The sequence below is a fragment of the Astyanax mexicanus genome, chromosome 20 (genome assembly GCF_023375975.1).
Source record: "Astyanax mexicanus isolate ESR-SI-001 chromosome 20, AstMex3_surface, whole genome shotgun sequence".
Taxonomy (NCBI): domain Eukaryota; kingdom Metazoa; phylum Chordata; class Actinopteri; order Characiformes; family Acestrorhamphidae; genus Astyanax; species Astyanax mexicanus.
Window position 1 is genome coordinate 7,757,059 of NC_064427.1, and position 143,514 is coordinate 7,900,572.

At 39.1% G+C, this 143,514-nt stretch overlaps 19 protein-coding genes across 19 annotated transcripts; 14 read left to right on the forward strand and 5 right to left on the reverse strand.

Annotated features, from left to right (window-relative positions):
- Nucleotides 1-8,263: 8,263 nt before the first annotated feature.
- On the reverse strand, nt 8,264-8,893 carry LOC111194995 (trace amine-associated receptor 6-like; the record flags this gene model as incomplete). The annotated part of the gene is made up of 1 exon (XM_049469060.1): nt 8,264-8,893. A coding segment is annotated over one exon (630 nt), but the record flags the coding sequence as incomplete, so codon positions are not given.
- An 8,167-nt stretch (nt 8,894-17,060) lies between these two features.
- LOC125784920 (trace amine-associated receptor 13c-like) lies at nt 17,061-18,425 on the forward strand. Its single transcript, XM_049469100.1, has one exon. It carries the CDS (start codon nt 17,196-17,198, stop codon nt 18,207-18,209), a length of 1,014 nt encoding a protein of 337 aa, XP_049325057.1. The 5' UTR covers nt 17,061-17,195; the 3' UTR covers nt 18,210-18,425.
- Nucleotides 18,426-24,659: 6,234 nt separating this feature from the next.
- Nucleotides 24,660-25,826, forward strand: LOC125784919 (trace amine-associated receptor 13c-like). Its single transcript, XM_049469099.1, has one exon. It carries the CDS (start codon nt 24,712-24,714, stop codon nt 25,723-25,725), a length of 1,014 nt encoding a protein of 337 aa, XP_049325056.1. The 5' UTR covers nt 24,660-24,711; the 3' UTR covers nt 25,726-25,826.
- A 3,663-nt stretch (nt 25,827-29,489) lies between these two features.
- LOC111194971 (trace amine-associated receptor 6-like) lies at nt 29,490-30,719 on the forward strand. Its single transcript, XM_049469102.1, has one exon. The coding sequence runs from the start codon at nt 29,503-29,505 to the stop codon at nt 30,496-30,498; it is 996 nt and encodes a 331-aa protein (XP_049325059.1). The 5' UTR covers nt 29,490-29,502; the 3' UTR covers nt 30,499-30,719.
- A 12,725-nt stretch (nt 30,720-43,444) lies between these two features.
- Nucleotides 43,445-44,858, forward strand: LOC111194972 (trace amine-associated receptor 13c-like). Its single transcript, XM_022680690.2, has one exon. The coding sequence runs from the start codon at nt 43,502-43,504 to the stop codon at nt 44,486-44,488; it is 987 nt and encodes a 328-aa protein (XP_022536411.2). The 5' UTR covers nt 43,445-43,501; the 3' UTR covers nt 44,489-44,858.
- A 7,317-nt stretch (nt 44,859-52,175) lies between these two features.
- LOC111195020 (trace amine-associated receptor 6-like) lies at nt 52,176-53,623 on the forward strand. Its single transcript, XM_022681035.2, has one exon. It carries the CDS (start codon nt 52,176-52,178, stop codon nt 53,193-53,195), a length of 1,020 nt encoding a protein of 339 aa, XP_022536756.2. The 3' UTR covers nt 53,196-53,623.
- A 2,586-nt stretch (nt 53,624-56,209) lies between these two features.
- Nucleotides 56,210-57,990, forward strand: LOC103032234 (trace amine-associated receptor 13c-like). The gene has a single exon (XM_007244708.4). The coding sequence runs from the start codon at nt 56,271-56,273 to the stop codon at nt 57,285-57,287; it is 1,017 nt and encodes a 338-aa protein (XP_007244770.3). The 5' UTR covers nt 56,210-56,270; the 3' UTR covers nt 57,288-57,990.
- Nucleotides 57,991-62,001: 4,011 nt separating this feature from the next.
- LOC103032547 (trace amine-associated receptor 6-like) lies at nt 62,002-63,151 on the forward strand. The gene has a single exon (XM_007244709.4). It carries the CDS (start codon nt 62,065-62,067, stop codon nt 63,094-63,096), a length of 1,032 nt encoding a protein of 343 aa, XP_007244771.3. The 5' UTR covers nt 62,002-62,064; the 3' UTR covers nt 63,097-63,151.
- Nucleotides 63,152-67,156: 4,005 nt separating this feature from the next.
- On the forward strand, nt 67,157-68,699 carry LOC111194975 (trace amine-associated receptor 13c-like). The gene has a single exon (XM_022680692.2). It carries the CDS (start codon nt 67,169-67,171, stop codon nt 68,189-68,191), a length of 1,023 nt encoding a protein of 340 aa, XP_022536413.2. The 5' UTR covers nt 67,157-67,168; the 3' UTR covers nt 68,192-68,699.
- A 5,526-nt stretch (nt 68,700-74,225) lies between these two features.
- LOC111194976 (trace amine-associated receptor 13c-like) lies at nt 74,226-75,344 on the forward strand. The gene has a single exon (XM_022680693.2). The coding sequence runs from the start codon at nt 74,234-74,236 to the stop codon at nt 75,257-75,259; it is 1,026 nt and encodes a 341-aa protein (XP_022536414.2). The 5' UTR covers nt 74,226-74,233; the 3' UTR covers nt 75,260-75,344.
- A 4,893-nt stretch (nt 75,345-80,237) lies between these two features.
- Nucleotides 80,238-81,300, forward strand: LOC107197516 (trace amine-associated receptor 13c-like). The gene has a single exon (XM_022681526.2). The coding sequence runs from the start codon at nt 80,249-80,251 to the stop codon at nt 81,284-81,286; it is 1,038 nt and encodes a 345-aa protein (XP_022537247.2). The 5' UTR covers nt 80,238-80,248; the 3' UTR covers nt 81,287-81,300.
- Nucleotides 81,301-83,765: 2,465 nt separating this feature from the next.
- On the forward strand, nt 83,766-85,134 carry LOC111195100 (trace amine-associated receptor 13c-like). The gene has a single exon (XM_022681527.2). It carries the CDS (start codon nt 83,786-83,788, stop codon nt 84,800-84,802), a length of 1,017 nt encoding a protein of 338 aa, XP_022537248.2. The 5' UTR covers nt 83,766-83,785; the 3' UTR covers nt 84,803-85,134.
- Nucleotides 85,135-91,138: 6,004 nt separating this feature from the next.
- On the forward strand, nt 91,139-92,580 carry LOC111194977 (trace amine-associated receptor 13c-like). The gene is made up of 2 exons (XM_049469088.1): nt 91,139-91,274; nt 91,386-92,580. Exons 1-2 carry the CDS (start codon nt 91,182-91,184, stop codon nt 92,217-92,219), a joined length of 927 nt encoding a protein of 308 aa, XP_049325045.1. The 5' UTR covers nt 91,139-91,181; the 3' UTR covers nt 92,220-92,580.
- Nucleotides 92,581-101,578: 8,998 nt separating this feature from the next.
- Nucleotides 101,579-102,475, forward strand: LOC103034239 (trace amine-associated receptor 13c-like). The gene has a single exon (XM_007244803.4). The coding sequence runs from the start codon at nt 101,621-101,623 to the stop codon at nt 102,404-102,406; it is 786 nt and encodes a 261-aa protein (XP_007244865.3). The 5' UTR covers nt 101,579-101,620; the 3' UTR covers nt 102,407-102,475.
- A 4,410-nt stretch (nt 102,476-106,885) lies between these two features.
- LOC111195101 (trace amine-associated receptor 13c-like) lies at nt 106,886-107,954 on the reverse strand. The gene has a single exon (XM_049469010.1). The coding sequence runs from the start codon at nt 107,952-107,954 to the stop codon at nt 106,929-106,931; it is 1,026 nt and encodes a 341-aa protein (XP_049324967.1). The 3' UTR covers nt 106,886-106,928.
- Nucleotides 107,955-112,212: 4,258 nt separating this feature from the next.
- LOC125784925 (trace amine-associated receptor 13c-like) lies at nt 112,213-113,353 on the reverse strand. Its single transcript, XM_049469121.1, has one exon. The coding sequence runs from the start codon at nt 113,351-113,353 to the stop codon at nt 112,289-112,291; it is 1,065 nt and encodes a 354-aa protein (XP_049325078.1). The 3' UTR covers nt 112,213-112,288.
- Nucleotides 113,354-118,642: 5,289 nt separating this feature from the next.
- LOC111194978 (trace amine-associated receptor 13c-like) lies at nt 118,643-120,277 on the reverse strand. The gene is made up of 2 exons (XM_022680696.2): nt 120,135-120,277; nt 118,643-120,023 (listed from the first exon to the last, which is right to left on the reverse strand). Exons 1-2 carry the CDS (start codon nt 120,213-120,215, stop codon nt 119,190-119,192), a joined length of 915 nt encoding a protein of 304 aa, XP_022536417.2. The 5' UTR covers nt 120,216-120,277; the 3' UTR covers nt 118,643-119,189.
- Nucleotides 120,278-123,617: 3,340 nt separating this feature from the next.
- LOC111194979 (trace amine-associated receptor 13c-like) lies at nt 123,618-124,686 on the reverse strand. Its single transcript, XM_022680697.2, has one exon. The coding sequence runs from the start codon at nt 124,655-124,657 to the stop codon at nt 123,641-123,643; it is 1,017 nt and encodes a 338-aa protein (XP_022536418.2). The 5' UTR covers nt 124,658-124,686; the 3' UTR covers nt 123,618-123,640.
- An 8,710-nt stretch (nt 124,687-133,396) lies between these two features.
- LOC103030527 (GTPase IMAP family member 7-like) lies at nt 133,397-141,003 on the forward strand. Its single transcript, XM_022681038.2, has 4 exons — nt 133,397-133,522; nt 135,239-135,793; nt 139,077-139,165; nt 140,278-141,003. The coding sequence occupies exons 2-4, from the start codon at nt 135,714-135,716 to the stop codon at nt 140,946-140,948; spliced, it is 840 nt and encodes a 279-aa protein (XP_022536759.2). The 5' UTR covers nt 133,397-133,522; nt 135,239-135,713; the 3' UTR covers nt 140,949-141,003.
- Nucleotides 141,004-143,514: the final 2,511 nt, after the last annotated feature.

A 143,514-nucleotide genomic window follows, 5' to 3' on the forward strand; every position in this document is an offset into this window, starting at 1 on the left:
GATTATAGCAGTTATAATTCCATAACCATCAAACCATCTACCCCTGCCACTCATGCCTACAATGTTTGAGGCACTGCAACAAGCAACCATAGTTACAAAACTGGACTTGCACAGTGCCTAAAACTTGATACACATCAAGAAAGGGTACTCCCATTGCCAGCGCAATCAGTCACAGTGGCCACTCTGGGAAAAAAACACAATGCTTTATTTGTTTGTATTGTTGCTAAAACCCGATATGAATTCACAATCATGCAAGAGTTCACTATCAGAGTAACCAGCATCCACATCTAAGAAGGCAGAACCTTCTTAACCTGCAAAATCAGCCAAAAATTGCACTTACAGAGAGTGTACAAGTAGAGCTATTAACGGTAGTCCTTCTAAGATCTGCTGGTATGAAGAATGCTCCTCGCAAGGGGTGCGACAAGAGAACCAGAGTCTATGCTAAACTAATGGAAAACACCAGACAGCCAACAGTGCCATTAATCCTGCTCTCATACTTCTGCTCCCAAAAGAATAACCTGGACTACCTGGATTATTCAGCAGTCAACCCAATGCGAGTTTAGAGACTGTTCTGGAGATGTTGTTAATGAAGTCCACCATAGCCTCCGTCATTTAGCTCGATAACCTGCTCTGCCATTGTGTGGACTGTGACACGGACCTGTCCTGTAAGACATACAGAGGGGGGGCCTGTGTGTTTATATCAACACAGAATAGTGTAACAACACAATACTGGTTTTCAGCTACTGCTTGTCGCCGGTGAAGTTTGCTGTCATCAGAGCCAGGCCATTTTATCTGCCGAGGAGAGGAACACTGTGTACATCACAGACGTATATGTTACACCTAGTGCTAATATTAATGCCAACACACTGCATGTCGACTTTGCAACTCGTGGGGCTAATGTGTTAGATCTTGTTTAAAACAATCCCAGTGCATACAGAGCAGAGCCCCTCCCCCTCTACAGCTAATCAGACCTCATTTCTGTTATGCTCATCCCAGCATACAGATCGGTCATCAGACATGCCAAATAAAAACAGAAGCAAGTGACAACCTGGTCTCCAAGTGCCATCTCTGCTCTTCAGGACTGATTTGAGCGCACTGACTTGGACATGTTCAGAGAAGATGCTACATCTGATGACTCCATCAACATAGATGATTATACAGAATCAATGACTGGTTACATCTGCAAGTGCATTGATTATGCTACTGTCTCCAAAACCATCAAACTGCTGACACATGGTGCATGTGGCAGGAAATCCAGACCATCAACAAATACAAGACACCTCCACCTGCATGTATTTGTGATGCCTTCCTTCCTGATGTGCTAAAAACCTTCTACACAAGGTTCAAAGCACAGAACAGAATGATGGCAAGGAAGACCACACCTCCTCCAAGACAACAGGTACTTTTCCTGTTCTTAGCTGATGTGCAGAGAATTTTACACAGTGTCAACCCACAGAAAGCCCCAGGACCCTACAGAGGATAGTGAGGACAGCTGAGAACGTCATCTCTACCCTCCATCACAGACATCTATGCCACATGTTTCAGCCACAAAGCCACCAGCATTGTGGACGCGCCCACCCATGTCTCACATGGACTTTCTTATTCGCTCTGATGCCAAGCCTCCACTACCAGACTCTGCAACAGCTTCGTGTACCAGGCAGTCAGACTCCTCAACACACAGAGACAGAGCTGAATCCCCCCAACCTCCACACTCTCAAACACAGGGACTAAACTGCCAACATTTGCTGCTCATTCTATAGAACCAAAAACACACTTCAGATGGTTCCACCAGCTACTTCTGGAGAACTGCCTGTATATTAAGCTGGGGGAAGTTGCATTTCCATGCCTCAACAGTGTAATTTCTAGGCTTTTCAGCATAGACCCAGACAAGATAAAGACATTGTAGTCTAGGCCCACACTTCCATTCTTTGGTTGGTCCAACAGTTTTTGAGGTTAGCAAACTTTTTCCATCACTTTGTGTAGAAGTTTAATTCTGTGCCTTTTCCCCTCTTTGCCCTTATGCAGAAGACTGTGGCTACATGGTCATGTGGCCTCAAAGCCTCACCCCACACTGCTGACAATACTATTGGTCGTATCAGGCATCCTGGCCACACCATGCATAACTAATTTATTGTATTTTTGTCTTCTAGGTCCCCAAATTTGCACAAATAACCCAATGTCTGCTGCAAAATGCTCCATGGACTCATCCGGACACTGATGTGCCCCCTGAATATGCTTTGAGTCTCTTAGGTATTTTGTTCTGTAGAATGCATCTACTTAAAAAAATCAATATAAACCTAAAATTGAAAGATAGTGGCTTTATAAAAGGGATGTTCCAAACTACATGAAGTACACTGAACATGGCTTTGCAGAGGGTGAGATGCAGTGTATGAAAATAAAAATAAAGAAAAGGAAAGAAAAAGACTACTGCTGATCCAATTATTAGACAGCAGATTCTACTTTGAGGAGAATGCTTATTGCAAGTTCTCACTGGGTTGCACTGAGTTGAATGATGTGTACATCAGTCACCCAGAACACCCAGAACACACTCTGGCAATCCAGATTGTGGAGTTATCTGTTTTTATCTTATGTAAAATGAAAAATATTGTATTATTATTATTATTATTATTATTATTATTATTATTATTATTATTATTATTATTATTATTATTATTATTATTGGTAATTATGGTAGACATATTACATATTATGAATAATTTACAACAATTTTTATGAAATAGAAAAAAACAATGATTCTATTTATTTCATTTATTTATGTATACTTGCAAACCCTGATTTCTAAACACTAAAGCATTTCAACATGTAGTCACAGGCATGTCTTTTTTCAGATTAAACATTTAATAAGACTAATTCACAAAATGAAATTACACATAAAAAGTGGATTAAATATGCATGTCTGTCAGCGCAGTACATTATGAAAATAGTGTTAGAAATTAGGAGGTCAGTGAGGTCATTAGTGTTTTTCATTAAGGATGTATACTAGGAATTGAAGCCCATTTTCTTTTTTTTTATTAATGATATTCATAAAATATCAGTTTCTACATTTTTTTGTAAATACAGTCTAAAACTAAATAATATAAACATAGATTTCAAGCCTTATGTTTGACACTGTGCTGAATGTGATAAGTGAGTGCAGAATGGTCTAACTTCATTCACTGAAACAAACCTGACATTAAATTAAAAATGATCTGGTATCAGATTAAAACTTGAAGATGAGGATTCAAATATTCGACAAGAAACATTAAGTTAACTGATGTTCTAAACCATGGATAGAATATTGCATACATCAGTGGATTCAATGAAGAGTTCATGTACAATAGCCAGCCAAACACAGTCCACACTATTGAGGCAGTTGTCATGCTTTCAATGGACAGAGAACATATATAAAATGGAATCCAGCAAGCAAGATAAACAAAAATCACGAGTCCCAGTGTTTTTGCTGCTTTGGTTTCAGAAGAGCTTACAGACCTGCATTTCTTTACAGCATGTCTTACAGCTCTGACAGCTTTAGCTTGACGTCTTGCAGCATTAAAAATGATTGAATACAGGATCAGTATAACAGAGCAAGGAGCGAGAAATGAAACAACCAGATCAACAATCACCCAGGAATATTTAAAAATCACTACACACTCTCCATAACAACTGGTGATTATTTGAGATTGAAGTAAATGGTCACTAAAGTAAAAAAAAACTATTATAATATACAACAGGGAAAAAGGTCCAGCTTAGAACTATGAACAGAGATGTTTTACAAACTGTGATTCTTGTGGGATAATGCAGAGGACCTTATGGGGGTTCTACAGGAATATTGGAACCTCTATGTAAGGCTCGTGTGTTGCCTCCACACCAGAAGCATGACTGAGGGACCTACACCTCTCTAGTGGCGCATGTTTACTCTTTCAGCCCCTGAACACTTGATCCACTCAACTTTGAAACCTGCAGGGACAAGCATCCACTTTAAGGGCAAGAATTCCATTTAGAGGTCTTAATTCCATTACCATCAAAGACTGCTACCCCCAGCCACTCATGTCTACAGTGTTTAAGGCACTGCAACAAGTGACCATAGTCATAAAACTAGACTTGCACAGTGCCTACAACTTAATACACATCAAGAAGGGGTAATTCCTGTCGGTGGTGCGATCAGTTGCAGCAGAGACTCCAGGAACAAAACAAGATGCTTTTCCTTCGACCAGCAGACCCTTCTAAACCTGCAATATTGGTAAGAAAACTCCACTTACAGACGTCTACAAGTAAAGCTGCGCATATCCTGAGCCCGTTTGCCTGGAAGACTGCTTCTCATAAGTGAGCCAGCAAGCTGATGGCTTACTCCAGCTGGCCAGTGGTGCCATCCGTCCTGCTCTCAAACGTCTGCTCCCAGGAAAATAAACTGGCTTAACTTGATTGTTCTGCATTCAAGGTGTGGAGAAGTGGTTAACAACCTTCCTCCAGACCTCCATCATTTAGCTTGATGGCCTGCTTTCCTTCCGTGTGGATGACAACATGGACCTGTCTGGTAAGAGGAGAGGGCCTGTATGTTTACATCAACACAAAATGGCGTAAAAATGGAGTTCTGGTTTCCAGCTACTGCTCGTCACTGGTGGAGTTTGCTGTTGTCAGAGCCAAGATGTTTTTTCTGCTGAGAAGAGGAACACTGAGTACCCCATAGCAGTGTATGTAGCACCTAGCACTAATATTAATGCTGATTCTGCTCTGAACACACTGTACAGTGCCATCATTCAACTGCCGAACTTACACCCTGACAGTTTATATTGCTTGAGATTTCAATCACAGTAACCTGAAGGCTCTGCTGCCCAGCTTTTTTCAGCAAGTGGACTTCTTCAGCAAGTGGAGATCTTGTTTGCACAAACATTCCCAGTGCATACAGAGCAGAGCCCTGGCCCCACTGTGGCTACTTGGACCATATCTCTGTTATGCTCATCCCAGCATTTGGACAGGTAATCAGACATGTGGAATCAGAACAGAAGCAAGTAACAACCTGGCATCCAATGATCTCCGCTCTTCAGGACTGTTTGAGCACACTGACAGGGACATGTTCAGAAAGCTGCTACATTTGATTGACTTCATCAACCTGGAGAAGTACACAATCAGTGAATGGCTACATCAGCAATTGCACTGATGATGTTTCTGTCTCCAAAACCTTCACACCTAGGCCCAGAAGCCATGGATGACTGCAGAGGGGCATATGCTGCTGAGGGCCTGGGACAAGGCCTTCAAGTTAGGGGACAATGCAGGTCTCAGAACAGCTAAAGCCAAGCCCGGGGCATCAGAGATGCAAAGTGCACCTACAGGAAGAGACATTCCTGACACTCGGCAAATGTGGCAGTGCATCCAGACCATCAAAATCTACAAGAAATGTCCAGCTGCATAGAGATACCTTCTTTCCAGACGCATTGAACACCTTCTACGCAAGGTTCGAAGCACAGAACTGAACAACGACAAAGAATACATCTTCTTCATATGACCAGATACTGTGCTTTTACTGACCTTTACACAGAGTCAACTCATAGTGGCAGAGTGCTCAGAGGATGGGCAGAACAGCTTGCAGATGTTATCACAGTCATATTCAACATTTCTCTGAGCCATGCTCCTGTGAAAACATGCTTCAAGATGACTACCATTGTTCCTGTGCCAAAATGTCCCAAATGTCCTGCCTGAATGACTAGCATCCCATTGCACTTGCTCCCATCAACAGGAAAGACTTTAAGAGGCTGGAATTGAGGCACATCAAAAATCAGCTCCACCTCTCGCTGGGCCCAGTGCAGTTTGTGCATCATCCAAACTAATCAACAGATGATGCCATCTCAACGGCACTCCACCTGGGTCTTACCCAGCCCACCCTTTCACTCTTGGTTGGTCCAACATTTTCTGAGGTTAGCAAACTTCTTCCCTCACTTTGTGCAGAAGTTTCATTCTGTGCCATCTTTCCTCAGCTCTTATGCAGAAAACTGTTGGACTGCTGTTTGATTGTTGGCCCAAGAGGCCTTGAAGAAAATTGAGGCATAAATGATGTCCACATGCTCCTTCAGTTGCCCAATAAAGAGGAACCATTTGTTTGTGATGTAGATGCCTCAGATGTCAGTGTGGAATTCTTTCTGAATGCCTAGTTCTAACCTGAAAGCTTAACAACAAGCTGGGCCTGTTTATGATGTCGGAGATAAAGTGCTCCTAGCCCTAAAGCATTTCTTTGAACAGTGGAGACATTGGCATGTTGTACTACGCCTCTGCAACCCTGCACTGATTAAGATTAACACACTCAGTATCTGTTTCTGTATTAGCCATAGCTCTATAGTTTGTGCCCATCACACTCTTATATTCATAAATTAGTACCTTTTATATTAGCCATAGTTCACATTAATTCTCTGTACTGTTTTGTTCTGTTATTTGTTTGTTGTTTGTTATTTGTTTGTACTGAGTGGGTCAACCCGAGTAGGATGGGTTCCTCTGACTGAGTCTTGGTTCCTTCCAAGGTTTCTTCCTCTTAAAGGGAGTTCTTGCCACTGTGTCACCATAAAATTGGCATCTCTGTGGTGCTGCTCATAAGAGGCGTGGACCTGTTTTTCCTGTAAAGCGGCTTTGTGACAACCTTTGTTGTAAAAAGCGCTATATAAATAAAATTTAATTGAATTGAATGATGGGCAAAACCCCCATGTGTGGTCTGGACTAACCACACAACCCTGGCTTATTTTCAGCAGACTAAGCAGGCTACATGGTCATGTTGCCAAAAAGCTGTCCCATCCTTCACTGCTGATAGTACTGTTGGTCTTGTCAGACATCCTGACCACACCATGCAGAACTAATTTCTGTTCTTTTTTTTATGTATATATTTTGTTAAAGCTTGTACTTTTGTCTTTAAGGTCTCTAAATTTGCAAAAATAAGCCACAGGGAGAATAGCAGCTTGTCTCAGAGAAATAGTCTTTAAGGGCTACAAATGTGCCTGTGGTGACAAACACATGTAACTTAAACATATTCTTATTCAAAACTTGCTTTTCTGAAATGAGACCAGTGGGACAGTTGGCTCTCTGGGCAAAGGCAAGGAAGATGTGGTTGCTGTCTGAACTGGTTTGTGGTCATTGTCATTGAGGTATACGGACATTGGTTTAGTCTGGCTCTCAGGGATTCTGTTCAGTAGAATGCACACAATTTAAGAGAAAGTTCAATATAAACCTAAAGCTACGCACTTCTCTCTTATTTGTCAGTTCCATTCTTTCTATAGTATTGTTCCTATGCCATGATCACTGGCATCAGTGGCATGTATAAGGCCTTTTTCTGAGAAAATGATTTCCATGTAGATGTTCTTTGAAGGTTTTGAGTGTCTGCCCCAAAGTATCAGAAGTTTTAATTAGGGCTCTTCTCTAAATACATTTTAGGCTTTAGTGATCCTTGAGCTTTTTCATATAGGCTATAGGTTTTTAATGCATAGTTATAAAGATAGTCTACGGCTAAATGGAAAGGTTTTTCGAACTTGAATGGTATATGAAGTACACTGAACATGGCATTGCAGAAGTTGCAATGCAGTGAATGGAAAAAAAATCAGGGTACAGGTGAGCACAGAATTCAGTTCCACCTCTTCCTTACACAACTGGTGAATTGATACCCTCTGTATTGTAAGCAGAGGGTGAACACAACCACATTAACCAAAATGAGACATCACATTAGTAAGCAATGCTGCTTATTGTCTATAATTTTTAAACAAGCTAGAGATGAGCTGCAAGCATATTGAGATTTTTACTTAAATTAATTGGATGATTTCCAACTGTTAATGACTTACTGGATTTTTTTTTTTTAAGAAATAGGCAAAACTAATATTTCATTTATTTTATTTATGTATGGATACTTTCAAACCCAGATTTCTAGACACTAAAGCATTTCAACAGCAGGTCTTTTTCTGATGAAAAATATCAATGAGACTGGCTAATACACAAAATAAAATTTTACATAAGAAGCAGATTCAATATAATAACATTATGAAAATAGTGACTGAAATTAATAGGTCAGTGATTTTATTAGTGTTCCTTATTAAGGCTGTATTACTAGGAATTTCATTCCCTTTCACATCTATATTAATCATATGCACAAAAATATTAGTTTCTACATATTTGGTAACTACAGTTTAAAACATACAATCATGTAAACAGAGATTTTAAGCCTTATTTATGACACTGTGCTGAATGTGGTCAGTGAGTGGTCTAACTTTTTCACTGAAACCAACCTAACAATAAATTAAAAATTATCTGGGAACAAATTAAACCTTGAAGATGTGGATTTAAATATTCGACAAGATACAATAATGTTAACTGATGTTCTAAACCATGGGTAGAATATTGCATAAATCAGTGGATTCAATGAGGAGTTTATGCATACTAACCATCCAAACACAGTCCACGCTATTGTGGCAGTTGTGAAGCTTTCAATGGACAGGGAACATACGTAATATGGTATCCAGCAAGCAAGATAAACAAAAATCACGAGTCCCAGTGTTTTTGCCGCTTTGATTTCCGAAGAATTTGAAGAGCTGTGTTTCTTTAACGCATGTCTTACAGCTCTAACAGTTTTAGCTTGACGTCTTGCTGCTTTAAAAATGATTGAATACAGGATCAGTATAACAGAGCAAGGAGCTACAAAACAAACCACCAGATCAGTTATTAACCAGGAAAATTTACCATTCACTACAAACTCTCCATAACAACTGGTGATTATTTGAGATTGAAGTAGATGGTCAATATAATAAAAAACAATTATGATATACATCAGGGTAATAGACCAGCTTAGAACTATGAACAGAGATGTTTTACAAACAGTGATTCTGTTGGGATAATGCAGAGGATCACTGACAGCAATGTATTGATCAAATCAAATCAAATCAAATTTATTTGTATAGCGCTTTTTACAACAGGTGTTGGCACAAAGCAGCTTTACAGAAACATGATTACAGGACAAAGAATCAGGCAAAACATTACACATAGAAAATACAGAATACAGAACCCCCAGTGAGCGCGGAGGCAAGGAAAAACTCCCTCAGAGCTGCAGGAGGAGGAAGAAACCTTGGGAGGACCAAGACTCACATTAAAGGGGGGACCATCCTACCACTGGTCAAACGGCTTTTAAATAGAAATTTAAAAAGTCTTTTATACATCCATATAGGTTTTATGTACTCAGGAGTGTAATAGCGCCACTAATGGCTTGGATGTAATCAGTAGTGGAGAATAAGATGAACGATGAGCAGCTGATCTGTGGTGGTGGTGGAGAAGAGCTGACTTCAGAAACTTCCATCAGTCTGGCCGGACAGGAGACCTGAGGGTCCAACATCGGTATCGGGTCAGACAGGTGGGCAGTCAGTAACTCGGAGGAAAGCAGAGAGATGGAATTAGTTTTTACTGGATTTATGCAAAACTGAGAATATTTAAAACATTATCAGAGTGTGGCAAATGACTCCGGCAGATCTAAATAAAACAGCCTAACTAAAGGCAGAGAGCCAGAAGGTAACATAGGCATGGAGGCTCCCTTAAACACTGGCATCCACCCACTCCACCGTCCACAAACCTGATTGACCGTGTGCAGTGGGAGAACAACAGCACCAGCATCTCAGTTTACCACAATTCCCTCTGTCCATGAACCCCTGGATCTGCAGCCTTATCTAAAGGGAAAAACATTAATTACCAAAAGCTAAACTAAACAAGTAAGTTTTCAGTCTAGACTTAAAGATTGAGACTGTGTCTGAGTCCCGAACATATTCGGGGAGATTATTCCAGAGTTGAGGCGCTTTATAAGAGAAAGCTCTTCCTCCTGCAGAGCTCCTCTGAATTTTAGGAACTACTAATAAACCAGCACCCTGAGATCTAAGTAATCGTGGTGGTTCATAACAGGAGATGAGGTCTTGTAAATACTCAGGAGCGAGCCCGTGTAGGGCTTTATACGTTAACAGGAGAATTTTATAGTCTATGCGGAATTTGACTGGAAGCCAGTGCAGTGCTGATAGTACTGGACTAATATGGTCAAATTTTCTCGTTTTAGTAAGGACCCTGGCTGCAGCATTTTGAACTAGCTGAAGTTTATTTAAGTTACTGCCGGAACATCCAGACAGTAGCGCATTACAATAATCTAGCCTTGAGGTAATAAAGGCATGTACTAGTTTTTCTGCGTCATGCAGTGATAGGGCATTTCTTATCTTGGCAATATTACGGAGGTGTAGAAAAGCTGTTCTAGTAACATTAGATATGTGTTTATCGAATGCTAGATCTGAATCTATGATAACTCCAAGGTTTTTAGCTGCTGAACCAGGGGTGGCTGAGAAGTCAGCCAGATTTAGCATTAAGTCTGATAATTTATTTCTAGCAGCTTTGGGGCCTAATAGGAGAACTGATCAACTGCAATTAAAACAAGGTTAAAAAGAGATGCATTCATTGAGTAGCTGATGATGATTTCAGAGACAGTACATGCCGTGTCTCCAAAATACCAACAGGAGTCTCTCAGTTGTATTATTTTCACAGGCATAACAAACATTCCCACGAGAAGATCTGCTGCAGCCAGAGAGAGGATGAGCAGGTTGGTTGGAGTGTGGAGCTGCTTGAAGTGAGAGATGGAGATAATCACCAACAAGTTCAAAATCACAGTACACACAGATATACATGAGAGAAAAATGAACAAAAATATATATGCAGGATCTGATCGGACCTGCTTTCTGCAGGATGCATTGTTTCCAGGAAAGCAGTATTGAATTGTGAAGTTTTGCCTGTATGATTTATCCATTATAAAGAGATGCAGGTTTATCAGATGAAACTGGATCTGCTGTGTCGTCCAGCGATGCTGATCTAACAGACAGGGCTGTGTTTCCACTTTTCTTTATACCCATGTTTGAATCCTCCCACTTCAATATGAGTGGCTAAAGTTTCCAAAGCATCATTTACTTATCTGATGTTCAACATTACATCATTGTTACAGCAGTGGTCAGGCCTATTTTAGTCTATAGTTTAGTCTATAGATAGTTGGAGTATGTGTTTTATGCACAATTCCTTTCCTGTTTTGTAAAACTGAAGTATTTATTTTGTTGTTGAACACTGATAAAGTTTAAATATGTCTTAATGCGTTCATGTGGTGAGCTTAACTGTGAAAAAGTCAATATAACGAGTCCCACTGTTATATTGTGTTTAATAAAGAGAGACAGACTTGAGAGCTTGAGGTTGAAGCCATGAAGCTATTAAAATAAACTACTTCACTTTTTAAGGTGGAATGGAATAGTAAGAGTATTTCAGAGTGTATTGGTGTGTTTAGTTGTTTGGTGTGCTTAATTTGAGAACTACACTGTATAAAACTATAAACATGTGTAAGTAAGTGTGCATACTATATTTTGTGGTTGTGGAGAGCCACTTGTGGCGTAAAAAAAAAATACACCCCCCTCCCCCCCCCCCAAAGATTTCTTTTGTTTTTGCTTTTTTTTATATTAATATTTGTTCTGATTATCAAACAAACTTTAATATTAGACAAAGATAATCTAAACAAAAATATAAAAAGCAGCTTCTAAATGATAATTTATTTATTTTTCTTAGAAAATATCAAAACCAATCTAGCTTTGTGTGGAAAAAGTGTTTCCCCCCTAAACTTAATACCTTGGTTGTGCCACCCTGCTGGCAACAACAATAATCAATCTTTATCGATATCTGACAATGCATCTTTCACATCCCTGAGGAGGAATTTTGGCCCACTCTTCTTTACAGAATTGTCTTAATTTTTCAAGCATAAACCGTCTGTTTAGGATCATGCCGCAGCATCTCTATATCAGGCTTTGACTTGGCCAATCTAAAGCCTTCATTTATTTTTTTTTAAGCCATTCAGAGGTGGACTTGTTTGTGTGCTTTGGATCATTGTCCTGAGCTTGAGGTCTTGGACAGATGGCCGTATATACACCTTCAGGATTGTCTGGTAAACAGCAGAATTCCTGGTTCCTTCTATTACAGCAAGTTGTCCAGACCCTGAAGCAGCAAAGCAGCCCCAGACCATAATCACACTACCACCACCATGTTTTACGTTCATTATGATGCTTTTTTTCTCTGAAATTATGTGTTTTACACCAGATGTAAAGGGACACACACTTTCCAAAAAGTTCCACTTTTGTCACACCAGTCCAAAGAATATTTAACCAAAGTCCTGGGGATCATCAATATGGCAAATGTGATCTGGGCCGTTGTGTTCTTTTTGCTCAGCAGTGTTTGTGCCTATGGAGACCAATCTCAACCAGTCTCTGTCTCTTATTATTACCTGCAGTTCTTTAAATGTTGTTCTATGTTCTTTTGTGACCTCCTGGATGAGTTGTCCATGCCCTTTTGGAACATTTTTTTTTTTAGCTGGCCACTCCCGGGAAGGTTCAACAGTGTTCCATGTTTTCTCCAGATGTGAATAATAGCTCTCACTTTGGTCCCAAAGCCTTAGAAATGACTTTGTGTCCTTTTCCAGACTGACAGATGTTAATGAATTTGTTTTCTCATTTGTTATTTTTTTTATTTTCACAGATCACAGCATAATGTGTTGCTTTTTGTGATCTTTTAGCTGCCTCATGTTGTCAGACAGGTTCTATTTAAGTGATTTCCTGATTCTACAGGTATGGAAGTAATCAGGCCTGGTTGTGTTTAGTAGTTCAATTTAACCCAGCTTTCCAAAATGTGTGATTAATCACAGTTACAAAAATGCAATAACTAAATAAATCTGTAAGGGGCAAATACTTTTTTTACGCCATTGTATCTTGCCATGGCTATGGTGTGTAGATTATATCTTATTAACAATCCAACCATGAGAAAAATGATCCCAGACCTGACTGCTAATACTGTGGTTCACTCTTGTATCTTGAGTCTTTTTTTTTTTTTAAGTTCGGAAGGTTTATTTGCTTCATCTTCTGATTAATATTGGACACGCTGTCATCAGGCCAAGATACCTAACTGCATTTGATGCCAAAAGCATGAGCCACTTTTTAATTTTTTTCTAGTTAGTTCACAAACACAGAAAGGCCAAATTATCTCAGGAGTAAGGGCCTCTGTTTATGACAGAATCCAAAATGTTTAATCGTTGCTAGTACTTTTCCAAATTTAATCTGTTCATCACTGATTCAGAAGCTTCTTCCAGGTTATGGTGTTTTGGTGGCAGGGATGGAATGATGGAATGATTGATGCTGTTGCTCTGGTGTTACATTTGCAAAAGTAGATGGCTTAACTATATATAGATCAATTAAAGCAGTCAATCCTCCGAATATCTTGTTTATAAGATTATATATAACCATAAGTAATATACATAAATAAAATGTAACATGTTTTAGTTCACTTCTTGCTATAACCCCTACAGCAATAACACTCTACTGAACCATAATAGGAATTAGGGTCATTCATGACAGATACTAATCCATGCTGTGAAAAAAAGAAGTGGTGGGTGCAAGATGTTTTGGAGCTGCTTTAAGTCCCAAAGACCAGGTGGTCTTATAGGACTCCCAATCTGTCTAAAGTGGACCATACCTTTTTTTTTAGCACTGATATAAGTTTTCATCTCTGTTAAAAGAAGTGAAAGAATGATTATCAGGGCCCTGTATTGAGAATTATTTTTTGTTGTTTTCATTTTACATCATTTTAAATCATTTGAATTGCTCTTTATCTTTATTCTTTATATGATTGTTTATGATTCTGTTTTTTTATATGTATGGCTTAATCTACTATGCACTTTATGAAGTTCTATAGCTCTGTTTCCTCTAAAAAGTACTGTGAAGTTTGCATCAGTCACTTTCATGATGCAACGCATATCTGCCCCATGCACCTGAGACCATTGGGACCCTTTCATTTGTTAGATCATTTATAGCATGTCATGGTCTTTCATGAAAATATTTACCAGCCCCAGGTCTCCTAAGACCCCATTATCACCTACAGGCCAGGTTCAATAACAGTGTTGGATAAACAAGCTCACCAGTTAAAACCTCACAATTAAAGGTGTGAAATAAACAGGCAAATGCTGATGCAAGTGACGCTGCTGGGAGGGTGGCTAATGGGGGGGGGGTTGTTTACTGTAACATGCTGTACTACTTTGCTTAAGAAAATTGGGCAAAAGTTATTACACTTTTGTAATAAAATGGTCACAGGTGTAGTGGTCAGCAAAGCACAGTTCACTTTTTGAGTTTTACAGCATTTTTGTGGAATCTGTACCAGCAATGTTTTTTTAATTCTTAGTTTATACTCTAACCACCATCTGTTTCCCAGTCTGGCTGAATGTACTAACTTCCATGTACAGCCTTCCACAAAGCTATGATGATAGAATACACATTTAAAAACAGAAAAGCAAAGAAAGATCATTGAAAATGTAGCTTTTCCTTTTTTCCACTTTCCTCTTTTTTTCTCCTACTTTTAAGCTTGTACACTTTGATCAACTGTAGTTTGACATATCTGATAAATAGAAACATCTAGCAGATTATGTATAACGTCCCCTAAATAAATACACTATAAGAAAACCATAAGACATTTAAATCGTAATAGGCCTAACTCAACAAATAAAGAAAAAGATTAGTTGGTATTAAAAGCCTGATTAAAAGCTGGAGAAAGAAACTTTGGAAAAATAATAGGTAAAAACTTTAAATCACTGTAGAAGAAAAAGACTGGTCACAGGTGAAGTGGTCAGCACAGCACAGTGAATTTTGGAGACGATTTCACTTTTTGAGCTTTACTGTATTTTAGCGGAATCTTTACCAGAAATGTCCTTCAAATCTTAATTTATACTCTGTGACCTCTGTCTGTCTTCCATTCTGGCTGAATGTTCTAACCTCCACGTACAGCCTTTCACAAAGCCATGATGATGGAATACACATTTAAAAACAGAGAAAAAGAAGGATAGTTCAAAAAAGACAGTTTTATGTAAGGTGCCCTTACATAAAAAAAAAAAAAAACATGTTTAACATTATAACAGTGGCAGACCAAAAAAAAAAAAAAAAAAAGCAAGACATCACAGTATGTTCAATAAGAGTTTCTGATGTTTTGTTTGTTCTGTTAATAATAAGATACTTATTATTATTGTATATGCTGAGTTCAATTTCACTAACCACAACCAGGCCTGATTGCTGCCAGAAATCACTTAAATAGAACCGGACTGAGAACATCATGAAGGAGATAAAAGATCTCAAAAAGCAACACATTGTGACGTAATCTGATTCAAAAACAGATGAGAAAACAAAGTCATTGACATCTATCCATCTGGAAAAGGTCTCAAAGTTATTTCTAGCTATTTAAGACTCCAGTGGACCACAGTGAGAGCTGTTATTCACAAATGGAGGAAGATGTAACTTTTTGGAAGGTGTATGTCCTGTTACATCTGGCATAAAACAGCATTTTTGAAAAAGAACATTATACTGAAAGTCAAATATGGTGGTGGTATTGTGATCATGGTCTGGGGGTGCTTTGCTGCTTCAGGGTCTGGACAACTTGCTGTAATAGATGTAACCAGATATTCAGCTGTTTACCAGACAATCCTGAAGGAGAATGTTCGGCCATCTGTTTGTGACCTCAAGCTCAGGTGTACTTGGGTTCTGCAGCAGGACAATGACCTAAAGCACACAAACAGGTTCACCTCTGAATTGCTAAAAAAATAAAAAAAAAGAAGAAGAGTGAAAAACAATTCCTTCTCAGAGATGTGAAAGACTGATTGCCAGTTATCAGTAAAGTTTGATTGCAGTTGTTGCCGCCAAGGATGGCACAACCAAGTTATTAGTTTCAGGGAGCAAACACATTTTCACACAGGGCTAGATTGGTTTGGATATTATTCGTCCTTTAAAAACTGAGCTAATTATTCAAATGGGCTTTTCATATGTACTCAGGTTATCTTTGTCTGATATTAAAGTTTTTTCATAATCAGAAAACCATCACACAGCCAAAAAAGAAAGTCAATGTATTTTCCAATTTGGTCATCAAGCCCTCTTGTAGCTTATGGTTCGGCAACATTATAATACTAGTCACCTGCCAGTTTCTCATAAACATGGTGCTCTGACCCCACCAATATCATTCATTCAGAGACCTGGGCTGAACACATCAGACTGTATGGAGTTTGACTGACAGGCAAACCAGAGAAGGGCCAATTGGACCTCAATAAAGCACCTTTCTTGAGCACTATTGGTCAAGGCCTTTTCGGTTCCCAAAACAAAAACGTAACATCACTGAGCTCCACTGTACAGATTCAGGTATAGCAAAGCATTTCCTTGAATCCATTGTGGACACCAACCTGGGAAGTTAAGCACTTTGATTGCCATTGAAGCAGATCAATGGTTGGTCCCTGGGCTCTAGGGCCATGACCTTAATATAGTAAAAGTCAGTTTGGAGTGTTTGGTCTTATTATACGGGGAAGGGAAAGTGTTTTAGTACTGGAGGCTTTTTGGTTACTATGCTAACAGCTGTACATCAACATGTGTCTGAACACTGCTTTAAGCAATGATGTAATGCTGAATGTGAAGAGAATAAAGAGCAGTAGTAGTACATTTTGCCAGGACCACGATGGCTCAGGTTTGATCCCACTTGGGGTTTTCTTTTTGTTATTAATTTGGAACTATCCACTATCTAGGTAAGTGTGTAAACTAATCACAATATAAACCACTGGCTGCCACCAATTCAAGCCTGTAAACTATTAAATATTACCCCAGTCAGGAGGACCAGTGAAGACCAGGGTTATGTCAAAATTGAATTGACTTTGCTGTGGAAGTCAACCTGAGCCATTCATTTAAGCCCTTTGAGTGGCTCCTGACAGTAATGGCCACTGGTGGTTTGTCCTTGGTCTTTGGCCCCATTATCCATCATAACATGCATATAATTCTCAATCCTTACAGATCATGTAAGTTATAACAAGTGTGAAAGAGCCAAATGATTAGCTTTGGCACATTAGATGTTCTTGTATAGCAGGATTCAATTTCTTGTTATCTTCTATGACATCAGGTATGGACTAACACAGGCCTGAGAACTGCTGTAACAATGATGTAATGTCGAATGTCTGATGAGTGACTGATGTTTGGGACACTTTACCCACTCATATTGAAGTGGGAGGATTCAAACATGGGTATAAAAAAGTGGCAACACAGCCCTGTCTGTCAGTTCAGCATCACTGGACGACACAGCAGATCCAGTTTCATCTGATAAACCTGCATCTCTTTATAATGGATAAATCATACAGACAAAACTTCACAGTTCAATACTGCTTTCCTGGAAACAATGCATCCTGCAGAAAGCAGGTCCGATCAGACCCTGCATATATATTTTTGTTAATTTTTCTCTCATGTATATCTGTGTGTACTGTGATTTTGAACTTGTTGGTGATTATCTCCATCTCTCACTTCAAGCAGCTCCACACTCCAACCAACCTGCTCATCCTCTCTCTGGCTGCAGCAGATCTTCTTGTGGGAATGTTTGTTATGCCTGTACAAATCACACAACTGAAAGACTCCTGTTGGTATTATGGAGAAATGGCATGTTCTATCTTTGAAATAAGCACTGGATACTCAACGGCAGCATCTCTGTGTAGCCTGGTTTTGATTGCAGTTGATCGATACATTGCTGTCAGTGACCCTCTGCATTACCCCACTAGAATCACAGTTTCTAAAATGACTTTGTTCATAATTCTAGGCTGGTCTTTTTCTGTGATGTATATAACTATATTTTTTTACTTTAATCATGATCTACTTAAATCTCAAACAGTCACCAGTTGTTATGGGGAATGTGCAGCGATTGTTAAAGATTCCTGGGTGATTATTGATCTGGTAGTTTGTTTTGTAGCTCCTTGTTCTCTTATACTGATCCTGTATTTAAGAGTTTTTAATGCTGCAAGACGTCAAGCTAAATCTGTCAGATCTGTAACTAATGCTTTTTCACAGAGACATAAGCCAGCAAGATCCCCTGAAACCAAAGCAGCAAAAACACTGGGGCTTGTGATTTTTGGTTATCTTGCTTGCTATATACCATTTTATGTAAGTTCTTTGACAGTAGAAAGTGTTACAACTTTATCAGTAGTGTTGAATGTGTTCAGCTGGTTAATATACATAAACTCCTCTGTCAATCCCCTGATATATGCTATATTCTATCCATGGTTCAGAACATCAGTTAAGATTATTGTAACATGTAGAATATTTCAATCCTCATCTTCAAGGTTAAAGTTGCTCTCAGAGTCTTTTTAATTTCAGGCTGGATTCATTTTTGTTTTAGATGTTATAGATGTCCTCCTGGAGGACAGTGCAATATATGAGGCTTGGGATCTCTGTTTACAATTTTGATGTTTTACACTGTAGAAAAATAATCATTTCAAATGATTGTTCTATTATTACACTATGTTTATGATTTTATGTTTAACAGCGATTTAGTAGCATACTGAAATGTGAGACATAATTATTAAAACTGCTTTTTAAATTATTTTTGTTGCATTTTATGTGGTTAAACACATGTCTTACACATGCTTGTATGACATATTGATTAATTATTAATAATTAATTAATAGTTGTGTACATTGACTATATAATATATTTACGGAAAAAATATGTTCCATGATTTGAAACTCGAAATAAACAAAGAATAACGAGTTCTATTTTACTTCTGTTATAAGGATGACTCCATGCTCTAAAATTTACTCAAAAAAGTTAAATATTCTGTCAAGTGAAATCATCTTAAACATGTAATATGTCTCAGTTTGATACAATTATTATTATGATTATGTCAATTGACTTCCTTCTAGATGTTTGTACCTGTTCTTAAAAAATCTTACAAATACTACTACTACTAATACTACAACCACCACCAACAACAAGCACAGCAAATGTAATAATAATAATAATAATAATAATAATAATAATAATAATAATAATAATAATAATAATAATAATACATACATACACACATACATACATATTTCAAAAGCCAGAAGTGTCTTTCTTCACACAGTATAGTGTGCTTTTATGTTATAAAAACACTCTGATTTATTCTTACTCTACCATTCATACCATCTCCAAATTAATGCCACGGACAGGGTTAAACGCACCCTGAAAACTCAGATCGGAGCTTATGTTGGTGACGTAACCCTTTCACAAATCTGCTTCACTCTTCATACATCACCTCATGACAGTACAGGGTTTAGCTCTGATAAAATGCTTTATGGCAGAGAACTGATCACTTCTCTCTCTTCTTTTCTCTCACCTCTTGACGATGCTGTATGCTGATGGTAAGGTTGACCCTTTAAGTCAGCCTGAGACTTCTTAGGAGACTGTATGGAAAACTCATAATCACAATTACAAATTAAGTCATTCAGTCACCTTTAAACCTGCTGATCTGTTTAAAAAAACTACGGCCATAGACAATCAGATGCAGCTGCAAACCTGACAGCTAAACTGGCTCCTGTCAATAGAATTTCAGAAACTTCTTTCTATGAATCTGATGTGAACTACTGCCTTTCGAAGGAGAATGGCACTGACACAGGTGTAGTTTACACAGTTAATCTTCAAACTTGCTGTACAAGGCACCCAGCATCTTGCTATGCCACACCTGTGACTGCTGGATGGTTTACCTCAGCAAAGGAGAAGTGCTCACTCGCACAGGTTTAGACCCAATTGTGAACAACAGTTGAGAGAAAAGGGCCTTTTGTGTACATAGGAAAATATTTAGATCTTTGAGTTCAGCTCATGAAAAATCGGAGCAAAATCAAAAGTGCTGGGTTTATTTATTTTTTTTGTTCAGTGTAATAATAATAATAATAATAATAATAATAATAATAATAATAATAATAATAATAATAATAATAATAGTCATTATAATTATTTAAACCATCTTTTCTAGATGGTTTTAGAATCGGTCCAAGCTCGGCTGATGTATGGCAGCATCGGCTGAGAGTTGGCATCGGCTATGAGGGGGATTGGGGGCCAAATATAGATCAAACTTGACAGCTGGAGCCTTGGCACAAGCAACGTATTATTCTTGACCACCAAGGTGTTGGCATAAAAAGCTTGAGATAAAGATAAAGATAAAAAGCTTGTTCATGTTTGTGAAAACATGAGAACACAATTGCCACTATGTACTGAATATACATGTTTGAAAAAAAAAAGAGTCAATATGCTGATCTATGAAGGCATTAAAGGCCAGCTGACTACTTGATTAGGGCCTAATCATATTTTATCGCTTTTTAAGTAAACAAAAAGTAAAAAATCTGCTTCATCGACCACTGTCTCACCACGATATGCCAGAGTTACCTCTCTGGCATCATAAGTTAATCTGCTTCTGGAGCATGAGCAGCCATACTGCACCATGAATGCGTATGAGATCAAGCTATAGAATGTTTTCCATGCCTGCTTCTACATTTTTGTGGTTTCCTAGATTTAACACATCAGCTTCACCGCAGGAAGGACTCGGTAATTGGTCAATTATCTGGGTTAGGCCTGTCGGGAGCAGATAAACAATAAAATGTTTATTGCAGGGGTCCTCCAGGACCATAGTTGGGAACCACTGCTGTATGGTTTTAACACATCTTTTTTCACAGTTCTGGTACAGCATTGTGTGGGAATGTGGGGGCAGATATTTTGCTGCTGCTACTGTGTGTTTTTGTGTGTTTGATTTAAACCAGCAAAAAAGAATGCATTGATTGTAGGAGAGATAAAGAGCTTGTGTAATAATGGATTTAGAAAGACTGACATAAGCAAGGCCTGCAGAAGCTGCATTCTTTACCTGGGATGTTTGTGATCAAACATCTACTTGAATATAGGTAGATCATATGTATTTAATGAGTAAGTTATACTCCAGTGGAACAACAGTGGATTCACTTCTTTATAAGTGAAGGAAACATTTAATCTAGGCCCTAGTGCGAACATTGAAAATCATATTTGTTTTTCATTTAAAATAATTTGTAATTAAGATTTTAGGTTTAAGGTTTTAGGCCTCAGGCCGGTTATACAGTTCTGTTGCTCTGTATCGAGTTTAAAGAGAGGTGAACTTTGCATCAGTCACTTAGAGGAACATGATGTAATGCATATCTGCCCTCTGAACCTTCAGAGACCAACTGAGGCCTTAATTTATTAGATTATTTATAGATTAAAAAATTCTCTTATGAAAATATTTACTTGTTTCCAGCTCCAGGTCTCCAAAGATCCCATTAGCACCTACAGTCCAGGTCCATAAACAAGTTCCTCAGTTGAATCTGCACAATTAAAGGTGTTAAATAAACAGGTTGAAGTTGATGCAAGTCATTCTGCTGGGAGATTATGGCATGGGTGGTGGTGGTGTTGGGGGGGGGGGGTTACTGTAACTTACTGTAATACCTTGCGTAAGACTGTTTATGACACTAATGAAGAAAAAAAAATGACTGGTCACAGGTGTAGTGGTCAGTGCAAGACAAGAAGACCAATAAGGGAATATTAAAGATTATTTATCTTTTGGAACTTTACTTGTATTTTATTGGAATCTGTACAGAAAAGTCTTTAACTTCATAGTTCATGACCCCTGTCTTAAGGCCAAGGTTGTCTCTCAAACGTGCTAAATGAATGTGCATGTATACATGGCCTACACATGAACTGAAAGTGGACAATAAAAAACTGGACAAATAAAGAAAAAAAATTGCAACTTGAACTATTAGAGATGTCTTTCCCCACTTGTCCTTTTTTGTCTCCTGTGCTATTGATTCTACAGTAGGTTCACTCTCTGAATGTCTAGCTGGACAGATATGATCAGTTTGTAATGAATTACAGTTTCCCCAAAATAAACATGAAAGCAAAAATTACATTTATAATCGTTCTACTAGTCTTGAAAATATGCATCAGTTCTATTACATTGTAGTTGAGTCAAAACAACAGGACAGGTAAAATCAAAATTTCTAATACTCTGTATTTTGTGCTATAAGCATTTGATTTTATTATATTTTATTATTCTTATCATACTTTGGAAAGAACCAAATCAATGGTCTCTATAATGGAGAGTGCCAGACCCATACAGTGGTATGCAAACACTTGGACAATCCCTTGTTAACATTTTTCATACAAATTAGATGTGAAATGTTAAAGTTTGCACAAAAGGACTTTGCTTACTTTGTCTCAATACTTTGGAATACATTGGAATACATTTGGAGTCATAGCACTAGTATTACAATACTAGCACAATAATTGTGTTGCCAGGAGCTTTGCCAAAGTCTCCTCATTCCACTGCAGCATATTTGGATGCCGAGCAGGTGCCCTGGGAAAGGGTCAACAGGTATGCAGCAGCTTCTCTGCCTCTAATGGGGTTGTAGAAGGTTTGTTGGATTGTCTTATGTAGGCCCTTCTTTGTGGTGCAGTTCCCTGTTCATTTAACCGGTAGATTATGTAAGACACCTTGGATCTTTCCCTAAAGGAATCCTCTGTCTCTCTAGCAATCCTCTTTTGAATACCATTACCAAGTTTCAGGCTATAAGTCGCAACCTTTTTTTACATGCTTTCGACACTTTTAAAACGGTTTGGTGTTTATGTGCTTACAAGCTTCAAAAGTGCTTTTCTCACCCAAATAAACTGTTGTCAAAAGAGACAAGTGTGGGAATTAATACAGGGCTTATCAGGACAACAAAGTATTTGCAACCTTTTGACATCTCCTGGCCATCAAGCTCGCCCTAGAAACGTGGATGCATTGGCTCGAGGGGGCAGAACAATCCTTTCTGGTCTGAACAGACCATAAGAACTTGGCCTATATCCAGCAGGCCAAGTGTCTGAACCTTCAACAAGCCTGATGGGAGCTGCTCTTTACACAGTTTGACTACATTTTGTCTCATTGTTCTGGGTTCAAGAATGTGAAACCGGACAACACCTCTCCTCCTCTCCTCTTCCAGTGGATCCATCCACCATGGACAGCAGGTACTGGACTCTGGTCACACCTCTCCCAAGAAAGCATATCCAGAGGCCATGTGCAATTTAGAGTTTCTGGCGACGTCATTTTGGGTGGACTTCTATGGAGAAAGATTTGCGTCCCCAGATGGCCACTTGTTCAGAATATGCCCAGTTTAAGGACCCAAGAACCGAGCCCACAGGGCTGTTGCCCCCTCTAGCCATTCCCACACTTCTTGGTCTCACCTGTCTCTTGACTTTATCATGGAGTTGCCCCCTTGTCTTAGCAACACCGTGATACTAGTTATCGTAGACAGGCTTTCCAAGGCAGGATACATTGTGGTGCTGCCCAAACTGCTGTCTGTGCAGGATACGGCCGAGGTGCTGCTGGCCATAGTGTCAGACCGTGGGTCGCACTTCACCAGCCGATTCTGGGGTGCCCCCAATAGAAGGCAGAGGTCAGCCTTCCTATGGGGTTTGATCCTCAATCCCACAGAGAGGGTCAAACAGGACCTGGAATGAACCCTCTGCTGTCTGAATTTCTCCATTCTGTCCATCTGGTCTGACCAACTGAAAAGGGTGGAGTATGCCCACAACACTCTTTGGCACTCATCACTTGGTATTTCACCCTTCGAGTGCCAGATTGGGTATGCTTCACCTGCTTTCCCTGTGCAGGAGTATCCTCAACTGATAAGACTCTGTCACTGAGGCTGGTGGAAGGCTCTGGCTGCCCTCTTGTCTGCCAAAGCAACCCAAAACGTCAAGGAGACAAGGGACAGTGGAACAATCCCTCATTTTGGGTAGGCCAATGGCTCTGGCTTGTGACCAAGGACCTCCCATCCCACCTACGCTTAGGATCCACTCGACCTTTCATTAAGCCCTACCTCTGTTTCTTGGGCCCTGCCGCTCCCCCAGGTGCCCACACCTACACTGTCCGCTGGCGGGCTGTCAAGTGATGCGCCTCGGAAGGGTCTTGTAAGGGCTGGTACCTGGTCGAGGCATCATCTCAAGTGCCAGAGGGCACCGCAGACCAGTGCTGAGGGTTGGGTAGCTCGTTCCCAACACCTGGGTATACCAATACTTAAGGAAAGCCAAACAGCTGCTCATCGCAGAAAATAAAGAGCAGTAGTAGTACATTTTGCCAGGACCACGATGGCTCAGGTTTGATCCCACTTGGGGTTTTCTTTTTGTTATTAATTTGGAACTATCCACTATCTAGGTAATTGTGTAAACTAATCACAAATTAAACCACTGGCTGCCACCAATTCTAGCCTGTAAACTATTAAATATTATGTACACTGTGCTAAGCCCAACCCCTGTTTGAACCTGATGGGCCTACCCCAGTCAGGAGGACCAGTAAAGACCAGGGTCAAAATTGAATTGACTTTGCTGTGGAAGTCAACCTGAGCCATTCATTTAAGCCCTTTGAGTGGCTCCTGACAGTAATGGCCACTCGTGGTTTGTCCTTGGTCTTTGGCCCCATTATCCATCATAACATGCATATAATTTTCAATCCTTACAGATCATTTAAATTATAACAAGTGTGAAAGAGCCAAATGATTAGCATTTCTGAGCTTTGGCACATTAGATGTTCTTGTATAGCAGAATTCAATTTCTTGTTATCTTCTATGACATCAGGTATGGACTAACACAGGCCTGAGAACTGCTGTAACAATGATGTAATATCGAATGTCTGATGAGTGACTGATGTTTGGGACACTTTAGCCACTCATATTGAAGTGGGAGGATTCAAACATGGGTATAAAGAAAAGTGGAAACACAGCCCTGTCTGTTAGTTCAGCATCGCTGGACAACACAGCAGATCCAGTTTCATCTGATAGACCTGCATCTCTTTATAATGGATAAATCATACAGGCAAAACTTCACAGTTCAATACTGCTTTCCTGGAAACAATGCATCCTGCAGAAAGCAGGTCCGATCAGATCCTGCATATATATTTTTGTTCATTTTTCTCTCATGTATATCTGTGTGTACTGTGATTTTGAACTTGTTGGTGATTATCTCCATCTCTCACTTCAAGCAGCTCCACACTCCAACCAACCTGCTCATCCTCTCTCTGGCTGCAGCAGATCTTCTCGTGGGAATGTTTGTTATGCCTGTGAAAATAATACAACTCAAAAACTCATGTTGGTATTTTGGAGACACAGCATGTTCTGTCTCTGAAATAAGCACTGGATGTTTAGCGGCAGTATCTCTCTATAGCTTGGTTTTAATTGCAGTTGATCGATACATTGCTGTCAGTGACCCTTTGCATTATAACACTATAATCACTGTTTGTAAAACATCTCTGTTCATAGTTCTAGGCTGGTCTGTTTCTGTGATGTATATAATCACCATGTATTATTTTAATGACCATTTACTTCCATCTCAGATTAGCACCAGTTGTTATGGAGAGTGTGTAGTGATTGTTAAATATTCCTGGGTGATTATTGATCTGGTAGTTTGTTTTGTAGCTCCTTGTTCTCTTATACTGATCCTGTATTTAAGAGTTTTTAATGCTGCAAGACATCAAGCTAAATCGGTCAGATCTGTAACTAATGCTTTTTCACAGAGACATAAGCCAGCAAGATCCCCTGAAACCAAAGCAGCAAAAACACTGGGATTTGTGATTTTTGGTTATCTTGCTTGCTGGATACCATATTATTTAAGTTCTTTGACAGTAGAAAGTGTAAAAACGTCATCAGTAGTGTCGACTGTCTTCAGCTGGTTAATATACATAAACTCCTCGGTCAATCCCCTGATATATGCTATATTCTATCCATGGTTCAGAACATCAGTTAAGATTATTGTAACGTGTAGAATATTTAAATCCTCATCTTCAAGGTTTGTGTTGCTCTCAGAGTGTTTTTAATTTCAGGCTGCATTCATTTGACATTTTTTTAGATGACTGTATGAGGCTTGAGATCTTTTTGAAAATGTAATGCTTCAGATTGTAGAAAAAAATCATAATTTTGAATTAATGTTCTATCATTAACATGATGTTCATGATTTTTATGTTAAATATTAATTTAATAGCATACTGAAATGTGAGACATAATTATTGAATCTGTGTTTTAAATTAAGTTTCATTGACTTTTATGTGGTTAAACAGTTTTACACATGCTTGGATAACTTTTTTTCTACAATTAACAGATGTGTATGTTGATTATATACAATGTTTACACAAAATATGTTCCATGATTTGAAACTCTAAATAAACGAAGAATAATGAGTTCTATTTTACTTCTTTTATAAGGATTACTCCATGCTCTAAGACTATCTGAAAAAGTTCAATATTCTGTCAAGTGAAGTCATCTTAAATATGTAGTATGTTTCAGAGTATAATAATAATAATAATAATAATAATAATAATAATAATAATAATAATAATAATAATAATAATACAGTATTGTTCACTCTTCCTGATATAAAAACAAAGAACCCCATGACCTGGATTGGTAGAGTGTGTTTCTAGGTACACATCATTTAACCTGAGTAGATTCTGCTGTCTTATAACTGGATCAGCAGCAGTCTGAAAAGAAACACGGGCTTATCTTCACCCTCCTAGTGCTGGAAGCTTCATTAAACCTATATGATAAACCTTGGTATATGTTACAGGTCTCAGGTTTGAGGCCCACACACAGATTATAACTCTGAAACAGATTTAACAGCATGAGACAGAAGCTACTGCTTGTATTCATTAGTGTCATCCTGGCCTTAGTTTATTAAAACATTTTTATCACTTTTTTTTATCAAGAAATCTCATTTGACAATTCTACTGTTGGTTCATAACAATTTTTTTTTTAAATAAATTTTCATGTTAAACAGAGATAGGAACCGATGTATGTCCGGCTAACAGCCTAACATTTTTTTTTTTTACATTCAGCTAAACAGGAAACATTCAAACTGCTAATATGGCTAATAAACCTTGTAAAAAACATAATTTTAGTTTAGTTTAGTTGTCTTTACCAAAAAATCTCTAAAAAAAACATTGAGCATTGGTTTAACAACATAAGAAACCGTGACTATATTACAAATGACATATTAATATAATGCACACTGCACACAATTAACACTATTATGTACTGTGTACTGTCCCCTCATTTGCAGTATGCAGTACACTGACAGGTTTTGCAAACCAAAGTAGCATCCTAAACATTCACAAGATGTACTAGTCAGTCACATGACCAGTTACCTTGCATTTACTTCAGTTTGCGAGAGAAATAACTTGAAATTTATAGTAAAGAAATGGCTGCATAAGGAAGAGGAGGAGGACAGTGAAGTTGTAGTGGGAAGTTTGTTTAAAGTGATGAACAGTGTCACTTATCTGCCTCACATAGCTCTTTGCATTTAGGCCAAAACGTTCAAATTTGGTCTCATCTGATTACAGCACCTTCTCCCACATGTTTCTGTCTCCTACTTGGCTTGTAACAAACTGCAAAATGCACTTCTTATATATTTATTTCAATATATGGTTTTCTTTTTGCCACTGCGTGAGGAGAAGTGCAGGACTTATAGTTCTCTTGTGGACAGACTCACCACCTGTACTGGGTTTCTGCAGCTCCTCCAGAGTGACCATGGCCCCTTTGGCTCCTTCTCTGAGCAGTGCACTTATTGCTTGATCTGTCAGAATGGGTGGATGACTATTGGAAGGCTTGCAGTTTGTAGAATGGTTTGAACAGTGCTCCTTGGGATACTCAAAGCTTGGAACATGTTTTTACAACCTAACCCTGCTTTAAACTTGTCCAAAACTTTATCTGGTGAGTTCCTTGGTCTTTATGATGCTGTTCCTTCACAAATCTTATCTAATAAACCACTGAGACTTTCACAGAAAAGGTGTTTAAATTGATACTGAGACAAATTTACACACAGCTAGACTCCAGTAACTAATTAGTGGACTTCTGAAAGCAACTGACTGCACTGGATTTTATTTAGGTGTTTCAGAGTAAAGGGGGCTAAATATTTTTGTACATCACCATTGACTACAGGGCCCTCAATAACATAACTGTCAAGAACCACTACCCCTTGCACCTTATGTCATTTGCAAGTGTGCACAGTGCCTATAATCTGGTCAGGATTAGAGTGGGAAACAAGTGGAAGTAAGCATTCATCAACCTGTCCGGCCTCTACGAGTTCCTGGTTATGCCTTTTGGGTTAAAAAATGCCCCTGCCGTCTTCCAGGGGTACATAAACGAGGTTCTTCAGGGGGTGTTAGACTGTTACGTGTTTATCTACCTCTAAAACATTCTTGTCTATAGCCAGACTGTAGACGAGCACATTATACATCTTCAACGAGGTCGTCAGCCGCCTCTATGTCAAGCTTAAGAAGTTAGAGTTTCATGCGCAGACTGTCTCATTTTTGGGTTTTGTTTTTTCGCATAAAACATAATGGTCCCCTGGGTCCCCGCTGTCTGGCTTCCGAAGCTCTGGTCTGACCAACTGAAGAGGGCAGAGTACGCTCAACACGCTCTGGCATTCATTGCTTGGGTTGTCACCCTTCGAGTGCCAGTTTTGTTTTGCTCCACCTACTTTCCCCGAGTAGGAGACCACCACGGGATTGTCCTTGGCCGAACAGATGGTCAGATACTGATGCTGAGCCTGAAGGAAACCTCAGACCACCCTCTCTGCCAGGGTGACCCAAAAACCTTACTCTCCCTTGTTTTGGAAAGGCCAACAGTTCTTGCTTTTGGCCAAGAACCTCCCATTGCATGGCCCCCTACGTAAGCTGGCTCCAAAGTATGTGGGCCCATTTAAGATCCTTTGCTGGGCCAACCAGACGTCCTACCACCTTACTTTGCCACCTACCTTAAGATCCACCCAAATGTTCTTCTTGTCTGCAGCCCTCCATCCCATTACAATAGCTAAGTGTGGCCTGTATATCTACAATTCTCAGCATTTTTTTCTGGCACTAGCATTGGCTTAGTTAGCCTGGTTGCCCCTTATTTTGTGGAGAAGTCTTGGCCTGGTGTTTGTTGGTTATGACTATCTACTATATAGGTCCAGGTTGGAACTCATCACAAAAAGAACCACTGACTGCCACAAGTTGTTGCCGCTAAACTATGAAATATTATTTATACAGTGCTAAGCCTCAGCCTTATTTGAAACTGATGGGCCTACTTCAGTCAAAAGCACCAGTAAGGATAAGGGTTCTGTCAAATTTAAATTCACTTCACTGTGAAGGCCAACATGGGCAAATCATTTGAGCCCTTTAAATGGCACCTTTCAGTGATAGCAATTGGTGGTTTGTCCTATTGTCCTTGGTCTTTGGTCCCATTATCATTATCGTAACATGCACAATCATTTTTGTTACAACAAGTCAAATAGAGCCATCAAATAGATTAGCATTTCAGTGCTTTGATATATTAGATTTTCTTGTATAGCAGGAATCAATTACTTTTTTCTCTTAATCCTTGTTATCTTCTATGACACCAGTTTTAGACTAACACAGGCCTGACCACTTCTGTAAACAATGATGTAATGTTGAATATCTGATAAGTGACTGATGTATGGAACACATTAGCCACTCATATGGAAGTGGGAGGATTTAGACATGGGTATAAAAATGTGGAAACACAGCCCTGTCTGTCAGTTCAGCATCACTGGATGACAAAAGATCCAGTTTCATCTGATTAACCTGCATCTCTTTATAATGGAAATATCATACACTCAAAACTTCACAGTTCAATACTGCTTTCCTGGAAACAATGCATCCTGCAGAAAGCAGGTCCGATCAGACCCTGCATATATATTTTTGTTCATTTTCCTCTCATGTATATCTGTGTGTACTGTGATTTTGAACTTGTTGGTGATTATCTCCATCTCTCACTTCAAGCAGCTCCACACTCCAACCAACCTGCTCATCCTCTCTCTAGCTGCAGCAGATCTTCTCGTGGGAATGTTTGTTATGCCTGTGAAAATAACACAACTGAGAGACTCCTGTTGGTATTTTGGAGATTTGGCATGTTGTTTTTCTGAAATAATCAATGGATGTTTAACGGCAGCATCTCTGTGTAACCTGGTTTTAATCGCAGTTGATCGATACATTGCTGTCAGTGATCCTCTGCATTATAACACTAAAATCACAGTTTGTAAAACATCTCTGTTCATTGTTCTAGCCTGGTCTATTTCTGTGATGTATATAACCATATTTTATTATTTTAATGACCATCTACTTCAATCTCAGGTGATCACAAGTTGTTATGGAGAGTGTGTAGTGATTGTTAAAGATTTCTGGGTGATTACTGATGTGGTAGTTTGCTTTGTAGCTCCTTGCTCTGTTATACTGATCCTGTATTCAATAATTTTTAATGCTGCAAGACAGCAAGCTAAAGCTGTCAGAGCTATAAGACTTGCCTTAAAGATACACAGCTCTTCACATTCTTCTGAAATCAAAGCAGCAAAAACACTGGGACTCGTCATTTCTGTTTATCTTACTTTCTGGATAACATTTTATGTATGTTCGCTGACAACTTCATCAATAGCGTGGACTGTGTTTGGCTGGCTATTGTACCTGAACTCCTCATTGAATCCACTTTTGTATGCAATATTCTATCCATGGTTTAGAACATCAGTTAACTTTATTGTATGTTGTCGAATATTTGAATCCTCATCTTCAACATTTAATTTGCTACCAGATCATTTTTAAGGATGATTTGTGAATGATACCACTCTGCAGTCACTGATCACATCCAGGACTGTGTCACAAATAAGGTTAAAAATCACTTTTTAGATTACTTTATGTTTTAGACTGTAGTAAACAAATATTTATAATCTAATTATTTATAATTAATATTAATACAATTTATATTATTAACGAGGAGAGAACAAGGAATGCATTTCTTCCTAATACAGCTTTAATAAGAAACACTAAGGTCCTTTCTGACCTCTTCATTTCATACAGCATTTTTATGTACTTTACTGACAGACATGTATATTGAATCTGCTTTTTATGTGTTATTTCATTTTGTGTTATATTTCTTCTCATGAATATGCTTCATCAGAAGAAAAGACCTGCCTATGACTACATGTTGAAATGCCTAGGTATCATTGTTTGAAACTATAGGTAAATAAATAAAATAAATGGATGATTTGTTTTGAATATAAGAATAACCCCTAAATAATCTATTTTCATAGTTTCATAGTTTATCCAAAATCAATTTATGATGTTTTAAATGTTGTCGAGTAAAATAACCTATAATATGAAATATTACATATAATAATAATAATAATAATAATAATAATAATAATAATAATAATAATAATAATAATAATAATACAGCATTCTTCATAATCACAAGATAAAAACAGATAACCCCGTGACCCTTAATTGCCAGAGAGTGTTTCTAGGTGTAAAGGTACACATTAGTCAACCTGATGCTATTCCTTTTGGATTTAACAGAACTTGCAATAAGCATATAAGTAAATTCTGCTGTATAATAATTGGATCAGCAGTAGTCTGAGAGGAAACGCAGGCAAATTTTCAGCCTCTCAGTGCTGGAAGCATCATGTCTCCCATATTATAAATCTGTGTATATGTTACAGGTCCCAGGTCTGAGGCCATACACAGACAATACATGTTTTGTTGTTAATTTAAGCAGAACAGAGATCAGGAACCAATATACTACCGGCTAAGAACCTCACGCAGTGCTATACATTTATATTATTTTTATTATTAGTAGTTTAACTATATATATGTCACCGGGGAAAGGGCGCACACCAAATGACAAAATATTTGTTTGTTTTTTCGGGTATTTTATTCTGATTAAATTGTAAAAATAAAAATGAATACACTGTAAAAAAAAAACCTAACTAAGAACACAGTACAGTATTTGGTAGTGGCACTAATTATAGAAAATAGATAAATAACATTAATACCACCTTAATACCATTAACAGAGCTCTTTTTATATTTGTTTTTAAGCTCACCTCAATTTACTCAGCTTTACTCAACAAGACTTGAGCATTTCATCAAAACAACTGGGATAAACAGCTTCTGTAACCCAGAAAAATACAAGGCTTGAACACGAGGAGCACACTACCCCACAGAAACAATGCCATCTGCCTGCATCTGGTTGTGATTCATTCAAAATACATGTTAAGAAAGGCAATATAGGCATCTACTACTGTTATAGGCCAACTAAACCTTATATTGTTCAGTATTTCCTGATTTTTACCTTATATTTCATAAGGATGGCTCTGGATGGATCCTAAAATGGAGCACCACCATTCACTGCAGCTTGAGCCTCCTTCTCTACCATGCTCTTAGCTCCTCCCTTTCCTCTCTCAGGGTGACAACACTTCTGATTGTGTTTCTTAAAGTTACAGACACACATTTTAAAGGTGTATTCTCAATTCACCACCTGGCTACATTCTCCCCTGCTCAGGAGTCAACGTCCTCGGTGACCTCATAAGATTTCTTTACCTCTTTCACAGCTTCTCTGAAAAATGCTGTACCCAAGCTGGATACAATTTGTGAAACTGTCACTGAATCAAGTGGGACGGACTCTAATATGGATCTGAGTTCATGATGCAGGTTAGAATGATGTCCTGCATTAGTTCTTTTGCTCCTACGAGGAGTAGGCACAGGTAATGAGTGAACCTCAAGATTGGACCCAGTATCTGATTCTACTGTCTCTGCTTCAGGACCAACCTTAACACTGGTCGGATTTGACTCTGTCCTGTCATAAGAGGGAACAGCATGATGGTCCATTTCTATCTGCAACCTTGGAACACTCATCTCCTCCAAAACCACACCCTCCTCAATACATTCTGGATCTAACTCAGTGTCATTAACAGTAGTCGTCTCAGATCTAGGAAGATTGCTTTTCTTTCTAGGAGTAGGAATGGGAGTAAATACAAAGGGCCTAATGTCAACCCTATTAACCCTTTTCATTGGGCCTCCCTCTACTGGCTCAACAGAGTAAGTCGTCCCTTGAATATCCACTACCCTGTAAGGAATAGATTGCCAGGCATCCTGTATTTTATTTCGTCCCTGTGGTCTGTTTCTGAGATACACAGTTTGACCAACACCAACTGGTGGACAATAGGTTTTGTCATTCTGGAAAGCTATGCGTTCAGCAGCTTTTTGTTCAGAATATTCTTTAGCTCATGCATGTGCCTCTTTCAGTCGCCTTTGGTGAGCAGCTAACCAGTCAGCTTTTGCTGATACCTCTGCAGTCTGTCCTAACAAAGCATCAATTGGCAGATGCGGGTCGATTCCAAAAAGCAGTAAATAAGGGGAATACCCCGTTGTGGCATGAGGGGTCACATTGTATGCGTACACAACTTCAGATAAATGCTCAGGCCAACGACACTTTTTGTCTGGAGGGAGACTGCGCAAAAGATCGTGTAGCGTCCTATTAAAGCGCTCACACTGGGCGTTTCCGGTAGGGTGATGAGGAGTGGTACGGCTTTTCTTTACGCCATACAGTTTACAAAGTTCAGCAATCAATTCACTTTCAAAATTACGGCCTTGGTCTGAATGCAGACGCTCGGGCACACCGTACTTCATAAACCATTCCTTTAAAAGGATTTTTGCTGTTGTGTCTGCTTTTTGGTCTCGAGTCGCGAAAGCCTGTGTAAATTTCGTGAACACATCTGTGATAACCAGAACATTTTCTCTACCATCTGTAGCTGGTTCCAACAGAGTAAAATCTACAGCAATTACCTCTAATGGTCTGGTAGCCAAAAATGACTGCATAGGTGGACGTATCTTTAGCTGAGGCATTTTAGTAAGTACACAACGTTGGCATTTCTTTACCCACTGCTCAACATCCTCATACATCCCAACCCAAAAACATCTTGGCTTTAACAGTTGCATTGTCCTCTCTATGCCCTGGTGACCCATAGAGTTATGTACACTCTCAAGAACTTGTACTTTTAAACAAGCTGGCAACAGTAACTGATTGCATTCACCTTGTCTCAGATCTTCCACCACTCGGTACAGTAGACCATCCTGCTCTCTAATTCTACCCCAGTGCTTCAGAAGTGACAGTACAGATTTAGACAAGTCTCTCCTCTCCTTATTGTTTGGCTTTTTCCCTCTGACCCAAAAGGACCTAAAGATGCTGAGGACAGGATCTTGCTCCTGAAAAGAACGCAACTCATCTTTAGAATAGCCAGGTAAAGTAGGTGTATTTTCCTGATCTTACCCAGCCAAAGGGTGACCTGCCTCACTAGCTCGAATTCGTCGAACCTCACACCTCTCCAGCCCAACATCTACTAGTTCCTGCCCTAGTGTGGTTCCTTTGTGGATCAAATTACAAATAGCCACACAACCATCATACTCCAAATCTTCAGAGGCAACGTTCGGCTCCCCTGCTAAAGGGTGCCTAGAGAGGGCATCCGCAGCCTTATTACTCCGGCCTCAGTTATGGCCCATTTTAGGGCGAGAAGCTCCAACTTCATACTGCTGTAGTTCTTGTCATTTTGTTCAGCCTTTCTAAGCCTACGGCTAGCGTATGCTATCACCCGCCTTTTACCATCCTGTTGCTGACATAAGAAAGCTCCTAAACCGTGGCTATTCGCATCTGTCTCTACAGTGAAAGGGCAAGTGAAGTCTGCAAACCCAAGCACCGGAGCACTAACCAGCTTTTCCTTTAAAACATCAAAAGAGGTCTGACACTTAGTACTCCATAAGCTCAACAACCACTCATTTACTCTAGAGGGAGGTCCAACCATTAGACAGTTATTTACCAGATCATGCAGTGGACCAGCTATCTTTGAAAATCCCTGCACGAATCTTCGGTAATAGCTACAGAACCCTGAGAATGAGCGTAAAGCTTTCAGAGTGGTAGGTACTGGCCACTGCTTCACAGCTTCTACCTTATCAGGGTCGGTCGCTATACCTTCTGCGGAGACCTGATGTTCTAGGAATTTTACCTTTTCCTGAAGGAAATGACATTTCTCTATTTTGATTTTGAGACCTGTCTCCTGGAGTCGTCTCAGTACTGTCTCTAATCTCTCAACGTGCTCTGAAAATGTCCTAGAGAAGACTAAAATGTCATTCAAGTATACTAAAATTATTTGAAAAATTAGGTCAGTCATAGTTGCCTGCATCAACCTTTGAAATGTAGCTGGTCCATTTACAACCCCCATCGGCATGCATAAATGTTCATATAACCCATATGGGGTTGTGAATGCAGTCTTGTGCCGGTCACGTTCATGTACTGCCACCTGGTGGTATCCACTAGCCAGGTCTATGGATGAGAAGAACTTTGCACCTCTCAGAGCATCAAAACTTTCGTCTATACGAGGTAAAGGAAATGCGTCTCGCTTAGTTTTTAAGTTTAGCTTACGATAGTCGACGCAGAGTCGTATACTACCATCAGACTTCCTCACTACTACCACAGGTGAAGCATAGGAGCTGGTACTCTCCTGAATCACTCCTTTCCTTAGAAGCTGAGAAATGTGATCTTTGACCTCCTTGTACTGGGTTGGTGGGATACGACGGAATGGAAGGTTCACTGGAGTGTCATCAACTAACACAATCTCATGTTTCACCTTTTCTGTGTAGCCTAGCTCATCATCTCCAACAGCAAACACATCTGAATATTTACCAAGTAAGGCCCTTAACTCTGCTTGTTCTTTTTCAATGCCACCTATATCCAGCTTACTCAGTATATCAGACACCTTTTGATGATCTTGAGACTCTTTTAAATCCACTGACACCTGCTCTGTATTGGCTGAAATGCGCTGAAAAGTTACTTCACAGTGCTGATTATTGGTAATGCACTGTACAGGTGATAAGACACCTATGCGAGTTCTTGGATTGAGCCACACATCCTCTCTAGAGAGATTAACTACTTGCACTGGAATCTGATGTCTGTGTTCCTTAACCAAAGAAGGCATGACTACAATACCTCCTGGTAATGGTAGTTTACCAGGCTCCAACAACCATGAACCTTGGTTTGGTGACTTGTCTGAGAAACCTCTGACCATGACAGTGACTACTGATTCAGCTGGGACATGTACAAAATCTTTTCCTGCTATTCGTGCCATCTTTGTCTTGTCAACATCACATTTATGCATCTGTTGGAAAACAGTCCTCCAATCTGAGTCTAGCTTTGCATCCAAAGTTCTATCAAATTCAGCCTGAACTAACTGACGACAACGACTGATGATGTTCATGCCTATGATAGCAGGTAGGGATGACTGAGAACTCTCAGGGTTTTTCACGACTAAAAATGCACAATCAGGGATTTTAATACCCATGGTATCCATCTCTAACTCCAAATAGCCCAGGTAGGGAATATCTAATCCATTGGCGGCGGTTAATTTAAGCCAGCCAGAGGTTGAAAGCATATCCCCCTCTTCTCCCCCTAACTGCTGGCGGAAAAACTCTTCTGTAATAGTGCTTACTTGGCTGCCTGTATCCAGCAAACATGAAACAGGAACATTCCCAATGTTAACATCTATTGTAGGGCAAGTTCCTACCGCACGCTCCAACACCTGACCTTGGCTAAACTTGGCTTTAGGTGAGTCTGTAGTTTGCCCCTGAATTGCCCGACTCACAGCAATCGGGGCCTTTCGTTTCCCTGTGCATCAGTAAATGCCGGATTTTTAGTATGCCGTTTTTGGGGACAATTTCTGGCAATGTGTCCCTCCTTCTGACACTTCAGACAGATAGGTTTGCCATCATCTGTGAATCTGAGTGGAGCCCTTGCCTTAGAGACGGGTTTGAAAGTGTGAGTTTTCTGAGTGGTCAACTCCATTACTGCCTGCGTTAGCTCACTAAGCTGCTTTCCCAGCTCAGTAACAACCTGCATGATGTCATCCAAAGTCAATGGTTTGTGCTCACCAACACTTACTACAGCACAGTATGCACCCCTCTCAGAATCAGACACTTTGCTTCTAGTTCTAGATGGTTTTGAATTAGTAGGCTCTTCCATATTCCATAGGTAAGCTTCCTCACGTACTTCTACCATCGAAGAATCAGGTTTGTTTCTAACCCACCTCCTAAGCTCTCTCTTAAGTGCAGGGTCCCGAACTCCCTCGACAAACTGATCTCTCAATACTACCTTCATATTTGGTACTGCATCAGGTGTTTGTCTCAATACATTGTTAAGTGCTTGTGATAAGGCATGTGAAAATTCCAGTAAGCCTTCACTCTCTCTCTGTTTGCGGCTATAAAAGTCATGCAATAGCTGAGCCCCACTACGCCTATCACTAAAAGCTTCCCGAAGGTAGGTGAACAGGTCACTAACCTGATCTACTTCACTATCACTTCGTAAACGTACCTCTTCTAATGCAGCCCCTCGCAACAAAGAGAGAACAAAGTCATACTGCTCAGGAGGAGACTGACTGCGTGCACGTAAGACGCGTTCAGTTTCCTCAATGAAATCATCTACTAGTCTTCCATCTTTTTCAAAATCACCAGTGAATGGAGCGATATGACGCTCTCGTGGCACATAGACATATGTTCTATCAGGCATCCTATTCAAGGAATCAATGGTTGCCATTGCTACAGCATGTTTTCTGTTCAGTTCACCAATTTGTTTCTGAATGTCCGATTCTTCTGGCTCAACCCCATCATCAGAGTCCCTCTCCTCCTCTGAATGGTCAGACATTTTAGGAAAAATAGTCTTTGCCAGATAAAGGATAAGGTTTTTGGATCAGTCCAGGGAGATGAACAGCAGCAGCCAGCAGCGATGAGTCCTCCACTCCACCGTCTCTGCAACTCCGTCTGCAGTCCGACGTCTGGTCACTAGGTCCTCTATCACCACCACCAGGTCCTGGTTCCACTCTCTCCCTCTCGAACCTGCGACACCACTACCAAATAATTGTACTGTGTTTTAATGTATTACCTAAGAAACCTAACCAAACTATCAGAAACCCCACTCCTGGTACCAATTTTTGTCACCGGGGAAAGGACGCACACCAAATGACAAAATATTTGTTTTTTTCGGGTATTTTATTCTGATTAAATTGTAAAAATAAAAATGAATACACTGTAAAAAAAAAACCCTAACTAAGAACACAGTACAGTATTTGGTAGTGGCACTAATTACAGAAAATAGATAAATAACATTAATACCACCTTAATACCATTAACAGAGCTCTTTTTATATTTGTTTTTGAGCTCACCTCAATTTACTCAGCTTTACTCAACAAGACTTGAGCATTTCATCAATTTCATCATTCATATTTATATATATATAGGAGGTTCACTTGCGAACTGTTTAACATTTGTCACTGCAAGTCTTGCAGATTCTGAAACAGAAAAACAGTCCCAGACCATCACACGACCATCACAAAATTTTACTGTAGGTATGATGTTCTTTTTTTCTGAAATGTGGTATTATTTTTATCCCAGATGTAATGGGACACATGACTTTAAAAGGCTTCCACAGAGCATTTTCCACAAAGTCTAGGGGATCATCAAGATATGTTCTAGCAAAATTAAGATTAGAAAAATTAGGCCCCTATTGTAGCAATCTATAGCGCACTAGTCATTTGATTTCGGGGTGTGTCCAGTGTCTTTTGTATCAAGTGGGCGCAAGAAATATGCCTTGCGCAGCTGGAAATGTGCAAAAGGCATGTACTAATTCTCTTAATTATTCCTGTGTGTGTTTTGGACGTAATGTAAAATAAACCAACTGATGGGCAGCCTGAGACCCCAGGTCACAGTGGCAATGTGCTTTGATGTTTTTAAATATAAAAAATATAAAAGTGAATTTCTGTTTAATAATAGCGAAGTGAAATAAAGTAAACTTATATTCAGTCAAAGTGCTTTTCTTTTTTTATTTTTGACTTATTATTTTTTCCAAAACTGCAGGAAGTGAGAAAGAGAATGAGTGAAAAGGAGCATCTGTCAAATTCTCAAACATCTGCTATATTAAGCTACAATTATGTATATATATATATATATATATATATATATATATATATATATATATATATATATATATATATATATATATATATAGTTACTGTGCAAATTTTTAAGTATATTTTATTTTAGAGTTAAATGCTGAAGGCTCTGGGCAAGGTGGGGTTTTGTGCTTAGGGTGTGCATCCACGGCTGACTGTTGACTGGACAAGGACACCAAGACAAGGACAACCTGGTTTTAATCAGTCAGTGGCATGTCTTTGTTTCTCACCTCAAAGATAGAAGCACGTCCGAATTTTACCTAATTGCATGTCACTTCCAGACCACCACGCCCATTGGCGATAATATATTGCTAAACTCCAATGCTATTTTAATGAAGCTTGCACAAGCCATGAAAATAGACTACTGACTAGGTGTAAGACACCAATGAGCATTGCGATGTGCCTTTGGCTGGATGTACGATTGGGCCCTCTATGTTCTTTAACTCAGCAGTGATTTTCGTCTTGCCACTCTTCCACAAAGGCCAGGTTTGCGGAGAGCACAACGTATAGCTAGCCAGTGGACAGATTCTCCCATCTGAGCTGTGGATTTCTGTAGCTCTTCCAGAGTGACCATGGGCCTCTTGGATGCTTTTCTAACCAGTACTCTCTTCTCTTGATCCTTGCTCTACCAATGGAAGGCTGCTACCTATTCCTTTGGCTCACAGTGATAGTGTCACTATCTTCTAATCAGTGCCATCAATGTCGAAGATGAAAAGCTTCCTCAGATTTGTAAAAGCATGAATACACAATTGCCACTGAGGTGCTTCGTAATGGTGTTGAAGCTCTGCTAGTAGGTGGCAGTGTGATTGGCTGTAATTGCTGACATTGGTGCCAAAGATGAATATACATATTTGAGATCAAAAAGAGTCAATAAGCTGATCCATCAGGGCATTAAAGGCCTGCTGATAGATGAAGGACCACCACATTAGGGCTTATCACATTTTATCATCTTGAGGGCATGGCTCACAAAAAAAAAAAAAATGTTTTAATTATGGGGGTTTCTCCTTACATAAAGTAAAAACCTGCTTCTTTGACCATTCTTACACCACTCTTACACCACAATTTCCCAGGATTCCTTATCGTGCATCATAAGTTAATCTTCTTCTGGAGCATGGGAAGCAGCCATACTGCCCCATGAATGCTTACAAGATCAAGCTATGGAATGTTCCCCATGCTTGCCTGCACATTTTTGTGGTTTCCTTGATTTAACACATCAGCTTCACCACAGGAAGGTAATTGGTCAATTATCTGGATCAGGCCTGTCGGGATCAGGTAAACAATAAAATGTTTATTGCAGGGGTCCTCCAGGACCATGAATGGAAACCACTACTGTGTGGTTTTAACACATCTGCTTCCACAGTCCTGGTACAGCATTGTGTGGGAATGTGATTGAGTGCAGACATTCTGATGCTAAATTAGCAAAAGAATGTATGGATTGTAAGAATTCAGTGGACTGAAACATGTGCCCACACTGTACTGGGTTCCCTGATCATTATTATATGATTAACACTCTGCCAGAAAGTATCCGTAGTACTGACAAATGAGGGCAGACTGTTTTGGCTCAGTCACAGCAAAAATACCTAAAAAAGTGAAGCTACCACCACCATGTTTCACGTTTGTGATACGGTTTTAATGTAGGCTTGCATAATGTTTCCAATGTAAGTCAAATGTTTCAGTTTTTTTTATTCATCCACCTACATGATGCTCTTCCAGTAGTATTCTAATGTACATGTAACTAATGTACATCTTTAAACATGTGGCAAAGTTCTTAATGAACAGAAGCTTCACCCCTGCTATTATTCATTACAGGATGCTTGTGTTACATTGGATTTAGAAACACTGACATATGCAGATATTTCTACATTCTTTATTTTGGGATAATTGTGATAAAAAAAACAGTTTGAATAAAGATGGATCATAAGTATTGATGGGTAACTTCTATTGCAGTGGAGTAACAGTGGATGAACTTCATTAGTGATAAGAGAAACATTTAATTTAGGCCCTAGTGCAAACTTTGAAAATCACAGATGTACAGTATTATTACCTGTAGTCATGTTCTTAAAGCATGAATGTTATAATGTCTTATATATTCCAGCTAATGGGTAAGCGACATTGCATAAAATACTTTAGAAATAATCTGTATATAATATTTTATGTTTTTTTTTTTCATTTTAAATAATTTGCAAATAAGTTTCTAGGTTTAAGGTATACAGTTCTGTTGCTCTGTATCATGTTCAAAGAGAGGTGAACTTTGCATCAGTCACTTAGGGGAACATGATGTAATGCATATCTGCCCTCTGAACCTTCAGAGACCAACTGAAGCCTTTAATTTATTAGATTATTTATAGAATAAAGTGTTCTCTTATGAAAATATTTACTTGTTTCCAGCTCCAGGTCTCCAAAGACCCCATTAGCACCTACAGTCCAGGTCCATCAACAAGTTCCTCAGTTGAATCTGCACAATTAAAGGTGTTAAAAAAACAGGTTGAAGTTGATGCAAGTCATTCTGCTGGGAGGTTATGGCATGGGAGGTGGTGGTAGAAGTGGGGGTGTTTACTGAAGACACTAATGATGAAAAAGACTGGTCACAGGTGTAGTGGTCAGCACAAGACAAGAAGACCAAAAAAGAAATATTAAAGATGACTTATCTTTCAGAGCTTTAGCTGTATTTTATTAGAATATCTACAGAAAAGTCCTTAATTTCATAGTTCATGACCCCTGTCTTAAGTCCAAGACTGTGTCTCAAACTGGCTGAATAAATGTGCATTTATACATGGCCTACACATGAACTGAAATTGGACAGTGAAAACTGGACAAACAAAGGAAATTAATGGCAACTTGAACCACTGAAGATGCCTTTCCTTCTCTTTCAACACACTTTTCCTCTTTTGTCTCTTGTGATATTGATTTCACAGTAGGTTCTCTTCCTGAATGTGTAGATAGATAGGATCAATGCCTTGTGACTTACAATTTCCACAGAATAAAAACAAACAAAAATTCTTGTTGGGCCAAACATCAGTACAAGTAAAATCCAAAATTCTTAAACTCTGATTATACTTATCACACTTTGGATGAACAAAATTCATTGTCTCTAAAATTAAGAGTCCCAGAGCCATACAGTGGCATGCAAACACTTGAACAATCCCATTCAAATTAGATTTTAAATGTTAAAAAAATATTCATGGGGTCCTCTTCAACAATACACTTGCATGGGGGGCTTCCAAAGTCTGCCTTTCCACATTCGTGGACTCAGGAGCAGCACAGAATTTCCTGGATGCCACCATGGGCAGGAGGATGGCCCTGTCGCTGGTAACCCTCTAGGAGCAGTGACCTGTAGCAGCCATCAACGGGCGGTCTTTGGAGCCAGGGAGAGGTCCCATTCAGAGCAGGTAGCGTATCAACTGGCTTACTCGCTCGGCATGGGGTCCAGATACCAGGACCATTGGTAAGAGGAAGGCCCAGCAACCTCTCTGGCGAGTGCTGGCTTCTTTGTGGACAAAAAGGATGGTGGGCTGAGGCCCTGCATTGTGTGGTCGTTACCCCTGTTGAGCAGAGATACGACGTGGGAGACTGGGACCTTCTGACCGTCAAGCTCTCCCTGGAAGAGTGAAGGGATTGGCTTGAGATGTCTGAACACTCCTTTCTGGTCTGGACAGACTATAATTAACTGATCTACATGCAGAAGATCATGCATCTGAACCCACGCCAGGCCAAGTGGCGTATTTCTTCACCCAGTTTGACCTCACTTGGTCAGATGGTCTCGGGTCCAAAAATGTCAAATCGGATGCCCTCTCTCACCAATGGGAGGCACTCCCTCTTCCAGTGGAACCATGCACCGTGGTTCCCCCAGCCAGGATCCTTCTGCCCCTCCATTAGGGCCTGTTGTACACTATTCTTCAGGCCCAGGAGGTTGACCCCGACCTGGGTAATGGTCTACTGGTTCGGGACTTTCGGGACTATACCCGCATCCCACAGGTGGAATTGCTTCCTGTTTAGTATTAGGAAGTCTTTTTTTGTTGTTTTTTTCTCTCCCCCTTTAACAAGGGGTAGCCATGAATCACTGCCAAGCCTTTTTTACCTTCTCCCCTTTCTCTCTATCATGCTTGACATGATTTATTTTGTACTCGCTTTTGTTTTTCTGTCCAATTTCAGGGCTCTCTTTTAAGGCCACCTTTTGAGGCCACATCCAGCTTTGGGCTGATTAGCCTCAGTGTGGTTGTCCCTTATTTTGTACGTAGCATTAGCCTGCTCAAAGCAACTGTGTGCTTGTTGAACTATCTACTGAACTATCTACTATCTAGATCAGGGTTTAAACTGATCACAAAATTAACCATTGACTGACACCAATTGTAGGCTGTAAACTATAAAATATTTGAAATTGTTGGGCCTACCCTAGTCAGGAGGACCAGTAAAGTAAACCGGGGTTATGTCAAAATTGAATTGACTTCACCGTGCAAGTGTAAAAGAGCCAAATGATAAGCATTTCAGTGGGTTGGTAAAAAAGATTTTCTTGTATGGCAGGACATATTTATCTCTGCCCTTGTTATCTTCCGTGACATTAGTTATAGACTAACACAGGCCTGACCACTGCTGTAAACAATGATGTAATCTCGAATGTCTGAAGACTGATGTTTGGGGCACTTTAGCCACTCATATTGAAGTGGGAGGATTCAAACATGGGTATAAAAAAATGTGGCAACACAGCCCTGTCTGTCAGTTCAGTATCACTGGACGACACAGCAGATCCAGTTTCATCTGATTAACCTGCATCTCTTTATAATGGATATATCATACTCTCTAAACTTCACAGTTCAATACTGCTTTCCTGGAAACAATGCATCCTGCAGAAAGCAGGTCCGATCAGACCCTGCATATATATTTTTGTTCATTTTCCTCTCATGTATATCTGTGTGTACTGTGATTTTGAACTTGTTGGTGATTATCTCCATCTCTCACTTCAAGCAGCTCAACACTCCAACCAACCTGCTCATCCTCTCTCTGGCTGCAGCAGATCTTATAGTGGGAATGTTTGTTATGCCTGTGAAAATAATACAACTGAAAGACTCCTGTTGGTATTTTGGAGATTTGGCATGTTGTGTTTCTGAAATAAGTATTGGATATTTAACGGCAGCATCTCTGTGTAGCCTGGTTTTGATTGCAGTTGATCGATACATTGCTGTCAGTGATCCTCTGCATTATCCCACTAGAATCACAGTTTCTAAAATGGCTTTGTTCATAATTCTAGGCTGGTCTTTATCTGTGATGTATATAACCATATTTTTTTACTTTAATGACCATCTACTTCAATCTCAGATGAGCACCAGTTGTTATGGAGAGTGTGTAGTGAATATTAAATATTCCTGGGTGATTGTTGATCTGGTAGTTTGCTTTGTAGCTCCTTGCTCCGTTATACTGATCCTGTATTCAATTATTTTTAATGCTGCAAGACAGCAAGCTAAAGCTGTCAGAGCTGTAAGACTTACCTTAAAGAAACACAGCTCTTCAAATTCTTCTGAAATCAAAGCAGCAAAAACACTGGGACTCGTGATTTTTGTTTATCTTACTTGCTGGATACCCTATTATGTATGTTCTCTGTCAACTTTATCAATAGTGTGGACTGTGTTTGGCTGGCTAGTGTTCATGAACTCAGCAATGAATCCACTGATGTATGCAATATTCTATCCATGGTTTAGAACATCAGTTAAATTTATTGTATCTTGTCGAATATTTGTATCCTCATCTTCAAGGTTTAATTTGTTCCCATAGCATTTTTAATTTATTATCAGGTTGGTTTCAGTGAATGAAGTTAAAGCACTCTGCAGTCACTGACCACAGTGTCATAAATAAGGCCTAAAATCTCTATAAGAAATGTTCATATTATTTTGTTTTAGACTGTAGTGACCAAATATGTTGAAACTGATATTTTACGAGTATGATTAATGGGGAGGAAAAAGGGAATGAGATTGCTAGCAATACAGCTTTAAAGAGAGACACTAATAACCTCACTGACCTTTTAATTGCATACACTATTTCATAATTTACTGCACCAACAGACATGTACTTGTATATTGAATCTGCTTTTAATGTTATATTTCATTTTGTGTTATATTCTGTCTCATGAATATGCTTCATCAGAAAAAAAGACCTGTCTATGACTACATGTTGAAATGCTTTCATATTTAGGAATCATTGTTTGAAACTACACGCAAATAAATAAAATAAATGGAAGATTTGTTTTGAGACTTTTATATATAAAAATAACTCCTAAATCATTTATGTTCACTCAACAGTTTCTCCAAATTATTTATCAATTCATGGCGTTCTATATGTTGCTGAAATCATCTATAATATGTAATCTGAAATATTATAATAAAAACAGATAACCCCATGACTTTTTTTTCCCAGAGAGCTAATCTTCACCCTCCCAGTGCTGGAAGCATCATGTCATAAATCTGCCCATATTATAAATCTGTGTGTATGTTACAGATCCCAGGCTTGAGGCCCATACACAGATAATACCTCTGTAAAAAAAAAAACAGGATTAACTGCATGAGACATGAACAATGGCTTGCTTTCATGAATGTCTTTTTGGTCTCAGTTTAATAATAATAAAAAAAAATATCACCAGTTTTTCATCAGGAAATCTCATTTGCTAATTCTATTGCTGGTTCCTCAAAAATTCGAAATCACCATATAAAACATGCTCATACCATGTTCATAAACATGCGTATGTAAAATCAAATTTTGCCTGACAAAGTGCTATACATTTATGTTTTAGTTATTAGAATTATTAGTAGTTTAACTGCAAAAAAACAAAAATACATAATATAATTAAAATAATAATGAAAAAAAAAGTAGGAAGACTGCTAATACTTTTAATAATAATAATAATACCTCTTAAAACCATCCTTTTAGAAAAAACTTATGTTGATTAGCAATCACCAGTTAAGTTGGGATATGTTTTTTTTTAAACGTATCTCTGCTTTAAACATCTCCACAACGTTATCTCTGATCTGACCTGTCTGGTGAGTTCTTTGGTCTTCATGATGCTGTTTGTTCGCTAGTGTTCTTTAACAGTCTACCGAGGCCTTCACAAAACATCTGTACTTATATTTCGATTATTTTACACACAGCTGGACTCTATTAAATTGATTAAGTGAGTTCCGAAGGCAGTTGATTGCACCGGATTTTAGTGAAAGGGGCTGAATACTTTGGCATGTCACACTTTTCAGATTTTTATTAGATCAACATTTATATATATTTGTATTTTTTCAACTTTATTATTATGTGCTGGACTCTGGACAATAGTGTGGCTATAGAACCAAAAAGATATTAATCAAGATTTAAAACATATTTCCATGTGTAAGCTTAGTAAACTTGGAAGTAAGCAGTATTATGCACATTTAGTAGAATTCTAATTCTAATAGAATTCAAACAAACAAACAAACAAAAAACAAAAAAAGCAGTGTAGATTCTGGACCTATTCTGCATTGGACTATAAATATTAGCCACAGCTAAGGGATGGCTCTGGAAGTAGGTATTTGTCTTAGGCCTTCTGTCTTATGTGTTCCCCACATAGATTTACAGTATGATTACCTGTAGTTATGTTCTGAAAGCAAGTATGTCATAATGTCTTATATATTTCAACTAATGTATAAGCGTAATATATTTATAAATAGAGTATTTATGGTTGTTTTTTATTTAACATAATTTGTAAGGGTTTTTTTTAGGTTTAAGGTTTTAGAGGTGAACTTTGCATAAGCCACTTAGAGGAACATGATGCAATGCATATCTGCCCTCTGAACCTTTAGAGACCAACTGAAGCCTTTAATTTATTAGATTATTTATAGAATAAAAAAAAATCTCTTATGAAAAGATTTACTTGTTTCCAGCTCCAGGTCTCCAAAGATCCCATTAGCACCTACAGTCCAGGTCCATAAACAAGTTCCTCAGTTGAATCTGCACAATTAAAGGTGTTAAATAAACAGGTTGAAGTTGATGCAAGTCATTCTGCTGAGAGATTATGGCAGGGGTGATAATGATGGTGGGGTGTGTGGGGGGAGGGGGGGGGGTGTTTACTGTAACTTACTGTAATACCTTGCGTAAGACTGTTTATGACACTAATGAAGAAAAATGACTGGTCACAGGTGTAGTGGTGAGCACAAGACAAGAAGACCAATAAGGGAATATTGAAGATGATTTTTTCTATTGAAGTTTTCCCTTGATTTTTTTTGCGGAAAGCAACGTTTCTTCACTTAGAACATAGTTCATGACCCCTGTCTTAAGGCAAAGACTGTCTCTCAAACTGGCTGAATGAATGTGCATGTATACATGGCCTACACATGAACTGAAAGTGGACAATAAAAAAACTGAACAAAAAAAAATTAATAGAAAGAAAAATAATGGCAACTTAAAGCACTGAAGATCTATTTCATTCCCTTTTCCCCCACTTTTCCTCTTTTTTTCTCTTGTGATATTGATTCTACAGTTGGTTCATTCCCTGAATGTCTAGCTGGACAGATATGATCAATGTCGAATGACTTACAATTTCCCCAAAATAAACACGTAAACAAAAATGAAAAATATAATTGTCCTACTAGTCTTAAAAGTGTGCATTAGTTCTATTACATTGTTGTTGGGTCAAAACATACAAAACATTACAGGTGAAATCTAAACTTCCAATATTCTGTATTTTGTGCTATAAGCATATGATTTTTATTTGATTATTATGTTACTTACTTATTAAACTAATCACACTTTGGAATGAACCAAATCCAATGGCTCTATAATGGAGAGTCCCAGACCAATACCAGTGGCATGCAGACCTTTGGACAATCCCTCTTCAACATTTTGTTATACAAATTGGATTTTAAATGTTAAAAACGGCAATAAAGCACTTTGCCTATTGTATTAAAATAAATCAGTATTGAATTGACTTTATTGTGGAAGCCAACCTGGGCCATTCATTTAAGCCCTTTGAGTGGCTCCTGCCAATAATAGCCGATGATGGTTTGTCCTTGGTCTTTGGTCCCATTACAAATCATAACATGCAAATCAATCAGTATGACCAGTGACAATGTCTCTCAGGATGTCAACATGGCCAATGCGGAGGACTAGCTCTTGGGCAATGGCACATTAGGTGGCATTTCTGAGGGCTACAGCATCCAGAAATTTTGTAGCATAGTCTACTATGGTGAGTATATACTCATAGCCTCGGGCACACTTGGGGAGTGGCCCTATTACGTCCATTCCAATTCTTTTGAATAGAACACCAATAATGGGGAGAGGGGGGTCAGAGGGGCAACGTGGGCATCAGTGAAAAAAGTTTTTTTTTACTTCATTGTGAATACTGGGCCAACAAAAATGGGGAAATATGCGTTTTAGGGTATTTTAATTTGCTAAGTATCCGCTGAGGGGGTGGCGATGAACTAAGTGCTAAATGTTATCTATTCAGGAGCGGCAGACTAGTTACTATTCCAAGGGTTCGTTATTAAGGAGGGTGGCCTGGTACAGGATATTGATTTCACCAGGAAGTATGTGGGTGGAAGGGGTTGTGCTAAATGGAGTTCTCCGTTGAGCACCTTCACATTATTCCTTGCAAACTTTGGCCTGTCATATTCCCTCTGCTAACGTTGAAATCCATTTTAAGCTATGATCTGGTGATACAGGAAAGAGAGGGGGTTAGTACAGGATGGGTTCTCACCTTTCAAGGTGGCATCCTCACTCTCACCACTCGCAGGTACGAGGAGGGCGTGTCTTCTCAGCTATCTGACTGAGAAGTCACTGCATACCGAAAGGGGTACAGGATGGTCATTTAGGACACCCAGACAGAGGGGGTGGCTACCTGTGTGGCTAATGACACAGGCTTTAGCAATCAGGACCTGGCTCATGTCGATCATTGATACAGGCCACTTCCAGGGTTTTTCAACTGGCTTGCACCAAGGCATGGCCGAGTGTTGGGTGAGACTGATAGGAATGCCTGAGTTCATGGTGGCCTGCATAGGGTGGCCATTTATGCGGAATGGTAGGGCCAGGTTTTGGCTTCTTGTTCTGTGGGCATGGGCTCGTCACAAAGGCAAGGTAGAGGGTTGCTTGCCCGATTTGAAACTCCATGTAACACAAGGCCACCTCCGTTGCGTTCCTCTTTCCTCTTTCTGCGGCTAACCGAAGTCACGCCTAAGGGTTGGAGATGTGGCCTCCTTTTTCTCACTCCAATTAAAAGAGTGGATGGACTCCATGGCCTTGGTGGCTTCCACTATTTCTTGGACCATGTGGGGGTCTTTTAAGCTGATATCCTTCTGCAGTTCACCTGGCAGGGATCGAAGAAAGTGGAAGAAATTGGTCCATGGCAATGCATTCCACAATGTTTTTGGCTGGCACCTGATCGGGTTGGAGCCAACGGCAAGTGACCTGAAGGAGCTGGGACATTTGGGTAAGTGGAAAACAGGATGGGCTGTATTTACAGTGGTGGAACTCTACAGCAACTGCCATTGGCCCGAGATGCAGGCAATTCAGGATTTCTGCTTTCAGTTGGTTGTAGTCCTGGGTAACTGTGGGCATGAGAGTGTAATAGGTTAGCTAGGCCTTGTCAGTCAAGAAGGGTGCCAGTACGTTGGATCACTCCTCCTTGTTCCATACTTCTCTTTCTGCAATACACTCAAAGTGTATAAATAAGCCTCAAATCATCCTCCGCCGTGAGTTTGGTGAGGTATTGTTGAGCCGCTTTCCAATTGTCCTGGAGGGGACAAAAATAAAAATAAAAATGAAAAAAATAGGACATAAGTTAAACAAAATTGGTAGAGAGCAGGGGCTGGGGGCAGTTTCTCTAGTCTGTGGCCATCTAGGATTTCACTGCGGTTAAGGGACTTCGTAGATGCTCTGGCAGGGCTTTACCTCAAAGGGTCAGTTGGCTACAGAGAGCAGATAGGGAAAGTGGAGCAAAAAGGGAGGAGGCAAGCAAACAACACAGTGGTTAGTCAATGTGGCGGGGTAGAACCAGCAGCCCCGAGTTCATGCCAATTCCTTCTTTTTATCTGGCGTCATCGTGGCTGGAAATGTCGTTTAGCTGTGCTACTCTGTCAGTGCCAGCTGTACGACATGGAGGCACCCTACTAGCCTCGCGGTCTTGGTGGCTATCCAAAACTGTAGTGCCAAACCAGCAGTAGCATTTACCACCTTGGCCAGTGGTGGTCACCTGGAAGGGTGCAATATATGGAGCGGAGCGGCGGTGAGGAAGGCCATGTCACACTGAGCTTGCTGCAGTTCAAGATTTTTTCTTCCCTGAGGGATGTGCTGGAGAAGCCTTTGCGCAGCGGTCAGACTCCTCCATCATCAACGCTGCAAGATCTTGGTGAAACATTAATGCAACACTATCCGTCTTGTCATTTCTACTAAGAAGAGTTATTTGTATTTATACTCTTGCAGACTGTCGTTTAATGGTCAGGATCCCACAGAAGAGACCACCAAAAAGCAACTATTAATTGAGTGGCGAGTTATCCACAGCACTGCAGTGACACTGGTATGGTGGTTGTGTGTTAGGCTTTACACCTTCACGTCTCACAAAAGTTTGGCTTCCTTAAATTTTATAAAGACCTTATGAACCCTCCACAAGCTGCCATAACCTTCAGTCCAAGAGACAACTTCTAGAGTTCTAGAGTTCGCCCCTTCATGCAGTGTCCTCTTGCATGGTCCAGTAACAAACAAGTTGTAATGAATAATTTCTGAATATCTAATTCATTACCAGAGGGAGGATTCATGCTTTTGTGACAGGTGAGCTCTCAGTAATGGTGGTGCAGGGGTTAATAATAAGGAGCTTTAATTATGGGAAGTCATGTTGGGGATATAAAAGGAAGTAGGAGGGTTTAATGGTGACGTGCACCTCATGGTTCCGGTTGGGTGAACTTGATCCCTTTGTTGGAGGTCTGGGCGGCAGTTCGGCATCTGGTTTGGCGTTCTGGATTGCAGAATTCCTTGCGGTGGCAATCACTTCAGGTAGGATGGATTGTGTTATTGGGTGTGGAGTGCTTTTTGGTGTGCAATGTAATTGGGTGATTTTAAATGGAATTATTTTGTAGTGATCAGAATCAGAGTGCTTTGCTTTTGCGGTGCTGGCGACTCTTAATAATTTACTACTTCACCGATAAGGAATTCCAGGTAGGCATGTTATCTTAGACCTCCGTTAAAGTATTTTATTATCTGGTACTTATATATATTTATTATGTATAATATATTTATTTCCTTGGATAGGATAGTGAGCTACCTGGCCTGCGACTCTCATCCCTCCTGTTTGCCCCGCCGCACGATCCCGGGCACTTCCCCTCCGTTGTGCTGCTGCTGCTTTCATCTTCATGGCTGCTGCTTTCATCTTCATGGCTGCTATACGCCGTAGTTAACTTTTTAATTAGTACTGTGCAGCGGTTGTTACTGGTTTTTTCACGCCCTATTTAGTTTTTAATTGCCAAAGTACGTGGCTGCTGCATCGTCGGACATTCTTTGGGGTTTTGTTTAGTGTATTGTGAAGGTTATTGGGCGCGGTTTTCTGCCGTGGGTCCGGTATTTTATGGGCTAATTAAGTAGTTTTTTTTGTTGGTTTCGTTTGGGTTTTCGTTTTCTTTTTCAGTAATTCGTTTCTTTATATTTTTGTGAACATTTTGGTTGAATTATTATTTTTTTATTTTTTTTTCATTATCGTTATTTTTTTTTAGGTTGAGTTTCGTTTTCTTCTTTAGTAATTCGTTTGTTTATATTTTTGTAAATATTTTGGCTCTGTTTCATTTGGGTAAATTTATGGTTTTGCGTTGAATTATAAATTTTCTTTTTGGATTACGCTTAATTATCGTTTTTTTCGTTTTTTATTTTCTTTTCTTTTTCCCTACTCCGATAATTAATTTTGGGCTTTGTGAATGATTTGTTTGTTCCTTTTGAGTTTATTTTCTTTAGCTAAACCGAGTCGGCTGTAATTTAATTATATAATTTTGTGTGATTCTCTTACATTTATTTGGGATTTGGGATTTTTTTCCTTTATTGTATTTCTTTGGGAAGTTTCTCTCGTCATTGTTTTAGTTGATTGTTAGTTTATACTTTGTTTTTTTTTTTGTTTCTCAATAGCCCATGGTGATTTGGAGGCTGCAGCCAAGTATTTAAATTTTAGATTGATTTTGGAAATAAACTGTGCATTGTGAAAATAAACGTTGAACAAAACTTCGGTCTCTGTCTCCTCATAACAACCAACCTGTGTGCCTTTGGTTAATGACTGGTAGTTATAATCTCCTGAGGGGTAGTCCTCAGGTGGCGTAGTCGGGTTATTGTTAAAGGTTATTGGGTTTTTTTTTTGGTTGGTTTAAATCTTGGGTTGTATTTAATCTCTGTGCTAAGCTCGCGTCACACTTTCATATAAAAAAGAGCCTCAGAGCCAGAGTATCCGTGTCAACCTACGGACTGGGGTCTATTTCAGATGGATAACGCAGACTACAGGCAAAATTTCACGGTTCAATACTGCTTCCCTGGACACAATGCATCTTGCAAAAAGGACGTCCGAACAGGCCCTGGATACATCGTTTTGTTCGTTTTTCTCTCGTGTGTATCTGTTTGTACAGTGTTTTTAAATGTGTTGGTGATTATCTCCATCTCTCACTTCAAGCAGCTCCACACTCCAACCAACCTGCTCATCCTCTCTCTGGCTGTGGCAGATCTCCTCGTGGGAATGTTTGTTATGCCTGTGAAAATAATGCAACTGACAGACTCCTGTTGGTATCTTGGAAATATGGCCTGTATTATTTTTCCAATAATCAATGGCCTCTCTGTGTTGTCATCTCTGTGTAGCTTGGTTTATATTGCAGTCGATCGGTATTTGGCCATCAGTGACCCTCTGCATTATTCTAGTAGAATCACTGTTTTCACAATGTCCGTGTGCATAATCCTAGGCTGGTCTTTTTGTTTCTTGTATGTTGTTGTCTATATGTACTTTAACGACCACTTCCTTCCATATCAGATATACACCAGGTGTCATGGAGAGTGTCTAGTGATCATAAAATATCCCTGGGTGGTCGCCAGCATTCTAATATTTTTTGTTTTTCCTTGCTCTCTTATTTTGGTACTGTATTCAATCGTATTTCACGTTGCAAGGCGTCAAGCCAAGGCTGTCAGAGCTGTGGTCAATGGTGCTTTGAGCAAAAATACAGGCAAAGTTTCAAGCTCATCTGAAACCAAAGCAGCAAAAACACTGGGGATTGTAATTTTCTTTTATTTTGCTTTCTGGATACCTTTTTACATCAGTTCTCTAACGGTTGAAAAGTTGACCACTGTGTCAATGGTGTGGACTGTGTTTGGCTGGTTAATGTACATCAACTCCTCAATGAATCCTCTGATATATGCCATTTTCTATCCATGGTTCAGAACGTCAGTTAAGTATATTGTGACTTTTAAAATATTTAAATCTTCATCGTCACGGTTTAATTTGTATAAAGAACACTGATAGCTAAAGGATAAGATGTGCATCGGTACATCTTTTACCCCTTTTTTTGCTGTAATTTCTGTAATATCTTTTCTGTATTCATATTTCTAATCTTTTCATCATATTTAAATTGATCACAATTAATATTAATCACATTTAATTCCAATATTTATGTAAGTTAAGTGTTTAGATATTTAAGGCAGGCTGTAAAATTCTGTTAAAACCAGCTGCTGTCTGCAATGTTCCTTTACTCTGGAGATTGCTGGTGGAACAATACTTTTTTCGTAACAACAGCAGCAGTTAGTTTAAGATATTTAAAGATATTAAAAAGCTTTACACACCTATGTACCCACACCAAACAAGGTTTATAAAATCTGAACATAAGCTGAAATAAGACAAAATTATTGCCTATTGTCTATCTATTGTTGTGTCCATTTAGATGTACTTCAGCTTAAATCATGGTATTTGTGATTAATATATCTGCTGTTTCTGCAGTAGTGCATTGTACAATAACACAATCATGAAAGAATTAAATAATGTATAAATAATAGAAGTGTTTGTTTCCTTTTTACTCATGTAAACAAATTTAGCTTTGAGTCAGAATGCCTGTTTTACAAATATATTCCAAATATTTTTTTGTGTATGCAGATAATCACATTACAACATTTGATCAGATTTACCTTGTATAGCCATTTTTAAGCATTTTTTGTTAATAGCGTGAATCTGGCATTGGGGTGTTTTTTTTTTATTATTTCTTTTAAAAACATTTTATATGCAAAGCATGTCTATATGACTGTATGAATTGATTAACACATTTTTTATGCATTTATAATGTGTTAGAACCTTACGGTACAGTGGCATGGAAAAGTGTTTCTTTTTCTTTTGCATGTTTGTCACTTTTAAATGTTTTAGATCATCAAATATTAGTCAAAAACAACACAAGTATACGCAAAATGCAGTTTTGAAATGGTTTTTATTATAAAAGGATGAAAAAAATATCCACACCTACATGGCCCTGTGTGAAAAACTGGTTCATCACACCTGAGTTAAATTTCGTTAGCCACACCTAGGCCTGATTACTGCCACAACTGTTCTCAACTGTTCAGGAAAAAAGAAAAAGAAAGTAATCGAGATCTATAATTCTGAAAAAGGTAATAAAATGACATTTCTAAAGTTTTAGAACTACAGCAAACCACAGTAAAAGTCATTATCCACAAATGGTGAAAATCTGAAACAGTAGGGAACCTTTCCAGGAGTGGCCATCTGACCAAAATTACCCCAAGAGTGCAGTGACCACTCGTCCAAGAGGTCACAAAAGTGTTTCATGAGCCATGAACCATAAGAAAGAGACTGGACAATAATGTAAGACTCATTGCAAGTTACTGCAAACGCTTGATTGCATTTGTTGTTGGTACGGGTGGTCTGACCAGTTATTTGGTTGAGGGGGCAAACCTTCATTTAAAACTGCATTTTGTGTGATAAAAAAATCATGAAGGGGGCAAACACTTCACACCAATGTACGTACAAATGCATAACACATTCATGTTTATTATCCAGTATGTATCCAGTATAATATTCAATAAAGTGACAGCTTTATTAGTCAATTATTAGCCATCAGGGAGGTGAGATGGACTCTATACTAAAGGACTATTTTTAAAAACGTGACCTGTTAGATGTCCTGTAATTTGTCAAAAAACATTTACAAGTATGCAGTTTCAGTCATTGGATTTATCAATATGTGTTTTTACCCCAATTAAAAACATAGCAATCCCATGAGCAAGAACTGCTCAGAGAATGTAAGAAGTGTCCTTATATTGTCAGCTAGACTGATGAGAAATCAGTTTGTGAATATTGTTCAGGAAAATCCATTTTTTGCTCATTTTTATGCAGATGACAACAGACCAATCAGAAGGACCCCATCACTGCACAAGGCAGTCCACCCTGCCCTCTGTCTCCACTGAAAATATTTGCAGATGCTTTAAGTGCATCAATAGTCGCAAATCATCTGGTTCAGCTGACATACCCAGCAGGGTACATAAGGCCTACTCTGACCAGTTATCTTAGGTCCTTACAGACATGTTTAACACTTCTCTCAGACATGCCAACATGCTTCAAACTAGCCACCATTGTACCAATTCCAAAGAGAGGTGTCCAATTGCCTAAACCAGCAGTTCTAACACGTCTCCCTCTCTGTGTTGGAAAAATATTTCAGATGATCCAGAACACAGCAGCTTGCCTGGTCTTCAACCAGCCAAAATGGGCATGCGTCACCCCACTACTCATTGAACTTCACTCACTACTGGTTGCTGCTTGTATTAAGTTCAAAGCCTTTACAATTGCCTAACTTCAGTGCAAATACTTAAAATTAAAAATGCAAATAAATCATTAAAATTTGAGTTACAATTGAAGTGTACCTACGATAGAAGTTAAAGATTTAATTTCTTTGTAGGTGAGAAAACTACCAAAATCCGCAGTGTATCAAATATTTATTTTCCCCAATATGTCACTTATTTTAATATGTATTCAAAATGTTGTGCTTTTTATTTATTTTATTATTTTTTTTTTCAATACCCTTTGTTGCCATTTTGCCCCTAAACAAAGGTATATGTGTGGTTGGTAGTTGCTGATCGCTGCAGGGGATTCTGGGAATTGGGGCGAACTCCATCATTACTTGAACCCTGCTCTGACTATCCACCTGCTGGTGAATTAAGATAGCGACTCCTCACTCTACCCTGTTTGAACCCATATTCCCAGGGCCATGGAACTGTGCAGCACACACTAAATGTAGCACCACTGAGCCTTCCTAAACTTTCTTTTTTTCCATATAACTTCTGAAAAAGTTTTAGTAATAGAGTGTCATTGTAAAAAAATAAAAAAGTAAAAAAAAAAAATAAAACAACTCCACCATTGACACCTATTCTCCACTGGCCAACACTGATTAATAATCAATGTGGGGGACTGGCTAGACAGTCATATTTTAGAGGGAGGATTCATGCTTTGGTATAAAAATAGCTCAGAAAGAGCAACATCACCCAGTTCAGCATCACTGGACAACAAGCGTATCGGCATCAACCAAGAGACTGAGGTCTATTTCAGATGGATAACGCAGACTACAGGCAAAACATCACGGTTCAGTACTGCTTCCCTGGACACAATGCATCTTGCAAAAAGGACGTCCGGACAGGCCCTGGATACATCGTTTTGTTCATTTTTCTCTCATGTATATCTGTGTGCACTGTGTTTTTGAACCTGGTGGTGATTATCTCCATCTCTCACTTCAAGCAGCTCCACTCTCCAACCAACCTGCTCATTGTTTCTCTGGCTTCAGCAGATCTTCTCGTGGGAATGTTCGTTATGCCTGTGAAAATAATGCAACTGACAAACTCCTGTTGGTACCTTGGAAATATGGCCTGTATTGTCTTTCCAATAATCAACGGCCTCTCTGTGTTAGGATCTCTCTGCAGCCTGGATTTCATCGCCATTGATCGATATTTGGCCATCAGTGACCCTCTGCATTATTCTAGAAGAATCACTATGTTCAGAACATCTGTGTGCATATTTCTAGGCTGGTCCTTTTGTTTCTTGTATGTTGTTGTTTATATGTACTTTAATGACCATTTCCTGCCATCTCAGCTAACCACCAGATGTTACGGAGAGTGTTTCGTCTTCATAAAACCACCATGGGTGATGAGCAGCACCTACATCTTTTTTTTTTTACCTTGTACCCTTATTTTCGTCTTATACGCAGCCATTTTTCATGTTGCCAGACGTCAGGCTAAGGCTGTCAGAGCTGTGGTCAATGGAGCAGGCAAAGTTTCAGGCAAAGCTTCAGGCTCATCTGAAACCAAAGCAGCCAAAACACTGGGAATTGTCATTTGTGTTTACTTTGCATTCTGGATACCTTTTTACATCAGTTCCCTAACTGTTCAACATTTGACCACTGTGTCAATGGTGTGGACTGTGTTCGGCTGGCTATCGTACATCAACTCCTGTATGAATCCACTCATTTATGCCATATTCTATCCATGGTTCCGAATATGTGTTAAGCATATTGTCACTTTTAAAATATTTGAAACATCATCTTCCAACTTTAATTTGTATAAGGAACATTAATAACCAGTGCTGGAAAGCTGAGCATCACAGAGCCTTTTTTTTCTTTCTTTCCTTTTGTCACATTCTCATGTTTGTCGTTTCTCATGTTAAATATTCTGTATGTCTATCGTTTTCATTATATTTTAATCCAGCATTTATTGTTGTGTTGCAATGCAGGTTCAAAATTTCTGTTAAAATGACCTGGTATCTGCAATGGTCCTTTATTTTGAGATTGCTGGAGGGTAGCATGTGCAAATAATCTGTCCATAACAACAGCAGTGGTGTTCAGATATCTGCTGTATGAACACACACACACACAGAATGATGAAACCCACACCAACATGCATTTTCTAAAATATGATTTTAATATGAAATGAGTGCAACATTTATAACATTTAGCACAGTATTTATTGTCCTGTATAAATTATAATTTGATAAAATTAAAAAATAAATAAAAAATATTCCTGTGGCCATATAGTGGTGCTGTAGAATGTAAACTGAACATTTGTAGATTAACAAATATGTAGTCACTGCAATAACTGCGTAGTATATCTTATCATGACAATAATAGTTAAACTTTTCAGTTTTCTAAAGAGGCTTAACCGCGTAGTCAAATTGCGCAATTCTATTATGGAGCTTAAAAGCCCTTATTTTTAAATTGCTACTAAAACAAATTATTATAAAAATTAAAACTAATTTATTTAAAGTTTTTTTTTTGTCTGTGTAAGCATATGTTTTCTATCATCTATGTTGAATTTGTGTAGTATATTAAATGTGTAGCACATCATTATTGCCAGGCAAAAAAAAAAAAAAAAAAAAAAAAAAAAAAAAATCCAGTTTTGAAGTACATGATGTTGTTCTACATTACAGAACACTGTTTAAAACCTTCTGAACTGTGTACTGTTTTAAAATGTCTGATTATTAATTTCCCTGAAGATAAATAAAATCAATTCTGTGGTTTACATTGCAGACAGTCCACTCTGGTATTTGCCAAGCAATTGAGAGTACTACATGTCCTAAAATGACTTGTGTATGATACTAATTATACTACAGCTAGACTATTTATGTTATTTATGTTGTTGTTTAATTCATTCACGCAACTAGCAATACAGACACCCGGGAAGGTGAATCTTTCAACTGTCCCATGTCATCATATAGTGAGTTTCCACAAGCACAATATAAAACAAGCATTCAAAGTAAAATAAAAATAAAAATCATCAAGATATCAAAGGCTGTGATTTTGTGGTCTCATTCAGTAGATTTTAGTCTAAATACTTGAGACCAAATAAACACCAGCCATTGGAATGGCACAACCAAATTCTTTACTTGGTTGAATTCAGCCTGCTCCATAATTTTATTTAATTAAATTAATTTAGTTTATTGTATTCTAATTACATGGACACTTATGGCTGAATTCATCCAGGAGTAAGTAATTCAGGTCTAGGAATACCAGTTGTTCTGTGATGATATTAATAGTCAATCAGGGATAAATACATAGAGAGTCTGTATATCAGGGCTCTCAAGTTTGGAAGTTTGGTGGGAGTGAGATTGGAGGGGGTGGGGTGGTGGTGGTGTTGGGTGCGTGCAGTTCTTCTTCAGTTGTACCAAGGGGGGGGGGTTGGATGCGCGCTGTTCTTCATCAGTTGTTCAAAGGGGGGGTGGGATGGTTGCGCTCAGTTCTTCAGTTGTTAAACCGTGGGGTGGGCGGAGTTGCCGCCGTTCTCCTTCAGTTGTTCACAAAAACCTTCGAATCGGACAGTTCTTTGCGCCTGACACTCTGGCTGAAACTCCACCCTCTTTGACTAGGTCTGCCTAACACCACAGCGATCTATATTCTGATTGGCTCAACGAGAGTACATTATAATATACAGCCGATGGATTGGCAAAAGCGTGAGAAATACCATGTGTGGGTGTTAGCGTGTGAACTTGAGAACACTGCTGTATATACAAGAGTCTGTACCTATGGATGTGTTTGCATCAGATCAAACTGAATGTTCTATGACAAATGTGGTAATGCATTAAATCATCTGTCGTAGTGCAGCACTGATTAAGTTAAGGCCACACTGTTGTCCCTGAGCTAAGCCACTGATTGCAATGGAGAAAGTTTACGAGATGACTCAAGTCTGCAGATGATGGCAAGGAGAAAATGGATGTTTTCCTTTGGGGGACTAAGGCATTTTGGGCTTATGGCATTTGTACTGGCTCGGGGGAAGGGCCACGTAACACCACAAGCCACTATAACCAACCTCCAATCCTGGTGCCAGAGGCAGTGAAGGTGTCTCCATTGCACTTTCAGAGATGAGCCCTTGCCCACTGAGCCAGACCTTTTACAGCGATGACCCACACCTGGTCCACAAGTCCTGGTTCAGTTGCTGCTTACACCTGGCTTACCATCTTGCAGAGAGAAAAAAAACACCCCATTCGCAGTGGAGAGATGCTCCATCCCGGTGCTGTTGGACTCAGTCGAAAAGTTGAAATGGAAACCGGACCTGGTTTCCGACCATCGGCCTAGTCCCTGATCTCCCAGTCCCTCCACTTATCGGATGTGACTACCTCGAGTTTGGAAGGAACGTCTAGGAAAGTCCAAAAAAGAAACTGCCCTGGTGTCCCTCATATGCCTGTCACTATGAAAAAAAGCCCCCTATCTGGCCTAGGAAGAGGAGGAGGAGAGTTCTTCTCCATTTGTTTCCCAGCTCATGGCCTATTTATTCAAGCTGCTGTGCATTCATCAGATCACCACCATCATTAGTTTATCATACCATCACAGGCGGGGGTTGGTGGAATGTTTTAATCAAACAGTAAAGTGCATGTTAAAAAAAAAGAAGCGCTCACCAATTCACTTGACTGGAACCTATTGCTACCATATGTCCCTTTCACAATTTGCAAAGTCCCACAGGCTCCTTCTGGATTTTCCCAATTCAAATTGCTCTATGGCCCGAAGTCCCGTCGACTGCTTGATGTCAGGGTGGCATTGGCGCTGCAGCTGTCCTCACATCTTTCACTAATCAAGCACGTATGCCACATGCAGCCTTACATAGGCAAAGTTATGACACTAGTGCGGGAACATATGACAGAAGCTCAATTCATGCTGCAGCGAGAATATAACCATTAGTAGCTGATAGAAGCCAGGATTATCAAGCCATTATCAAGCCGTCAGTGGTCTAACTCAAAGTCCTAGTCCCCAAACTGGATGACTGATGGTCCTTTCAGAAATTCATTGACCAGTTAAGGAAGGTCAGTTAGGTTCGTCAGAACCTTGCAACTTACTAAGGCCTATTGATAGGTGGTTCTTGCCCCTGGAGCCTGCAAGAAAACAGTCTTTATCACTCCCTTCAAACTGTGGCAGTATCAGGTTTTACCATCGGGGCTCCATGGGGCCCCCACTACCTTCCAAAGGCTCATGAATGTGGTGCCTCTTGTGGGAAATTGTACTGAAGGCCAATCCCCAAAAGTGCCACCTGGGTCTAATTGAGGGAAAATACCAGAGACACCAATGCATGGGTCACTTGTTGGTTTCTCTCCCACCAGGAATTCTCATTTCAGGTGCGGCACATTCCAACACTCCACTCCCAATGGGCTTCTCTCTTGATGGGGATGTGGCAGCATAGTGCCTCGTAGAGTTTAGATTCTCTGACCAAGCCCGACCAGATGCCCAACCTGAACTCGATATTCTTCATTAAATCATGTTAAATTCTATTAGATTAGAGGAAAGTCAATTCAGATATCATTGTAGCCTAATTTACAGATGTTTAGGCCTGTGGATCGTTGTTTGAATTGTTTGTGTTTTAATCTTCCGGAGATTAAAATTAATTATAAAAGGTCTATGCTTCTTCAGTGTTGCAAAGTAAATTAACATCATTCTGAACAGGCTTCAAACAGCCTAAATTTATTTTAAAACGCTCAGTTTTAATGCACTACTTATTAACAAATGTTGGGTTTAAAATCGGGCTCGGGCTTGGGCTCGGGCTCATATTGACATTTTATGGGGCGGGGTGAATTTTTTGGGCCCGATCTAAGCTCTATTGCCTTGTCACCAGCAACGTAACCAGACCAATCATGTTGCCTGGCCGAATAAACACAGCTAGCTGTCAGTGTGTAAATATTTCCTTTTTAAAGGGCAGTCAGTAAAGGTTTTTGCAACTTAAATCTATTCCTTATTGAGATCCAGTGTGAAAGGTATGTGCTCCCTTATTCATGTAGTTTTTCAGCAATGTATGATTTAAAGTACTTGTGCTTTCAGTGCTTACACAATATGTGATTGAACGGTGGGTTTTTGACAGTTGGAGTGCCCAGAAGAAATAAGGTTTCTTTTTAGGTCACAGTAGCAGAGTTAGTGACCCCCCACCAAACCTTTGCGACTGTGAAGAACCAGAGTCTGATTTACTTATACCCTATCAGTACCAAAGAACCCAAGGATTCACATGAACATTTTGATCCCAAATAAGTTATTTATGGAACCAGTTTGGTTCCAAGGTTCAAATAGGTTCAAGGTAGGAATCCAGCAGTCTTGTTCAGTTTGAGTAAAATTAGTTACTACAAATTCAGATATAGATAAATATTATAAACACCACCATGCTGACCTATTCTCAGTTGACCAACTCTGTAACTAATGATGCAATCATGAATATCAGAATAGTAATGTGATGTGGCCAGGAAAACTAGCCACTCAGAAGTCAGTAGGAGGATTCATACTTGGGTATAAAGTATCATGTAGAGACTAAAAAGCTTTATCAGAACATTGTTACTGGATACCCATCTGGATCAGTTGCAGTACAATAGGCAGATCTGTATCTACCAGATGGATGTTTTAGACCAGCAAAATTTGACAGTTGAATACTGCTTTCCTGACAACAACTTATCTTGCACAAAGCAGGTCCATACAGGCCCTGCTTATACACTGTTATTCATTTTCCTCTCGTTTGTATGTTTATGTGCCGTGTTTTTTAATCTGCTAGTGATTATCTCCATCTCTCACTTCAAGCAGCTTCACTCTCCAACCAACCTGCTCATCCTCTCTCTGGCTTTGGCAGATCTTCTTGTAGGAATATTTGTTATGCCTATAAATATAATGCAATTAAGTGATTCCTGCTGGTATCTTGGGAAAATTGTATGCTGTCTTTTTCCAGTAATCAGTAGCGTGTCTTTATCAGCATCTCTCTATAGCATGGCTTTTATTGCAGTTGATCGGTACATTGCTATCTGTTACCCTCTGCTTTATTCTGCTAGAGTCACAGTGTGCAGAACCAAACTGGCCCTCATTTTAGGCTGGTCATTTGCTGCATTCTATATAGCTATCATTTACTATTTTAGTGACCATCTTTTTCCATCTCAGATATCTTTTAAGTGTTATGGGGAGTGCGTGATCATAGTTAAATATTCCTGGATGATTGTTGATCTAGTGTTTTCATTTATCTGCCCGTGCTTTATTATAGTGATCTTATATTCACTTATTTTTAAAGCAGCAGTACGCCAGGCTAAAGCTGTCAGAGCTGTAGTGAATGCTGCCTCCCAAAGAAAAAAAGTCAAAGTGTCAAACTCCTCTGAAACCAAAGCAGCAAAAAAACTAGGCAGTATAATCTGCATTTATCTTGTTTGCTGGATACCGTTTTATTTTTCTTGTCTGTCAGTTGAAAGCTTGACCTCTTTATCAATGGTGTGGACTGTATTTACCTGGTTAATCTACATAAATTCCTCTGTGAACCCATTATTGTATGCTATATTCTATCCGTGGTTCCGAGCATCAGTGAAGTTTATTGTTACTTGTAAAATACTTGAATCCTCATCTTCAAGGCTTAATTTGTATAAAGAGCATTCTCTGCCTAATGCTTGATTCCACTTCATTATTGTTATTTACCTCCATGGACACAATGTATACTGCATTTTAATGTATACTGCACAGAACAATAAAAAATGTGTTTTCCTAAATATGATATCATAGATGTCATTATAATCATATGAAACCTTTATGTTAGCTACTAAAGCAGTTTTGACGTACATAGAGGGAATGCTGAGATTTATTGATAATTTTAATATGATAAAACATATCCTTGTTTCCACTTGAAGTTGAAAATGAACTACAGTTTCACTCAGTGCTTAAAATATACATATGTTCACACATATAACCCATTGCTATCATCATTTATTGGTACTATTGAGTTTAAGTGTAGTTGGAGTCAGAGATTATTACATTGTAGAATGTGTGAATAATTACTAATGTAACAAATAGAGTACTTCCTACAATAATCGGCTAGTTTGTCTTCTTGCAATATATGTACTGAATATTCGCTGCTTTGAAGGATCTCTTATGAAACAATGTCACTATTAAGATTAATTCTTGTTCCGCCACTTGGTGACACAAATTTGCACATATATTGGGCATCTCAAAACATTCAAATATAATTGAAAAGTTACTTTATTTCAGTAATTCAGTTAAAAATGTGAAAGTCTCTCTCTCTCTCTCTCTCTCTCTCTCTATCTATATATATATATATATATATATATATATATATATATATACTTTGTATATATGTGTGTTTATTTTTTTATTGTCACAGTATATATTTTGTATGCTAACTAAGTGGATTCAGCAGATGGTCTGCAATAGCGTTCAGACAGATTAAGATCAGACAAAGACCTCTTTAGGACATATACATATTTCAGGTTAACTACTGTGGATAATAATTTTCTATACTGTATAACTTTATACAGCTCTGGAAAAAAATAAGAGACCACTTCAGTTTCTTATTCAGTTTCTCTGATTTTGCCAACATATAGGTATGTGTTGGAGTTAAATAAATATTGTTGTTTTATTCTATAAACTATGCATAACATTTCTCCCTAATTCCAAATAAAAATATTGCATTTAGAGCATTTAATTGCAGAAATGGCTGAAATAACAAAAAAATGCAGATGCAGAGCTCAAACAATGCAAAGAAAACAAGTTCATATTTACAAAGTTTTAAGAGGTCAGAAATCGATATTTGGTGGAATAGCCCTGATTTTTAATTACAGTTGTCATGCACCTTGGCATGTTCTCCTCCACCAGTCTTACACACTGCTTTTGGGTAACTTTACTCCCGGTGCAAAAATTCAAGCAGTTTAGCTTGGTTTGATGGCTTGTAATCATCCATCTTCAATTTGGTAAAATCAACAAAACTCATTTTTAAGTGCTCTCATTTTTTTCCAGAGCTGTATACAGTTGAAGTGACTGAACTTAAACGTATGGTTCTCGCCTATAGAATTTGGTTCATTTCCATTGCTATTTATGTTTATATTTATGTGGAAGGGTTAGTATCCAAATGGTAAGTTGTGAGCTGGGAAACACTTGCACGTAAATATTGTCACATCAATGCTAAAGATGAAGGCATGACGAGGTGCTTAAGTATTAAGTGGGTGTGTTTAATAAAAAGCACGTATAATTCAACGAAATGCCCACTGTCAGTAGCAGTTTTAGGTTTGTGCAAGAGATGCAGTGCAATAGAATACATGTGGAGGGTAATGCAGAATACTAATATTAGTAAATGGGTTGATGCACAAGATTGGACATTGTTGGCAGATGTAGGCAGTATACTATAAGTTAGACACTCTACACTAACTACATTGTTGCCAGCTGTGGTATTATACTCAGAGGCCAGAATATATATCTATATTTCATTAGAGCTAACAGCTCAATTTAAATACATTGACAGTTGCAGATTTGACAGCATATGAGTTTGGGTGTCAGGCATACACACGTTAGAACAGTGGAAATAAGTGTTAGGGGCATTTGGAGAAATTGAGGTGCAATGTCTCAATAAAAAACATCCATCCAATCCATCTTGTCTATTTATGCAGTCAATTTAGATTTAGCAGTAAAGGTGGAGTGGTGAATTCATCCCATGTATTGTTTATTGGGAATAGGTCTGGGGATGCGACTGGCTATGGCATAGCATTTGCGTCTTTCTTATGAAATTGCACCAGACCCCATAACTCCAGGTCTTCTGTACATACCATGCATGAGACATCTGTAACATCTGTAACATCTGTAACATGTTGAATATTTGAATCTTCATCTTCAAGGTCTAATTTGTTACAAGATCATGTAACGGGGGAACAGACGGGAGGCGGATTTAAATGCGGGTAAGACAGACTTTAATAAATAACAAATAAACAAATAAACAAACAGGGGAATAACGAATAAGTAAATGTACATAAACAAACAGGGAAAACCAACACAGAGCTAAGCTAAACAGATAAGTGACTAAACTAAACAGATAATAACAAAACAGGGCTAGGGATATATACAGGGATAAATACTTAAATAATATACAAAATAAACAAAGAAACAAACAGGAAATAAACGTGACTAGAAATAACGTGACCGACAATAAACAAGAGCAAGTAAATAAGAAAGCAATAATGTGACAGACAACGGGGGAAGGTGCAAAGACCGACGGATAAACATGGACTAACAGGTACTATATATAGTAACATGAAACATTGAACACCTGGGGAAGGGGCGGAGCTACAAATTACACACACGTGACGGAAAAGTACTGGAGAAACACACTAGGAAACGGGGAAAACACAGGGAAACATAGCGAGGGCGTGACAGATCACTCTTAATTTGGACAAAACCAAATCAACTTCACATTCAACCAACCTGATCATGAACGTCAGTGAATGTCAGACATTTAACTTTAAAATGTTATATTTTAATTATTAAATTAATAAATTGCTGTAGGGAAATGCTGCAGCCAGCAGAGAGTGGGTTTTGTGGGTTCAATTTCACTCTGGTAACTATCTGCGGCGTGTTGTGTTACACATGTGTTATATATGCGTTATATACCACCCCTGTATGTGTAGCTTAACATATAATTTTATAATTGGGTAACACTTTACAATAAAGTTCACAAATAACAGTATTTACAACAGTAATACACATGGTTAAATTATTAAATGGCTTTTTATCTACTATTTATTTGATATTTATTCACTGTTACTCTAATAACCAATAATACTGGTCCACCCTACCATAATCATTTCTCTATGCACTAGATGTATATATTTTTTCTTACTATATATTTAATTTTTAAGTATCTTTTATATATTTCCTGTAATAGTTTTTTGTATATATAGATTTATCATTATTGGTTTATATTTTTTCCTGACCTGTTTCTATGTCCTTTCCTCTGTAATGCTGTAACATTGTAAATTTCCTCATTGTGGGATTAATAAAGGATTATCTTATCTGATCTTATCTTAAGAAATGGACACTAGTTAATACATAATTAAACATTAATATATTTTAATCCTTAAATATTTTGTGGTCAATAATGAATTGAGACAAAAGTGGGAAATATTGTAATGATTAATAATGTATTAACTAGTGTCAATAAATAATTAATTGAGATCCTTTTTTTAGGTAAATACAGTTAATTAATTCATTCATTCGTTTATTTATGCACCCTTTTTGTAAAGTGTTCCCTATAATTGTAATAATCTATTGTTCCTGGTAATCTTTACATATGTTCTTTTTTTAAACACTTTCTTCTGGTTTAAATTATTTGTGCAAATATTTCATTAACAATGTATTTGTTTTGCTGAAAAAAAAACAAAAAAAAAACACAACTGGTCATAAGCAGTGCAGACATTCTTTTTTTTATTTGTTTGTTTTGTTTACTCTTTGTCCAATAAGTATCTATTGTATCATCTTCCAACTATCACAATACACATGTCCAGCACCCATATCTTATCTAACACTGTTAGTAATGATGAAATTATGAGTAGCAGATGAGTCACTGATGCTGTGGTAAAACTAGCCACTCAAATGTTAGTGGGAGGATTCATGCTCATGTATAAAGAGAGACACAGTGGCAGATCTCCTGGGTTATTTCCAGCTGGGAGATCTGCACCCATTTCAGATGGATGACTTAGACTACAGACAAAACTCCACAGTTCAGTACTGCTTTCCTGACAGCAACTTGTCTTGCAAACAGGAGGTCCGGACGGGCCCGGCGTATATGTCTTTGTTCATTTTTCTCTCATGTATATCTGTGTGTACTGTGTTTTTAAACCTGCTGGTGATTATCTCCATCTCTCACTTCAAGCAGCTCCACACTCCAACCAACCTGCTCATCCTCTCTCTGTCTGTGGCAGATCTTCTCGTGGGACTAGTTGTTATGCCTATGAATATAATACAACTGATGGACTCCTGCTGGTATTTTGGAAAAATAGCGTGCTCTGTGTATCCTCTGATCAGTTTCGTCCCAATGGCGGCATCTCTCTGCAGCCTGATTTTGATCGCAATTGAACGGTACATTGCTGTTTGTGATCCTCTGCTTTATTCCACTAGAGTCACAGTTTGTAGAACCACATTAGTTATAATTCTTGGCTGGTCTTTATGTCTGTTTTATATCATCATATATTTGTACATTAATAACCACCTGGTTCCATCTCAGATTGTCACTAGTTGTAATGGGGAGTGTGTAATGAGCCTCAAACATTTCTGGGTGATTGTTGACCTGGTGGTGTCATTTATTGCCCCTTGCTGTATTATCCTGATCTTATATTCAATCATTTTCCAAGTGGCAAGACGTCAAGCTAAAGCTGTTAAAGCCATGAAAAAGGGAACTTCATGTAAGCACAGGAGTAAAGCTTCAGGTTCATCCCAAACAAAAGCTGCTAAAAAATTAGGCACTGTAATATTTTTTTATCTGGCTCTCTGGATACCATATTATTTAAGTTCTCTGTCAGTTGAAAGCTTGACATCTTCCTCAGTATTTTGGACTGTGTTTGGGTGGCTACAATTTATAAACTCCTCTGTGAATCCACTAATATATGCCATTTTCTACTCATGGTTCAGAGCATCAGTTAAGTATATTGTAACATGTCGAATATTTGAACCTTCATCTTCAAGGTCTAATTTGTTACCAGATCACTCTTAATTTTGATAAAAACAATATCAAATTCATATTTAACCAACCTGATCATGAATGTCTGGGAAAGTGAATGTATTAGGTTTTTGACTTTGAAATGTTATTTTTGAAATGATATAATATTATTGGGTTTTGTGGGTTCAATTTTACTCTGGCAACTAAATCTGTGAGGAATTTGGGGTGTTCTCCTTATTCCTGCATGCATAACCTCCTACCTTGTAAATATACACATGATACTTGTAATTTGAAATTATGATATTGGCTAATTGTGAGTGCGTTTGGTACCCTGCATTTGACTGGAACCCTGAACAGGGGTATTCCTGCTCTAATTCAGAATAGACTACTGTAGACGTACATCTGTGACCCTCAACAGGAAAAATCAAATACGTTTTATTAAATTAAAAACGACATTATATGTAGTATAAATCAATTTCAAAGCTATGTTGACAAAGAATGACGTATGGGAATTGTTATGTGTAATGAAGATTTACAAAATATATCATCAAAGTATATCATTTCTGCCCTGTATACATATTTTAATCATTCATAGTAAAACCTAAACACTGTCAATGTCCCTCAAATGATGTTGTTTACACTACAATGAATAAGCAGAGACTGCTTGAATTTTCTGTTGTCAGTGCAAAACCTCAGGACCTAGTACAGTTTTATCATGTGTCTAATGTAAATGTCTTAAAATAAAAAAGAGAAGAAACAACACTACCATGAGTAGTGTAAAGTGCAAAGTGCAGTAATGTGCATTTTGTGTGCAACATAATATTGTGCCACTAGGCAGGATGTATGTAATAAGTGCAGGGTGTGAGGTGATGAGTCCTAGATTATGCCCTGGTTAAAAAAAAACAAACAAAAAAAAAAACATGTTGGATGAAACATCACCCTCCTTATCCTTTTTGGTTTTGCCCTTAAGGGGCGAAAGTGCTGATTTAACTGAAATGTATGAATTTAAACAGGTAAAATAGTTTAGTGTGATGGACGAAAGACAGTCATCAATTTGCCCACTAATTTCCTGATGCATCTTTCTCCTCTAATCATGGACAGTTGTAGTTTTTGAAGGAACACCAGCCAAAAAGCTCCACTCTTTTCTGAATGCAAGAGAGTACACCAGCCTTAAAAAGGCATGAAACATTAAAATTATTGTTTATGTTTAGTTCTAGAGATGATATGTGTAAATAAACACATTGCATAGAATCACTAGTGTGTGCATTGGTCTCTGAATTTTATATGGTCTGTTAGCCATTGTTGCTCTCTAATGCTACATTCAGCCAGCAGTTAATAGTGGCCCAAATTTGATTTTTTTTCAACAAATCTATTCTTTTAATATATTCAACATTTGTCTGAAAAGCCATTACTCCTAAACTGATGTGCATTTTATAAGCTAAACTGAGACTAAAACCACTCAGAAGCAAGCTAAAAAAATATCAACAATACATAAGACATCCAACCAATCCAATCAGTTGGGAACAGGTGGGTTTTTGCCGAGGTGGGGTTTATGCCATCACCTACACTCTAAGTAGCTGATTTCTTCAATGAGTGCCAGCCATGTGAATCAGCTGGCCCTGTACCTTACCACATTTAGAGTTCACTCATCAGTGGCCACTCCAGGAAAAAAAAAAACATGGTGCTTTTTTTGTTTGAATTGTTGATAAAACTCAATCTGAACTCGCAAACATGCAAGAGTTAGCTATCAGTGCCACTGGCACCAAATCTTAGACAGGCAGACACTCCTAAACCTGCAAAATCTGCAAAAAACTGCACTTACAGACGGCCTATGAGCGTAGCTGCATGTGTTAGGCCTGTTAAGACCAGCAGCATTTCCTGACCCTGCTGGCCAGAAGAGGTTTTACATCAAAACTGCATGGTGTAAAAACACAATGCAGGTTTCCAGCTACTGCTTGCCGCTGGTGGAGTTTGCTGTTGTCAGAGCCAGCCCGAGGGACCTGAACACTGTTTACATCATAGCAGTGTATGTAGCACCTAGTCCTTATGCTAATGCAATCACAAGCAAAACTCTGCTGTCTCTAAACTCTAGAACTCATACTTCAGAGAAGTTGGGCACACTTTGGAGAAGCAAAGTGCTCCTATGCAAAGAGAATCCACAACCACTTCCAGGACACTGATGACATGCAGCACATGTGATCGAGCATCCAGGCCATCACCAACTACACCAACAAAGACACCTTCGCCTGGTTGTAATAGTGATGCCTCCCTTCCAGATGCGCTAAACAACTTCTATGCAAGGTTCTAAGAACGCAGACAAGAGACAATACACAAGTAAATAGATAGGGGGGGAACTCGAGAAAGAGGGAGGGAGTCATGACGATGGCTATGCCCCTCTATCTCACTTGCGGGAAAAGAAGTGAGCTGAAGCTTGTTCGGAAAACCGGCAAAGATTTGCTCTGAGGAGCATCAAACATCCAGTGCCGAGTGGCAGGTTGGCGTCGTTAAAAGGTGTTGTTCGCAGTTAGCCAAATTACTTCCCGCCGCTGGCCTGGCACACCCTCCAATGCCCCGGAGGATGCCTCGTCTGGGCACCAGCCCTTACTGGACGACAGCCCTAAACCTGCCGCATGGTCGGATGGTGCAAGTGGGTGCACCCCCAATGGTACAGGGGCCCAGAGGAGCAGCAGGGCCCAAGGAACAAAGCTAGGCTTAAAGTGGTATATGTGGAAGGTTGGGTGAAGCAGCATGCAACAGGGGGGCCTTGGTCGAAATCCAGACCCATTGGCCATCTCGAAGCGAAAGCCCAGGCTCTCTTTCAGGCCCGACAGCAACGCCTGATCATCTAGTCAGCCGAGGACACACCTGAGAGCTTCTCCTGTCCGGGAAAGGCCAACCGAGCATACCCAAACTGGCACTCGAAGGGTGACATCCCAAGTGCCAGAGTGTATTTTGGGCATACTCTGCCCACTTTAATTTGTCAGCCCAAGTTGATAGAGAGGCGGAAGCCAGACAGTGGAGGGTCTGTCCCAGGTTCTGTTTGACCCTCTCTGTCTGGCTATTGGACTGTGGATGGAACCCTGAGGAAAGGCTAGTGAAGTGCGCCTCATGATCAGATACTATGTCCACAGGAATCCCCTGGATGCGGACAACCTGGCCAAGGATCACCTCGGCCGTTCACTGTGTGGATGGCAGTTTTGGCATTGCTACGAACCCTCCGACCTTAAAAAAAAACCTTTCCCTTATGACCAATATCACTGTGTTACCCTGAAATGGGGGCAATGTCGTGATAAAGTCCAGGCACAGGTGCAACCAGGGAAGCAAGGGAATGGCCAGAGGGCGCAACAGACCTGAGGGCCTAGTTCTGGGGTCCTTTCCTCGAACAGCCACATGGGAGCACACATTCCTCTCTTTCTGAGGCCACCAAAACTGATGCAGGGGGAACTCCAGCCTGCGTGTGACCACCATATGCAAAGATGCGAGTACCCATCTCCTGAGGGCCATTCCCTGGACCTAGATTGGTCCCTTGGGCCCCCACCAAAGGGATGCCAGGATCCTGGCTGGAGGCATGATGGTGGTGGGCTCATCTAGAAGAGGGAGGGGCTCCCACTGGTGAGAAAGGGCGTCCGGTTTGACATTCTTGGACTCAGGGCGGTATGACAAGGTAAAGTCAAACTGGGATTGCTGGATTAGGCGCACCAAAGTGGGTTGAGGCCAGTTGTTGACCGCCTTGACCTTGACATACAGGTGGTTCTCCAGGAGTAGCTGGAGGACCCATTAGACATGGGTACCGGGGTCCAAGCTGGCCTCTGGAGCCAAGGGAAGTCCAAAATATGCTGCAAGGTGGGAGCAATGAAGATATATAGTGTGATCTGTTCTAGGTGTTTGATGGGACACCACCCCTGACTCCAGAGATCACTCGCCAATCGCTACTATGGACATGGGCTCTCTTAGGGGAACGAGTGGCAAAGCAAGCCTCCTGGCCATGGCCGTGTCCAGGAAGTCGCCTGCCGCTCCCGAGTCCAGGAAGGACAGTAGGCGAACCTCAGAAGGCCCACAAACCAGTATGGTGTTGAGGGGGACCCTAGGGGTATTAATAATAATAATAATAATAATAATAAATAGAATAATAAAATATATAGATAATTATTCTTATTGAACCACAACCCACAGTGGGGATCGAACCCAGGCACACAAAAAAGGTGCCAAAAGTCAGGATTGAGGGGAAAGACCTAAAGGGCTAAAACAATATCCGCTTTAGCCATCCAAGTGCCATAGCCGACGAGTTTAATAAGGAAAATTGCATCAATGTGGGCGTAGCACAAGGAAAAATCATCGCTGGGCACCAGACTGTTTATAGAAAGTACTGAAGAGCCAAAGGTGCTGATTAATCAATGATCAGGCGTTTCTTCCCAGAGTATTTGCGCGTGGCAATGCCGATGGGACAGGCATGTACTGAGCATTGTGTACTTAGCACAATAGGAGCAGACATGTAGAAAGCGGCACGAGGACACTAAGCACCTATTCGCGTTGAAATTATTACACACGGCCTGTGTGCTGAGGAAAAAAAGGTGCCTTCCCTGTGAATCTCAGGAAATGGAGGCTGTCAAAAGTGGTACAGCAGTGAGAGAAGGGAGGGTGGGCAGAGGCGGCAGCGGGAGCAGGAGAAGAGACCACAAGTGAACAGGCAAAGATGGGATGTGACAGCTGTCCGCACAGTTTGCAGGCAAAGGACGGAGGGCCAGCAAAAAACGGCAATAAAGCTCGAGGTCGCCCAAATATATAGAGGTGTTCCATTGCTGCAAGCGCGCAGGAGCATGCACGGAAAAGAGGCAATGATATTCAAAAAAAATCCAGACCATCCATAGTGCACAGCCAGGCCCAGGATCAATGACAGGTAATTGTCCTGTTCCTGCTGGCGGGCAGGAGAGGCAGCGCAAACAATGTTGCGGTAATTAGAAAATGTGAGGGCGAATTTGGGGACGGTGAGAACCTTGGAGGTATGGGATTCGGAAGACCCGAAGGTGAGCGAAAGACCCCCGATGTCTAGAAGTGCCACAGCGGCGGCTGATGAATGTATTAGAGAGGAAAGGTCCACATCCGCACCTTGCAGGATTTGCTGATGCAGAGATGACTGGACCAGAGGTGGGCAGAACGAGTGGGCACAAGCTGGAGGCACTCACTCCTAAAGGTTTACGCTACCTCCCGGCCACTGCGCTCCTCCAATGAACGTCGCCTCACTTTGCCAAACAAACATTCACACAAAGCAATCCAAACTGTTCTCATACAGAGTTCCCCAATGGTGGAACAAACTACCTTCCACTACCAGATCAGGAGAATCTCTCGCTATCTTTAAGAAACTCCTGAAGACAGAACTCTTCAAAGAGCACTTACTCTCTTAACACCTCTAACACACTAACTACTTCTAACCTCATTTCCTTCTTCCCCTCTTTCACTCCTCTATCCAATTATTTCCCTTTGACCTCCTTTAGGCCCTATATAAAGGCGATTGATGATCAAATAAATGGAGATGTGTCTTTGTTATGCATTTAACTTTTGATAGAAGCAACTTTTTGATTCTCTTAATATATGAATAAAAGAGAAATAATTTGTGTGAAGTTGGTTTCAATCTTTGCCAGGAACAAAGGGGCTATGAAGGAGTGGCAGTGTCTGATAGCTAGACGTATCAAAAGAGTATGTTATTCTGCAAGACCACTCCATGGCTTTGCAAGCTGGATTTATTTAGACATTTTTACTCTGTGTAACAGTATATTATTCATTTATCATTCATAATAAAGCTTTACATTTGTCATTTCAATAGAAACAGATTACTTTTACAATATTCTACTATATATAACTTTTAGGCCTACAGTGATATAATGGGCTAGTAAATCTACTTATCCATGATGTAATAGTGGGAGTGTGTTAGTCATTTAAATATTAAATTAGTTACTGATATCAGCCACTCATACAGTAGTGGGAGGATTCATACTTTGGTATAAAAAGACATGCAAAAATGTTATTCAGTCAGTTCTGCATTTCTGCATTTTTTGCAACATCAGGCTGCAACAGCCCCATTTGGCAGATATGGAGCCGATGGAGGTCAATAATACAGAGTTTAGGCACGCTATAGAAGTTCTGTACTGCTTCCCTGACCACAATATATCTTGCAGAAAGGAGGTCCGAACAGGCACTGGGAATATACTTTTATTCATTTTTCTCTCATGTATATCTGTGTGTACTGTGTTTTTGAACTTGTTGGTGATTATCTCCATCTCTCACTTCAAGCAGCTCCACACTCCAACCAACCTGCTCATCCTCTCTCTGGCTGCAGCAGATCTTCTCGTGGGAATGTTTGTTATGCCTGTGAATATCATTCAATTAATGGACTCCTGCTGGTATCTTGGGAAGATGGCATGCAGTATTTTTAGTGTGGTCAATTTTCTTTCAATTTTAGCATCCCTCTGTAGTCTGACTTTCATTGCAGTTGATCGGTACATTGCTGTCTGTGATCCTCTGCTTTATTCTACTAGAGTCACAGCTTGTAAAACGTCTGTGTTCATAATCCTAGGCTGGTCTGTTGCTGCATTTTATGTTATTATGGTTTGCTACTTTAATGATCATCTTCTTCCATCTCAGATATCCAGTAGTTGTTATGGGGAGTGTGTACTGGCAATGAAGTATTCCTGGTTGATTGTTGACCTAGTGGTCTCATTCTTAACCCCTTGTTCTGTCATACTCGTCTTGTATTTCATCATTTTTAAAGTGGCAATACGACAAGCTAAAGCTGTCAGCACTGAAAAAAATGGCACTTCCAACAATCATGGACCAGGTTCAAGTTCTTTTGAAACCAAAGCAGCAAAAAAATTAGGCACAGTAATTTTTGTTTATATTTCTTGCTGGATACCTTTTTATTTGTGCTCTGTGACAGTTGAAAACTTTACATCAGTGTCAGTGGTTTGGACTGTATTTGGTTGGCTAATACTTATAAATTCATCTGTAAACCCTTTAATATATGGCATTTTTTACTCATGGTTCAGAAGCTCTTGTAAGTTTATTGTAACATGTAGAATATTTGAATCCTCATCTTCAAGGTTTAACTTGTTTCATGATCCTATTTAACATCCAATGATGTTCAGCTGTACATTTTCTTATATACCTAATAATATCTGTTTTTTTTTTTTTCAGATAAACTGTGTTTATAACATATGTTTGTGTCGTTTCATTGTTTGAAATAATTATTATATATGAGTATAAATTATTATATATGATTATTATTATGATATTATTATATATGAGTCTGTAACAAAGTAGAAATTAAAGTTATGATCAAAGCTGTAGGTGATTTTAAAATGAGAAAAAGTGCATAAAGACTATATTTAAACCTAATTTTGCATTAAGAATGTTGCATCATTGAAAATTGTGACAGAACAGTACTAATAATAACAACAGTATATGAAAGGTGCAGGGTTACTAATTATCTTCAGGTAATTATTATTAATGGCTGAGATGTCAGACTTCTCATGAAATACCACTCTGGTTTACAGAAGCATATTAAGTTATACTCAATTTATATATATATATATATATATATATATATATATATATATATATATATATATATATATATATATATATATATTTTTAAACATTAATTTCTACATTACTTCTAAATTATAGAATCCCATACTTCAATTGGATTTCAATTTTCTATGAATCATGACAATTTAAACATACTGTGGAGGTGCTTTGCTGCCTTTATCTCAACCTTATCATACACCTAAGATGAACTAGAAAACTAAACCGAGCTTGAGCAATTTAAAGCTTGGTAAGCTAGGTGTGCTCAACCTAAATAATGATTCTTTAACTGACTAGCCACGCCCCAAAGTAATTTCTCAGAATTTAGTCAATTTAGGGTTTTTTTTATATATAGATGTGGTATTTGGACGTTTCTTTATTTCATGTAATACCAACTGTAGTCCTTTTTGATCTGAGAAAAAAGGTCATAGGCACAGAAGAGAAAAAATAGGGAAAAACAAAACAGGTAGCACATGTTGATTGGAACACTCCCCAAGCTACTCAATGATTAGCATATTTTATAGTATCATATGTTTTTTTTTTTTTTTTTAATCATACTTTGTTTTGCAAATATATTCACCATTTCACATTTTGTCACCTTATACCCACAAATTCAAATGTATTTTATTGAGATTTTTAGTGATAGACCAACACAAAGTAATTGTATTCTACAACTGCAAACCTTCCAAAACATGGCATTCCACCCAAACTGACAGATTGAGCAAGGAGAGCACAGAAGAGAGAAACAGCAAAGTCATTGTGGAGGAGCTGCAGAAATCCACAACTGAGGTGGAAGAATCTGATCAAAGGATGTGAACTCCACAAATCTGGTCTTTGTGGAAGAGTGGCAAGACGAAGAAAAATATTATTGAAAGAAAGATATAAGAAGTGTTTGATGCAGTTTTCCAAAAAGCCAAGTAGGGGAATGAGACCAATGTTGAACTTCTGTCCTAAATGCAAAGCGATATGTCTGGCAAAAAAGTAACACTACTCATCATCCTGAACACACCATCCCCACTGTGAAACATGGTGGTGGCAGCATCATATTGAGGGGATACGTTGCTCCAGCAGACACTGAGAAGCTGGTCAGAGTTGCTGAGAAAAATTATGGGGCTATATACAGGGTGATCCTGTGAGAAAACCTGTTAGATGCTGCAGAAGACTTGAGACTGGAAAGAAGATTCACCTTCCAGCAAGACAATGACCCTAGACATACAGCCAGTGCTACAGTAGAATGCTTTAGATCAAACAATATCCATGTGTTAGAAAACCTGACATTATTTTCTATTGAGAATCTATGGAAAGACATGAAAATTGAGCTATGCAATGAAGAATGGGTAAAAATCTCAGTCTCTAGATGTCCAAGATTGGTATAGCTATACCCTAAATTACATGCAGCTGTCAACGCATCAAAACATGGATCTTTTTTTGAGGTGCTCTTTGAAACAGGTGTAATATATACATTTCATTTTGCTCAACATCCTCAAAAATGTCCTTTAGGATAACATTTGTTGCTTCCAAACCTCATTAGCAACATCCATTATACCCTCTCAAAGTAAGAAATAAACAGAGGGGTTTCACCAAAGAGTCAATTTTACAACTGAATCAATGAACAGGACTGTCGATCATACTCTTTCTGTTCAGGGAACATTGCCGGAGCCCAGCAATTGGCACTTGAACAGGTACATACCAAAACAAGACAATGTGTTATGAGCATGAAAAACTGTGCATGTTAAGAGTCACTGCATCAGGCACATTTGGCACAAATGAGAACAGACCCATGTGGTCACTGGAACTGCCTCTGCAGAGACTTGTACACCAAGCTCGATTTGTACAGATCAGGAAAGGATGTTATCCTCCTTCTGGATGGTTTCTCCATAATTCAAAGGCAAGCATAACAGACAGCTACTCATAATCCCATACCATTATAGTTGCATTTTGGCAACAAGGATTATATGCAGGGATGCAGCTTCTGGGTGGGACCAGAACCCATGCCTGACCTCAACTACAAAAGACATTGCTGTGTTGGGAACGTGGCGTGAGGAGGCAGGGGAGTTGTGGATCCGCCCCACGCCGGAGCGCACAGCCCTATCAGACTCGCATCTGGACTGATTGAGCCGCCAGCTGGGACAGGTATAAAAACTCTGCCTGAGCCCACACTCAGAAAGAGTACTTTCACTGGGGAGCTGAGAGCTGAGGCCCCAGGGACCTTCAAACAAAGACTTAAAAATAAGACTAAATAACCTAACCACGACTAGAGCCCCACTGGGCCGTAGTTATGCTGCTTTAAGTTCTTTTGGGTGTGGTGGAGGTAAAGGTATGTTTTGAGTTCATTTAATCCCCGTGTCTGTGTATCTCTGTGTGCTTCCTACTTCCGGGTCACAGTGATCACTCCCCTAACCCCAGGGGCCTATCACAGTGGTGGAGAATGTGGGAGGCGCACCTTTAGAGCGGGGTCCAGTGACCTGGTTGGAAGGAAGCTGCAGACTGGAGCACAACACGGGGTCGTATTGGGCTCAAATCGTACCTATGTTTGGCCGCCCGAAGCCACACCTGAGTTTTTGTTTTACCTTTTTTTCCTCACACCCAAAATAGCAATGCCTCGTGGGAGAAAAAAAAGGAGGCTCGCCCCCGGCTACTCATCTCCGTTCTGCGATGATGCCAGGGAATTCCCCTTCGCCTCCCTACTCCTCGAGCCAGAGCCCGCCCCCAGCTACTCTCCACTGCTCTGCAGCGGTAACGCTGGGGATTTTGCCATCTCCTCGCTCCTTCCAGAGTGGCTCCGTCAGCGCTGGGAGGATGCCAGCGAGAGGTAGCTGCAGCAGCAGTGGACGCCTTGCCCTGAACTTGGCTGGTGAGTGGTGTCCGAGCCCCAGACACCGGGAGGCCGAGTGCTCTCACTCCGGCCCGGACTTCTGCTGCTGCTGCGTCTTCCTGGAGGAGGAGGACGAGCTCGGCGCCTCTACACACGGCTTAAGGTCTGACTCCGCCCTGCCTCTCCTGCAGAACTCTTCAGCGGGCGAGTCAGAGTCGTGGAGGAGGGAGAACGGCCCCGACAAGAGTGAGGCCAAACCCAAGCGGGAGCCACAAGCCCCGGCGCTACCGAGAGCCACCACTCCACAAGCCCCGGCACTACCGAGAGCCGCCACTCAGCCAGCGCCGGGGCTTGTGGAGCAGCGGCTCAGCCAGCCTGGTGCCACGAGCAGCCGCACCACCTGTCCCGGTGCCGCGAGCCGCTGCACCGCCCGCCATGGCGCTGCCAAGAGCTGACGCACCACCTGCCACGGCACCCAAAGCCGCCGTGCGAGGAAGGTGGGCTGCCATCTCCCCGGGCCTCTCTCTGGAGGGGGGGCCCAAGCGAATGCACTGCATCCCCCACTCTCCTCACCCCGCCTCCAGTCACCAGGTCACACCTCACCTTCGACCCTGGTGGCTGGAAGCTTAGGGGGAGGTACTGTGGCGTGAGGAGGCGGAGGAGTTGTGGGTCCGCCCCACGCGGGAGCGTACAGCCCTATCTGACCCAGCCGGTCCGCATCCGGACTGATTGAGCCGCCAGCTGGGACAGGTATAAAAACTCTGCCTCAGCCACACTCAGAAAGGACTTTTACAAAAGCAAATGTCTTTTACAAAAGAATGTTCAAGGGTGCTGCCATGAAATTAAAGTTCCAGATGAGCTTTCCAAAGTAACTGGTTAATCCCAGGAATAGCCAATGTAGACAATGTCCAAGGGCTTGTCTGAAGAGGCCAGGAATAGTTCTAAGCCTATGTTGAAAAAATCCCAAAACTCTTGGAGGCTCTTGGAACTGGTCTGTCCATCAGTGACCATTGATTGTTTCCCTGTGGCTCAGAACACCTTTGGCTCATGCACATTGGCCTCATGCCATCGTATAGATGATAGAAGTGATTCTATTTGTGAGACAGTTTGTGCATGTCCTAAGTTACAGAGGTAGCCTAGATAAAGGCATCATTCTGACACTGCAGGTGGGTTAGTTTCACATCTGACAAAAGCTGCCTCATGACTGGTAAGGTTGACCTTATTCTGTTCTAGGTCCAGCTTCTCTCCTGGGACCATAATTGACTTTTTCTGTAGTGGCTCTCTTTTAGAGGGAAAAATAAATCCCAGGATAGAAGAGCAGATAGAGTCAACCTAAAAATAATAAATGGTTTGGGATTCAAACCTGATTTCTGGTGTAGTGTACTGTATATGGTTTGTGTCACATGGATGTAAGACAAAGCAGGGACACATTTGGGCCAATTACATCTGCGGTATTACCTTTGTCAGCCTTTGTTTAGCCTTTGTCACTACTCTTTAACTACTAGGCCTACAGTGATATAATGGGCTAGTAAATCTACTAACTCATGATGTAATAGTGGGAGTGTGTTAGTCGTTTGAATAATAAACAAGTTACTGATATCAGCTAGTCATACAGCAGTGGGAGGGTTCATACTTTGGTATAAAACGACATGCAAAAATGTTATTCAGTCAGTTCAGCATTTCTGAACATCAGGCTGCAACAGGCCCATTTGACAGAGATGCATCTAATGGATCTCAATAATACAGAGTTTAGGCATGGCATTGAAGTTCTGTACTGCTTCCCTGACCACAATGTATCTTGCAGAAAGGAGGTCCGGACAGGCACTGGGAATATACTTTTATTCATTTTTCTCTCATGTATATCTGTGTGTACTGTGATTTTGAACTTGTTGGTGATTATCTCCATCTCTCACTTCAAGCAGCTCCACACTCCAACCAACCTGCTCATCCTCTCTCTGGCTGCAGCAGATCTTCTCGTAGGACTGATTGTTATGCCTGTGTCTATCATGCAATTAATGGACACCTGCTGGTATCTTGGGAAGATGGCATGTGGTCTTTTTTGTGTGATCAGTTTTTTGTCAGTATCAGCATCCCTCTGTAGTCTGACTTTTATTGCAGTTGATCGGTACATTGCTGTCTGTGACCCTCTGCTTTATTCTACTAGAGTGACAGCTTGTAAAACGTCTGTGTTCATAATCCTAGGCTGGTCTGTTGCTGCATTTTATGTTATTATGGTTTGCTACTTTAATGATCATCTTCTTCCATCTCAGATATCCAGTAGTTGTTATGGGGAGTGTGTGCTGGCAACAAAGTATTCCTGGTTGATTGCTGACCTAGTGATCTCATTCTTAACCCCTTGTTCTGTCGTACTCGTCTTGTATTTCATAATTTTTAAAGTGGCAAGACGTCAGGCTAAAGCTGTCAAAGCTGCAAGGAATGGTGCTGGACACAATCATGGACCAGAAGGGTCAAATATTTCTGAAACCAAAGCAGCAAAAAAAATAGGCACAGTGATTTTTGTTTATATTGCTTGCTGGATACCATTTTATTTATGTTCTCTGTCAGCTGAAAACTTTACATCAGTGTCAGTGGTTTGGACTCTTTTTAGTTGGCTGCTACTTATAAATTCATCTGTAAACCCACTTATATATGCCATTTTTTACTCATGGTTCAGAAGCTCTTGTAAGCTTATTGTAACATGTAGAATATTTGAATCTTCATCTTCCAGGTTTAATTTGTTTCCTGATCCTATTTAAAATTAAGCTAAATAATGACGGTCAAGATTAGATTACACTCAATACAATTTTAAATAAAGTCTTTTTTGGTTTTAAACATTTGTTTCTACATGGTGTATGTTGTATACAGTACAATGACCAAATTCCACACTTAATGTAAATGTTTTGAGATAGAATTTCTTTTTTTTTCTTTTTTCTTTTTTGCAAATCATGACAATTTACCACACAATGTGAAGGAGCTTGACTTTCCTGCAGAATGCCTTTATCTCAACCTCATTTTACACCTTGTATGAACTGGAATGCTGAACCAAGCTTTGGCAATAAAAAAAATGGTTAAGCATTCCAGTTCATTTATAGGTGCTTAATGAGGCTGAGATTAAGGTATTATTCTGAGCATCAGTGTCCAACCTCAGTATAATGTTCCTTTAGTTAAATAGCCATATCCCAAAATCACTTTCCAGAATCTAGTCAAAGGCTTTAAATATATGAATGTGACATTTAGGTGTCCACATCTTTAGTCCATATAATATAAATATCAATATCAATATAAATAGTAAATACCTGGATGATCTAAAGGAAATGTCATAGGTATAGAAGGAAAGCAAAAATGGGGAAAATAAAACAGTTAGCAATATGTAAAGCAACATTTTCTTCATCACAAGTAAACACAAAATGCAGTTTTTAAATTAAGGTGTTTATTAATAAGGGAGTAAAAAAAAATCCAAACCTTATTAAGGCCCTGTGTAAAGAAGTGTTTGGCCCCCAGGTTTATCACACCTGAGATTAATTTCTCTAGCCACACCTGTTCTTAATCAAGAAATCACTTAAATAGGACCTGCCTGACAAAGCCAAGTAAAATAATAAAAAAAAAGCTAGGCATCATGCCAACATCCAAATAAATACAAGAACAAATGAGAAAGAAAGTAATTGAGATCTATCAGCCTGGAAAACGGCTATGAAGCCATTTTTTAAGTTTTGGGACTACATTTAACTACAATTAGTGACAGGAAAGGTATTGAGTGAGTGCTCGTTATTTAAAGGCCGAACCTTTTATAGCAGAACGTATGCGCTTTCATTGAGCTTTTTGGACGATTAACACCCTTTTTAATACTGTCCTTTATTTCCACAGAGCTATTCTCCTTATTACAACTAGAATAGCAATATATTATAACAGAATAGGCTTTCTAGCCATTTCAATTGCTTTTTCCAGTAGGAGATGTTTGGCTATTTGTATGCATTCAGACAAGCGCATATCCGAAAGTCTCTCTGACTAGTATATTGTATATGCATGCATATAATGCTTAAAGGGAACACAAAAAAAATAAAAAATATTTACATTGTGGAATGAGTTTAGAAAAAAAAAAATGATCAATGTAAATCAAAATAGTTATCCCATGGAGGTCTGGATTTGGAATAATACTCAAAATCAAAATGGAAAATCAAATGACAGGCTGATCCAACTCCAGTGGAAATTCCTCAAGACTAGTTAAAATGAGGCTCAGTAGTGTGTGTGGCCTCCAGTCTGTGCTGCAACATGGCATTGTTGGATGGAAGCACAAGTACCACTTGTGGACGTCGGGCCCTCATATCACCCTCATGGAGTCTGTTTCTGACAGTTTGAGCAGCAGGCCTGCTGGAGGTCATTTTGCAGGGCTCTTGCACTGCTCCTCCTGTTCATCCTTGCACAAAGGAGGAGGTAGTGGTCCTGCTTCTGGGTTGGTGCCCTCCTACGTCCTTCTCCACGTCTCCTGGTGTACTAGTCTGTCTCCTGGTATCTGCTCCATGCTCTGGACACATTGCTGACAGACACAGCAAAGCTTCTTGCCACAGCTCGAATTGATGTGCCATCCTGGATGAGCTGCACTACCTGAGCAACGTCTGCGGGTTGTAGACACCGCCTCATGCTACCTCTAAGTGAGAGAACTGACAAAATGCAAACGTGATCAAAACATCAGCCAGAAAGGATAAGAACAGAGTTGTTCTACCTGGACAGGTTGATTTCACAGAAGTGTGGTTCACTTAAAATTACATTCTGTTGTTTAAGTGTTCCCTTTTTTTTTTTTTTTTTGGAGCAGTGTATATAAGAAGCTACTGAAGACCGAGCTCTTCAAAGAGCACTTACCCTCCTACAACACTACAGCAAAAAATAACTGCTTCCAATCTCATTTCCTGCTCCCCCACCATTCCCCTTTGGCATCCTTTAGGCCCTGTCAAAAATGTTTTTGCGTTGAACTTCTATGTCCTCTATTGTTCTTTGTTATTTGTAAGTCACTTTGGATAAAAGCAACCACTAAATGTAATGTAATGTAATGTAATTGCATGCATTATTAAATACATTTGTTATTAAACACATCATGACTTTAACCTATTTAGCATAGCTCTGGGGACAAACTAGGTATTGAATAGCAGTGGGAGGGTTCATGCTGAGGTATAAAAGAAACATCCTTCAGTAACATCCTAGTGTTACTGGAAAACACAACAGCATCAGTTTCAACTGGAAGATTCCGATGTTGATTTCAGATGGATGACTCAACAAAAGACTTTACCATTGAATATTGTTTTCCTGACAACAATGCATCTTGCAGGAAGGCAGTCAGATCAGGCCCTGGGAGTACATTTTTGTTTGTTTTTCTCTCATGTATATCTGTGTGTACTGTGATTTTGAACTTGTTGGTGATTATCTCCATCTCTCACTTCAAGCAGCTCCACACTCCAACCAACCTGCTCATCCTCTCTCTGGCTGCGGCAGATCTCCTCGTGGGAATGTTTGTTATGCCTGTGAAAATCATGCAGCTGTCAGACTCCTGTTGGTATCTTGGAAAGATAACGTGCTCTATTTCTGAAATAATCATTGGCCTCTCAGTGTTAGCATCTCTTTGCAATCTGGTTTTCATTGCAGTTGATCGGTATATGGCCATCACCGACCCGCTCTTTTATTCCAGTAGGGTCACTATTTGTAAAACATCTGTGTGCATACTTTTAGGCTGGTCTTTTTGTCTATTCTATATTATTATTTTCATGTACTTTAATGATCACCTCACTCCATCTCAGATATCCACCAGCTGTTATGGAGAGTGTGTAGTGCTTGTAAGATATCCCTGGGTGATTAGTGGCACTGTAATATTTTTTATAGTTCCCTGCTCTGTTATTCTGATATTATATTCCATCATTTTCCATGTGGCCCTGCGGCAAGCAAAGGCTGTCAGAGCCGTGGCTAATGGTAACTTAAACAAACGTGCAGGCAAAGTCTCAAGCTCTTCAGAAACCAAAGCAGCAAAGACGCTGGGCATTGTAATTACTGTTTATTTTACTTTCTGGATACCTTTTTATTTAAGTTCTATGTCGGTTAAAAACTTGACAACTGCTTCAATGGTGTGGACTGTGTTTGGCTTTCTAATGTGCATTAACTCCTCTGTGAATCCACTGATATATGCTATATTCTATCCATGGTTCAGAACATCAGTTAGGTACATAGTAAACTGTAGAATATTTGAAACATCATCATCAAGGTTGAAGTTGTACAGAGAACACTCATAATTGAAGAACAGAACTGGGACTACATTAAAAAAAGAGAGAAATATAAATTAATATGAAGTTTTACTGAAATAGGATATATATTTGTAAGTGTCCTAGCATTTTTCTGAAATGTTAATGCATATTATTTAAAAAATCTGACAAATGTGAACAAATATTGCTGCTTTTGCTGCAGTAACTGTATAATGTTTTCTTACAAGAGTGATTTTGTAAATGTGTTCATTGCAATGTATATATATATATTACAAAAATACATTTGGAACTATATACTATACTATATATACTATATGAAAAGACACATATGCATAAATCATATGCATGTTTTTTTTTTACACTCTGACATGAAATCCGAATAAACCTTTCCTGTTTTAGGTTGATAAGTATTGCCAAAATTATTTATATTTGCCAAATGCCAAAATAATGAGAGAGAGGCTTTTTTTTATTACTTTCTGCAAAGTCAAAAGTTTACATACATTTACATACATTAGTATTTGGTACCACTGGTCTTAAACTGTATGACTCAGGTCAAACGTTTAGGATATTCTTACACAAGCTTCTCACAATTGTTAGCATGAATTTGGGCTCAGTCCTCCTGATAGAACTGGTGAAACCAATCTATGTTTGTAGGTGGCCTTGCCTGCATCTGCCTTTGTGGCTTGGTGGCCACTCCAAACCATTGACTTTGTGATCCTTAAAACCACTTTGTAACCAGTTTGGTAGTATGATTGGGGTCACTGTCAATTTGGAACCAACCATTAACTTCCTGGATGATGTCTTGAGATGTTATTTCAGTATTGCCACATAATGTTCTTTGCTCATGGTGCCATCTATTTTGTGAAGTGCCCCATACCCTCCTGCACCAAAAAAAATAAAATAAAAAAAATAAAAACATGATGCTGCCACCCCCGTATTCCGCAGTTGGAATGGTATTCTCAGGCTTACAAGCTTTTCCCTTTTTCCTCCTAATGTAAAGATGGCCAAACAGTTCAATTTTAGTTTTTTCAGACCACAGGATATGTCTCCAAAAATTAGGTCTTGCATTTGCAAACATTAATCAGTTTTTTTATGTTCCTTTTAAAGTAATGGCTTTTCAACCAATGTTGATACAGTACCCAATTCACTGTGGATAATGACACACTCTTCAATCAACTTCAGACAGCATCTTTACAAGGTCTTTTGCTTTAGATAGAATATATTATAAAAACTTAAGTAAGTTTTTTTTTTTTCTTAAGTTCATTCAGTGTTTTAACTATGGACAATGGGTTGGGAGTGCACAGCTATGGAAACTCAAATTGCACCATGTCTGTCCATAACAGAGCTGGACTTGTGGAAACAGTTTTAGTGCTATCACACAGTGACAGTAACATAGTAGTAGAATTAGTGATACCCCACCAAATTTTAGGACTGTGGAGGACCAGGTACCGATTTACTTATGTCCTGTCAAAAAAAGAACCCAAGAATTGCATTAATTAAGACATTTTTCATTATCCTAAATAAGTCCTAATACTGACAATCTAAAAACTGTCATTTCATTTATGGGACCAGTTTGGTTGACCTTTAAGGCAGGAATCAAGCAGTATTGTTCAGTTTGAATAGTATTAGTTACTATAACTTTAGATATAGATAAATATTATAAATACCACCACCATGCTCACCTATTCTAAGTTGTCCAACTTTGTTAATAATGATGCAATCATTCAATATCAGATGAGTCCTTGACGTAAAAGGCAAAGTAGCCATTCAGAACTCGGTAGGTGGATTCATACTTGGGTTTAAGTATGATGTACAGAGGAAAAAGGTCTATCAAATGGACACTGTAGACAAGGAAAACTACTAAATACTACTTTCTATTACTTTCTATTACTTTTTAAGACAGCCTCCACGTGGCCTCCCCCTCAAGTAGCTGAAGAGTAGTTGCAAGGTTGCATGCCCTTCAAGCGAAACAAATGTCCACAGACCAGAGCCTCAGTGCTAGCGCTACTCCAGCTTAACATCGAAGGTCTCACCACTGCCAAGGTTGACATCCTTGAGCAAATAGCCATTAAAAACCATGTGAAAGTAATCACCTTGTAGGAGACCCATGTGGAAAACAAGAACATCCTGAAGGTTCCTGGGTACACCTTGGCTGGTCATATTGCTAGCAAACACCATGGCATAGCAACATTCGTCCGCAAAGGCATGGCCTGGTCAGCTGCCAATCTCCAGAGGGTGCAGCGATAGAATGGCTATCAACGAAAGTGCATGACATCACAATCATCAACATCTACAAACCACCACCCAGCAGACGGGTCCCATCATCCCTGCCAGACATCCCAGCCCCTGCTGTATACGCTGGTGACTTCAATAGCCACCACACAGACTGGGGTTACAGCAAATCCAACAGTGATGGTGACGTCCTAGTAAACTGGGCCTCGACTGTGGATGCAACACTCCTATATGACCCAAAGGAGCCATGCACATTCTATTCTGCCCGATGGAACAGTACCACCAATCCTGACCTGGCATTTGTGAAATGGAACAACATCCAGCCACTCCCTGTAAGACGCACCCTGGATATATTTCCCCGGTCACACCACCGACCAACACTCATCACAATTCAATCTATGGTCCAGGCTACGCAAGGTAAAGATGTCAAGAGGTGGAACTTTTTGAAAGCAAATTGGGCAGGCTTCACCAAACAAGTCAGCAAAGCAGCTGCTAGTGTACTACCCCCATGTTCCAACAACTTAAACAATGCCTGTGACTCGTACTGCAAGATGCTGCTGGCTGCCGCCAAGAACAACATCCCCGCAGTGTGCGCAAGGCGTATGTCCCCTGCTGGGAAAATGATTGTGAAATACTTCTTCGTGCCCATACAGAATCGCAGACCAGCGAAGACAGGGACAAAGTGCTAACTGAGAAGCGTAGGCAATGCTGGACAGAGACAGTCGAGTCAATCAACTTTACACATTCCAGCCGACGGGGGTGGCAGATCCTAAACAAGCTGACTGGTAGGTCAACAACTCCCGCACAGTGCCTCATCACTGCAAACTCCATTGCGTCACTCCTGTTGAGTAATGGCTGTTCCCCCAATGCAGACAAGGACTTAGTTTAACAGACATCAGTAAGAGTCCATGAGCTGCTTAGGGCCCCAGGATGCGATTTCAACCTATCTAACAACTTCACACTGCAAGAACTTGAACTGGTAATCCAATGCCTGAAGACTGGCAAGGCACCAGGCGTAGATGGCATCCATTCTGAGTACATAAAACACCAAGGCAAGAAAGCAACTGACTGGCTCTGTTCCTTTCTCTCTGCATGCCTCCAGTATCTAAAGCTGCCCACGATCTGGCGTTGTGCAAAGGTGATAGCCCTCCCGAAACCGAACAAGCCAAGTGATGACCCAAAGGGATATCGGCCTATCTGACTGTGTGTTCCTTACAAGCTTCTTGAGCGTCTCATCCTGGCACGCCTCACCCCAGTGATTGACCCGCTGCTGCCCGAAGAACAAGCTGGTTTCTGAAGTGGCAGATCAACAACAGATCAGGTGACCCTCCTGTGCCACAACATAGAGGAAAGCTTTCAGGCAGGTGAGAAAGCTGGTGCTGTTTTACTGGACATCACAGCTGCTTATGACACGGTCTGGCTGCATGGGCTACATATGAATCTTCTGGATACCATCCCAGACAAGCACATGGTGAGCTTCATCATGGAGATGCTAAGCAACCGCAGCTTTCGACTACACACCAGCAATGGCCAAAGCAGTAGCATGAGAAGGCTCAGGAACGGTGTCCCACAGGGTTCAGTGCTGGCCCCAATGCTGTTTATGGTTGATGCCAGAAACAGTTACTCCTCCTCAGGTTTGATGGGTGCATGCATAAAGAAGCACCATAAGTCCTCTGAGCTGAATTCCTAATACCATGTGCCATAGTTAGCCCTGCCTCCCCTGTAATGAGGCTTGAGGGTCCTCAGGCTTGTAGGACCTCAAAGCACATTTCCCTGAGGCCACTTTTCCAGCCACGGGTAGTGGAGGGCACCTCCCAAGCGCACCTAGCACAGATGCTGTGGGAGAAGGGAGTGCCACAAGGTGGGAAAAGAAAACTGGGAATACCTGGAGAAAGGTAACAAGGGGTGGAGCTACAAATTAATCACGAGGAACACAGGACTGGGACAGAGACACAGAGGTACACAGGCCACATGCAGTGAAAGATAAATAAACAAACAAACAGACATGAAACAGGGCCAGGGCATTAAATGACTCCCCCTCTAAATGTGCAACTTCTGAGTGCAAAAACGGCTCCCAGGAGCCGGAAGAGAGGGGCAAGTTCGATGGGTGCATGCATAATGAAGTGCCATAAGTCCTCTAAGCTAAATTCCTCATACCATGTGCCGTAGTTAGCCCTGCCTCCCCTGTAATGAGGCTTGAGGTTACTCAGGCTTGTAGAACCTCAAGGCACATCTCAACGAGGCCTCCTCCAGCCACGGGTAGTGGAGGGCACCTCCCAAGCGCACCTAGCACAGATGCTGTGGCAGAAGGGAGTCCAGCGGTTAGCTATCCTGGATCCAGCCCATAAATTACTAGTCAGTTTTTCTGTAACAAAGTGCACCTGGTGAACACCAGTACACCAAAACTACAAAAGAATCATGTGAGGAACACATGACTGGGGAAGAGACAGGGAGTTACACAGACCATGTGGTGGGAAAGGTAAATAAACAAACAAACAGGAGGGCAATAAAAACACACACAGAACAGGACAGACAAGGAACAGGGACAGGGTGTGACACTTGATTTCTATGGCCTTTCGAAGATCTACAGGAACTGCTCTGAGGAGGTGGTCTATTGTGACACGTTCGATGCCTCTTCAATTGGTAAGACTGTGGCCATTGCTTGGTGACCCAGAGTAGTAGTTGTCATTTTAGGCCAAGGGGACTGGAGGGCCCAGAATGCCCATCGATAAAAATTGCCAGCGACAGCAGCTGGCTTCAGACCTGTTTGTGCAAAAATCTTTGCTTTTAAGTACTCAGATTCTTGACCTTGCTGGAGGCAGCGAGTAGTAGGCAATAAAATGCCTCTCTGGCCCGATTTTGTGTACATTCCTTCCCTGTCTCTCTCTTGCGCTCGGCGTGTCTTTAGTTTTCCCAATTCACTAGCTGGGGTAACAGTCTGCACAGATCTGATTGGCATTTGGTGATCTTACACCACACGTGATTGGTCTGTGCATTTACAGCCCCGCAAAGCACACACTGCAGTGACGCAATGCTTTTTTCGCGCTGCATCCCACTGCCTCCCACTCCCATTTTATGAAGAGCAGCGGCAGCGGCTCAAACGAGGCGAAGCGATCAAATGAGAAGCGAGTTTCGCTGGGCGGTAGACAAACAACGCCATGCGGACAGGGCTTCAGCACCACAAACACCACAGGCTGAAATATAGTGTGAGAAAGCGGAGGAGAGGCTGAGTACGGCTTTTTCAGGTTTTTTTGTGCTTTAAGAGACCCCTTTGTAAGATAACAGAGACGGAGGACCAGCTGGTCCAGAACTGGATGTTTTAGCAGGGTTCACCGGGCGATTAAAAAAAGAACAGCGCCTCGATCATACACAGCGCTGAGCTACAACTCTACACATTCTTGCTGGTGGCAGATAAACTGCTTGTCTGCTTCAGGAGACATGCCCCAAAGCAGCGAGAGAAAGGTGGAGAAAGTGATTGGAAGCGATGCCGCGTTGCTGTAGTGTGAACAAGAAAAGTTACGCCGCTTTAAATGAACACTGTCAAAATGAAATCCTTCTCTGTAGTTTATCGGTTTGGGTCTGCATTGGACAACGTCTGGGTCCGCCTATTAGTGACCCCTGGTATAGAAGATATCTCTATGTTATCTCCTGTGGCAAGTTTTTCTTCTGTATACAGGCATAGGTGACTTCCCTTAGGCCCTTAGCTAATTCCTGGGACACTTCCTGTTGGAATAGATTGGCCTCTAACGAGGCGGCGAATGGTCCAGCGGTCTAAAGCTCTGCCCCTATGAGCGGGAGGTCGCAGGTTTGAACCCCATGCTGACCTTGTCCTTTGGCCACAGCTGTCTCTTGTTTTGTTGCTGTAAATTTCTTTAGAAACACAGATCAGTTGTAATATGCTTTAAGACAGGACAAATTTGGTCCACTTATACCTGCTGCATTACTGACTATTACTCTTCAACTACTAGGCAGTGATACATTGGGGTGGTAATTATTCTAATACATGATGTAATAGTGGGAGTGTGTTAATCATTTGTATATTAGATGATTTACTGATATCAGCTAGTCATACAGCAGTGGGAGGGTTCATACTTTGGTATAAAAAGACATTCAAAAATGTTAGTCAGCCAGTTCAGCATTTCTGAACATCAGGCTGCAACTGTCCCATTTGGCAGTTATGCAGCTAATAGAGATTAATAATACAGATTTTAAGCATGATATAGATGTTCTGTTCTGCTTTCCTAACCACAACTTCTCTTGCAGAAAGGAGGTCCGGACAGGCACTGGATATATATTTTTGTTCACTTTTCTCTCATGTATATCTGTGTGTACTGTGATTTTGAACTTGTTGGTGATTATCTCCATCTCTCACTTCAAGCAGCTCCACACTCCAACCAACCTGCTCATCCTCTCTCTGGCTGCGGCAGATCTTCTCGTGGGATTGTTTGTTATGCCTGTGGACGTAATGCAGTTAATGGATTCCTGCTGGTATCTTGGGAAGGTGGCATGCTGTATTCTTGATTTGATCAATTATATCTCAATGTCCGGATCTCTCTGTAGTCTGACTTTCATTGCAATTGATCGGTACATTGCTGTCTGTGACCCTCTGCTTTATTCTACTAGAGTCACAGTTTGTAAAACATCTCTGTTCATAATTCTAGGTTGGTCTTTAGGTGCATTGTATGCTATCCTGTTTTCCTACTTTAATGATCATCTTCTTCCCTCTCAGATGTCAATTAGCTGTTATGGGGAGTGTGTAATGGTAATGAAGTACTCCTGGTTGATTGTTGACATTGTAGTCTCATTTATAACCCCTTGTTCTGTCATACTTGTTACGTATTTTATCATTTTTAAAGTGGCAAGACGTCAGGCTAAAGCTGTAAAAGCTGTAAGAAATGGTGCCACAAACAATCATGGACCACAAAGTTCAAGTCCTTCTGAAACCAAAGCTGCAAAAAAATTAGGCACAGTGATTTTTGTTTTTATTGCTTGTTGGATACCATTTTATTTAGCTTCTTTGACACTTGAAAATGTTACATCAGCATCAATTATTTGGACTGTATTTGTTTGGCTGCTACAAATAAACTCCTCTATGAACCCATTAATATATGCCATTTTCTACTCATGGTTCAGAACCTCTTGTAAGTTTATTGTAACTTGTAGAATTTTTAAAAGTTCATCTTCGAGATTTAATTTGTTTCCTGATCCTTTTTAATGTCAGGTTAACCACAGTGATGGGCAGGTTTTCTTATGTCATTTTCTGATATAACCTTTTTTTCTGATAAATGCATGACATTATAAAAATATGTTTGTATTATTCAAATATTTAAATCCTGAAGAGAATATAAAACAATGATAAATGTATAAATTGGTCTTAACATTTGACTTATTTTAAATGTTGCATTTTAAGTGAGTTATAAAAGTGTGATAGCAATACTCAACTGATTTTAACAACACTGTATAAATCATGCAGCATCACTATTTAACCTCAGGTGCCCCCTATGAATGAAGGAGACATCAGCCTTTACATTAACCTCTTCTTAATCCATAATAGATTATGCTGAATACAATTTTAAATAAAGATTGTCTTGTTTAAAGCACTTATTTGTACATTGTGTATGGCTATTTTTGAATGGACAGTAAAACAGATATGATTTCACATATTAGAAATGAAGTATAAAGAGTATATTTTAAATGTTGGGGGATGGCTTTTTCAACATTTCATCAAAAAGAAAAGGTTGACTGCACAGCACAATTCCTTTATCTTAATCTTATTTTTTTTTTGCTCAGCATATGTACTAAAACTCACTAATACTCATTTTTGGAATAGAACTGCGTTCTCAGGATCCAATCAAAGCCTTTGGTATATGGATGTGGCATTTGAATGTCCATGTGTCTTCATTTCATGTAATACCAATTTCAGCCCTGGATAATCTGAGGGACAAATGCATGTACACAGAAGAGAACCAAAAATTTGGAAGAAAGTACAGCACTTCACCAGCTAATCAATAAACAGCATCTTTTTTTACCCATAATTTAATAATGGCATGGATCAGTGTGTCTGTTTATGCAGAGAAATGACCCTGCTAATACCAAGTCAAAAGTTATCATAATATTAAAATGATACATTTGTAAAATAGTTAAATATAGATAAAAAAGATTATAGATATTCAAATAATGACCACTTCTAGTTGTTGCTGAAAACTGGAACTGGAAAGAAAACTTGCAATATGTTGGCTACAAGTCAGTATTGGCTTTTGGCTACATTAAATTTGCTATCTAATCAGAGCTGTTTTTATGTAAAAATATTTTTGTAAATTTAAAATACTCCACTAATATTATGTGCACGTCTTGTGGTGGTCTTCACATAAAATTTTCTAACCTGAAGTTTTGAGAAAGCTTTGCTCTAAGTAGTATAAGGGGCTTCTCATGTAGAATGGAGTACATGAAAGACATCCTGAGTGCCACGTGGCTGAATCGTAGACAGGCCCGTTGGTCCCTGTTTTTGAGTCACTTTGACTTCTCTCAGTTTTACCGTCCATGTTTCAGGAACATTAAGCCTGATGCCCAGTAAGAGGGACTCTCAGTACCACAGTTCTCCAGTCATTATGGTGAGGTATTGCAAAAAGGCATAGTCACGTGCACATGCCACTTTGCTGGCACAGACCGCATCACACAAGAACAATATAGATCTGAGGCATATGTTGGGGCCATTTCTTTTTCCTGGGCAGCATATGTGTGGTTGACAATAAAGACCCTCTTCTCCAGGTGATCGACAAAATATTGGTTCCCCATTCTATGCCTACAACATTGTCCACCCTGTGTCATACAGATTGAAACTGGCACCATCCCTTTGGATGAATCCGACTTTCCACATTTCTTGTCTTAAGGATAGTAGTCTCATTACACAAATTTTGAGCTTACTTTACAGATTTTCTATGGAATTAGAGTCCAGAGACTGGCTAGGCCACTTCTTCCTTAGCCACTCTAATGTTGTCTTGCCATATATTTTGGAAGATCCAACCCATCCAAAAATATAGAGCAGTGGCTTGCTGTGCTGACATTAATGTTTGAAGGAGTGAATCAGGAATATGGTTGTTTCTCAGTGTGTATCAGGATAGGGACACTGAATATGTGGAAACTCTGGTTTAGTTTGAGTCAGATAAGGAAAAAGATCTTACTGACAGATGCCATATTTCAATCTGAATTCTCTGTCCAATACAGCGCAAGTGAAGGACCGCCGCTTTTTCCCCAGATTCAAGTGTGAAAGCAGTTTCAGTTTGGTGTTCACTGTGAGGTGTACTAGTGTTGACAGTTATTTAGATTTAATGGCTGTGAATCTATGCTGCACAATATAAAGCAGTCTCTGTTATGCAGTTTGTTACACACACCCTCAATATCTGTCCTTTACGCACTGTGGTCAGGAGAGGCTGGCCCTGCCATGCTCAGCGTCACTGCCACTTTCATGTCGAGCCGCTCTCTGTGATGCTGAAGTCCTCTCAGGACCCATCGTTGAACAGCGGCCGAAAACTCACATGGATGGAGGCAAGACGGAAAATCAAGCACGGCTGGCGACCCCTGATCACCTCGCTGAGCCGAGCTAAGCCAATCAGCCAGGGCAAGTAGCCCTTTAAAAACCTGCCTCTTTTTCCGGCGCTAACACATGTATCCTGTCTTTTTGGATCAGGACCGGCCCTTATCTGATGGATCAAGTACTGAAGGATCTGCTAGAGACCAGACTACGGCAACAAGAGGTAACTCAGGAACTCGCCAAGGGGCTGAGGGAGCTGACTACAGATCTGGTGGCCTGCCGCTGCGTGGCTGGACCCACAATGTAGTGCCCACCAACTGCTTGACTTGACCATTTTATCGCGCCCACGACTGCAAACCCCAGAAGGTCAGGAATGAAGGAAAACGCCCTAGTGACCCGACTCCGAGATGGTGTAAGTCTCCTGTGTACACGGTGATGTCTGTAATGTGCCGTAATGTTGGCTTGGGGAACCAAAACAAGGGGTGGTCCCTCACTATTGGACTCGTGCCATACCTCCCAGTTCCCCTCTTGATCAGAAGGGACTATCCCACGTTCGACGACGAACTCCGGGGATGCTCGCAGCAGAGCCCCCCCCTAAACCATTGCTAGCCTCAGCCGGCTTTGGCCGCCAGAGGATGCTCTGGAAGCACCCCCAGCTCTGAAGGTGAGAGACAGGCACATTATTATCCTGCTTTCTCTTTACACCAACAGGTAGTGCGAGATGGTGCTGCTGATGAGTCATGTAGGCATACCTAAAGAAATCCTCATGGACCAAGGAACCCCCTTCGTATCCAAACTTATGTAAACTTATGACCTCTGCAAAATGCCCCATCTGAAACAGCTTACCACATCAGTCTGGGATCCACAAACAGACGGGCTGGTGGAGAGGTTCAACCAAATGCTAAAGTTTTATCTCCACCTCAGATCTCATGAAGGGCTACTGGCAGGTCCCCATTCCTCCAGAAGCCTGGAAAAAAATGGCATTTGCTACCCCATACGGTCTATGGCATCCCTCCGTTCAGACTGCATGGGGCCCCTGCCACCTTCCAGCGCCTAATAGACATCATCCTCCACCCACAAAATGCGCATTCAGCCGCTTACCTGCGTCATTGTGCATTTTAAAACATGGGCGGAATACCAACTCCACCTGGGACTACTGCACTTGGGACCGGGACTGACAGCCCGAAAAAAACCCGTTTAAACCCATTTGCTGCCATCCCAACCACCCAGAAAAAGCAAATGCCTTTAAGAAGGCTTGACTTTCCCAGACAATTTGTAAGTGAGCCAAAAGTTGTCATAATATTAAAATGAGAGTTTTCTAAAAATTATAGATATTCAAATGATGGCCACTACTGGTTGTTGCATTTTAAAGCTGAAAGAGAAGTAGCCCTTTCAAGGCTGTAAACTGGAAAGAAAACTGCATTTGGTCAATAAATCTTTGCAATATGTTGACTACAAGTCAGTGTTGGCTTTGGCTACATAAAATTTGCTGTCTAATCAGAGCTGTTTTTATATAAAAATGTTTTTGTAAATTTAAAGTACTCCACTAAAATAATGTGCACAGCTTGGGGTGGTGTTCACAGAAATTTTTCAAACCATAAAGTTTGGAGAAAGCTTTGCTCTAAGTGTAAGGGGCTGCTCACGCTGCAGTCTTTTCACCAATGACAGCACACTTGACAACAGCTGGTGTCATTACCTTATAAGGGCTTTCGTCTGGCTCCTTGGCACAAAGTCTTGAGTACTTCTGCCTGAAAGCGAAATCATGTCGGTTTCTTTAGCGATCTCCTCAGTGAGGCCAAGTGGCTTCTCTGTAGCTTCTCTACCTCTAAGGGCACAATTTCTACTGATCACAGTTTACAAAGGTTCTCTTTGCTTCTTTTAGAGCAACCTGTGTCGCTCTAATCCCTCCACCTCGCTGCTCTCTTCCACCACAATGTTGTCTTCCTCTCCCCCTCTCTGTTAAAACTCATAAAAAACGCACACCAGGTTACTCGGTCTGTTGTGGAATATAAAAATACTTAAGATACCCTGTCTGCTAAGAGTGAAAAGCTAAAGGATCTGATGTTAATTTGTAATCCTCTAGATTCCTTGGAGGACCTGTAGGACCTGGCTTTTAGGCTTAACAATCCCCGGAAACGTTGTCAGGCCAGCAAGAAGGGGTCTTGCATTCCTCAACCTCTGAATCCTTATTATTCTTGGCCTTAGTCTTGGGCTGATAGGAGCGAACCCATGCAACTCGGTCACACCCACCTCACCCCCGTCAAGAGGCTGACAGATGTCAGGGCAGATGTATGCATTGGGATGACCACAAAATGGAAAAATGCCCCATTAGGCCATTAAAAAACCAAGCCTACCTTTGGTGGAGGACCTCAGTCCGCATTCAAGTAGACTGTTTCTCCTAGTCACTTAGATATTGGGAACACAACCTAAGGAGGGACACCTGACTGCCTTTGTTGACTCTGGTGCAGCAGGCATTTTTATGGATACCTCCACAGCTCACCAACTAGGCTTACCCTTGGAATCTCTTACCACTTCTCTACCGGTGTCAGCTATTGTTGATTTCTACTGAAATCAGGGGCCATCAACCAATAAACCAAACCCATAATTAAGAAAATGGCTCAACATACCGTACATATATCATTCTTTTTGACCCAAGCTCCAGATTTACCTGTCATACTGTGGTATTCTTGGTTGCAGAGGCACAACGCACATATCACATGTCTTACCAAAAGATCCCATTGTAAGAGTTCATGTTTATGCCCTGATTTCTAGTCCCGTTACACCACACCAAAAGCCTGTCGCCTGAAGAAGGTACCAAATACAGATTGCAACTGGCCCCATCCCTTTGGATGAATCCCACTTTCCACATTGCTTGTCTTAAGCACTATGTATGTTCCACTGGAGCCATACTGTAAATAGGATACTGGATTCCCATATGGTGAAAGGAAGAGCCCAATATCTGGTAGATTGGGAAGGTTATGGTCCTGAAGGGTCCCAGCGGCATCTCTGGGCATTCCCACCACTAGAGGGAGGCCATGCTCTATGGCACATGGTAATCGATACGATTGACAGCAGCCGGTGCCACTAGTTTATAAGATTTAGCAACCTGTGTTGCTCTAATCTCTCCACCTTACTGGTCTCTTCCACCATGAAGTTGTCTGTCTCACCCCCTCTCTCTGTTAATTCTCATTAAAAAAATTATTCTATCTGTTTCTAGCGAACAAAAGGGATACTCATTTCCCTTCTAACTTTGCTTACCTTGTCTCCCTCCCCCAGGGTTAGAACACCTTCAGTCTTCAAGTACTCCTTCAAGCACCCCTCTAAAGTGCAGAAGTCTACTTGGGCAACCGAAACAAAGAGAGGTATCACAGTATTTTACTTGTGCCAGACCTTCCGGTTCCCCTCCTGATCAGAAGAGACTATCCCGAGTTCAAGGACGAGCAGAGCCCTGCCCCTAAACCACTGCCAGCCTCAGCCGGCTTTGGCCACCAGCGGATGCTCCAGAAGCTCCCCGAGCTCTGAAGTTGAGAGACAGGCACACGCTAATCTTGTTTTCTCTTTACACCAGCAGGTGCTGAAGGAGAGCTGTTTCAGCCAGGAACAGCAAGAGGACAAGAGGCTGAGGTGGGTGTAGGAAGACACTTGCGAGGTGGACGGCGAGCCGCGGGGTCCCTCAACTCCCCCCTCCCCCCCTTCTTCATGATAAGAAACCACGAGCCAATGGAAACCACCCTCATCCCGCTGCCCATCATCGACACACCATACCAACGCTTGGTGATGGACATTGTGGGGCTGTTGCCGATGTCTGGCCAGGGCATGAATACATCCTGGTCATGGTCAACTATGCGACTATCCAAGATGGCGGCGCAGTAGGGCAGCGGCTTCTCATGCTCCTAGCGAACAGGAGAGGAGATGAGGAACTGCGCTGTGATTTGTCTTACAGAAACCTGGCTGAACCACACCATGCCGGACTCAGTTTTCCAGATCGCTGGCGGGCAGCTCTTCCGAGCGGACCACAGCTAGCTATCCGGGAAAGCCCAGGGGGGGGGCGGCTTGTGCCTCTACATAAACAAAGGTTGGTGCACAAACTGCATGTTGGTAAACAGCCACTGCTTCGAGGAGACAAAACAGCTGATGGTGAGGTGTCGCCCTCACCATCAGCTCACTTCAGAACAAGCATCCGGACACGTTCTACATGGTAGCGGGGGATTTTAACCACGTAGAAATTAAGAACACACTGCCGAGGTTTACCAACACGTGAACATCCCAACGAGAGGTAATAACACGCTGGACCGTGTTTACGCCAACGTGAGGGACACATACAGAGCCTTCCGCCACCCCCACCTCAGGCTATCTGACCACATCTCTATAATGCTGGTCTCTGCATACCTCCCCCCACTGCAATGCTCCAAACCAACACAGAAGACCATCACTGTGTGGCCCAGTGATGGCTGCAGGACTCCTTCGGCTGCACAGACTGGCAGGTCTTTAGGGAGGCTGCTGAGTGTGAGGGGGAGCTGGACCTGGAGGAGTACACGTCTGCTGTTCTCGTGTACATCAGCAAGTGCGTGGAGGATGTCACTACCACCAAGACTGTGACTTGCTACCCGAACCAGAAGCCCTGCCTGAATGCAGAGGTGCATTCTCTGCTGAAAGCCAGGGATGCTACCTTCAGGTCTGGTGACTCAGGTGAACTCAGGAGAGCTAGAAGAGAGATGACTGGTGGAGTTAAGAGGGAAGAAGCTGTATATGCTCAGAAAATCCAGGGACACTTTTCCTCCCAGGATCCACAGAGCACGTGGAGGGGCATCAAGTACATCATAGACTACAAATCCAACGTTGCTCAAAGCTCCAAAGACCCATCCCTGCCTGAGGGTCTCAACAAGTTCTCACCCCTTTTAGAATTCTGACATCCCCCCAGCACCAGACTCCCACACTCACCTGGTTCAGACCCACATCAAAGCCACCATCAATGTCACTATGGATCCACACCAGTACGCATACAGGAAGAATTGATACATAGAGGATTCCATTTACTCTGTGGTTCACACTGCTCTCATCCACCTGGAGCAGAAGGATTCTTATGTCCATACGCTCTTTGTGGACTTCACATCTGCTTTCAACACCATGATTCCCCAGATAATGATAACAAAACTCCCCTCACTTGGACTGAGCTCTTCCCTGTGCAACTGGGTCCTAGACTTCCTGACCAACAGGCCGCAGTCTGTGAGGATTCACAACATCTCCTCCCCTACCATAATCCTCAGCACTGGATCCCCTCAGGGCTGTGTATTGAGCCCCCTCCTGTTCACACTGCTCACCTATCCATCCAGACTGTCATATTGTGAAATTTGCGGACGACACAGCAGTGGCTGGATGCATCACAAACAAAGATAAGTCCAGCTACAGGCAGGAGGTGGAACACCTGGTGCAGAGAGAACAACCTCTGCATCAATGCAAAGAAGACAAAGGAGATGATTGTGGACTTCAGAAGGGGCCAGCATGCCCAACTCCTCCTGCACATTGGAGGATCTTCGGTGGAAGTGGTTGACAGCTACAGGTACTTGGGTGTGCACCTGACCAGCAACCTCACCTGGAGCAACAACACTTCCACTCTGGTCAGGAAGGCACATCAGAGGCTCTACTTCCTCAGGAGACTGAGACAAGCTGGTCTCTGGAGCGCAGTCCTCACCTTGCGTTGTGTGCTCCAGCATCAAAGTGTGGCATGGAAGCTGCTCCGCTGCAGACAGGAAAGCTCTGCAGTGGGTCGTGAAAGCTGCACAGAGGATTGTTGGAGTCAGCCTCCCCAGCACCACGGACATCTACACCAACAGGTGCAGGAAGTGCAGCACATGCACTTTTTGTCTCGCTCCCCTCAGGCCGGAGGTAGCAGAGCATCAAGTGCAAAACAACCAGACCCAGAAACAGCTTCATTCCAGAAGCTGTAAGACTTTTAAGCTCCACCTAAACAACACTCTGCACTGACACTCCACAAGGACAAATACTGCTTACAAACAGTGTCACCTCAAATCACACTGAAACACTTCATCTTGTACTTGCTCTTAAATCACATTATCATGCTTTCATAAATTATCATAAATAGCATGTGTATTTATCTGTATTTATTTTGTTCTATTATATTTTTATTGTGTTCTTTTATTTAGTTTTTTTTATCTTATTTTATCTATATTTTCTATTTTAACAGATCTTGGGTGTAAAGTGGATGTCATGTACCACATGTGATGCAAATGACAATTAAAATCTCCTTGAATCCTTGATGACTCATCAAGGAAGACCCCCAAGACTCCTCCCACATGCTCTGTTTGCAGTACAGGAAATACCCCACGCAGCCATGTGGTTAACCCTTTTCAAGCTTCTATATGGCTGGAAACCCCAAGGTCTCCTTAATGTCGTAAAGGAATTCCTAGCCAGCTGGCAGGGCCCATTCACAATCATAGAAAAAATCAGCGATGTGAACTCCCACATGAAGTTCGAAGAAAAGCAGTCGAAGAGGAAGTGGAGAAAATGCTGCGGCTCGTCATTGAGTCATTAAACCCTCATCCAGTCCCTGGTCCAGCCACATCGTCCTGGTACCAAAGTCCGACAGGTCCTGACGCAATCGACTCCGAGTCAGTATGCTGCCCTGGAATGAGAAGACTTGGCCATAAAGTGGGGTGAAGTATCTCTGTTTCTTTCTTCAATTCACTCTAGTTACCGATCATGTGCCACTTTAGTGGCTTTCTAAATACAGAGACACTAATTCCCGAGTAATGCTGTAATATACCGCAAGATGTGTTCTTGTTTATTGTGTACTATGGAACTATTAGATGCATATTTCTTATTTAAGCTGATTTTAAACACAGAGTGATATTTACTTTGGCTCTTTAATTGGATCTACATTCTTCTAATTCATGATGTAATAGTAGGAGTGTGTTAACCATTTGTATATTAAATGATTTACTGATATCAGCCACTCACACAGCAGTGGGAGGGTTAATACTTTGGTATAAAAAGACATGCAAAAAAGTTAGTCAGCCAGTTCAGCATTTCTGAACATCAGGCTGCAACTGTCCCATTGGGCAGATATGCAGCTAATTGAGGTCAATAATACAGATTTTAAGCATGATATTGAAGTTCTTTACTGTTTTCCTGACCACAACTCCTCTTGCAGAAAGGAGGTCCGGACAGGCACTGGGAATATACTTTTGTTCATTTTTCTCTCATGTATATCTGTGTGTACTGTGATTTTGAACTTGTTGGTGATTATCTCCATCTCTCACTTCAAGCAGCTCCACACTCCAACCAACCTGCTCATCCTCTCTCTGGCTGTGGCAGATCTTCTCATGGGAATGTTTGTCATGCCTGTGGATATAATGCAGTTAATAGATTCCTGCTGGTATCTTGGGAAATTGTCATGTTGTATTCTTGATTTGATCAATTGTCTCTCAGTAACAGCATCTCTTTGTAGTCTGACTTTTATTGCAGTTGATCGGTACATTGCTGTCTGTGATCCTCTGCTTTATTCTACTAGAGTCACAGTGTGCAAAACATCTCTGATCATAATTCTAGGTTGGTCTTTTGCTGTTTTTTACATTATTATTATTTGTTATTTTAACGATCATCTTCTTCCCTCTCAGCTGTCCAGTAACTGTTATGGGGAGTGTGTAATGGTAATGAAGTATTCCTGGTTGATTGTTGACCTAGTGGTTTCATTCCTAACTCCTTGTTCTGTCATAATTGTTACATATTTAATCATTTTTAAAGTGGCAAGACGTCAAGCTAAAGCTGTCAGAGCTGTAAAAAATGGTGCCGGAAACAATCATGGACCACAAAGTTCAAGTTCTTCTGAAACAAAAGCAGCAAAAAAATAGGCACAGTGATTTTTGTTTTTATTGCTTTCTGGATACCATTTTATTTAGGTTCTTTTTCAGTTGATAATTTTACATCAGTGTCAATTGTTTGGACTGTATTTGGTTGGCTACTAGAAATAAACTCCTCTGTGAACCCATTAATATATGCTATTTTCTACTCATGGTTCAGAACCTCTTGTAAGTTTATTGTAACTTGTAGAATATTCAGACATTCGTCTTCGAGATTTAATTTGTTTCCTGATCATTTTTAATGTCAGGTTAAGGTTTTCTCATGTCATTTTCTGATATGACCTTTTTTTCTGATAAATGCATGAAATTATTAAAATGTGTTTGTATTGTTCACATGTTTAAAACCTGGATATAATCTGAAACAATAAGGAAATGAGAATAATGAACAACACTATAGGTGATTTTGAAACGTATAAATTGACTTAACATTTAACTTATTTATAATGTTGCATTTCAAATGAGTTATTATTGAAAAGTGTAACTTAACTGGTTTTAACAACACTGTATAAATCATGGAGCATCACTATTTAACCTCAGGTGACCATTATGAATGGCTGAGATATTGAACTTGAAATGAAATCTTTTCTCCAGCCATATTAGATTATGCTCAATACAATTTTAAATAAAGATTGCCTGGTTTAAAATTCTTGTTTAGAGATTGTGTAAGTCTTTGTTGAATGTACAGTAAAACAAGTATGATTTCACATACTTGAACTGAAGTATAAAGAGTATATTTTGAATGCTGTGAGATGTTTTTTTTTAATTATGAGAGTGCATGGCTCACTGTGGGGAAGGTTGACTGCACAGCACAATTCCTTGAACTTCACCTTATTTTTTTTAGAATCCAATCCAAAGCTTTTGGTATATGGATGTGGTAATTTAATTTCCATGTGTCTTCCTTTTATGTTATATCAATTTCAGCCCTGGATAATCTGAGGAAAAATGCACAAACACAGAAGAGAACCAAAAATGTGGGAGAAACAGCTAATCAATATACAGCGTAATTTTTAACCCATAATTTAATCATTTGATAATGGCATGGATCAGTGTGTTTGTTTATGCATTGTGTCTGTTTAACCTAAATAACAACTTCACTGCACATCAGCCCTCCCAGAAGTGGATACTGGGATAAAGGGTATTTAGGACACATTGCAAATCAGATCTAAGAATGGTCTGATACTATTATGGTATAAACAAGTCACTAACATCCCCAAACTCCCAGGAAAGTAAATGCCTTAAGGAAGGTCTGATTGTCCCATTTTAAATTAGCCAAACATTGTATAATAATACAATAAGAATTTTCTGAAGCATTCAAAAAAATATTCATGTTCAAATAGTTGAGAAAAATCATTTTTTTCCAATTGCAATGCAAGTTAATACTACTACAATAACTAACAATAGCATTGTTCAGATAATGGCCACTTCTTTTAAAGCTGAAAGAGATGTAGCTCCTGCAAGGCTCTCAACTGGAAAGAGAACTGTTTTTGGGCGGTAATTATGTGCATTATGTGGGTACTGATATACAATCAGTATCCACTTTTGGCTACATCAAATTTCATATCTAATCAGATCTGGGCCACATATAAAAATACAGCTATTTAACATGCAGCTGAAAGTTGGCTGCAATGCTGCCTTTCCCTGGCTTAGCAAAACAGATCTAGGTCCTTATTTGGTCTTTCATTTCATATGCTATGAAAATCACAAATCTGCACTGGATATGAAATTTGCTATATGCAGGCCTGTCACAATATATATTTTAAATGGACTATATATTGTACAAGAATTTATAGCGATTATCAATTTAATTAATTTGTAAATAAACAGTATTTCACTAATATAATGTGCACATCTCAAGGGGGGGGGGGGGTGTCACAGAAAATATTCAATTTGCTTGGCTCTAAGTGTAAGGGGTCACCTGTGCTGCAGTCTTCCCACCACTAGAGGGAGGTCGTGCTGTTGGCCATGTGGTAATCAGTGTGATTGACAACAGCTGGTATCACTAGCTTATAAAGGCTTGCTTTCAGCTCCTCTGTGTGGAGGTTTGAGTATTTCTGTCCGAAAGTGAGATAACGGCGGTTTCTATAGCAAGCTCCTCAGAGTTGCCAAGTGGCTCTCTGTAGCTTCTCTACCTCACTGGGCACACTTTATACTAGGCACAGTTTACAGAGGTTCTCCTTGTTTTTTTAGACCAACAAATCCTTCTAGAGCAACGGATCCGCCCAGGGGAGGAATGGAAGACAGCTTTTGTCACCCCTACAGGCCACTATGAGTACTTGGTAATGCCTTTCGGACTTATGAATGCACCAGCTATCTTTCAAAGGCTCATCCATGAGGTCCTACACGAGACCCTCTGCCTTATAGAGCACATTGTTAATGTCCATTGGGTGCTACAATTGCTCTTTAAGGATTTCTTTGTGAAATTGAATTCCACATCCCTATAGTCCGTTTCTTGGGGTTTGTGGATTCCAAGGGCAGTTTGGCTATGGATTCAATCAAACTGAAAACAGTGGCTGAGTGGCCCTGCCTCACCCTTGCTTAGTCCAATGATTTTTGGGCTTCACCAATTCTTACCACCTGTGCTGACCCGCAAGCAGCCAGGCCCATTCCAGTGGACCAGAGAGGCCCAAAAAGCCTTCAAGGAGCTCAAGCATCGGTTAACCAGTGCTCCTGTTTCATGCTTTCTGGATCCTGACCTCCCATTTTTGGTGGAGATGGAGGGCTCTCAAAATGGGGTTTGACTCACACTGAAAAAAACACGATGGAGAGACCGAACATTCTTGGCTCTTAAGATGATTCTTGAAGAATGGAGACACTGGTTAGAGGGTTCCAAGCACCTGTTCTTGGATGGATCACAAAACCTCTCTTACATCAAGTTCCAGGCGGAGGAATCCTAGATCAACACATTGAGCCCTGTTTCTCAGTCTCTTAGACTTCACCCAGTCTTACTGTCCAGATTCCAAGAACGTTAAGCCTATTGCCCTTTCCAGGCAGTGGGAGAAACCCTGTGTACTGCCGTTTTCTCCCATTCTTTCCCACGAAACGCATACATGCACCCCTGCGGTGGGAGATAGAGGGAGTTCCTGAACAGAAGGTTCTGGTGGTTTCAGATGCCAAGAGAGAGTTGAGAGAGAGTGTTAGCAGTTTGTGGTTTCCTGCAATGTATGCGCTCATAACAAGGAGCCCAGGGCACATCTGTCACAGCTGACCCTTTTTTTTTAGTTGTGGACTACTCAAACCCAGCACCAATTCAATCATTTTGGTGGTTGCAGACTACTTAACTCATTCTGCACCAAGTGGTGCAGTACCACAATCCCCATAGACCTAGTAGCAGATAGGGCTCCCCAGTTTACCAGTCGGCCCTGGAAAGCTTTCTTCCCGGTGCCTGGGGTCCACCTGCCCTGCCACTTGGGTATATTACATGTTGTGGGCCAAATACGCTAAGAACTCTCTCTAGCACTCTTCTCAAGAAATGACCCCTCTTGAGTGTCAGTTTTGTTTCCAACCTCCCTTTTTCTCAGACCAGGAAGCTGACACAGCTATTCACTCTGAAGTCAGTATGGGGAGACAACTCAAGTCGTTGTGGTGTGGAGATGTAAGCATGCCACTTTGCTGGCACAGGTCTCTTCATGCATGAATGAATTTTTTGAAGGCAACAACATATGCCTTGCGATTAGTGGCAACATATAATAAAGTAATAATTCACAATAGCTGTAATACAGATAGCTGTGTTATTGTTTACTGTGTAATATGGATCTATTAAGGGACATGTTTGTTCATGCAGAGTTTGTGCTACTATGACTTGTTAAACCAGTGTGATTGACAATTAAAGACTTCAAAATAAAGAGAATCCCAATCAGATGCTCATTTTTTATGTCGTTTTTTTTTGTGTAATTTTTTTATGATTTATTATAACACGTGTGTGTACTCACTTGAGTTGACAGCTATTTAGACCTTAACATATACATATAGAGTTATTTTTAAATGACCGTAAATCTATTATACTGCTATGCAAACTGTACAATGACCACTCTTATAAGTTATATACTGTTATCTCATAAAACATATAATAAATGCGGGCATTTCAATGATCAGAACCACCTCAGATTGGGCATTATTATTTGTAATATATAATTCTCCAGAACTGATGCACTCAATAACCTTTACAGAACAATAGAATAAAAAAAACAGGTAATAGAGATTATTTGTTCCTTCATTTCTGTTTATTTATTTTCATTTCTAAAAATAAATAACAGACAAAGATTTCCAGTATTCAGTAACATTTAAAGCACAGCACAGCACAAGTAGATATTTTAAGATAACTGTTCATAATAACCAGGACAAATTCAGCATCAATGGTATATATATATATATATATATATATATATATATATATATATATATATATATATATATATATATATATATATATATATATATATATATATATAATTCCTGTTTTTAAACAGTACAATGTAAAGGGATTTAAGCTTAGCTAAATGAACACATTTGACAATTAAACATGCCCTGAAAACAAATTAAGCATTGAAGATGAGAATTCAAATATTCTACAAGTTAAAACAAACTTTACTGAAGTTCTGAACCAAGGATAAAATATAGCATATATCACTGGATTCAATGATGAGTTCATATATACCAGCCAGCCAAACACAGTCCAAACTATTGATGAAGTTGTAACATTTTCCACTGAGAGAGAACTTATATAAAACGGTATATAGCAAGCAAGGTACACAAAAATCACAACCCCTAATGTTTTTGCTGCTTTGTTCTCAGAAGAGTTTGCAACTTTAGCCCCACGTTTCCTTGAAACGTTGCCTTTTCTTACAATTGTGACAGCTCTGGCTTGGCGCCTTGCCACAAAAAATATGACGGAATACAAGACCAGTATAGCAGAGCAAGGAGCTAGAAAAAAAAGAATGAGGTCAACAATTATCATAGATTTTTTTATGACCAATATACACTCTCCATAACATCTGTTGGATATCTGTGATGGAAGAAAGTGGTCATTAAAATACAGGAAAGTGACAGTGTAAAAGAAACAGAATGACCAAGCTGGGATTATCAGTAAAACAGTTTTATAAAATGAGACTCTAGCAGAATAATGCAGAGGGTCACTTACAGCAATGTACCGATCAACTGCAATCAAAACCATGCTGTAGAGGGATGCTGCCATTGAAAAGTAAGAGATTACTGGAATTGCATAGCATGCCATTTTTCCAAGATACCAACAGGAATCTCTCAGCTGCACTATATTCACAGGTATAACAAACGTTCCCACGAGAAGATCTGCTGCAGCCAGAGAGAGGATGAGCAGGTTGGTTGGAGTGTGGAGCTGCTTGAAGTGAGAGATGGAGATAATCACCAACAAGTTCAACAATACAGTACACACAGATATACATGAAAGGAAAATGAATAGCAATGCATTCCCAGGGCCTGATCTGACCTCCTTTTTGCAAGAAGAGTTGATGTCAGGAAAGCAGTATTGAACCGTGATGTTTTGCTGATATTCTATAATATCCATCATAAATAATCACAGAGCTTCAGATTGACACACCTGTGGTGTTCAGTAAGGCTGAACAGGTAAAACATGCCTTTTGCACATGCCTTTTATACACCTAGTTTGAATCCTCCCACTGAGATACGAGCCAGTAGATGAACGCTTGCAAAAACTGTAGAATTTACCCTTTTGATCTTTTTTTTCTATTCAAATATACTATTGTTCATCTTTATCAGAACATGCCTGTGAAATATGAGGTCATTTAAAAGAGTTAAAAAAGTAAAAATCTGGGGTGTCAATGTCACCTCATTAAACCATGGGTAATATGTGACCTGTAAACTTTTGCATGATTTTGTACAGAGCCTGGTGATATTTTTGCAGTTATATTTCATGCCTATTGACCACCAGAGTGCTTGAGGTGGTGGAAAACAATCCCAACAATCCCATGCATACCATATATTAAGACCTGATTACCAACAAGATCACGTGTAACACCACATCCCTGGTAGTAAAAGGGGGTGCACACATTACTCACCCTCCTCACTTTCGAAGTTTTTTTGCCCACCTAGAGCTTGATATGATTTTTTTACGATATCTGTGAGATTTCATTTTTGGAGGTGGATTGCAACTTCTTTAATCCTGTTCATCAGAGGCCCTTTGGGTTCCTCTGCGACTGTAACAATGAAATTCTACCTTTTGATGGTGAATTCTTCGGCAGGGTGTGGTAAACATACGGCTACAGACTCTCTCTCCTAATCTGAGTTACAGAGCTCCCTTTCAGCTAATTTCCTCTGTGAACTACAGCGAATACCCTGTTATTACAACATACAGATGGCGAGTCTCGGCCTGGCATTTCTGCCTGGTGCACCTCCTCTGGTGCACTTATGGTCAACTGCAGGATCATCACCTGGTGCTTCCATTTCATGGATGTTTTACCCCCAGTGCAGTACATCTCACGGTGGGGGGCAATGGTTTTGTGAGGACATCTTACCGTCACCCCCTGCAGCTGACCTCATGGGGGTATTGAACCCTAACTCACATCCCTGGCCTGATACATCAGTTTGCAGACAGAAGGGCTTTGAAAGGGCTTTTGAGTCTGGACTGGCGGCCACTGGTTTCTTGCATGGTTTTCTTGGATGCAGTTTCACACTCTGCCATACACTTGTCTCTTTGTAGCATGCCCATTTATTGTTAGGTCTGTCACTGCTGTTGCTTTAATTTAAAAGTCCAGGATGAACCTATGCTAGCAGCCAGCAAAACCTGATCATGGGTTGAGGTGTGGCCCTCATAGCATTGACTTTGTCCACCTGTGGTCTAATCTGACCTCCACCCAGGATGAATCAAAGGTACGAAACCTCGGTGCAAGCCAAATGACATTTAACCAGGTTTCCAGTCAGATTAGGATGGCGTTCAGCTGTCATAGATGCTCCTCCCTCTTGGCACTGGAAATGGTGTCATTGTCAACATAAGCAGCTGCAAACGCCTCTGTACCTCACATACCTGCATTCATGAGCCATTAAAAAGTTGCAGCATTAAGGCCAAAAGGCTTTGTCTGAAAATGATACAGTCCTGAAGCTGCAAGTATTTTGGGTGACTGGCTAAGTGGTACTTGTGGCATGGGTCAAAGGCTGAAACAGCAATTAACTTGAAAAAAGTTAACACAGCAGCAAAGACCTCAGTCCTTTTATGGGACCAAGATGACAGGGCTGCAAAACGTACTGTTTGATGGTTCAATGATGCCCATCTTTAGCATTTCCTTCACCTCCTTCTTTAGGGCTGGAAGGAATCGTGCTGGAACTCTGCAGGTTGTCTACCATAACGGCTTGTATTTGGTGAGTCATATGCTGTACCTTGTGACCTCTGTCCAGGTTCCTCAGAGAAAGGTCCTGGTGAGGTTACATGCAGTAAGAACTGCATTTTCAACACCTGTAGTGAAATAATGTTCTTTTGCTTCCTCGTCATCTTGCACTGATCTGATCCATAGCCACTTTGAGCTTGTCGTCTAAGGTTCATTCCATGGCCTTAGCAAATTGATGTGAAAGCTCTGGAGTTTCTTTCTCCTGTCAGTATCGTGCAGTTCATTAGTGGTGTCCCTTATACTTCTTTGCACTTCGTAAGGACCTTGCCACTTGGCCAACAGTCCAATGTCACTAGTGAGCAACAGGAAGAGCACTTTCTGTCCGTCCCATACCCCTCATAACCATGGATGTTGTAGGTCCATTAACTTAAACTAAAAATGGCAACTGCTACATCAGGTAGTATGTGACTATGAATATGTATACTAGGAAGTATCCAGAAGGTTTCCTGCTTAGATATGTAAAAACATGGCAGATTGTCAATTTGTCAATGCCCTAATGCAACTTACCTGAAGAGTAATACTGACAGATTGAGGTACCAAACTTTGCTTCTAAGCAGATTCACGCAGAATTTACCATGTAAGGCAGTAAATGGATTCATACAACACCATGTCACCCTCAAACTGATAGCATAAAGGAAAGCTTCAATAAATCCCTGAAGCAGGCTCGGAAGAAGCTGACCAACAGCAATGGTTTGGCAAAGAAATCGAACTCAACCCTGAGTCCTTAACCACATTCTTGTCTTGTACTTGATAACTCTGATGGACTCGTATATCACCTGTTTATTTTGAGCTCTTTTTTTTTTTTACATTTTCCTGTCCCTGAGCAACACGCTCTTGTTATCTCTGGATTGTCTGATTGCATTGCATTGTGGACAGGGTGTGGATGCTGGCCAATAAATCTTTCCAAAGGTCCTTGGATGTAAATTGTGCTCAATGGCAGACAAGACAAGGTAAGCAGGGGTACCCCAACAAATAAAAAAAAATATCTGGTAAGGATGCTGGCTATTTAAGGACTTTTGGTAGTCCATCATTTTGCCTGGGACCTCTGGGCAATAGGCAGATGGTGCAACTGATGATTTTCATCCACGGAACTAATAATAAGTTCGAAGTAACAGAGGAGCTTTCTGGACAACTAAACATCAAGGGAATAGGAGAGGACATCTACAGAAATGTTGACCAAATAGTGGTGCATTAAGGTCTGAATTGGGCTGACGAGTTAACGAGTGTGACCACAGATTTCTGTGGCACCTTGCTTTCTTTAACAGATGTAACTGACCTACTTAACAGTCTTAATGTTCAGCTCCAAGGCAAGGGAAGACTCATCTGCGACATGCATTCATATGTAAAGGCGTTTGAAGTAAAACTGGGACTCCTCCTTAAACATACACTAAAAAGGGCAGCTGAGGAGCCTTTACTTGCACTTGTATTCCCAACTGAAAAGTGTATGGAGGTTTTGGACATTTTACGATACAAATTTCAGGCAAAAAGCAGACTGCATTGATCCAATTTATAATAGATTTATAACATTTTGACAACCTCAAAGATGCAATAAAGTACAGTAATTTGACTGACCCTAAAAAAAGAAACATGCACTCAAATTGAGCTACATCTGTGAGCAGACTTTTTTTCAGGATGAAACAGCTTTAGTGTCCAACCAGATCCAGATAATTTGATGAACGTTTGATGGAACCTGACACTGACTGTTTACTTAATAAGTAACTTAATATGTTTTTTTATTTATTTATTTATTTATTTTTTTTTAAGTCTGGCCTCTCAGAAGACTGAAGAACAGTAAGCTTCCCCTTTAGTTACAAAGTTTGAGGACAGTTAATAGAGAGTATGGCATAATGAATGCAACCAATGGATAAAATGCTAATGCTCATGCTTCTGCCTTTTTTTCAGTTATGGACGATTATGGACAATATGATTTAAACGTACTTCAGCAGAACCCATTGTTTACAGTAAATTCATTATGTTTTATGTTTGCATCTCCTCTTCAAGGCAGACGTCTGAACAGTGACTGAACTGTAAGCACTGTCTGCTAAAAAAAGACAAAATATTCTTTATGTTTTTTCTACACATTCCTCTTAGTGCAAGTTCTTGTATGCTTCACTTATTTTGCTGTATGTAAAAGTCTGGGCATCTCTGTTCAAAAAGCATATTCTGTTCAGCACAAATTATTCAGAATTTGTATTTATTTACTGAATTGAAAAGGATGGACACAACACAACAACATATTAACAAAACATCCCTTTTGCATGTGCTGCATGCAAACTTAATGGCTGTATGATAACTTATTACATATTAAAGTATGTTGCCCTATTTATTCTGACAATATCTTATTTTAGGGAAATAAAGAAGATCCTAGTATGAGAATCAACAGGACGTAGAACAGATTCCATGTTTTTTATCATGGATATATTACACCGTTAATATAACCTCATCTTGGTTAAAAGAACACACCATTTATTCAGCATTTAGGATTAATGTATCATGCTCTCTATTGATAAAGCACATCTAAGTGCAACTTAAATCTAAACAAATAAACATTTGTTGGAAATAAATTACAGATTGAAGATGAAAATTCAAATATTCTGCACGTTACAATAAACTTAACTGATGTTCTGAACCATGGATAGAATATGGCATACATTATTGGGTTAAAGGATGAGTTTAAATATGCGAGCCAAGCAAACAGAATCCACAGTACTGACACACTTGTCACACTTTCCGCCAACACAGAGCTTAAATATAATGGTATCCAGCAAGTAAGATAAACAAAAATCACAACTCCTAATGTTTTTGCTGCTTTGGTTTCGGTAGAGTTTGAGAATTTACCTTCATGCCTTTTTAAAGTGCCATTCCTCACAGCTCTAACAGCTCTTGCTTGTTGTCTTGCCAAAATAAAGATTAATGAATACAAGACCAGTATAGTAGAGCAAGGAGCCAGAAAAAAAAGAATGACATCAACAATTATTGAGGGTTTTTTTAGGGCCACTACGCATTCTCCATAACAGCTGTTTGATATCTGAGACTCAAGAAGGTGGTCATTAAAATACAAAAATATGATGCTATATAACAAACAGAATGACCAAGCTAGGATTAGCAGTAAAACAGATTTATATAATGTGACTCTAGTGGAATAATGCAGAGGGTCACTGACAGCAATGTACCGATCAACTGCAATGAAAACCATGCTGTAGAGAGATGCTGCCATTGAAACAAAAGTGATCACTGTGATAACAGTGCATGCAATGTTACCAAGATACCAACAGGAATCTCTCAGCTGCACTATATTCACAGGCATAACAAACATTCCCATGAGAAGATCTGCTGCAGCCAGAGAGAGGATGAGCAGGTTGGTTGGAGTGTGGAGCTGCTTGAAGTGAGAGATGGAGATAATCACCAACAAGTTCAACAATACAGTACACACAGATATACATGAAAGGAAAATGAATAGCAATGCATTCCCAGGGCCTGATCTGACCTCCTTTTTGCAAGAAGAGTTGATGTCAGGAAAGCAGTATTGAACCGTGATATTTTGCTGATATTCTATAATATCCATCATAAATAATCACAGAGCTTCAGATTGATACACCTGTGGTGTTCAGTAAGGCTGAACAGGTAAAACATGCCTTTTGCACATGCCTTTTATACACCTAGTTTGAATCCTCCCACTGAGATACGAGCCAGTAGATGAACGCTTGCAAAAACTGTAGAATTTACCCTTTTGATCTTTTTTTTCTATTCAAATATACTATTGTTCATCTTTATCAGAACATGCCTGTGAAATATGACGTCATTTAAAAGAGTTAAAAAAGTAAAAATCTGTGGTGTCAATGTCACCTCATTAAACCATGGGTAATATGTGACCTGTAAACTTTTGCATGATTTTGTACAGAGCCTGGTGATATTTTTGCAGTTATATTTCATGCCTATTGACCACCAGAGTGCTTGAGGTGGTGGAAAACAATCCCAACAATCCCATGCATACCATATATTAAGACCTGATTACCAACAAGATCACGTGTAACACCACATCCCTAGTAATAAAAGGGGGTGCACACATTACTCACCCTCCTCACTTTCGAAGTTTTTTTGCCCACCTAGAGCTTGATATGATTTTTTTACGATATCTGTGAGATTTCATTGTTGGAGGTGGATTGCAACTTCTTTAATCCTGTTCATCAGAGGCCCTTTGGGTTCCTCTGCGACTGTAACAATGAAATTCTACCTTTTGAGGGTGAATTCTTTGGCAGGGTGTGGTAAACATACGGCTACAGACTCTCTCTCCTAATCTGAGTTACAGAGCTCCCTTTCAGCTAATTTCCTCTGTGAACTACAGCGAATACCCTGTTATTACAACATACAGATGGCGAGTCTCTGCCTGGCATTTCTGCCTGGTGCACCTCCTCTGGTGCACTTATGGTCAACTGCAGGATCATCACCTGGTGCTTCCATTTCATGGATGTTTTACCCCCAGTGCAGTACATCTCACGGTGGGGGGCAATGGTTTTGTGAGGACATCTTACCGTCACCCCCTGCAGCTGACCTCATGGGGGTATTGAACCCTAACTCACATCCCTGGCCTGATACATCAGTTTGCAGACAGAAGGGCTTTGAAAGGGCTTTTGAGTCTGGACTGGCGGCCACTGGTTTCTTGCATGGTTTTCTTGGGTGCAGTTTCACACTCTGCCATACACTTGTCTCTTTGTAGCATGCCCATTTATTGTAAGGTCTGTTACTGCTGTTGCTTTAATTTAAAAGTCCGGGATGAACCTATGCTAGCAGCCAGCAAAACCTGATCACGGGTTGAGGTGTGGCCCTCATAGCATTGACTTTGTCCACCTGTGGTCTAATCTGACCTCCACCCAGGATGAATCAAAGGTACGAAACCTCGGTGCAAGCCAAATGACATTTAACCAGGTTTCCAGTCAGATTAGGATGGCGTTCAGCTGTCATAGATGCTCCTCCCTCTTGGCACAGGAAATGGTGTCATTGTCAACATAAGCAGCTGCAAACGCCTCTGTACCTCACATACCTGCATTCATGAGCCATTAAAAAGTTGCAGCATTAAGGCCAAAAGGCATTGTCTGAAAATGATACAGTCCTGAAGCTGCAAGTATTTTGGGTGACTGGCTAAGTGGTACTTGTGGCATGGGTCAAAGGCTGAAACAGCAATTAACTTGAAAAAAGTTAACACAGCAGCAAAGACCTCAGTCCTTTTATGGGACCAAGATGACAGGGCTGCAAAACGTACCCCTCATAACCATGGATGTTGTAGGTCCATTAACTTAAACTAAAAATGGCAACTGCTACATCAGGTAGTATGTGACTATGAATATGTATACTAGGAAGTATCCAGAAGGTTTCCTGCTTAGATATGTAAAAACATGGCAGATTGTCAATTTGTCAATGCCCTAATGCAACTTACCTGAAGAGTAAAACTGACAGATTGAGGTACCAAACTTTGCTTCTAAGCAGATTCACGCAGAATTTACCATGTAAGGCAGTAAATGGATTCATACAACACCATGTCACCCTCAAACTGATGGCATAATGGAAAGCTTCAATAAATCCCTGAAGCAGGCTCGGAAGAAGCTGACCAACAGCAATGGTTTGGCAAAGAAATCGAACTCAAGTCCTGAGTCCTTAACCACATTCTTGTCTTGTACTTGATAACTCTGATGGACTCGTATATCACCTGTTTATTTTGAGCTCTTTTTTTTTTTTACGTTTTCCTGTACCTGAGCAACACGCTCTTGTTATCTCTGGATTGTCTGATTGCATTGCATTGTGGACAGGGTGTGGATGCTGGCCAATAAATCTTTCCAAAGGTCCTTGGATGTAAATTGTGCTCAATGGCAGACAAGACAAGGTAAGCAGGGGTACCCCAACAAATAAAAAAAAATATCTGGTAAGCAGTGTTGGGAAGTAACGGATTACATGTAACGGCGTTACGTAATCAGATTACAATTTATGAGTAACTGTAATCCGTTACAGTTACTGCTTGAATAAATGGTAATCAGATTACAGTTACTCTGCTAAAATAAATGGATTACATTGCGGTACTTTCCTATTTTTGCTCTTCCAATCCAACACTGACAAAACGCCATCACTCCTCCCTATTTGTGTGTGCAGCGGTGTCTGTGTGCGTGCAGGCAGCGAGACGGTAGGAGGGGCAGACAGCGGCTCCGCACACACAACGAGACGAAATTAACTGACATTTTCGTAGACGAATAAAAACGAGACGAAAATGTTTGGCAGGGACGAAATCCAATCAGAACTGAGTTAGTTCTGTGAAAGGTAGGGACCAGTTAGGAAGAGATCCAATCACTGCTACTTTAGCGAAGGTAGAGAGGCGGGACAAGCGGGGTACTCATCCAATCAGTACCCGCCTCTCCTGCAGTAGCGCCGCGCGCTCAGTTACAAACCCGGGAATTAACCTGTCGTTACGGAGCTCGACTGGAAGTTAACTCGACAGTGTTCAGCAGGGAGAGAGAGAGAGAGGGGAGAGGCGATATATTTCTCCTTTGACGTCGCGAAAAACAAGATAACATGTAAACCGTGTGGAGCGACTCCATCTCCGGTAAAAACACCACTAATCTTTCAGCTTCTGCAGAGCAGAGTCACACAGATCTCCATGCAGAGATCAGCTGATGTTATTTCATGAGCAGATGGTGTGTTTAACTCGGCAGTGCACTAAAACACAGAACTGATACAGAACTCACTCATTAAGATCAGATCATCTGTTTAGTCTCACAGTGGGAAAGATATAGCTAGTGTTAAAGCAGGAACAGGTCAGAAAGGAACTCAATAATATAACGAAAATAAAACAATAAAATAAGTCAATCTATGAACCCAAAAGTTCCTTACAGCACTTTCTCATAAGTTTCTCACTTTAACTCATGAAGTCTCTCAGTACATCCTGAGAGCATCTCTACAGGACAGTGTGTGAATGTGTGTTTTTGATCTCATTTATAGACTGTAGCTACAGTAGGTGAGCTGAGTTACTGCTGGAGATTAAACTAGATAATTTAAAAGTTGTTTTTGCTTCCACAGCTCTGTTCAAACTATAATTTAACTATTCAGATGTTTTATGACCTGATTTCTAAAACAAATTTTTAAATGTAAAATATGTATAGTCACACACCTACAATAATAATAATAATAATATACATTAAATCATATATAAATATATTTCACATTCAAACATTAACAATATTACTCAAGTGGTTATTAAACGTTTCATTTCATATAAGTGTATAGTTAATAATTCAAGGGAACTGATGAAAAAGCATTTACATTTACACCCTTTACATTTTAGTCGACTAAATTTACTGTAATTTTAGTAGACTATATTCTTATGACATTAAGTCGACTAAAACTAAAAACATTTCAGATGACTAAATTGTGACTAAAACTAAATGCTATTTTCATCACAAAACTATGACTAAGACTAAATCAAAATTTGTTGTCAAAATTAACACTGGTGGCAAACCTGCAAATAGATAGCTTACAGTTGTTGTTACATTGTTTGGTTTTTAATGGTTTTATCATCAATTTATAGAAGTGTTTTATAAAATTGTTTGATGAAATGGTTTCATACGTATTTTTATAGAGTGATTGAAAAGGCTGTTTTATTTGTTTATCTATTTGTTAACTGGAAAGAAAAATAAAATAATAATATGCAATATGTGTTTGCTACATTCATTCAGGCTTAAAAAAACGAAAAAGTAATCCAAAGTAATCAGATTACGTTACTCACTTGAAGTAATGTAACTGATTACGTTACAAATTACATTTTGAGTGATGTAATCAGTAATCTGTAAGGGATTACATTTTAAAAGGAACCTTCCCAACACTGCTGGTAAGGATGCTGGCTATTTAAGGACTTTTGGTAGTCCATCATTTTGCCTGGGACCTCTGGGCAATAGGCAGATGGTGCAACTGTTGATTTTCATCCACGGAACTAATCATAAGTTCGAAGTAACAGAGGAGCTTTCTGGACAACTAAACATCAAGGGAATAGGAGAGGACATCTACAGAAATGTTGACCAAATAGTGGTGCATTAAGGTCTGAATTGGGCTGACGAGTTAACGAGTGTGACCACAGATTTCTGTGGCACCTTGCTTTCTTTAACAGATGTAACTGACCTACTTAACAGTCTTAATGTTCAGCTCCAAGGCAAGGGAAGACTCATCTGCGACATGCATTCATATGTAAAGGCGTTTGAAGTAAAACTGGGACTCCTCCTTAAACATACACTAAAAAGGGCAGCTGAGGAGCCTTTACTTGCACTTGTATTCCCAACTGAAAAGTGTATGGAGGTTTTGGACATTTTACGATACAAATTTCAGGCAAAAAGCAGACTGCATTGATCCAATTTATAATAGATTTATAACATTTTGACAACCTCAAAGATGCAATAAAGTACAGTAATTTGACTGACCCTAAGAAAAAAACATGCACTCAAATTGAGCTACATCTGTGAGCAGACTTTTTTTCAGGATGAAACAGCTTTAGTGTCCAACCAGATCCAGATAATTTGATGAACGTTTGATGGAACCTGACACTGACTGTTTACTTAATAAGTAACTTAATGTTTTTTTTTATTTTTTTAAGTCTGGCCTCTCAGAAGACTGAAGAACAGTAAGCTTCCCCTTTAGTTACAAAGTTTGAGGACAGTTAATAGAGAGTATGGCATAATGAATGCAACCAATGGATAAAATGCTAATGCTCATGCTTCTGCCTTTTTTTCAGTTATGGACGATTATGGACAATATGATTTAAACGTACTTCAGCAGAACCCATTGTTTACAGTAAATTCATTATGTTTTATGTTTGCATCTCCTCTTCAAGGCAGACGTCTGAACAGTGACTGAACTGTAAGCACTGTCTGCTAAAAAAAGACAAAATATTCTTTATGTTTTTTCTACACATTCCTCTTAGTGCAAGTTCTTGTATGCTTCACTTATTTTGCTGTATGTAAAAGTCTGGGCATCTCTGTTCAAAAAGCATATTCTGTTCAGCACAAATTATTCAGAATTTGTATTTATTTACTGAATTGAAAAGGATGGACACAACACAACAACATATTAACAAAACATCCCTTTTGCATGTGCTGCATGCAAACTTAATGGCTGTATGATAACTTATTACATATTAAAGTATGTTGCCCTATTTATTCTGACAATATCTTATTTTAGGGAAATAAAGAAGATCCTAGTATGAGAATCAACAGGACGTAGAACAGATTCCACATTTATCATGGATATATTACACCGTTAATATAACCTCATCTTGGTTAAAAGAACACACCATTTATTCAGCATTTAGGATTAATGTATCATGCTCTCTATTGATAAAGCACATCTAAGTGCAACTTAAATCTAAACAATTAAACATTTGTTGGAAATAAATTACAGATTGAAGATGAAAATTCGAATATTCTGCATGTTACAATAAACTTAACTGATGTTCTGAACCATGGATAGAATATGGCATACATTATTGGGTTAAAGGATGAGTTTAAATATGCGAGCCAAGCAAACAGAATCCACAGTACTGACAAAGTTGTCACACTTTCCGCCAACACAGAGCTTAAATATAATGGTATCCAGCAAGTAAGATAAACAAAAATCACAACTCCTAATGTTTTTGCTGCTTTGGTTTCGGTAGAGTTTGAGAATTTACCTTCATGCCTTTTTAAAGTGCCATTCCTCACAGCTCTAACAGCTCTTGCTTGTTGTCTTGCCAAAATAAAGATTAATGAATACAAGACCAGTATAGTAGAGCAAGGAGCCAGAAAAAAAAGAATGACATCAACAATTATTGAGGGTTTTTTTAGGGCCACTACGCATTCTCCATAACAGCTGTTTGATATCTGAGACTCAAGAAGGTGGTCATTAAAATACAAAAATATGATGCTATATAACAAACAGAATGACCAAGCTAGGATTAGCAGTAAAACAGATTTATATAATGTGACTCTAGTGGAATAATGCAGAGGGTCACTGACAGCAATGTACCGATCAACTGCAATGAAAACCATGCTGTAGAGAGATGCTGCCATTGAAACAAAAGTGATCACTGTGATAACAGTGCATGCAATGTTACCAAGATACCAACAGGAATCTCTCAGCTGCACTATATTCACAGGCATAACAAACATTCCCATGAGAAGATCTGCTGCAGCCAGAGAGAGGATGAGCAGGTTGGTTGGAGTGTGGAGCTGCTTGAAGTGAGAGATGGAGATAATCACCAACAAGTTCAAAATCACAGTACACACAGATATACATGAGAGGAAAATGAATAGAAATACATTCCCAGGGCCTGATCTGACCTCCTTTTTGCAAGAAGAGTTGTTGTCAGGAAAGCAGTATTGAACTGTGATGTTTTGCTGATATTCTATGATATCCATCATACAAAAAAAAAAAAAAAATACAGAGCTTCCTATTCATCAGTCTGTGGTGTTCATGAGGCTAAAGTAGTAAACGCGTCTTGTGCACATGCCTTTTATCCTCCTAGTTTGAATCCTCCCACTGAGAGATGAGCCACTAATTAAACTCTTACAGCATTGCGTCATTGGATCTGATGAATAATTAATAAATAAATATATTCCTGAAATACAGAGTGTAGGGTTTATCTTTTACAAAGATGTCTAATAGGTTATCATAACCAGCTCTCCACTAATGTATGTTTACACCAATGGTAATTATGAGCAAAAACGCCTCAAATAAAATAATTCGATTTTTTTTTATTTAATATACAAGCCAAAAAATACCATCGTTCATATTCACCATAAAATGTCATGAACTATGAGATCATTTAAAATGGTAAACTACTCTTTTTCACAGTATGTTAGTTAGGAAGATAGCAATCTGTTGTGAATTTTGACAGGCCCATACAAATGTGTGCTGTGCCTTGACTAAAGAAGATTTCTTAGAACCTCACGGAAAAAAAGAGCTATCAAAACTCTTCCATCAGCATGGAAAAGGCTGCAAACTAGTGCTGCCATAATTTTATTAAACTTGGTTATTCTATCTTTTTTTTCTTGTATTGTTTCCAGATTTAATGGAAACTAGTGTTTAAAAGATATTTGTTCTAAAGAAAGGACTTCAGTTCCAAAAAAATCCTCTTGTCACTCACGTGGTCTTATTATTTTTTTAATACTGAGGCCAAATCTATACTTTTGCCAAACTGACTGAAATGACTAATTATGACTGAAACATAATTTTAAAATCTAGTGTAGCATTGTGTCTTCAATATTTTTAAAGGTTTCATTACGCCAAAATCCACTCTTGTCAGTGGGCCTACTAGAGCTTTTTTTTCCTTCAGATATGGATGGGTTTCAACCTCATCTGTCACGTGTGCTTGGGTAGCCACGTACAGCTGTCGGATATTTTTTTCCATTAATAGATGAAATGTGTTCCTTTGAATTAATAAAACATATCAGACATTGTAAAAACCTTTTCTAACCCTTAAAAAAACGCTTTCATAACTGTTATATCTGCCTCTGCAGTGCCCTCACAGGTTCTACTGTGCTAGAGCTTCCCAGCCGCGTAGGTAGCATAGAAGTCCTTTTGCGTAGCTAGCATAGAAGACCATCGATGTAGCTTTCCAGTGGTGTAGCTAGCAAAGGAACCCGGCGACATAGCTTCCCAGCGGAGTAGCTAGCGGAGAAAACCGGCATTGTAGCTTCCCAGTGTCGTAGCTAGCGAAGGAGCCCGGCGGCGTAGCTTTCCAGCGGCGTAGGTAGCATAGAAGACCTGTTGCGTAGCTAGCATAGAAGACCATCGACGTAGCTTCCCAGTGGTGTAGCTAGCGAAGGAGCCCAGCGGCGTAGCTTGCGTAGATATATATATATATATATATTAATATATAGTGCCAGTTGGAGTAGAATGCCCAGAAAGTATAATGCTTTCCTTTTTAGGTGAAAGTATACCCATGTTCTAAACTATAACACATTAGCTGTGAAAAATGGCAGGCTCTTCCTTCCTGCCCCACCCCTAACTGCAAACATCACTGCGGAGCCCCTCTCAAAGTACTTCTCCTATTTTTTAGCATGTTTCTAAAAAAACTGAGCCAGGGGTGAAGTCAGCTGAAATCAGGGGGTTTAGTGTCCCTTTAAACTATTTCTGCAGACACAGGGTTGCCACATTTTTATCTTATTGGACAACTGGACCATAGTCTATTACATAAATTGCCAAAGTGGAACCTGGTCCCCCTCGGCCCTTTATCTGGTGTGTCTACTGCTGAAGTGATCACAACCCAAGCTAGAGTCGCTAACAGCAACTCATTTCCTAGAAACTCTACATTTAATCACAGACTCCCTATAAACCCACGGAGTGGAGACTTTACCTGAAGGTCCTGCAATAAATTTGGGCTTGTTACAGAACAGCGTCCATAGCAGTGACCATGATGGTTCTCCCACAGCTACTGGGCCTACTGAATACTTTTTCCCCCATTTCCACTACTTCTGAATGTTATTTTGGGCGTTCGCCTTCTGCAATCACTGTGTGATATTAAACCTCTGGGGTCCACAAACTGAACTGCTTTCCAGCTGAGAAATTGGTGGATTTGTATAAGTCACATGTCTGCCATCTGTAATTGGTAGATTTTGTGCATCAATCAGTTTTAGGTGAAATTGACCAATAGGCACACTGGAAATCCCTAAGAAGTTGTGATCTGATTGTATCATTTTGGTAGGATTTTAAATGCAGTCATCCAATTTAACTGGCTTCTTCTGTGAAACAAAGAATTAAATCAGGCAGTGTGGTTTGATATAAATCTGAAAAAAAAAACTCAACCCAATACTTAGCCTTGTAACTCAGTATGTGCATCTTATATGATATATATGATGATGCAATAATATGCCTTCAAAAAGGACAGACACAATGTTTTTAGAAAGTGTTTGAATCATGTTCCTGGCTTGTATTATTGCAAAGATTTTAATAGGAGCATCAAGAATCATCTCATTTTATGAACCCTCAAGTCCATGGGCGACAGGGGGTTAATAGCTCGATGATGGACCACCAGTAGTGGAAGAGTTCAGTTTATTGGTTATTGTTGTTTAAGAGATTCACACCTGTCACTGAATCAAATGCTGACATATTTAATGTTGAGCACTTTTGCACAAACAATAGGTTTTCTGTGGGGTTCGTGTTCAGAGGACTGGAATCGGCATGCTTTTTTCAAATGTATATTTCTTATGATGCACAGTATATTGATTATACAGAACATACAATATTAAGATATCGTCTTGCTAAAAAAAAAAAAAAAAAAAAAAAACAAAACAGTCTAGTTTCAGCAGTTAGGCCAATACTCAGTATTTGATTTAATATCTGATGGCAGTTGATGGGAGCTGTGTCACCATTTAAAAATAAGAAAAAAGACAAGAAAACAAATTGGACACCTATGTTTAATTAATACATTTTGTATTTGAAGTGTAAACATAGTGTGAACATATAAACATGCACATATACACATATCCATCAATGTTATTATGGCTTCTCAGACATTGCAAAAATGATAAAATAAACCATAACAAATGTAATACAGCACTACTTTGGACATGCCACATATTATATATTTTAATACATGTACAAAAAAGTTATGATCAGTTACATTTATGATTAGTTATATAGTTTATAGGAGTTTTATAGGAGAAAAAAAATAAAACATTAAAAAAAAGATGATTGTAGACCAGATTTAAAATTTAACATATATATATATATATATATATATATATATATATATATATATATATATATATATATATATATATATATATATATATATAGTCAAGTAATTTCGTAGTACATTAGTTACATTATCTCGACCTATTAGTTATGCATTTTCTGGAAACAAGTTTAACCTTGCAGATTCAAATATTCTACAAGTTACAATAAACTTCACTGATGCTCTGAACCATGGATACAACATGGCATATGTCAATGGGTTTATAGCAGAGTTCATATAGACTAGCCAACCGAACACAGTCCACACAATCGACCAAGAGGTCAAACTCTCCACAGACAATGAACTTATATAAAACGGTATATAACAAGCGAGATAAACAAAAATCACAACACCTATTTTTTTTGCTGCTTTGCTTTCAGAGGAGTTTGAGATTTTAAGCCCACGTTTCTTTGAAAAGCCTTTTTTTACAGTTGTGACAGCTCTAGCTTGATGTCTTGCCACAGAAAAAATGATCGAATACAAGACCAGTATGGTAGAGCAAGGAGTCAGAAAAAAAATTACCAGGTCGACAATCATCCAGGATTTTTTTATGACCATCATGCATTCCCCATAGCAATTAGTGGATATCTGAGATGGAAGAAGGAGGTCATTAAAATACAAAAATATGATGACGTACAACAAACAGAATGACCAAGCTAGAATTACTAATAAAACCGTTTTATAAAATGTGACTCTAGTAGAATAAAGCAGAGGGTCACAGACAGCAATGTACCGATCAACTGTGATAAACGTCAGGCTACAGAGAGAGGATGATACTGAGACAGAATTGATTGCTTGAAAAACAGAGCATGACATTTTTCCAAAATACCAACAGGAATCTCTCATCTGCACTATGTTCACAGGCATAACAAACATTCCCACGAGAAGATCTGCTGCAGCCAGAGAGAGGATGAGCAGGTTGGTTGGAGTGTGGAGCTGCTTGAAGAGAGAGATTGATATAATCACCAACAAGTTCAAAATCACAGTACACACAGATATACATGAGAGGAAAACTAATACCAATACATTCCCAGGGCCTGATTGGATGTCCTTTTTGCAAGACATATTGTTGTCAGGGAAGCAGTATTGAACTGTGATGTTTTGCTGGAATTCTATGATATCCATCCAAAAACTAGAGATCTTCTTCTGCAGCTGATCTAACAATGTTGTTTAGTAATACATAACTGGTAAACTTGCCTGCTGGACATGCCTTCTTATACGCATTAGTATGAATCCTCCCACTAACTCATGATTGGCTAGTTTGATACATAGAGTAGATACAGTGATATGAAAAAGTTTGGGCACCCTGATCATTTTTTGTATGATTTTCCTTTATAAATCATTGGTTGTTTGGATCAGCAATTTCAGTTAAATATACAGTATCATATAGCAGAAGAACGCTAAAAGAAATTAACTAACGTTCAAAGAACTTACATACAGAGTGCAATAATTATTTAAACTAAATTAGAATTCGAGTATTGGAACATAAAATTTGTTTGGTAATCTCATTGACCCTTGACCTACAGTACATTCACACAGGTGGATCTAATTATGAGAAAGGGTTAAGGTGCCCAACTGTAAGTGTTTGTCCCTTTTTGGCATCATGGGAGCTACAAAACAACAACTCTCAAATGACCTGAAAACAATGATTCATAAACTCAAGATCATGGTCTTGGGGACGGATACAAAAAGCTCAAATCTCAGAGATTTCAGCTGTCAGTTTTCACTGTGAGGATCATAGTGAGGAAATGGAAGGACCACTTGCACAATTCTAGTTAAGGCCTGAAGTGGCAGACCAAGAAAAATCTCAGATAAGCAGAGGAGAAGGATGGTGAGAACAGTCATAGTCAACCACAACCACAGACCAGCTTCAAAGACGTACATCATCATCTTGCTGCAGATGGATGGAGTTGCTGTGCATCGTTCAGCTATTCAGTGCACTTTACACAAGGAGAGGCTGTATGGGAGAGAAATTAATGCAGAAGAAGCCTTTTCTGTGAACACACGCCACAAACAGAGTCACTTGAGGTATGCTAAAGATAAAGCAGATTTGGACAAGCCAGCTTCATTTTGGATTAAGGTGCTGCTGTGGACTGATGAAAATAAAATTTTGAGTTATTTGGAGGGTGGTTTTTGTTTATGCATGACGGCAAAAGAACACAGCATTCCAAGACAAACACTTTACTGCTCCCCTCAGTAACATTTGGTGGTGTTTTTATCATGCTGTGGGGCTGTGTGATCAGTGCAGCTACTGGGAATCTTGTTAAAGTTGAGAACCATGCTCAAAAATTCAACGAGACAAACTTAAATATTTAAAAAAATATATTTTTAAAGTATATATGAAAAAAAAATCTCTGAAGGATTTTAATAATTATATTTCATGGTAAAGTTTTTTAGTTAGAGAGTCGGGACAGGTAACAAATGCTATTTTTTCAGTGTTGCATGCCTATTATTTTTTTAATTAACTTTTCCTACTTTTGCAATTAGGTCAAAGTACAAGACACTATGCTTAATAATAAAATGTATTTTAAAGTTATTTTGTGTGCACATTTCTACATGTAATTTCCTATGGACAGAAATGACACCCATTCAGTTGAATGGCCCTTAAACTTAGTTACACGTCTCTGATATTTTTCAGCAGTATGAATAAACCCCAAACACGAACTGCTCTCAAAAGCGTCACATAGAAAAGCTCACATAGATCATCTTCATTTTTACCACTGATATAAACTGCCAACTACTGCAGAACAGATGGTGAGTTTGCCAGGCCACATGGCCCAGTCTTACCCACAGAAAGCTGATATAGCTGAGGTTTTCTTTGTTAAGAAATTACAGTTCATAGCCATTTACTGCACAGCAGTACAATGGATGTACTTATAACCACCTGCCTTACCTCCCATTGCCAACATCCAGATGGCCCTGCCAATTACCTTTCATCCCCAAACCCACTTCTCTTACTTCTCCTACTTTTTTAATTGGTGCCTCTCATTTTTTTTAACAATTGATCAAAGCAAACCTTCTTAGACAACATCTGATGACCTCTCTAAACATACAGGTTGTGGAGATCTAGTTTTGTGCAACTGGTAGTATAGAAAGTGGGTAGAGCTGTTTAAGACTTTTTAGAATTTTACCTTCTGTTATATTATTATGCATAATCTTAATCTCCAGTTTTTCTTCTGCCTACACAGAAAAAAAAAAAACATCTCGCAACCACAATAAAGTTGAGAGTGTTATAAATAGATCAATAGATAGACAACTAGATGCTTCTTCTCTCTCCTTTGTTTGTTTCTGGCTCAGTTCAAGGGTTACAGTGAATATTAAAAGAAAATGCCGCAGACAACAATTACATTTAACTCAGTTAGGACTAAGATATACAGTGCTGTGAACAATTAGCCCTTTTGTTTTTCTTTTTGTTACTATATTACATTTTGTCAGATTAAAAAGCACATTTTTATATCAGACTGAGATAATCTGGGTGAATAAAAAAAACAGGTTATAAATGATAATTCATTTATTAAGGGAAAAAATGCATTCAAACCAAACGTGGCCATATGAGAAAAAGGTATTTGCCCCTAAACCTAATAACTTGGTTGTGCCAACAACTGCGATCAAGCTTACTGATAACTGCCAATAAGTCTTTCACATCTCTGAGGAGGAAGTTTATGTATGTAATGGGATGCAACAGGTCACACACCTCCAAAAAAAGTTCCATATTGGTCTTGTCAGTCCACAGAAGATCATCTAGAAGTTTCTAAGGTCAGCAGTGTTTTTGGCCTTGAAAATATCCCATGGACACCTAGACTCTTGCCCAGTCTCTTTCTTATTATTGAATCATAAACACTGACCTTAACTAAGGCGGATGTGGCTAGCATTTTTTTAAAAATGTTGTTCTGGGTTCTTTTGTGACCTCCTGGATGAGTTGTCCATGCCCTTTTGGAGTAATTACAACAGGCTGGTCACTCCTGGGAAAGTTCATAAAAGTTCCATGTTTTCTCTATTTGTGAATAATAGCTCTTACTGTGCCTTAAAAATGACTTTTTTTTACACTGATAGATGATCAATGACTTTGTTTTCTCATCTGTTTTTGACTTTCTTCAGATCAGGGCAGAATGTGTTGCTTTTTTTGAGACTTTTATCTGTTTCGTGTTGTCACAAATTCTATTTAGGTGATTTCTTGATTCTACAAGTAGCAATCAGGCCTGGTTGTGGTTAATAGTGAAATTGAACTCAGCTTTCCAAAACGTGTAAATAATCACAGGTAATTCATGGATGGGCAAGGTCCAGGTTTGGATAAATTGTTTCCCCTTAATATATGAAATTATAATTTAAAAACTGATTTTTTTTTTGTGTTTATTCAGGTAATCTTTGCCTGATATTAAAGTTCATTTGATGATCTGAAAAATGTAAGTATGAAAAAAAAGCAACAACAAAAGAAATATTTAAGGAGGGGAATATTATTTCTTGGCAAAGTATATGCTCTTCCTTGATTGCATTATAATAACACTAAAACATAATTTAGCATCCCAATTATTCCTATTTGTGGTAGTAAATATACACAGTGAGGATCCAGCACTAGGATATAGTGATATAGATTGGTTATTATTTATGTGACTTATGTGAGGACAACTTATCTCAGAAGGAAAAATGAGGTCCAATGGTCTAAACCAGCATTATTATGATCCAAAGCTTGATTCTCTACATATTAAGTCTGGCCTGGAAAAAAAAGAAAAGGTTTTTATTAACACTAATAATATTTAAGTGCTTACAACTGCTCACAACCCCTGATCCAGCTTAGCATTTGATTTATAAGCAGTTCCAAAGTTAAAGGTAGCATGTGAGAGCAATAAACAATGCTTTTCCCCCCATTTTTAATATTAATAAAATGGTTGTTACTATGTTGTTACCATTTAACCTGCATAATTTGACTTTGACCTTGTCATTTTTATTAGGAGTGACCTTTGAGTCTACATAAGAACTGTACATCAGTGGACCATTCATGATGCAATGCCTGGTCTGCTCTATTCAGCTGAGACCATTTGAAACCGTTAATTGTCTGGATTGTTTATAACACTCATTGGCCTATTATGATAACATTTACCTGTCAACACTTGGCACAACCCCTCCCCCCTGAGAACTCATTAGCACCTACACGCCGCGGGCAGCAGTGACTGTGGGCTAATAACAAGCTCTTCAGGTGAAGTGAAGTGAACATAGCAATCAAAGGTGTCAAATAAACAGGTGTGTGAAGTGACGCAAATGGTTTTCATTGGGATTTTGTGAGGAGGATCTAATGAGGCTTACTAAAAAAAAATTACTGGATACTGGACATTGCTTAAAGTAAAAAAAAAAAAGCTGGACACAAGGTCAAACTGATGACCAGTTTTCAAGATTGGACCTTTTTTAAGGGAAATATGATATATAACTTTTTTTTTTTTTTGCATATAAGATCATTGTAGGTTAAAATTAGGATCTATAATTAAACAAACTAACAGGTTCAGTCCCATATACAGTAATTGTTCAGTTTGTAGTTTATATTTGAAATAAAATGAAAGTGCATTCATAGTTTAAAAAAAATCACTTTATATAATTTCCACCCTATATAGTGTCTTCCTCTACATCCTTGTTGACAAATACAGAGTTCATACACTTTTTAACCAATAAATGTACATGATTTTATATATTTTTTATGACTTTTCCATGTCTTCAAGGCTAATTTTCATGACTATATGATTTTTAAAATGTCCAACCAAAATCCAACTAAAGCTATAATCAAAATTGATTATAGAAGGTCTAAAATGAATCTGCTAAAAATGTTGACACACAATCTTTAATAGTAAATTGTGTGTCAGATCCTGAGAGCTGAGAGCAGTGTGTAGGGCTAAATTACTGAGTTACCTCTAAACTGACCTTTGATTTGTTAGCTCAAACATGTCTATGCTGATAAATAAAATAAAAAAAACACAAAGATTTGTAGACCAAACTTCCTGTATTTGTATTTTTCCCAAAACTTATGCAGGTCTGCAAATTGCTTTTTTTTTCAAATTCCATAACTTTTCCAGGTTTTTCATGACCGTACAAACCCTGCAAATAGAAATTCAATTACTCTTCTTTTAAAAAATGGTGATAGAGCTTGATATGGGAACCTGCAGGCCTCTAGCAGTCAGATCTCTTTCTCTTACTCAGGTTTCTCAGTTATAACAAAGCTTTTTTTTTTTTTAGCAGATAGTTGATTATAACAATTCCTGGTCTGGTTAGCCTTAGTAGAAATCTGGAAATCTAAGCTTACTGTAGATAAACTGAAGCGCTTTACTCACACAAATAAACAGTTTTCAGGAGACAATTCATTTGTGTAGATTAACATCCAGTGCTCGTTTGACTATAAATATAATGCATCTTTTAATCATGTAATCCTTATAATGTGCCTTGTGTATATAGACCATAAAAAATAGACCATAAAATGAACGTTTATCGATAGTGTGCCTAATAGAGCGAAAAATAAAGTAGTCCTTATGGCTTCTAGCAAAGTTTGTTTTGAGGCTGTTGGGGGACACTGGGAGCTTTTTTTTATATTACATTTATTTTTATATTTTAAATAGTTTTGAAACCAGTACCTTTACATTTTTACTTGAGTAAAAAGCTTGAGCTGATAAGTTCAACTTCTACTGTATTTTATTTAGCATTTTTAAACCCTTGTTTCTATACTTCTACTTGAGTAATTCATGTTATATGTCTTTTTTTCACCTTTGCTAACAGACAAAACCAAATCTGAGGGCTTTTGATTGCCAGGTTTTCAGTTAAGCAGAGACTGAACTAATGCATTCAACTCCTTGTGAGTAACTAAATTGTTGGTTTGAAAGTCCAGGGGCCTCATTTATAAAACACTGCGTAGCTTCTGGCGTGAAAGTGTGCGCACGCACAAAAACAGGAAATAGTGTATGCCAAAAAAAAAAATTCCTTTGAACCCTGTATTCATAATGCATTATATGACATGCATAATACCTTATAATGACTGTAATAACCCTGTATAATAGCTCATAAGTACATTGTACAACGGAGTGTTGTAATGCACAATAACACAGATTTGGTATATTTTGGTATAATGCATTATAATATGCAGCAATGATTTTTCAAATTAAGCTTTTATAAAAGTGCGTAACACATTATAAAGCCTTATATACAGTCATCACTGACTTTAAGTGAAGTGAGACTTCATATACTTTTAAATGTGAAGTACATTTTATTATGCCTCACTGTAATGTCTTATAGAGCATTATGAGTGCTCTTTCCTAGCTTTACGTGTAGTGTGTTTTAAACGTGAAGTAAATGTTATCATGCCTCACTGTAGGCATTTGAAAACACACTTCACTTAAAGTCAGTAATGACTGTATATAAGGCTTTATAGTTTTTTTTTTTTTTTTTATAATCATAGCTGCATGTTATAAGGCATTATAACACCATATACCACATCTGTGTTATAGTGCATTGCAACACAACATTGTACAATGTACTTATGGACAGATATTATAAGGCATTATAAGCCCTTTCTTTATAAACCCTAACACATGTAGTTTATAATGTGTTATGAATGCCGCTGTAAGTACTTATGAGTTAATATACAGGCTTATTACAGTCATTATAAGGTATTATGCATGTCATAAGAAGCGTTACCAAATTCAGATTTATAAAAGTGTGTGTACATATAAAGTACAGCCCCAGTGACAAGACTTGAAAATAATATTAATATTATTATTATTATTATTATTATTAATAATATTACTACTTCTACTACCATTAATAATAATAACAAGAACAATAATAATAATAATAATAATAATAATAATAATAATAATAATAATAATAATAATAATAATAATAATAATAATAATTATTATTATTATTATTATTATTATTATTTATTTTTGTTTTTACAATATTTACAATAATAATAATAATAATAATAATAATAATAATAATAAGAAGAAGAAGAAGAAGAAGAAGAAGAAGAAGAAGAAGAATTATACATAGCAGCTTTAGATTTTTAAACTGTGAGATAAAACAAACCAGATAATACAAATAAAATGTAAATAAATAAACTGAAATACAAAAGTCAACATAAAAAAATAATTAAAGTTGAATAAGATATGACAAGCATTAAAACTTTATACATAGAAAGACAAATATATATTTCAACAAGTATATTTACATTTTATTATATTATAAATTATTTTATATTATATTTTATATTTATTATAAATTTTAAAATAGTTTAATCTTAGTTTATGCAGTATGAATGAATATACTTTGGGAAGGTTTACGCATTTGGCTGCAATTCCGTACTTCACCACATGATGTCACTAATTCCCGCTCTCTCTCCCGCAATCTTTTGAAGGGATACGGATGCCTCAAACCTTGTTTAAATGTGCGTTTGTTTTCACACTAAGTATTTCTTTTTAAATCACAGTTCTTCTGTGAGATGTTGTGCATGCACATTTCAGGCCTGTTTTTATGTCTACGCATCCTTTTTATGTGTACGTGCCTTTTCTGAACAACAGGAATGGGTGCATTTATCTGATGAGAAGGTGCTGCAGCTGCCACACCTATCAAAGTATTAAGTGACAACATCTGTACATGCCTGTCACAGGGCTTAAGAAGGAACTGGAAAATGCTTTAGCAGTCTTTCATTACTATTAGTATTTATTTGATGCTCACATGTCACTACACATACCTGTCGAGTTTTGGATTTAAAAATAAGGGTGGGACACCTGTGAAACACATACAAACTACATATGTATATTAGATAGATTTATGAAATCTTCACTTTTTTATTTAATTAATATTTTTTTTTATATATATATAATGGATTTAAAATTGAACAAAGGGTGCACATGAGCTTTTACATATAGACATGGACCAGATATATTCCATCAGTGAATCCATTCCTTAATTAATTATGCAAAACAGTATGTCAATAATGCATTCCATGTAGCAATGCAATAATGTAAACGATTCACTTGTTTCTAAATTGTTATTTTTTATCTTTTATAACACACTGAAACAAATGTTTAAAAGAAATACTAATAAATATTAGTCCAAAGGGCCTACACAATTAATCTTGAATTAATACTTTTTTCTTTGATAAGTCCAGTCCTGATCAAGTCAGTTCATTTCAGTCCTCTCCACATTTTCTCTCTCTCCAGCTCAACCATCTCTTCTATGCCTTCTAAATAATACATTACACCACAATACTTGAGATTTCAACACATTTTGACAATCCCCACACTGACCCTCCTCCTCGCGCCGCAAAACTAGCAAGCTGATTGGCTGTTTCTCCTGAAAGGCGGGACTTTCACCTTGATCCGGCTCCATGATTGGTTAAGAGATTTCCCATTCGCACAGCGCCTGTCTCGTAATATATATATATTTATTTATTTTTTGATAATATAAAACGGGAAATTTACGGGAAAATACCAATATGGGAGGAGGGCAAAATAAGCAGTAAAATACGGTAGTGTCCTGGCCAAAACTGGAGACTTGACAGGTATTCGCTACATGATCCTGGTAATCTCAACCCTTAATTTTTTAAACTAGAGTTCTGTAGTAGTATGGCATTCTGTTAAATGGCCGTCAGCCAGATCTGAATACAGTATGTTGGATAGGCTCAATATAACGTCTGTGGTGAAAAATAACCAAAAAAAAAAGCAAACATGCACCTTTCTTAACCTGAAAATGAGAGTAAATAATGAAAAAAGTGATAAACTTACTTTGCCCTAAAGTGCCCTCAGCCTCTTAGCTATCTGAATCATCTGGATGTGATTCAACTGGTTATACCAGATTATTATTCCCCGAAACCTAGCCAACATACAATGCGTGATGTTACTTTCAGTTGCTAAGAACTCGTCTGTCATTTGAAAATTAATGTAATAAACCTAAAAAAAAAGGCAAAGGTCTCCTGCTCGGCTGAAAACTCCTGGACACACAGCATGTCACAGAGTAAGTTTGGTAAATTTATATTTTGGATTAACTGTATTTGACTGTATTTGATTTCATAGATAGTAAAAGGTTGAATCGTGTGAGTAAACTGAGTCTAACTGCTGATGGTCTGATCTGATCACAGTACTAGGTACAGTACAGTGCAAAAGTTTAAGGCATCAAAGCAAATTACACTAATCCATTTATCTCAGCAACACGAGTGTTTTTGCCTGAAAAAAGCAACACATATGATTTGACCAGATGCAAATAAACATGCTTACAGTAAAAAGTAACAATAATTTCTTGTTTTTAACTAAGCATGTTATATCCTGTGAGCCAAGCTGAAGAACTAAGTGTAGAGATTCCAGATTTCTCCTGGATGCTCCTCAGCCAGCATGTGTTTACTGTACGTTCAGTTCCGTCAACAGCTCACCTGATTTACCAAATTTACCAATTTATCAATTTACTAAACCAGTTGTTGATTTGATGAGAACTAGAAATAACTCTATTAAACTCAGATGAGGAGAGATTAGGAGATGTTTTAAGGATATTTAATTTTTTTGTAAAATTGCTGTTTGTGTTTATTGTAATGTTAGTGTTTTACTGAGCTTATAAACACTTACTTCACAGATAAGAAGCTTTTTCTTTACTTAAAATTCCCACAGGTGTCTAGAACATTTGCATATATATATATATATATATATATATATTTAAGTGTTAGGCTGAAACAAAATTCTAATTTCCAAACTTTAGAAAGTTTATTTGCCCATTCTATGTTTTGACTCTTATTGCCCTTATAGCATCATGACAACCTCTAAATGTCTAAATGTTCAAATGTCTTTAGAGCAAATTTTATCTTATATCTTATATTTTGTCTTTAGAGCATTTTTTTTTATATATTGTACGTCATTCTGTGTATTTATGCAGACTTATACATACATGTACATTTTGTACAATTCTGTAATGAATGGACCAATAGAAATGCATCAAAAGGCCTTATACCTCAACTTGGTATCACTTTCTATGAATGTCATGTCAATCAAGCTATCAAAACATATTAATAGCACATTATAATGCATTCATAAAGCATGGCTATAAATGTAAATATAGATATAAAGCATTATGGGCTGTGTTTACTTATAGTCAAATAACCTTAAAAAAAAAAGGTTAAAAACAAAATAACCATAACAAAACTGCTTTAAACAAAGCATGCTTTAATTAATCAAATTTTAACCACTAATTAATTACACTTATATTAATTATTAATTAATTAAATAATTGCTTATATTAAATTATAATATATTATAATGTGCCTTTGTGCAATCTAAGTAAGGTGGGAAAATATGTTGTTAGTGACAGATATATGATATTTTAACCCAGATGTGTAACATATTACAAGCACAGCTTATGGTGCATTTTTATAAATTCATAATGCCTAATAAGCAAGCTTCAGAAATGACTTTATAACCTGACCGATGATCAGTGACTTTGTTTTCTCATCTGTTTTTGAATTTCTTCAGGCTGGTTATATGGTATAAATTTGTACTTATTGCTGTTAGAAATTACTTTGTACTTCAGAGGGAACAAATCAGACCCTGTAAAGACCAATATTGTACCTTTGAGGGTACAATTATGAAGAGTGTACCTTTTGAGTACAAAAAAAGTACTCAGATCGTACCTCTGTTTTTTAGAGTGTACCATTTAAAAAATGATTTATGTATGTTATGTTGGTTTCAGGTTTCCAAAACGCCGAGTTGTCCGAGGGCCGGAGTTTTGATAAGGTCGTGCTGCTGGGCCGGAACAGCGCTGACAAGTGCATGATTAGGAGGACCTTTCTCAGCTATGAAGATTTCAAGCCAGGTCAATCTACATATGAGGCATCGTGTGAGATTGGATTGAAATGGATCAGCATCATCGACCCACCTGATGTTTCTAACATTCTCGATCCAGAAACAGAAACAAAGATTTGGGAGTATTTAAAGTTATCAAGTGTGTTCCTCCTGGTGTTTCAGCAAGGAGAAGTACGTGCAGAAGAAGTCTGGTCTCACACTTGCAGGAGAAGTTCGGACAAAAACTAGTGGATCAAACGGTTCCTGTGCTGATTGTGAAGCAGGAGCTTCTGCTGCAGTCGTCAATATCGGCCGCGGTCGACCAGAACCTTAAAAAGATCGCTTATGCCTGCGGGAGGAGACTGTGTGTTTTCTACAGCGGAATGGACAGAATGCAACTGATTGATCATCTTCAGAAATGTTATAACGTCACAGAAAGGAAAGAGAGGCTGGAACCGAGGGGGTAGGCATACAAATCTTGGTTTCCCTTTATTTGGATGATCCATTATTATGGTACAGTAGATGCCTCCTATGAATGATTTTTAAGGCATTTACAACCTTATTAGTAATCATTAATAAACTAACTGTAAACCATTTATAAACCCTTTATAAAAGTAGTCTTATTTTAAAGTGGTACCAAAAATGTATGTAGATAACAGATGGCTGTTTTCATTCTTTTAAAAAATAAAAATCGCTCTAGAAAAAAAAACTCTAGACATCTCTCAGCACACTTAACTTCACTTAGGTACACTTCAAAGTGCAAAATATAAGCTCCTAACCAATTAGGAACTGAAACAATCAAAATATAACTTTAGGGAGTGAATACATTTTAGTGTTTAACCCTTGTGTGGTGTTCGGGTCTGTGGGACCCGTTTTCATTTTTCATCAAATGATACTAAAAAAATATTTTTTCTAACTCAAACTCGTTGGCATTGGCTCATTTTTTGTGAAAAACATATATCAAAACACATTTTCGATAAACACACACTGTACACCCCCCCCCCCCCTCCCCCCCAACCATTTATATTACATACAGTATGTTTGGCCAAGGGCTAATAAACGTTGCTTCATTTGTAAATTTGAAACTAAACAAATTTTCTATTCATATCTTGAGTTTATTTCATTTTCTTTTACATTTTATTACAAAAACTACAAAAAAAAAAAGAAATTTAACATAAGAAAGGTAAAGGGCAAATATTAACCATGTAAGCTGTTTATATTGCTTGTAATTTAGGTGAAGCAAGCATGTGTAAAGCATTTTAATGTAAAATTGCTTAATTTTGCTGAATTAAATACAAGTAACAAAGTAAACGAGTAACAAAAATATGAACACCACACAAGGGTTAAATGTCAATGTTACTCTACCCCTAATTCTACCGTATTCTACCCTTAAACTAAACCCTGAATCAACTCTGAAACCTACCCCTAAATCTAACCTTAATCTAAAACTCAAATCTAACCCTAAACCTAACTCTTAAAAGCTAAGATTAGGGTTCAGGGTTAGGTACAGTATGTATAAGGTTACATTAAATAGAGAACCATTTACATTCTAAGAAAAACTAAGAATTCAGTTGCATTTAAAGGACTTTTAGTTAGTGTTGCCAACTGCTCAGTAAGGAAAGTAGTTACTGGCTGTCCTAAAAGTCGCTAGAAGTCGCTAAATGACATCATGACCTCATGACATCATCGCCTAATTTGCGAAGTTTTCGAAGTTGTAAAGGAATAATGTTGTGAGACAGAAAAAAAAATTGTAGAAAACACCCAATTATGTTAGAACTGCTATCCTACGTTCAAAAGAGACACTTCGGTAAAGTTACTTAGTTTTTTTAGTTTTATTTATTTATTTTTTATTTATTTTCTTTAGTTTCAAACCTATTCTACACAACTTGATCAATGATGAGCTAGCTAGCTAGATGTTTAGCCCTCTGGATACTGTGGAGGAGGTGAGTGACAGGCTACGTGGTGAATGAGAATGAGAGATGACGCATTCATATTTACATCCCGCTCTGTAAATAAGGGGCGGGGTCAGCCAGTCCAAAAGTCTCCAATAACACCACAAAAAGTCGCTAGAGGTTCTCAGAAAAGTGGCTAAATATATAGCGACAAAGTCGCTAAGTTGGCAACACTGCTTTTAGTTCACCGCAAAAAATCCATTGGCAAAAACTATTTTTACATATAAAATATATGTAAATTGAGATGTTTATGCTTATGTTAAGCAAAAAAAAAAAAAAAAAAAACTGAGGGGTAAGCTAACTCAGTGGGGTAAGCTATTTTTTCTTAGTAAGATTTATTAAAACAAGCAATCGCAAAGTGTGAAAATGAATAAAGTAACACCTAAATCAAGCAAATATCACAATTGTTTTGGCTTACATTTGGCCACAAGAAACAGAATAACTTGACTGGTGACTTTTTGTGCTTATTTTAAGTTTCAACTACTTAAAATAATGTGAAAATTCTACGCGAGTCAGATTAAGATCATTATTCCTAAAATAAGCAAAATAATCTTACACCTATACAATGCTTGGTAGACAAAAACTCCTATCAGAGAAAACTTTGATTTATTACCTTGAAAAGTGCTACTCAAATCTTAAAAAAAAAAATTATATAATATTAATATAATATTATATAATATTTAACAATAATATATCAGCAATAAAAATGGTATTTATAATGATACTGTTGATGTTGTCAGTGGTAATAATATTGTATAGTTATCTTTGTATAGTTTTATTTGTAAAGGTTATAAGGCCTTCAAATGGTTCAGTATATGTCATTGTGCCATTTTGCCACAATACAACCTATTCGTTTTAATGGAAAGAGCCACCGTGTGCCGCAGAGCATGACAGGTTGGGTTGCATTGCATGAAAAGAGTAGCCTCACCATGTGGTTAAAAAAGTTCAGCATAGTTTACCTTTGTGCAAATGAGTACAGCCACAGTGTAATGTAATGTAATGTAATGTAATGTACACACTAAGAAAAGTAAGTACAGATTTGTACCTAAAAGAGTACAAAGCTTGTCGCTGGGGCTGTACCTTATATTGAGGTACAAAAAAGTACCTTTCAGTGAAAGTCCTTTTTTGTACCCATGTTTTTTATGCCAGTATAGATTATAAAGATTATAATTATATTTTCATGATGCAAAATTGTCTGGCTTTAAAATAAAAAAATGTGCAAATAAAATATATATTGTTTATTAGTACAGTGGTACAGAATACTGAATGTACCTTTTGACTGGTGAAATGGTACAAATTCGTACTTATTTCTGTTAGGAATGACTTTGTACTTCAGAGGGAACAAATCTGACCCTGTAAAGACCAATAGTGTACCTTTGAGGGTACAATTATGAAGAGTGTACCTTTGAGTACAAAAAAGTACTCGTTTCGTACCTCTGTTTTTTAGAGTGTAGTGTATCAGTGCATGTTTTTTGTTAAAAAAAAAATTATGAATTAACTCGTTCATGATTTTGATTTTTCATCAGTATTTTGTAACACTGGCCATAGAGGCCTACTGCCCTGCACATTTTAGTGCTTTTCCTGCTTTACCACTCTTTCTGGGTTTCTGGTAGTTTAAATGTGGTCATTTTTACCCTCCTATAGTGTTGGGGGAGTCGCTAGTGATCATTTGAATGGGCAATTTGGGTAAAATACCATCCAAATTTGGGTTAAAATAAAGTGGAAATAAGATTTAAAAAGGAAAATCTACTTGTTCAAATAACTAAATAAATGTGATTTTAAACTTTTGATTAGGTATGAAGAGAACAGGGATGTTCAGCCCTTGCCCACTGAGCAAAGACCACCTGAGGAAAGAAGGCAGAAGACAGAAGACAGCAGAGTAGGTAATGGACCATGTCTACATGTACTGTATACCATCCTTACTTTGCTTCAGAGCCAGACAAAAAATGTTATGAAGTTATGGAGTTATGAAATAATTTATGTTTTGGAGGATGAGGAACATATGTAGTAGTAGTAGTAGTAGTATGTAGATTATCTTTTTCCCAATCCAACCTCCTCAAAATCTCCTTCTTCTCTTTCCATATTCCATCAAATTCCTATACGGAATTCCCCAAGGTGACATCATGTACAAAAAATAAATAAATAAATAAATGACTGTGTGGCCACCAGATAATTAAGACGTGGAAACAAGATCATTAAGGCATGGCTACGACTTCTTAAGGCATGGGAATGAGTTAGTTTAGTTTTACAGTTAAGCGAGTAGCTCTTAGGGGTTGTGAACAAAATGACTGCATAAGGAAGGTAAACAGGTCTGTATACTGTCTGAGTCTGAGCCAATCAGCTTTTAGTATAAGAATTGACAGACTTTTATTTACAACTATGCCATGTCTTAATGCAAGAGACTCCAAAAATCACCATATTTAATTCACTGATTAAAATAAAGACAAGAAAAACAGATCACTCTTCATTTTCTTACTAAAGATTATCATTGGATTAAAGGAGCTTTGGTGTAAAATTCAGTTTCTTCATGAGCATTCATTTACTTAATTATTTAAATTCTCATGCCTTAATTGTCCATTGGTTGACCAGCTTTTTAACCAATTAAAACCAGCCTCCAGCAACAATTGGTCTTGATTGGTCTACAATCTACATTATTAACTTTTTTATTATTTGGATTTTTTTTTTTATCAGTATTTCTTAACACTGGTCATAGAGGCCTACTGCTCTGCTTTACCATACCTATAGTAACAAAAAAAAGGGCTAATAATGAGCTGATTAGTATGATCAGGTAGTGTTGGGAGAAGTGGCATTGGGTCTCCAAGAGTAAGGTTGAGAAAATATGGATTATATAGACAAGTACTGTATTTACAGTATTTTAAACGGTTGGGTTTTGAGAGAGTGGGTTGTTTGGTTTAGGGAAACCCATTACAATTATTTTCCATAATAATTTACACTGATTTACTGAAATTATTTCAAAACTTGACATATTTCCCAGGTGCAAACCAGGTGGTCTCCACCCCTGACACGAAGAAAAGCAGCAGAGAAAGAAATGTGATGACCATTGTGCTGTTGGGACAGACAGGCAGCGGGAAAAGTGCAACTGGAAACACCATACTGGGCAGGAGAGAGTTTAAGTCCTTTGCCAGTTCTTCCCCCGTAACCCAGCGCTGTAAGAAAGGAGAGGGAGTAGTGTACGGGATTAAGGTCAGGGTCATCGACACTCCAGATTTCTTTGATGAGGATCTACAGAATCCAGAGGCTCATATTCAGAAATGCAAAGAACTCTCTAAACACAGGCCTGTCGTGTACCTGCTGGTTATGCACATGGGTCGTTTCACAGAGGGCGAGAGGGAGTCCGTCTCAAACATAGAGCAAACGTTCGGAGCCGAAGCGCTTCGGGAGACGATCGTTCTGTTCACAGGCAAAGAGAAGCTGAAGGGACGAAATTTAGAGGACTTCATTAGAAATGCTGACCTTCAACTTCAGCAGCTGATCTCAAAATGTGGTTCCAGATATGTAGCCTTTAACAACAGTGAGAAAAGCCCTCAGCAGGTGAAAAAGCTGATGGAGAGCATCATGAAAATGCAGGTCAAGCAGGGCCAAAACATTAAAGAGCTCTACCCCGATTTTAAGAAGTCAAGTAACAATGAATGCGCTACATCATAGACTAGGATTCTTTTGTTAATAATATAATAATATGAAATAATAATAACATTGCATAGAAAGCATGTTGCTCATGTTGTTATATGGTCCAGTTGCAAATTAGGGTATTATATATTTGAATTCCCAATAGTGTACACTCTTAAAGATGGTCCTTTAATATCATCCTAGTAAAGACAGTAGATCTACATAGAAACATTTTTTTTTTGTTTTGTGCATGATATAAAGGCTATACTGGTGGAGGAGAACATGCAGGGATGCAAGTTGCATGAAAACTGATTAAAAACCAGGGTTATTGCACCAAATATTGATTTCTGAACTCTAAAAACTTTATATATGAATATGAACTTGTTCCCTTTGCATTATTCAAGGTCTGAAAGCTCTGCATCTTTTTTGGTTATTTCAGTCATTTCTCATTTTCTGCAAATAAATGCTCTAAATGACAATAGTTTTATTCGGAATTTAGGAGAAATGTTGTCTGTAGTTTATAGAATAAAGCAACAATGTTTATTTTACTCAAACATATACCTATAAATAGCAAAATCACAGTAACTGTATATTCAGAGCTGTTTATAGCAGGCTATTCAGAATGGGGAATGTATGTATGGTTCTATACAGCATGCACATAGTTTTTAAGGTCATGGTCCTATAGAACACCATACATAGTCTTTACTAAACCCACTGACATGTCACTGTTCTGGTTCGCGAACCTAATTGTGAACTGTTCGCGGCGTTTCCACCAACAACAGTAGTTTCAGGGATCAGGAACATTTATTTGCAGCGGAAACCGAAGAATACACCAAACTTCTGGACACCAGCTTTCCTGGAACCCAGACTAAAGAACCCTGTTGAAAGCATATGGAGATGCCAGAGAGAAAACACATTTCGTCTCTAATTAAATAACCTTAAAAATGCTTTAGAATAATGAAGAAACCAGTTTAAATCTTCAAACTTTCATTTTCAAATCTTCATTTTCAAATCCTGCATTATAAAAGTGTTAAGATCTAAACAATGTCATTCAGTTTGTGTGTGTGTGTGTGTGTGTGTTTTATTTTTTATTTAAGTTTCAGAGTCACAAATGTGCACAGCGATGATGAATGGACTAAGATATATTTTTATTCACAGTGTAAGGATACATGTAGGGTCTTCTGAGCTAAAAAAAAAAAAAAAAAAAAAAACATTTGTGGAAAAGTTCTGCTTCACAATACAGGCCTACAGACCTGATTTTGTGCTCAGGAATGGATAGAAATAGAAAAAAAAAAATAAAAAGAAAAAAAAGTACTGGAACACTGCCCTCTTCTGGAAAAAAACAGGAACAACACATGACAGGTTTTTTTTTTTTTTTTGTTATTTATGTCTAGTATGTACTTTATTATGTATATTATGTATGAAATAAGACAAAAGGTTGAGAAAACATCACATTAATCATTCTTCACTCAATTATATTTAAATGTAAATCAAATACCAACATGTTCTACATCATCACTATATTGTTTACTGTATATAGACTGTTTACAAAAACTACAGCTTTAACTTAAAATGATAATGATGTTATAATGTAAATGTGCTGTGTGTGATATAGTAAATGTAATAAATCATCACCGTGTCCAGGAGCTTTTCTTTTGTGTTTTAAATAAAGCTTTTCAGCTACAGAAAGTGTGTTTGAGCACTTACATGCTCTGTGACTTCGAATCATATCATAAGGCTTTGTAGTCAACTAAATAAAGGGATATACCATATTTTTCACATTATAAGGTGCACTAGATTATAGATGCACTATAAATAAATGTCCATTTTTATACATACACATATACATACACTAGATTATAAGGCACACTGTTGATTTTTGGGAAAATTAAAGGATTTTAAATTAACGTTATAGTGCAAAAATATACGCTACATCATGCTGAATGTGCAGTGGTCAGTATAAGAGATTTTACCCAAAACACCAAATTTACCAGCTCTGTTCCCCATTCACACCTGCATACTGGTAATTGAGTCACATGACACCCTGTAGGAACAATAATACATATAATATACACATATACACATAAAATACATAATTGGGCACAATTTGGACTGTACACTGTCTACTGCAACAATTGACTAGTTATATCCAATTGTTATTCTATAGTGTTGCCCTATGAAACAATACTATATATATATATATGTACCACTTTAAAATAAGACTACCTTTATAAAGGCTTTATAAATGGTTTACAATTAGTTTATTAATGGTTATTAATTAGATTATGAATGCCTTATTGTCATTGAGAGCATTTATTTGCAGAAAATGAGAAATGGCTGAAAAAAAGATGCAGATGCTTTCAGACTTTAAATAATTCGAATAAAGTTTAAGAGTTCAGAAATCAATATTTGGTGGAATAACCATGGTTTTCTCCTCCACCAGGTACATATACACATTCATATATATATATATATATATATATATATATATATATATATATATATATATATATATATATATGCACACTCGTGGTATTTATTTATGTCTGAACAACAAATCATTTATAAAGGAAAATAATTAAAATTATTAGGCGTGTCCAAACTT

Bases quoted from the DNA above. Each gene is read 5' to 3' on its own strand.
- LOC125784920 (XM_049469100.1), top strand. From the start codon at position 17,196: ATGGATAAATCATACAGACAAAACTTCACAGTTCAATACTGCTTTCCT.
- LOC125784919 (XM_049469099.1), top strand. From the start codon at position 24,712: ATGGATAAATCATACAGGCAAAACTTCACAGTTCAATACTGCTTTCCT.
- LOC111194971 (XM_049469102.1), top strand. From the start codon at position 29,503: ATGGAAATATCATACACTCAAAACTTCACAGTTCAATACTGCTTTCCT.
- LOC111194972 (XM_022680690.2), top strand. From the start codon at position 43,502: ATGGATATATCATACTCTCTAAACTTCACAGTTCAATACTGCTTTCCT.
- LOC111195020 (XM_022681035.2), top strand. From the start codon at position 52,176: ATGGATAACGCAGACTACAGGCAAAATTTCACGGTTCAATACTGCTTC.
- LOC103032234 (XM_007244708.4), top strand. From the start codon at position 56,271: ATGGATAACGCAGACTACAGGCAAAACATCACGGTTCAGTACTGCTTC.
- LOC103032547 (XM_007244709.4), top strand. From the start codon at position 62,065: ATGGATGTTTTAGACCAGCAAAATTTGACAGTTGAATACTGCTTTCCT.
- LOC111194975 (XM_022680692.2), top strand. From the start codon at position 67,169: ATGGATGACTTAGACTACAGACAAAACTCCACAGTTCAGTACTGCTTT.
- LOC111194976 (XM_022680693.2), top strand. From the start codon at position 74,234: ATGGAGGTCAATAATACAGAGTTTAGGCACGCTATAGAAGTTCTGTAC.
- LOC107197516 (XM_022681526.2), top strand. From the start codon at position 80,249: ATGCATCTAATGGATCTCAATAATACAGAGTTTAGGCATGGCATTGAA.
- LOC111195100 (XM_022681527.2), top strand. From the start codon at position 83,786: ATGGATGACTCAACAAAAGACTTTACCATTGAATATTGTTTTCCTGAC.
- LOC111194977 (XM_049469088.1), top strand. From the start codon at position 91,182: ATGCAGCTAATAGAGATTAATAATACAGATTTTAAGCATGATATAGAT. The intron at 91,275-91,385 runs GTCCGGACAGGC...CACTTCAAGCAG, and splicing joins ACTTCTCTTGCAGAAAGGAG to CTCCACACTCCAACCAACCT.
- LOC103034239 (XM_007244803.4), top strand. From the start codon at position 101,621: ATGCAGCTAATTGAGGTCAATAATACAGATTTTAAGCATGATATTGAA.
- LOC111195101 (XM_049469010.1), bottom strand. From the start codon at position 107,954: ATGGATATTATAGAATATCAGCAAAACATCACGGTTCAATACTGCTTT.
- LOC125784925 (XM_049469121.1), bottom strand. From the start codon at position 113,353: ATGGATATTATAGAATATCAGCAAAATATCACGGTTCAATACTGCTTT.
- LOC111194978 (XM_022680696.2), bottom strand. From the start codon at position 120,215: ATGATGGATATCATAGAATATCAGCAAAACATCACAGTTCAATACTGC. The intron at 120,024-120,134 runs GTCAGATCAGGC...CACTTCAAGCAG, and splicing joins ACTCTTCTTGCAAAAAGGAG to CTCCACACTCCAACCAACCT.
- LOC111194979 (XM_022680697.2), bottom strand. From the start codon at position 124,657: ATGGATATCATAGAATTCCAGCAAAACATCACAGTTCAATACTGCTTC.
- LOC103030527 (XM_022681038.2), top strand. From the start codon at position 135,714: ATGGACAGAATGCAACTGATTGATCATCTTCAGAAATGTTATAACGTC. The intron at 135,794-139,076 runs GTAGGCATACAA...ACTTTTGATTAG, and splicing joins GAGAGGCTGGAACCGAGGGG to GTATGAAGAGAACAGGGATG. The intron at 139,166-140,277 runs GTAATGGACCAT...CATATTTCCCAG, and splicing joins GACAGAAGACAGCAGAGTAG to GTGCAAACCAGGTGGTCTCC.